Below are 143,725 nucleotides of genomic sequence, written 5' to 3'. Positions count from 1 at the left end.
CTACTTAGGTTGATGAGACAGTCTAGTATAAAGCCTCACCTTACTTGAGTGGCATGAGCTTGGGTTTATATAAGGTAAATGAGAGCCAACTTTGGCAAGTTACTGCTTAATCACAAAATAATAGAATTTTGAGGGACTTTTCGAGGTCATTTAGTTCATCCCAAACCACAAAAAGGATCGTGATACCTATTAACTTCTGAGGCCAACCAACTTCCACAGAGGGAGTCACCACAACCTTTCTGTAACATCTACTCCAATTCCTTGCAAACCTCATCCTGCGGAGTCCCTCTAGATTTAAAATGATTTAAAATAAAGCTTCAAGTAAGTCCTGCATTCCAAAATAGACAAAACTCCTACTAATTAAAAAAAAAAAGAAAAAAAGAAAAAAGAAAAAAGAAAAAAAGAAAAAAAAGAATTCGGTCTGTGTGAAAACTCTTCATTCATGGTTGTCTGCTGGCAGAGATTTTCAAACTCTAAGAGCAAGGAAAAAATCTATTGTTGCTGATGACAAGCAATAAGCATTCTTTGTTAGACAATAAAGTTTCAATTTTAATTCCCTGTGACTTCAAGACACTGTGTATCAAGTGGTTTTGGTTTCACACTTCACTACCACAGTTTATTTGGAAGGCGGCATATAACAATAACGCAGTATTACAGGATACTTCTAATGAAGAGACTGATCCAAAATATCTGTCTGAAACTCCATGGAAAGTTTTCTACTCAATTTCTACATTGAGCATGGAATTTAGTACGTGTATTGTATTAGGGAAGGATAAGTGGTAGTAAATTGTCACTCAGTGGCAGTAATTAATGGTAGTAATTAAGTTTCCAGATTATAAGGCAAATGATAATGAAGTGTTGATTGTTGCAGGTGAAAGAATAAGTATGGCACTGCATCCAACTGGGAGTTTAGTACTTGAAGCTCTTACAAGCTCAAAACTTCATAAATAAACTTTTTTCTATTCTTCTTTTTCACCTAAAACAACTGGAGGAAAACCAACAAACTTGGAACAGATATTGATCTCAGTTCCACCAGCATTACATAACTTTAATACAAAATTAAATTATTTCAATACAGTTTAAACCAGTATGAGTGCATTGCAGACTAGTAAAAAATTTTGTTTTCTGATCAAATTAATCACCAATGCATGTCCATCTACAAACTTGCTGATTCAGTTCACCACTGATCAACACTGTAGTCTCCCCTCAGTTTTAACCATTTTTTTATCATAGGCAGAAAAAGAGATTGTAAAGCAGCTTGCTTTCTGTTGTGGTTTAGCCCCAAGCAGCAACTAAGCAGCATGCAGCGGCTCCCTCCCTCCCCTTCCTGGCCCCATTGGGATGGAGAGGAGAAAGGGAAAAAAAGTAAAACTTATGGGTTGAGATAAAGACAGCTTAATAGGACAGCAGAGGAAGAGAAAGTAATAATAGAATATATAAAACAAGTGATGCACAATGCAATTGCTCACCACTCACTGACTGATGCTCACCCCATCCCTGAGCAGCAATTGCCGGCCCCCGGCCAGCTCCCCCCAGTTATATACAGAGCATGACATTATATGGTATGCAATACCCCTATGGTATGGAATATCCCATTGGCCAGTTGGGTCAGCTGTCCTGGCCATGTCCCCTCCCAGCTCCTTGGGCACCTCCAGTCTCCTGGCTGGCAGGGCCTGGGAAGCTGAAAAGTCTTTGACTTAATTCTAAACACTGCTTAGCAACAACTAAAACATGGGTGTGTTATCAACACTATTTTCATACTAAATCCAAAACACAGCACTATACCCGCTACTAGGAAGAAAATTAACTCTAACCTAGCCAGGACAGTTTCACATGCTGGCTATTCTTTGGGATAGGGATTTATGGTTCCTTTTAGTGTCTTCAATACCAAAGATTATATTTGAAAGACTTATATGAAGTTTCAGAAAGGAAGAATACTGGAAAATGAGTAACTCTAGTTTATGGGAAAAACCAGAGAAGGGAGGAAGGAAAAGAAGAGAGAAAAACAATAAATTGATTTTAGTGATTTCAGAAGGCCTGATCTAGGGCTTAAGTATTGTCTAGAGCCATGCTCCATCTGTCCTTGTTCAAAGTTCACCTGAGAACTTACATTGTGACAGGGCTGACCTTGCCTGTAACACTCTATGCCAAGCTGCACTGCTGGTCTTCTTCCTTCCCACAGAAAAAGTTACACCAAGCCCAAACATGTTAAGGATAATAGCAAAGGCTGTCCAGAGGCAGGAACTGTGACCCTACACAAAGGGTACTGCCCAGGGATCACCTCCCCAGCTCAAAGGAGCACTGGGCACAGAGTAGAGGCTCGGCAGCATGCTTTGGAGCGTAACCTCGGAGAGCTGCCTCCAGGGCTGGGGAAAAGGGGATTTAATGGCTGAATCCTATCATATACACAGATGCACAAAATAACCTACTACTTTGGCTGCTACGTGACCCTTTTGCTGGTTAATTTGCCACCACTTCGTGATTGGATTTCACTTATTACCTGGATCAGAGATGCACAGACAGAGAAAGGAAGAAGGAAAAATTGCAGGGAAAATGTTCCACTTCAGTTTCGGCAACGCTTTTGCTGGCTAATTCTCCTTTTTAGCATCACACCATCTCTGATACAGTAGTCATCCACTCATGGCAGAGCACAATGAGACCCCCTTGGGCTGGCTTGCTGTGCCGCTCTCCGCTGTTTCCTGGCATCTTATTACCCAAAGAGACAGACTGCCGTCGCAGAGGGCCCTCCTGCCCCAGGTCAGGCACGCAAGCAAGGGAGGGTGGGGAACTCCTCTACCTTTTATAGAGCTTGTGTCCATTCAAATCAAGATAATAAGAAGTATGCAGTCTCATGCTCCAGGCCGCAAGATGATCACCGGCAGGTCTCAGAGAAGAATTTTCCCACACAGCCATGCACAGAGCCGGTGAATAGTCTGTGAGTGCTACGGTTTGCCTGCGGTCCGTTTTCTCCAGCTGGAGATGTTAGCCCTGGGAGGGACTGGTAAGAAAACTGGATGGACCATACATTAAAGTTGGGCATCACAACTGTTGCAAGTTATTCCAAAAAAATAACTCTGCAAGAATTCACAGAATAGCTGTTACTTATCAATTACTGATTTGATAAACTCAGCACATCAGGAAATCAGCATATACAGGCACTAAAGTGTTATAACTAATCTCCAGCAACTGTTAGCAGAATCACTAACAAATGAACAGTTTAGTGCAGAGGACTCAGATGCACTTATTTGTTCAACGATGGCGAAAGAGGAAAAGCCTTTGCAAACACCTACGTGTGCACGTGCACAATGTCCCTTTTAACCACAATCCATTGTAAACCGAATGTTAAGATATTAAGCTGGAAGTATTCAAAACTTCTGAATCAGGTCTGCAAAAAACACAGGACTGAATTTGAAGTTCTTTTATTTTTCTCTGTTTTATAGGCCTTTATGGTAGAACTCTCTCCACAGCCACAAAGACTTTATTTCCTCTAACTTTTTTAAGTAAAAGCTGAGACTCTCAGAAATAAAGAAGGAATCTAAAAATCTGGAATGTGAGCAATGCAGCAAATAATAGAGCAAGGCTTGCAATGAAATCTGTAAGCACTGCCAGTACTGTGATTGTCTGTGAAGTCATAATGCCAGACTGCTATGCAATGAAGAGGGCACCGAGGCAAACCCAAAGAACACATTCCCCATGGAAAAAAACCCTTAAAAAATAACAATACAAATTTTAGGTCAAGAATTTAATCTAAAAATACAGAAAATAGTTCACAAGGAGCAAAAAACAAGAGATATTAAGAGGAAGCCTACAGAGGAATGTAGCCTACAGTAGGATTATAGGCTTTTGACTCCAATTCTTACCATGAGTAAGGATTAGCTTTGATTACACAACGGCTCTGTTACTATTAGTGACTTGCTCACTTGCCAGTTGAAATAAAAGCAATGCAAAATATATTTAGTCAATTTTGACACCAGAAATGCAGCCACAGGGCAGTTATTTAACCACAATTATGGGAAAAGAGTCCAATTTGTTGTTGTCTTCCAGCAGTAGATGCGGGGTTTGGTTTGCACTAAAATCAACATCATTATGCATATACTGCCATTCCTTCTAATATCTCCTCTATCCTTACCCCACATAAATAAAACCAACCAACCCTCTAACCTCAATCTCTCAAACAATGCTTCCAAAGCACATTTGATCTTAAAAAAAAGTCACTGTTCAGGTTGAACCAAATAATCTTTCAGCAGAATCAACCAAAACCATTTCTGTACACTTCTCACATGGGATTGCCTGAAACTTGACATTTCCAGCTGTCTACTGTCCTGGTAGGTGGCTAATTCAGCTACAGTGCAAACAATCACACACACAATAGCAGAAAGTTAACCTACAGCATTCATTTTGTCCAAGGGCCTGTTATATTCTTAGTCCAATGATACCACCATGGAGGTTCACAAAAAGACAGAGCTCTATATTGCAAATACTATGACAAGCAGATAAATGCACAAGCTGTGATCCCTCAATAAATTACGTTAAGATTTTAGGATTAATAGGATTTGATAACTTCCCAGAGACACAGCAACTCAATATATAATAGGTTTTAGACTGCCTTTAGAGCATCTCTCCTCTGTATGTCAAGCCAAACAGTCATTAGATTTAAGAGAGCTCCCATTCAGCCCTTTTCCTTTCAAACTGAGTGCCCTGTGTACTGAGTTGTGGACTCCTGTTCCTACTAGTGTTCACTGGACTAATTTATCTTGAACAGGAAAAATTAGTAATGCTCCTGTCCCATCCATCTATAACTCAGATAAATCACTTCAGAGATGAGATTTGAATTTTCCTATTCATAGGAGGAAATCGAACGTACATCTCTGTGCAACATGTTGCATTTAGTTGTATGAGTACTCTGATCACAGCTGTTTGCAAGACATTTTGGTATCGAGATCACTTCCCTCCTCCTACTGTCCTTCCACCCTTTCCCAGCTACAGCTCTGAATCTTCTTGGGGATCAGGTTTGAGTTACGCTTGGAGCTCTTCACTTGGTCTTGTCAAAGCTGATACTTGGCTCAAGGAGGACTCTCAGGCAGTTAGCAAAAATGGGTAAGGAACAGAAGCATTTAAAGACTTGGGCATCTTCAGGTCTACATAGCCAGGAAATTAAAGTTTTTGGGAACTCCATTTTGGAGTTAGCCAGTAAATTTTACTTAACATTTACGTGCCTATGGGTACAGCGTGGCAGCCAGATGAAGCATACTTCAGACTAGGTTAGCTCTGAAAGGGGTGATTCTGACGTTCTTCCCAGCCTGAGCACGCATCTGCAGTGCTGCTTCTGCCTCAGCTTTAGTGGTCCATGCAAGAAACTGAACTTTCCTTTTCCTTTCTCAGATGAGTGTTCTTGCAGCAACAGCAGCTTGCTGATCTGAGTGTCTGATCTCGAGCACTGGTGTGAGTGCTAGACAGACCAGGATCATGAGCCTGAGAGCCAGGAGAGAGCCCACACCGCTCCACTTGGCAGCATCATGGACTTAAACCATTTTAATTCAGTTGCAAAATACATTCTTAACTACTTTATAATATTGCCCTGATCCCATCAAAGATAACCAGGAAGACAAACACACAAAAGCCTCTCTCTGGAGCTTTGGTTCTGCCTATGTCTATGGGTTATTCCATAAGGGCAGGTCTCTGCTCCCAGGTCTTGGTGCCATTCCATACAAATTCGTTCACTCCCAAAGGAATGAATGCAGAACTCTAAGTCAAGAAGATGTAGGTGAAAATAGTATTCTGGCTTTTGCTTTTTAATTTTCCTCATTGCAAAGGGCATTTCAGCAGAGATGTGAAAGTCCAGCTCAGTTTGTGATAGTAGGTTTGTTCAAAGTGAGGTAGGATGGGACTTTAGCTGTATTCATTTGAAAGTAGCATATCATGCTAACTTTATCTACAATAACTGTGAAAGTCTGATGCAGGCAACACTTTAATCTACTACTAATCTGCTAACTGCTAAATACTTCCCTGTTTCAAATCCAAATTCTCTGAGGCCCCTAGAAGGAACAAGATCCTGCTAAGGACAGTGTTACCACCTGCATGGACTATCCTGGATTTTAAGAGAAAGTTTCAGATACTGGATCAAATGTTTAACTCTTAAGAGCTCTTTCCTTCCTCATTACTTGTGTGGCCAAGATGGAAATTTACTATTAAAATTTTCAGAGAAAAAACATTTGGGAAGAGAGCTTGACCTACTATCATCAACCTTACCTATTTGTCTTAGCCTGAAATCACAGAACTGTAAATAATTACCTTTACAGAAATCAGACAGCAGGACTGTAAGTACAGATACCCTTCAAGCCCTCCCCCCCCTTTTTTTTATACACCACACTATAAAGATTTTCTGATACCATAACCAAGTGAAAGGGAGAATGCATAGTCCCTTCTTTTTTCTGATACACTACTGCAGATGTATTAATAGTTTGTTTATTTTGATTTAGTTCCTTTCTGTGACCAGTAAAGGAAGTCTTTCTTTGAATGCACCAAGATTGATGTCTTTCTGATCTTAAATGATGGAGCTGGTATATTGCTGAGTAACTTCTTGCATTGCTTTATTAATTGGCAATACATAGCTATAATTAAGGTGCTCAGAACACATTATGCTATGTGAAGTAAAGGCAGATCTTTTTCTGGAGTCTTTTCAGCTGGAAAGGCCTTGGGAAATTTGTGATAAACATCCATGCCCTAAGACAGTGTGCACACACGGACAAACTGCCCTCTTTGTACCTCCCGAGGGATGAGTTGTCCGTCGAGTTACACAAAAGTTTACAGCAGCACCATCTACCGGAGAACTTATACTCCATACTGCACTCCTGTTCCTTCTGCACATGAAAAAAAGCAACGAAAGGAAAAGTTGTGACAAAAATTTCAAGTGGTAGACATTGTCCACTATTGTAAGTGATGCTCAGACGGGCCCTTATGAAGTCAGTGTTACATAAAGATCTCCTTGCTTCTTACACTGCTGCACATCACTGAACTCTCTCTTGGTCCTTCCAGTTACTAGAAAGGAAGAGACAGGCAACACACTCTCCTTTCCCTGCATGCAGTGTGCGAGACAATCCTTGCTTCACCTACAGACCGATGTGGGCTGAGATAGAAGTGATTTCTGTATGCTCGTGGGAGGAAAGGAGAAAGCATGGCTGCACGAGATGACGTGGGAACAGCCAGCCCAGGTCTTGGCATTAGTACCCTGCAGGTTTGGTTCTTCAGGAGTTCTTGTGCTATGGCTTCCCTTTTGTTAAACACACACAGCACCCACTTATCTCCAAAGTAATACTTATAAAACACTATGAGATCAAAGATTTTAAAAAAACAAAACAAAACCAAACCAAACCAACAAAAACCTCTGTGGAAAGACCCTGGGAACAAGCAACAGACTTGGGTTCTGCTCTGGCTCCCCTAAACACACTTTTGATCTCAGAACAGTCACTGAAATTCTGTGCCTAAAAATTTGCCTTATGTAAAGAAGCAAAGGTAATAGGATGTAGACTCCCAAACGTTGATCCTTATAGCTTCGCTAGATAAAACAGGTTACTAACAGTCTCTTGTTCCAAAGGATCACTCTAAGAATTAAGACAAACTAAGGAATGTGCAGTGGAGATGTATTAAAAATTCTTACAATGTATGCCTATAAATGTATCAGTATCACCTAATTTAAGGCATCTAGTTCTGCTGAAAATTAACTTGCATTCTTCTAGGACAAACTGTCCTCCACTTCATCTAAAGCTCTACCATTAAATTCAAAGGCAGGAAAGCTGCTCTTTAATGACATTCATTTGTTTATCTCTTGGTTAAATAACTGTAGAAATCTCTTTTCTGTGTGAATAGGAGCAGATTACAGAATATTTGTAGATGCATGCAAGCAATACAATGCATGATTTTTTTCTATGCTTTCTAGAAGTGCCATCCTCTCAGGTGGAATTATCTGGATTAATTTAAGGACCATTAAAGGACAAAGCCCTTCTTAAAAATGAAACCAGACCAATTTATCTCTTGGTTGCCAAGAAATGCATTTAGGAAAAATCAGCTACTTTGCATTTAGAACATGAGATAATTTAGTAATGTCAACATCCAGCAAAATGGGCTGAAGTGCTAAAGTGACTACTGCCATGGTGTAATTAAGACTCACGTCTTAGAGGTTATAAAGCAGATATACCTGTATTCCACTGGGGTTCGACTCCACTACACTGTCTAATTATTTTTAAGAACAATGACAAACCATGTCAGGCATCTTGCTGCTGATTTTATAACATTAAGCTTCTAGGAGACAATCTCTATCTTTCAGTTAAATCTAAAATAGCAAACAGAGCATTTAAAGAAAGGGAAGAAAAAATTGCAGTTATTCACCTTTCCTCACACAAATACCTCAAAGCACAAAATACAATCTACAAAACATCAAAGAATCAATTTGAAGAAGTTTAAAAATGTGTACACCCACACAGGAAAACGTCATGCAAATTGCATGGTTCTTTTACTAAATTTACCAGGTTTTATTTGAATTATTTTGAAGGCTTTTTGTTTACTTGAGTTTATTATTCATTATTCAAATACTTTGGGGAAGTTTTTCCCATAGCTGTAATAATATATGTTAGCTCTTCGATTTCCACGAAATCTTTCCTGCTACAGGTTGATCAGAATCAAGTAAAGCAACTCAGGTAATGCTGTGCATAGAATTGATATAAGACATTAGAATAGTTCAGTTTTATGCATTTCTGAAAACAGCCTTATACTTAACTACTGAAAGTTATACTTCTGAAAGGTTATCATTAATCTTCCAGTAGGGACTTTGCAATCTTTTTCCTGAGGGTCTGGAATTGATTTAGAAAACTACCTGTGTTATATCCATGTGGTTAGTTATAATGATTCTTTTAAATATGCTTTAATGCAACTTTAACACCTAATTTCATGTTTTATGATGTCCAAACACCAATGTATATTGGTTCCCCCAAAGTTTCATCGACTTCTCTAGTCTTCAGCAAGTAGCTAATTTGTTTCATCTGTAAATCTCAGCATCTTTTTCACACCATATACTGAATGTAAAGGGATTGAACAAGACGCGATATGAATCCTTGGGATTCATCTCTGCTATTTTTTGTCATGCTAGAAGTTGACTGTGGTTCTGATGGCTGGGGTTTTTTCAGATTAAAAAGTAGTTACAGAACTGAAGAAAAATTAGCTCTCTCCCTGAGAATTTAGTTCTTCTACAAGCTTATCATAGACATTTGAAAGTCCAAATTTATTATCTTAACTAGTTTGCCAGAACAAAAAAATTCTACTAGACTGGAAAGGCGTGATTTTCAAAGAAGCTGTATTTTCCCAAATGTCTTACAGTGCAGTTATGATTAGATCTAGTTGGCAACAGGAAACTTCCCCCAGAAGTTCTTAATTTTTTTTAAGACAGAAATAAGAACTTTTCATCCAAAACCCAAACATTGAATTTTCAATGAAGAGGACCTTGATGGTGCTATTGGGAAGGCTGGCAAGAGTTGAAATTTTCCAATGGAAAACAATCTGCTTCTGCACAGATACAGAGAAGATTTTGTCCAAAAAGAAAAGTGGGTGGTTCCTTATTAATAGAAAATTTTACGTCATTCCTACTCATCATTTCAAGTGATATCTCTATACCAAAGATGGGCTTACTTAATCACTTGGGTGTTTACTTAAAGGTACACACAATTTTTGCTGAATGCCCATAATATGGCAGTGTAGCCAGCAGGTAGGAAAGACTGGATGATTTATTTAACAGTTCAAACACTTAAATGTTGAAGTCCATCTAGTTTAGCTCATCTGTTGTTTTTCAATTTTTTGGTTTATTTGAGCTCTGTCATTTTTTAACATATTAGTATGCAGCCCTGCCTTTGTCCCTTACTCTCTGCCACTCTTGCTTTTGATATATGTGAAATAATTTCTTGTTTATCTTTCTATCTTCAGTTATTTGCTCTTCAATTTCCTTCTTACTCCTGCTTGACTTTTTCCTGTAATAGTTTGTTCTTTCTATTGGATCCATTTGGGCAGGATTTTCATTTTCTCTGTTTGGCTTGAATAACCTCTTAAACCTTACCAGTAGAGGAAAAATCTTCTATTCTGATTGAGCAATTAAGATTCTTTAGGCATGTTAATGAAAGGACACTGACAAGTGACTGAGCTATATATAATCATGGCCTTTTAGAAGGTGTCACCAGAAAACCAGTAAAATAAATTCACTAACACTAGGTCTTTTAAACCCCATTAGAGAGCAAAGTCTATGCGATAGCCTGAACATCTCATCAGGTCGTCCAGTTCCTTTTCTGGTTTTATCTTCATGATAAGCTTCTCATTGCCATGTGTGAACTTTCCAGATGAGATTCACTCATCTGATTATTTCCCTGGGGGATGGGAAGAGCACAACCCTAATTAGCAATCTGCTTTGATATGAAATAAATATTAATTGCCTTTTTTAATCTGAAGGTGTCTACAACCCTTGCCTTATACTATTAACAAGAACCACATTCTTTTCACTTTTTTTCCTTTTCTTTTTTTAAATCTGAGATGTTTGTTTTCCTTTTACTATTAAATAGGCTTTAAACTTGCCCAGTCAACAGCTCACAGTTAAAGGTTTGTATTGTGCTATTATTGGGAAAGCACTGGATTTTTTAGTTCCTTTCAAGGCAGTTTCAATGTGGCTGTGCGATACTATGTCTCAACCTATACAACTGGGCATTATATTGTATTTTTATGTCTTCCCTACCCATTATGCCTTCTATGTTTCCATTAAAGAGAGAGCTTATCTAGCAATGATAAATGCTCTGGTGAGAGACATGCAAAGCTAGGAAGCATTCAGACTCAAGGGATCACTTAAGCTACTATTCTGATCAGCAATTCAGGATCCAAAAATTAGTCGTACACTTCACAGTCTACTTTCAGTAAATGGACTGCAGTTCGTTTACCTGATGAGTATATTTGGGGGGGGGAGAAAGTACCTAACCAGGACCACACCAATCAAAGTATGAAATGCATAAACAAATCTCCGTAAGAAGAGACATGAACACTATGACAGATGTCAGTTATTGCACTTAAAGGGCAACTTAAAAACGTTCAGACACTGTGGTAATGAGGATGATATAAAATTCACTAATAAATGGAAAATCAAATTGTATCCTCTATCTTGTTCCATTAATATTTTAAACTAACACTCTGTGGTGAATGTGTGTTACTTACTATTGAAAAAGTAAAACCTAACATCTCTCTAACAGATTAAGCTTTTTCTTATTATTATTTCTGGTTTGAAACAACCCTAACACGGGATGATATTTATCACCCATTATTCAATTTTTTGATTGCTATAAAAATCTGTAAGATTATATTTCTAAAATAACCACCACATATAAACATTCACTTGAATTCCTTAAAAGGTGGACCAACAAGAGAAGATATTAGATACAACATCTGTTTTATAGTATTTTAAAATGCTTATGAAAATGCTCAAAAACTATGGACTTACCTCTGTAAAATACGTATCTGGAATTAGTCTAACCAGTGGCTGTGACTCCTGCTCAACATTTGAGGGATAAGACACCACTTAACAGGAAGTCAGAGAGATAGCTTTCTGAGAAAAAGTAGTTAAAAAATATCAGTGCAGGGGAATGGTTAACACCAAGGACAGGAAAGGGAGCATGGGACTGTGCTTTGCGTGAGGAGCAGGGGTGGAAGAAGAAAAACATGCTGCAGAGAGAAAGTGAAAGTTCTCATTTCTAGTTCGGTGTTGTTTTTTCTCAAGTGGCCCTTTTTTTCTGTGCCACACTTTCCTTTTAAAAACAGCAATGAAGTTACCTTACACAACATCCATGGAAATCATCTTCCCATAAGAAACCTTAGCTTTTCAACTTTGCCTCTTCAGTAAGAGAGTAATGGCAACCTGGCAGAAATAAGAGGCAGGCATGAAAGCCTAGGGAGGATTTTTTTCTTATTATCACACCATTGCATCTGAACTAATTCCAGGATTCAAGCCAAGATCTTTGACACAAGTATTTGTAATGTTGAGCTAAAATACCAAACCAAAACTCTGTCAAGCTCTGTTTGCTAAGTCAGAAATCCTCCTGTGGGGCTTCTAGATTTATCTGTCTTCAGAAGATGAAAGAAAAAAAGAAATCCAGAAGTTTTTCTGAACTGATACAGCTTCAGGATTGAGCATGATCTGTAGACAGAACATTTTGCAAGGCTTTTTATCCCTGACACGGCAGCCATTTCACTTGAATGTTCTATTTCTGTAGCCACGGGGGATTTTTAAGTTTGCTAAAACAACTGAACACATTCTTCAAAACAATACAGTGGGTCTTTCTTGTGAAAGCAAAGCTAATCAAATACAGCATCCTGTGCTATTGATGTCAGCCAGCAAGCCACTCATGGCACTACTAGATTCTCTGCTTTTAGGCCAACAGGCATATTATGGACTGTTTTCTCCATCTGTTCTCAAAGCAAATGCCAAAATGGTCAAGGTGTCAGAACATCCCACTGAAAACCGGATCAAAGAAGTGACCTGAGCTGCCGTGCCAGGACTGGAGGCTTTGCAAAGACCAAATCTGTAGAAATAAAATACAACAACAAATCAAGAAAACATTTATAAGATAATTCAATAGGAAAAATCCTGGATGGACTTTGAAGCTTTCAGGCAGAGTTTGCAACCCAAAGGAATCAATGAAAGTTAAAACAAACAGTGAAAAGAACCGATCCTTTTACAAGACAAAGTTAAAAGCAGAAATTGTGTGCTTATCAGTGCTGATGGTAAACTTCAGTTCTTAAAATATATCTTTAGAGCTGGCGTTGGCGTACTACAGAGGCATCCCATTGACCCAGTGAAGACAGAAGCCAAGTACTGTATTGAAAGCAGCACAGGACAACAACCTGTGACACAGTCCCCTCTACACGCCTAAGCAGCCCCAAAAGCCCTATCCCAAAAAAACAAAAGGTGTGGTTAAGGAAATAGGTAATGTGATCAGAGAGCACTGGTTATTTCTTTGAAAAGTCTGTTAGCCTCCCACAGGGCTACAGTCACCTCTTTCTAACCTGACATCAAAGATTTTCTCCTTACAAAAAGAAAGAAGAAAGCTGGAAGTAGAGGTATAAACAGGATGGGTAAAGGAGGCGACTCAGAGCTCGAGAGGGTGGAAGAAGAGGAAAGGAGAGGAATGATGTGGACATGGTACAAGAAAGGAAGGAGACTGTTGGCAAAGAACATGCTTTGATGGAAGTAAAAATCAATTCCCACAAAACCAAGCACGGGTTTTGGATAAAAGCTGTCTCAAGAGCAGCATGATTTCTTAGAGGCGGGAGGAAATGATACTTAAATAAGAACAAGTATCTGGAAAATGGAAGCCAGGAAAGGACGATGAGATGGACACCTATGTGGATGTGCATGCGCATCCTTGCTCTCTATTTGTACTCATGTTGTACCCCTTCTCAGCTTTGGGATGTGCTGCCCTCTTCACCTGGCCTGGAGAACACGGCAGATCGAGCAGAGAGGGAACTGCAGATAGAGCACAGCTCAGCACTGAGTGCTCACGCTTCCATCTGATGTGTCACGCTAAGAAATTAGGAACTGAGTATGTCCTGGCTAAGTTTTGCCTTCCCGGGAAGCCCAACCAGCTCAGCTGAAGCTATCAGAACAGGTCACATCTTCCTTTCAATCCAGGTTGCTAGTGCAGCAGCCTGCCAGAAACGTCAAACTGGTGTAAGCAGAAGGGGCAGCAGATCCATGGCTCAGCCAGCCTTACTGATCACGATTTCACTGCCATGAAGAGAGGCACCTCAATGGGAGAGGCGGTAGCTGTGAGAGGGAAGGTGACTTTCAGCAAAAGCAGACACCATCACATCACTCCCACTCCACCAAAGATGGCAAGAACAGCAAATCCAAACTTGTAGGGCTGTCCATCTCTCCCTCCTTCCTTTCACTCCCCTTACTGTAGCACAAGGGGCCAGTCTCTGGCACCTCATCAGAGGTAGCAAAATCCAATTTTACTGGTGCTGCTGAAAGATCTGGATGAGTTCTGGACCACTGTGCCCAGAAAAACGCTTAAACTGGTTGCAAAGTCTAGATCTTCCAGGAAAGCGCTGAAGTTTTCAGTGAGTTTTTTCTGTAGCAATAGTCAGAAAATGCCTGTGGATTCAAAGCTTCCATTTAAATGTAAAGCACCGCGTTTCCCTGGCTGACCAGAATAGGCTATTATGATTTGTGTATTAAAGCCTTGTGTTTTCCACCTATCGAGTGCATAAACAACAGTTTAACCTTTATCCCAAGGCATGTACACCCTTCCACTCCTAGAAAAATGAATTCATGTTTAGCAGTCAAATCAGTATCAACCTGACCTTTAAACACATCAGTGTTTCTTGGAAAAATATTATGGCTGAGATGCCTACTGTGGTAAACAATATTAGCTGCTCCAACCCATTGTTGAGCCATGCTGTGCAGAGTCTTATCAAAATAAGGGGGTGGAAACCAGCGGGGACCACAGATCTTCTGACAAACTCCACAGGATATGAAGAACAATGTAAATGTAACAGTACTGGCAGATATATTTCTATATTACTGTTCCAGAGATAACAGCTAAGGTGAATCATTTCCCACCACCTACAGTACTGAATTATTTCAAATTCTGAAGGGACCATATTTATTTCATTGGTAGGTAGCAATTTACTTAGCTGAAGATCATTATATTTATGTGTCTGTGAAATCCTCACAATAATTATATATTTGAGCTGTCTCAGAAGTGCTATATATATTCTCATTAGTCATGTACTTCCAAGGATATTATCATTTTTTTTTCCCTTCAACAACCTTTGCAATCCGAGTGTGAAGTACTGCACTGCATATGAACCTCGGTTCTTATAGTTTTCTTAAACTCCAGTTTAATCAAACAGCAGGGTGGCCTATATTCAAATGCAAATGCTAAGCGGGCTATGAAATATCTTCATTTCCTTAAATGACTGCACTGTAGAGCTTATTTAAAACAGACCACGCTGTGCAACAAAACAGAGGAGGACATGGGAAAAAAATCCTCCATTCGATATTACTTTTGCAAAACTTTTCCAAAAAAGGTCATGAAAATGTTTAGAGCAGGGTAAGGCGATAAAGGCGAGGGGATTCCTGGGTTCCAATCCTGTCTTTGCCAAGTAGTTAATTACACCTCTCCAGGCTGGAAAGAGGTCCAGTTATTCTCTTCAATGCACTTCAGAAGTCTCATGTGAAAAATATTTTCAAAACACAAAACGTTGTCTAAATGTAAGGGGTAGTCCATGTAGCTAGAGATTAATAAACCCAATGAGTATCATTCCTTTGAGTTGCAGTGCACATGGACATTAAAACTTACAACCCTTGGACCTGGATAAGATCATGCTTTCCTTTACCCCACAGCTTGTTACCCTCTACAATGTCACCAGGTAATTTTTTTTTTATTCCCTCCTTTTTAAATGCTGTAAGAAGAGGTGCCAGGCTGACGGTCCTGGAGACTGAAGGTCCTTGTTTGTGATTAATGTTAATACTGTACCCTTTTGCAGAAAGTTCGAGCCAAAGAGACCCAAGAGCTTTAAAAATATTAATGACTCGCATCACGACTCTTATTCCATCTAGTTTCTTATTTATTTGAATACCTCCCACAAGCAATAAGAAAATGGCCTTAATTGTATTTTCCTCTACCATCCTTGCCAAAACCAGACAGGCTTTGCAGTTTGTTTCTCCTGTTTTGGCTGATGGATTTTTCTTTTTCCCTTTTGAAAATAACTGAGTACAAAAAGATACAGTGTAAAACTTGTGTGCAAGATACATCAGGTCATAACAACTACTCATTAGCCTTAGACCTACCAAAATGACAAATTTCAGTTAAAATAAACAACAAGCATATGTAGAAGACTCAACATTGTATCTCATGCACACAGTGTAGTAAGTGATAGTGGACAAAGCAGCCACGGCCACTGTAAGTTGTTACAGTCCTGCAACAATGTACTACAATTACCAAAATGAGGAAGGAAAAGTTCTACCTCAGACTGTACAGACAGTTCTCACTCCTCTTGCTGGCTCGGGTAATTGAGCAGCGAGGGAGATGCTGAGGAATATTTTGCCACGCTCTCCAGAGCGTTGCCAGCGCATGTGGTTATCCTGGCAGCGCACACCAACATCCTCTGAAAAGCAGCGTGGTTAAGGCACAGACAGGTAGGCAAACACCCACCCACACTATGCAGCAGCAGCAAAACAATTTAAGCGAAGAACATAAAGAGAAAGTTCCTCTTGATCATCCTCCCATCACTGCAGTAACCATTATTCTTCCCTTTGCCAAATACACTCCTTAGTGCAGGCATTTGCCATAAAAATTAAAACTCTATCCTATTTTTAAAAGAAAAGTTTCCGATCCGATCGCTGAAGAATCAACAAAAAAAAAAGCATAAGTACCAAGTTTCCCATAAACTATCCTTGTACCAAACCCAAGTCAAGAAGTAACTTTCTGAGGAGCTCACTCCATCCCTCAGTTTATATCTATCATCTATCTACACACACACACAAAATTCTGTTGACTACCGTAGGGCTGCTACCATAAATAAGGAGTGCAGCTACATAGAGGATCTGCCATTTCTTTTCGGTGAGCACCTATTCCCATCAAAAACATAGGATTTTTTTTTTTTTAAGACTCCATAGTTGTGAAAACAAGCATTGAACAAATGTAAATAAGCATGACTTGGCAAACAGACATACCCATTGTGAAACCCATCCACAGCAAATTAATAAGCCTAAAAGACTCTCACAGTTTGAAACCATGCTTCCTAATCTATGATTGCTGCCACATTTATTTTATTATGATATAAAATAAACATCACACCTTTAAACTTTTCACATTGCTAATAAATCAGCTCAGAGGGGATGACTCTCACGAGAGGATCGTGCCTGTGGTTAGCAGAGTCCCACAGATACACAAGAGATGCAATTATGCTAGAATAGCCAATTCTACAGCTCTGACACAACTTATTATTTGACTAGCAAACAAGGAACTTTTTCAACTTAATTGCAGCCTGGCTTTTCTACCACTGATCTTTTTTCATCCTTCTTTTCCTTTAACTTTGGCCTTCACAGAATTCTGTTTTATTTTAATCCTTTGGTTGTTGATGTGCCCGTTTCTTGGGTCTGTGTTTTGTACTTGCTGTGGATACGCACAGCTTCAGAACGAGGTAAGCAGTAGTGGCTGATAAGATTTACCCCATCACAGCTCGCTTGTCAGAAATTTGTAATTCAGATTAAAACAATTTGCAGCATTAGTTTGAGCCATGCACTGATACAACTTATTAACTGTAGTGGTACAACCCCTCTGAAACCTATGAAATTACTGAGTCTCTTGTTGAAATGTTTATTTTTGGATGCATCTTCAGTCGCTGATGTTCTTTGTATCATAATGTACATATGTTTGATAAAGAATTTAAAACAACAGAGGGCAGCACTAAACATGTATCAGCAGTAATCTGCATGATTGGCTAGCGTGTGAGGAGCTGAGCTTCTGCCAGCGTTAGAAGCGGAGCTCGTGTCCCCCCTGAACAGTGCCCTTGCTCTGCGGAGCTGCAGGTACCGATCGCCACTGTGGCCACGTGCCAAGGCCTGTCCTGACCGAACATCGTTTCTGTCCCCTTGTAACGTAACACTTTGATGGCCCTACACATAAGGAACAACTGATTTTCACTAATTAACAAACGGCCCTGGCACAGGGCCCGGGGACCCGGCTGCCTGGGCTCTGGTACCAGCAGGAAAGTGCACAGCAGAGCAACTGCTTTTGCTCAGTGCAGGATTAGGCCTTTAAAGGTCAAATAATTACCAGCCTTTCAGAAGCATAAACTGCCTTTAAAGTCAACAAAGTAAACAAAAACTATTAGGAGATTCATCCAACATTTATCTTGTAACTTGTTATCTCCGATACATGAACTCATTCTTATACTGTTTGCATTGCAATGCATAAAATATTAAAATTAAAAGGCTCAGGGACTTCTGAGAGGGAAAAAAAGAGTGAAACTATTTTAGATTCAGAAACATTTCATCAATATGTAGTGTATTTGCATAGTGGAATCAGAGACTCCTGATTATGCATGTTTATTGATTTTGGCTTTGTTTTGATTAACGATAAAACCATGATACGGCTTGTGAGGTAGCAAGGCTTGAGAGAGCTTAACACAATACAAATGGTTTGTATTTTAAGAAATCCCAGTTATGCAAATCAGAGGACATTCACATGCATTTTGCTCAACCATGGTTGTAACAAAGCTCTAAAAACATTCTCTTTTATACTCTGGATAATTTGGAGAGGCATGTTTAATACAAAAATGCTGCATAACAATTACTTTTTTCTTCATTACGAATGACTTCCATTATATCACCTTGGACAAAAGAACAAGCTTAAATTCCCACTGCGTCTAATTTATTATTACTGCTGAAGATATTGTTTTGTGTCAGAGTGCATACAATATTTCTAGAAATGTATTGCAAAAATCCTACTGGGGGAGTTAAAGGGGAGCGGGGAGAAGTAAGAAAGAAATAGCAAAACATAGCTGGCTATAAAAGTTTTTGCATCTTTGTAAAAGAGCAATGTTGGCATGTTAGCCTACAGTCATGCCACTCAGGAAAATGGGAGAGGGTTTCATTATACAAAGAAAGCTGTCGATACTCATTATTAGAGTGCAAAGGAAACGTGAAGACAGACTGTAGTGTACTAAGGACATCAACAGTTCTGACAGATTTTACTCGTCTTCGATACCAGCATTTAGACCATACACTGGGCAGTGGGCTGAGATTATTCTGAATTTATCCAACAAGACACCTGCACATCAAGATAAATAAAATTATCAGATGGCCTGTGTTCCGACACATGAATTATTCTCACAGATCTCAGCAGGATCTTCGCCTGTATGACAGCTGCCATATTGGCTTCTGATACCTCCTCTGGCAGTAAGATCAGAATCTAGATAGTTTACATAGAAGAGCAACCAGACAATAAGGGAGAGAATGGACGTGAGGAGGATCTTCCTCCTTAACGGAGGAGGGGACCTCCTTAAAGTAGTTTTGGGACAACCTGATAGTCCAAAGTTGTGTTGTCAAAGAAGGATATGGACCAAAAGTGTCCACTTCTGCAAGCAAAGGCTGACTCATCTGGTAACAGACCCTGGGACAACTCATCTTTCAGAGCACAGTAGGGTTTGCCTTCCGTGGGCTGTCAGGGATAGGGACAACAGAACTCTTCCACATCATCCTCCCATGACCTAAGAACATTTGCTTCCACAGCAGTTTAGAGCCACTTTACACTGCAGGAAATCAGGTTGAATCCCTTCTGCAGGTGCTACTGTGTATTTGGAGAAGACTCAGCCAGTCTCAGAAGAAAGAAGCGGGGTCAGTTGAACAGCAAGAAAGGGTCAGGCTGCTACAGTCATTCCTGCATCTGAAGGAGTGGATTTGTCTTAGAAATTGTGCCTCTTAATGTCTTCACTGCTTAACAAGCCCTCTTCTACTTCAGGGACTTCGTTATGTGAGACAGATGAAACATTCTTCTTACTCTTTCAGCTCAAAATGCTGGAAATTTTTCTCCGCTTTCAGAAGAAATAGTATTGCCCATTGAAAGACTTTGTTCTACAATCATTACGGGAAAGCAGGACTCCCAGGTTGCAGGACAGCCTCTGCTTAACAACTCAGCAGGGATCCCTCTTTTGTGATGCTTAGGGGTCAGGAACAACAGAGCTCAACAGACAGACTGGGGAGATCATAACTATTTTCCAAGACGGTGTTTCTGAATCTAACAGTCTGTTGGTGGGGACCCTGGCACAAGCTCAGGGCTTAGGAACCCATCACTGTGGCAGGGTCCCTCCCAATTACTCTGCAAGAAGGGATCATCCAAGCCATGAAACTATACACACACTTCTTCCTCAAAACAAGTTTCATTCATTTTTCCACTCGCTTGAAAAGACAAATATGGATTGGATGGAATTTGAAATTTCATAAGGAATTATTTAACCCAGAGACTTCTTTAAGCCTGAATTTAACTTGAAGCATAAAGAAAACTAGCATAAATTAGCATGTATTGAAAATCTGATGCTAGAAAAATAAAAAGAAAAATTAAATCTAAGTAGCAAACTAAACTAATTTTGTTAACTTGCTGGATATTGTCAGTGATTAAATAAGTAACTGTAGTCAGATTATAGGTTCTCAAAAGCAAAAAATAATAACTGTGGGTTGAAAAATCTTTGAACTTTGTAAGCATTGAAAATGAACAACTAAGAAAAGATATTTAAATTCACAAAAACCATAAGACTTACATATTTCCATTTGTGTCTGAATCACTGAGATTGAAAGCTCACTGATACCGGTATAAATCCGAGAATTCAACTCACTACAGTAGATCTTACACTAATGTAACACATACCATAATAAAGTCGTTCAACACATCTGCCCTCCTATGGTACCTCACTGTATTGCATGTTACAAAATATTTTTAAGATTAAATGTTAATTCTATTCCAAATGATAGCAAGCTTAATTTAGAATGAAAATTAATGCCATAAATACACAGAAAACCTTCACAGTAATGCTTAAAAGTTGACAATGTAGAGTTTAACACCAGTAACAAAAACAGGATTAGGCATTTTTGATAGAAAAAAATCTGCTTCTGTATCAACAGTCTTTCCCCTCCTGCCAGTCCTCTTTTTTTTCTCTTTTTTTTCCCTTTTTTTTTTTCTTTTTTAAGTCTTTAAACCTGGTACTTAACTCCATCCATGAAATATTACACAATATGTTGATCATGCTGGTTTTTAATTTCAATTCAACTGAAGAAGCACTGTTAAAAAGAATCACTGTATCCCAGGGGAATCAAGAAATTAAACTTTATTTATTGGGTTTTGACTTTCCCATAAGTAGATACAGCCATATACCATCTGATTATCATCTGAGGGGAGGCACAGCTTGAAAAAAGAGCACTGCCAATGTGCCACTGGGCCATTGATTAATTAAGCAATAATATGAGAAGGTCTGTCGCTTAGGGTCATTAATGCATGCCTAAAATGCCATTTAGGCATGAAGGTCTGGTTAGTATTATACAGCCTGATCCCACAAGAATTTACATCTGAACACAGTACTTGATACATCTGTTTGCATAGTAGGCACTACCATTTGTAGGTATTAGAATATGCTGGACAACCTAAACACCATCTTTATTTTTGGGGGTGAGGGGTTAAGAGAGGGAGAGCGGATGTTGATTTCAAATTTAAAAAAATACTTCTGTTTCAGAAATAGCATGCTTTGAGTTACAAATTTTTCTCTCATTCCATAGAATATTGAAGAGGATCAGAAAAACATATACACTGCCATTAGTTTCTTAAAATAATACACTGGCAGGCAACTAGGGCTCTAATGAAGCTCTAAACACTGTATATAGCAAATCTGTGCAGATGGAAAGAAGTGCTGGTTACAGCAAAAGTCTGGGAGTCAGGACTCCTCCATTTTACAGTCATAGCTTTGCTGCTGACTGAGCAATCACCCTCAGTACAGCACGCCACAATTAACTCATCCACAGAATGAGTACTACTACTTAAATACTCCGTGGGGCTACTGTAAGGACTGGTATTAGGGTAGTGTTTTATGATCATATTACTATTTCTAGACATTCCACAGCAAGGGGGAAAAAAAAAGTATCCCTAAGATTCTTCTGATTTTCTGAACTGGTTCAGGTAATCTGGAGAAAAGACCACACTATATCCCTTCTGCCAGAGCTGCCACGTTTTGTATGAGAGAAACACTGGGCTTAAAAGAAAGCACAGGGTTTTCCCTAGTTCAGTGCTCTGGGCACTCATCTGTGAGCAGGCAGACCTGAGTTCCAGTCCTTGCTTCAATTAATATTTACTTCAAATTTAAAAGCCATACAAGGACCCTGACCCAGGCAGCCCTCTCTCTCTGGTGGGTGTCCTAACCCCTAGGCTAGGTCATCATGCTCTCTCCTGTATACATGTAAACTTTCTCTTGCTGATTTAATGAACATCTAAATATTCCATGGACGTGAGACAGCTTCAGGAAGAGGAAAGTAAAGAAAACTTGCACCACTGTGTAATAAGCCATAACTCTCTCCCTGAAACAATGCAAGAACAGAGGAGAAAACAGGACTTATTTCAAATGGGTGTTGTAATAAGTTTGTACACACAGACATGGTAATAGCTGCTGTTCATGTACTCTCTGAAGAACTTGATTTTCCCAATTCTCCCAATTTAAAAGCACAGTGGTGACATGAGAATAATTAATTTGTTGATCTTTTCCCCAACACGGGTTTGAACTCGGTGCTGTCAAGACTAAGGCGCTTTAGACTTGTTTAGAAGTAGCATTTTGAGCACCATGGAAGACTTCTGGGACTCACGTGTCTCCAGCATCTGCCACCAGATTAACAGGAGTTCAAATATATATAGCATCTGTAAATTCTACATAGTTTCCACTTTTGCTACAGAATTAGCATAACCTCAGAAAGGAGAAAATGCAGACTCACCTAGCTTTTGGGGGTTTTTGTTTGTTTTTGTGGTTTGTTTTTTTTTAAACCCTGTTTTACAGACTATCCATGATGATTTCAACCCATTGGTTTCAGGAAAGATTAAAGTGTTGAGAATCACTTCCCGTGAGCAGGCTGAGAGATGTTATTATTCTCTCAGTATCATAGGTTGAACCTGGAATATTGGGACCAACTTTGGGCTGCAGAGAAATAGGACAGGATCCAGCAAAAGTAGGCTAGTCAGAGGCACATGGCTTGTGAGGAGAGACTGAGGAAATGGGTTGGTTTGGTCTGGCGAAGATAAGGCTAAGACCAGTCTGTGACGACTTGAGGAACAAGACAAAGGTGATTCAGCCAAACTTTTTGGTAGCACCCCATGATGCACTAAGAGGCAGTGTCACAGAGCAGACTGGGAGGTTTGGGCTGGATAATAGGAAAACATTGTTCTCTAGCACTGCACTGCTGGAACAGGTCACCTGGAGAGGTTGTGCAAGCTCCCTTTTTGGAGGCTTTCTAGACTCAAATCAACAAAGCCACATCTGAACCAGTCCTGTGCTGACAAGCAAGCTGGACTAGACATGTCCCAGAGGTCCCTCTGAGTAGCATTTCTTTCACTCTATTGGGCTGAAACTGACCCATCTCAAAGTACATTCTTTCTGTACACCACATTTAAGAAATGATAAATACAGATACTTCATTTTCAGTTAAATATACTGAAGTATAACAAACCATGATCAGACAAGAGAGAAAGCTGATAATGTGTTTTTCATAAATGCTACACAGCTGCCTGCCTGAACCATAAATGAGTGCTCTAATGGTTCACTCACACCCACTACTGCCATACACCAAAGTAAGGTCAGTTAGGATTACATCCCTGTTGAATAGACTTCCCTTTAATTAGACATTCCAGAGATAATGTTTTAACAGCTCATTATTTTATTACTTTGTTGGGGAGGCAGGCATAAAACAAGAAATTTGGGATGAAGCAGGTCTATATAGTCCTTTCCCACTCCAGAGCGGCATGGAGTTCTGTACTTGCCACCTACTGCTCATTACGCAATGCAGCAGCAGCAGCAGGGGGGACTTTAAGGAATAATTAAAAAAAAAAAAGTTTGCAGACTCTGTTTTAAAGATAGAGATGCCTAATCCAAAGTTTCTACTTAATTTTGGAAATTTTATTTGTTGTCAACCAGCACGGCCACTGTATCAACATAAACATTTCTATGAGATACAGGACTAGCCTTTCAGTTCAACATTAGCACCATCACACACCAATATTTTGCTCAGCTAGGATAAAGTTAAACCAGTTTAAGAACATTTGTTGAAGTTTAATATTATCCACACTTGAACTGTATCACTGTAAATAAATCAGCACCAGTTTTGGGTTTAGACAACAGCTCTCCAACAGCATTGCCACTGTATAGCCCAGAGAAGGAAAAGGGCTCATCTTCAGTGTAACATTTATATCAAGTTACTTCACTCAGACTAACCTTGAGAGAACATGCTAAGAAACAACATTTCAGCTACATGGAGTGATTTGATTATGAACACAGAGTGATTAGATTAGCAGCAGATGACTTGGAAGTCAAGCTGCTGCATCCCCACTGAATTACTAGCTCCAGGAGCAGCAGCACTTCCCCTCCCACCCAACCCTCCACACAGGGCAGGCAGTTCAGGCTTTAAGCATCTCTTTAAGCTGCTTTGGAGACCAAGTAAACAAAAGACAAAATTTAAATCCTGCCTCCTATTGTACCAAAACCAATCTGCTATCATACAACATCAATAGTTTGTCTATGAGGGTTAAAATGAATATTAAAAGCATTTCACAGGTCACAACATTTCATAAATGAAGCGGCTATAAAAGGAAAGCTGACATCTAGCTTACCAGGAGGCCGCATGGTCCAAGAGACAGCAGCTCTGAGAGAGACTGTTTTCTCAGTTCTAGTTATCAGCAACCGGGGCAGAAAAACAAACAAACAAACCCAAAAACAAAACACACTTTAAACAAGTGGACATAACCATGCAGACACAAGAGTAAGACTGTATTCCAGCACAGCTGAAGTGATACAACCTGAGAAGCAAACTGCCTTCAGACAGGGCACAGAAAGTTAAGTGACACAATTGCTACTCTGCAGCTCAGCCATCCTAATGATCAGCTTTAGCCTGCTGCAGGGTTCAGCTGGTGAGTACCAACTCATTAAACCAAAGGAACTTGCAACCATCTGCACAGCCTGTTGGTTTTTGAATTTTTTGAAAATCAATTTTGTTCTGTGAATTTAGCTAACAAACTGAAAACACTTTTAAACTAACCCGAAAGAGACTTCTTAAGAAAGCTGTATAGACAGTCCCTAAATTGATGTAGGCTCAGGAAAAAAACCAGAGGGCAATGATACCTGCTCATTCAAAAGGACTATAATACAAAGCCTGTTTCTGTAGAGAGGTTTTGGCTGTGTTCAAATTGTTGATAATACTGTTCAAGGAAATTTTGCAACAAACTTTTATTTTTTTCCTAAATAAAACAAGGTACAAATAAGTCCATCTTCATGAGCACCACCTAGAGCATAACCTCTACTTCTCCATAGTAGTATCTGAGTTAATCCATAGTATGCTCATTCTGCTGAGCCTACCTACACCCATCTGATCCTAATGAGCTGCCAGCTGGGAGCACATTCCTGCACTGACTAGGACACCTCTACAGGAGTTACCAGCTCTCCTTCCCTCTCCTTCATCCTTCAAGAAGGAAAAAAACCCCATATTGCAAAAATATTTTAACGCAACAGGGCCTTATTCTGAGAGACACTATTATCACAAGATTAAACAAAACTGACGGTTTGTATCCAAAGTATGCAAGGCTATGACTTTCTGGAATTTATCTGGGGCATTTATCATTCATTTTGAAATTCAGTGTATTGTATCTCATGTTATTTACCCAAGAAACACAGCCAGAGCATGAGATATGTGGCAATCACCTGTTTTGTTCAACTCACTACAGTATATTTCAGTTTGTATAGTGGTTTCGTGAGCTTTCCAGTTTCTCCTCTGGAATCTTTATCACAATATCACTGAGAACATATATTAATCCACAGTTACTTTAAAAAAAAAAAAATCCATGTTGGAGTCAAAATGGGGGGGGGGGGGAAGAGGGGGGAAAAAAAAAATCTGGAATCTTTCTATCCATGTTTTAAGGCATAACAAACTATAGCAATTTATTTCACCATATCCAGTTGTAATGCTAAACCACAGATAAACATTACTAATGTAGCAAGAATGTGTTTCTTCCTTCTGATGGAGGTCCAAGATTGCCCTCTTGAGTATGCCAAACAGCATGGGGTACTTCACTTACCATGTGATTGGCACACACTTTAGTTTTGAATCAGTTTGGAGATGAAATTTTTGGCTAAAGCTCTGGAAATTCTGACTCTAGAGTTGTCAGGCAGGCTGTCTTTACTTTGAGAAAATAGAATTCTTTTTAATAACACTATGTTACTTGGCTTTTTATCTGTTTTTACATTGTTTAATGTTTTGCATTTCTATGTATTGTGCAGCACCCCAAGAACTTTAGTAGGGGGATCTTCATTTAAAAAAAAAAATACTAGTTTATTATTTCAGCATGTGCTAATAAAATTGCATTTGAGGAAATATTCTAATACAATTGATGCCACACAAAAAGGTCAGCCTTTGCATGCTGATACAAAAAGATGTATCTGTTCACTGAAAGGCAGAAATAATTTCTTGACATAGTTCACTTTCAAGGCACCTCTTACAATGCAGGTGATCCTAAGGGTTGAGGGTTTATTTTTCCATTTATCTTGTAAATAAAGGAAATTATCCCATAAACTTATGCTTAAATTTTTTTAGTCGACATTATTTTGCATAGCAACAAGCTTATTTCTAGTATATTTTCAGACACACAGTTTGGTTTATTATTTTATTGATATTAATGGAAATGATCCAGAAGAGGAAAACACATTATTTGGAGGTCTGACTCTCATGCCTTCCATATCCTAAAGCCAGTAAGTATTCTGGGAGCAGTGTGCTCGGAAGATTCCTTCTGAATTCACTTCCTTAGGGACATGTAACTATAAAATCATGAGCTCTTTTCAGATCCAGTCCACCTCAAACTCAAACCTTCATGCAGCCTTCCAACTTTCAGCTTGAGCTTTTTTTTCCCCTTACTGCCGTGAATGACATGTACATACGTACACTCATGTTTTGTGAGTGCACACACAGGCATGCAAACATTGTTTACAACATCCTTCCTTCCTTTACTTATACAACTGCTGTGTATAACAAACATTACAATTCTTTTGCACAGCAATCTAATGCACAGCTTCTTTTTTATCTAGTTTCTCTAACGGCTACTAACCCGCCTCCATAGTCGTGAAACCTTTCAGAAAAGTTTCTCTTACCTGAACATGCAGTTTTGGCTCCCTGTTGTGGTAAACCCTCAAGGATCCAGTTCTGTCAACACTGATGCTGTCAGCTGCTTGAGGTACAGCCATACCACTCACTCTGAAGTTGAAGGAACTTTTCTATCAAGATGAGGGTCAACCAGTATCAAATAACACAAGTACAATCACTACCTCTGTTCTCCTAATAGAGGTATTTCTAAAAGTACGTACAAACATGTTTTTCCTTATAATGCTCCTCTTCATTAAAATTTTTATAGCAATGTAAGTCTTCAGAGTAACATATGATTGTTGATTTCAATGAACTCTCAACTGTACTACCACATTCACTTTATACAAATGTTTATTTCATCATCCATTTGAGCAACAAGTAGTTCAGATCTTGAGAAAAGGCTCTGATGATAAGTCAGTGCTACAAAGGTGTTTTTATAATTAAGATGACTTGGTTGGCTGCAGGTTTTTTTCATTCTCAGGAATGGGTTTGTCAGTGCAACATTTTTCTGAGTGGTGTTTTGGATATCGCCTACAAAATGGGCTCTCAGTGTTTTGCTCATTCACAAATGATGTCTGATAAATGGTTAAGCCATCCTCTCTGCTAGGAACTGCTTCATGAGCCCAGAGGAAGAAGTTCTGTGAGTTCTGTTGCCGTCTTTCTGGTTCCACCTTCCTCCGGCCCATACCCTAGGGGGGAAAAAAAAAAAAAATTCATGTAAACATATGACTTACAATCACAGTTTCACAGATGAATCTTTTAACAGTCACTACCCCACTGGGAAGTTAACGAAGCTGTTACAACAGTGATTTCAAGAACTCATGGCTGATCTTTAGCAAGTTAAAAATAATGTCAGACTTGCCTGTATGAACATTTCTGGTTGCATATATAATGAGAAATCTGTTGACCTTCCATCTCTTAGTACTAATAAACCACTTAAACTTGGCATTTCCATAGTACACTATATACTCAAAGCTATTTAGCGATACTCAGCTAAATTAATCTTCAGAGTAACTCAAAGAAATAGGTTAATAATTTTATGTTTGGACTGAAATAAAGAAACTCAGACTATGAAATCTGAATCTTCAAAACTATCCCTTGTGTGTCTAAACACAGAGAGATGGAGCCTGATTTTCACACTCCATAGCTTGCAGGAAATTTATTTGAAATTATGGTTGATCAGTATCTCTAAAACTATGAGACACTGCACAAAGTGCACAGAAATGGAGGTTACTCAGTGAATAATGAATACCAAAAAAACCTTAGGTCTAAGAGAATCCAAAGTCAGACGAACTTTCGGTATCACAATTCATTTCCTCCTCCTCTACTCATTGTCTTGTGAACTGCACTATTTATTTTGCTGCCTAGAAAAATGTCAACAGTCTAAGAAAAGTGGAAAAACATGAAACTGTTGCACATACACAAAAGCCCAAAACAATTTAAATACTACTCAAAGTGGTGGCTTCTGCAACATACATTTAAACTGGTGTATTACAGATGTGGATTGGAAAATAATTCATTCTGGTGATATACTGTGGGTGTCCTACGGATTTTGGTTAAACTTATGATAAAGATAAGGCTGAATATGTGGAAATACGTGAAAATATGTGGGACCGAATTATGAGTGGCTGAGACCCCTACAAAAATTCAACACAAGGCCAATCACTTTTAGCAGACTAATTGGACAAAATCGTGTTACGACATAAAAACCAGGACCATTAGAAAATGCCTGTCAGAGACCCAAATCATGGGAGTTTTGCTCCCCTTGAATTCTGCCACTCTCAATGACCATGTGTGCTGCTGTACACCTGTGCCAGCCCCAGAGGAGTCCCATCCCTCTACTAATAAAAAGCATGGTTTTCTTTGTTGTTTACATTTTTCTCTCACAATTTTTAGCATCTATAATTTTTGCAGGGGAGAGAAAAGATACTGTGTTTAATCTCTGGTGGACTGAGATATGAGCTTGCTTGGTTTTTCTCAGTACTGGGTACTTACAAAATCAAAATACTCTCCTACATTCTGTAGACAGTGTCTGTTGTCATGAAAAGAAAATGGGAAATTGTTGCTCACTGCTCTCTGAAAAAAAAAGAAATTACAGCAAAAAATTAGGAATTTCCACATATCTTGTTCGGAGTCTACTAGTCTTAGTTCTTATATTCTGACAGATGCTGAAATTACAGCTCCCTATGTTCTAACACAGAAGTCATATTCAGATGTTAAATCTTCAATGGCACATAATTTTATAGGAGCAATGTGAACTCTCTGTATTTTTTTTAAAATTTTATTTTATTTTAGAAAATCATCAGGAGGATTTGTGTTCCCTTGATTTGCTGATTATATACATGATTAATATAAAAGTGTGAATTTTCAAATAAGAAATGATACATTCTGTCTGCAAGCAGCAAAATACTAGATATATGTCAGGATTGCCTTGTTTGATTCACTACTAAGCCTAAAGCTAATTAAAATGAACTACAAAAGGGACTTCAAAACTGAATTAATCTATGATTTATGTACTGAATGTCATGTATACTGCTTGTTGCAGGGGAAGTGGAGATGTTAATTGCATAACTAATTTATAATCTCATTCTTTAACATAATGTTCATCCAGTCTCTAAAATGAAGCTAGAGTTTTAAAAGAAAAAAAAAGGACAACTGCAAAAGAACTATTTTTAAAGTAATTTAACATATTTCCTTTTTTTAAAGTTTATTCTATATCATTGCAATATTATAAAATAGCTAAAAATTGAAACACTAAAAACTCTCCTGGACTATTAGATTGCCTCTGTTCTTCCCCAAGCATTATTTTCCTGCTTCATGTTGGGAATTCTATGTTTTTTTCTGTAAATGCTCCAGCAATTTTTACTTTTAACATTGTGGAATACATTTTTCATCTTCCAACTGTAACATTCACCTCTAAACAGAAGAGCAAGTTTTAATGTAACAGAATTTTAAAAAAGTGTTTCAAGAGTAAGTGAATCTGAACCAGTTCTAAAGATTAATGTGACTGGAGGCCTGAGCCAGCAAGAAGGGGTATTTGGTGTACTAGACAGATTTTCTACCTTTTTTAGGTACGTGCCACACATTCACTTCTTTTCTCATACAGATTCAACCAGAGTGTAGTTCAATGGACAAGGAAAATCAACGGATACATTCTCATATACTTGTGTTCAAAAACAAGCACCTTATAAGTCAGTAAAATGTAAGACTTACTAAAATATCCTACTGCAATTACACGTCAATATTAACATTTTAGGGATAGTGTTTATTACTAGTGCCTATATGCTGCAGGAAAATTGAAAACTGAGATGGTAAATACTGAGTATCATCTCTTGGAAGGATTCCCCATATTAACTAATGGTTAAAAAAAATCCATTACAGAATAATTATAGGACTATCATGAAGTAAGAAATAAGAGGTAATATAAGCTTAAACAGTACTATACTTCTGAGAAAATTAATTAACCTCACAGCCAGTGAGTTCCCTCATACAAAGGGATTAGACATCCAGCTTCACACGCAGTGAGCTTCCAACACTCTATCAGCACCTTTTTAAAGTGTCACATAAACAAACTTCCTCAGATTGTTCCTATGACATAACATTTTAGCCTTTAATGCATCTTCGTACCCTCACAGCTGATCTCATTTTATTTCTTTATTTATGACGAATAGGAATTCCACTAATTCTTTTTAACAGTGAAGAGCTGATAAATACAAGGCATAAAACATCAGGTGACCAGTCACACTAGTGTTGATAAACGGTCCGTCTAACCTGGTTCTCCTTTTCAGACTGTGGCTAAGGCCAGATACTCCACAGAAAGGTATACATAATATCAATATAATGTATATTCATGTTACAGTATAATCTTCTCCCTTTCTTTTCACTAGCCCCAAGCTTCCCTTTTAAATATTCCTTCCTAGCCCATTTCATTACAGCGAAATCTGTTAAATGAACTCAATATAATTGCTATGTTTATAGAAAATGAAAATAGAAAATATTCTGTGCACAAAGTGGGTGGGTGGGTGAAGCAAAGCTCAGTATGATGATAAAGTAAGGACATAAAAATGTGTTTATGAAATTGTAACATTTTAAATACTCATGATTTTAAAATATTGTATTTTGTTCCCAAAACTGTCCCAAATCTCCTCATTTTTAAACAAGCTTTAAAAATGTTTCAAATGGGAAACTTTTAACATTTGAATGATTTAAAAAAGTAATCCTTTGCCAGAATATACAGAATTTCTGACATTCAATTCAAAACAGATAATCAAATTTCAATTAAACTCTCATATAGGGCTTCACACACAGGTTTTGGACTGAGATCAATCTTAATACATTCTGGCACATAAACGTGTCTCAAACAGCTGTAGTAGCTAATAAAAGGGAAAAGTAATTGATGCTGGAAATTAGCAGTAACTACAGCAGGACTTCAAGTATCCAAAATTATAACTAACAGCAAAATATGTTTCTTCCTTAGCATAGCTAGCAATCATTTTACTCCCTGAGGCACAAAGTCTGCCACTCCACTACAACTGCTTTGCTAACTACTGTAAGCGCAAGTCTTACTTATGACTTAGCAAGTGGTATCTTGCAAAAAGGAGCCCTGTAAATTGACCGTATCGCCACAGTAACTCACCTGCTCTCGAGCTCTGTATGCTAGCGGCAATCTATCCTCGATATATTGAGCTGCTCCTGAGTTCTGGACCTGTTTTAGTGCAGAGCTGGTAGTTGACTCAGGTTGACTCTGGCATATTCCAACGTGAGCAAACTAGAAAATAAAATTGTGATCCATTTAAAAAAAAAAGAAAAAAGCCAACAACAACAACAAAAAACCCCAAACGAATAAATCTGATCAGAAATGTGGGCAAAATTGTATTTTCCCGTTTATTTTTTATTATTTGGATTGCAGCAGCACCTAGTGGCCTCTGGAAAAATCAGGAGCCTCCCACACACAACACAACCCCTACCATAAAGACCTTATGACATAGATTAGTAACCAGACAAGAATATGATTTCTCCAGAACTTTCCAAAACTGTTTATAGAGCAATAATCCATCTAGCAAAACCACTTATGCTATAACGTCTTTTTCTTCCCCATGCTGCTCCCACTGCTGTATGACCTTAGGTTTGAGAGTGTGAAACTTTTGGAGGGCAGCTCAGAAAAACGCTAGGCCCACGGGTTCAGAGACTGAAGAACCGCCTGTGCCAGGCATGTGTCCCAGAGCCCTGGGATGCCCAGACGTCCCAGCCAGGGCCCCCGATGGGGGGGAGGGGGGGGCCTCGGCACTTCTCCTGAGGGCAAGAACTGAAGCAAACGTCAGCTGGCATTTTCCAGAAGATAAAATCAGCTAGGGCTAAATATAAGAGACCTCCAGCACTGTTGGAAAACTGGAAAAAAAATCCTGCTTTAACATACTTGCTCTCACTACCTAGGGCACTTTTTCCTCATCAACATCAGGAATAGGAAACATCGTTTCCGGCTAAAGGACCAAGTTACCCTTAGCACGGCGTTTTTTCGAGAGTTCAAGGATAAAAAAAGCCCCGCGGGGGACGCAAGGGCTTACCCAGGCGCCGGCGCGCTGCCCGCCGGAGTAGGACCCCCTGCCCTTGGGCATGGCTCCGCGCCGCCGCCGGCCCCCGGGCCGCTCTGCCCGGCCCCCCCCGGGCACCCCGGTTGCCACGGCAGCCGCTTGTCCCGCTCACAGAGGGAGGGGGGAACCCCCGCCGTGACTTCAGAGCTTCCCTGACTGCGTCACTAAGTGATTCTGGTGTTTCAGTAAGATCGGAACGAGCTGCAACGCTGCTCTTACCCGTCCACTGCAGAAGGGGTGTGTGGGGAGAAGTTCATACAAGTATTGAATGCTGTCTTAAATGGGAGAGAAATGGATTTCCGTTTAAAAATTCGTTAGTTCTGCACAATTACTTCAATGACATGTCACAATCTGAATAGTAACATCTGAAGAGAGGAGGGTAATTTTTGAGGAAAAAACCAAGGACATTAGGTGTATTATTTTTAAGATGTAACGTCATGCTCTTTTTAAAATCGCTTCACACATACGTATATCTTAATCACATACACAAACAATATTTGTAAAAAAACCAACCTGACAGCACCCTAAGGATATTGTTGCCGTTGAGTTTGAGCACTGACTTGTAAACATCAGTACTATTTAACTGTCAGCGTGCCCTGCCAGCAGGTGCTGCCCAGCAGGGCACGAGTATGTAATATTCCTATTATGTAGTTGCTAAGATGGATGTACCAGACTTTTTTATTATGTGTACCATGTTTTTCATGGATGAGGAAGTGGAGAACCAACCAAAACGTAAGGCTTATTTTTCACATAAAGAAAAGCCGAGGCATGAAGCCCTTGCTTACCATGCAGTGAGCCTGTGGGTGAGCTGTAGAAAAGGCAGAACTCACTAAACCAAGCACAAGCCAAGACTTTGCCTCCTCGTCCTTGAGAGACTGTAAAGAACATGACACTTGGATGGTAAGAGGCCTCTTTTCCGGTATATTGGTATTCAAGGCTAACTTATGTGGGGGGAATCGGGTACCATGGCTGGCAAATGAAATGAGAAAAAAATATGGTACTTATATTAGTTAAGTAGGAATGATTCAGACAGTCACAGCCATTTACAAAGTGCAATTATGAAGTTCCTGCAGGAAAATCTAGTTTTCCATCCTACTATCAGACATAGGTAGATATTTGGGAATACTAGCTGCCATCATGGAGTTTTTTCAAGGCTTTCTTCTAAATGACCTACTTTGTCTAACTATCTGTTGAACTTTTGATAATACATATAAGAGTGATTATTTGGAACTTGTTATTAATGATGCCATGCTGCAAGTTACTTTTAAGTACAAAAGTAGGTAAATGACTTATGATGGTTTAGAAAGGCTAATGTAAACCTAGCTTATGAAAAAGAAGCTGTTCCAGCTAATGCAATTTTGGTGAAGGAAAAAAAAACCAACAACTGTAGACAAGCTGTAAGAGCAATGCTTTCTTGATGGTAGTTGTCTCAGCCTTGACTGTAATGAACTGTGCCGATGTCTGATGTGCAAGATCAGAAGGCTGCGGGAGATAACTCATGCTGGTTTTAAGACTGAGTAAGCCAGCAATAGAAACATCTAGAGAAGAATGAAGAGCATGACAGGCAGAGGAACCCATAATTTGTTTTCATTCCATTCTACTCATTTTCAGATTCAGTAACTTGGGGCCCATTACTGCAAACTCAAACAGCACTTCAGGCTTTAAAGTATTAGTCCACTAGAATCTCTTATTTTTTTTCCCCTGAAGGGCTGCAACAGTTTTGTATTTACTGCTTTTTTCCAGTGAGATATGGGTAAAGCTGAAAAGTAAAAGTTGAAGGATGAAACTTAAAAAGGTCCCTTCCTGACACCATAAAAGGATTCTAAAGGAACATAAGGAATAAATAATTAAGTCTGCAACAGCAGTAGGCATAGGTCCAATATAATAAAAGTTTTAGTAAAACTGCATTAAAATATTATCTTAAATAGGTTCTATATGTGCCTTTTCATACCAAAGTATATTGTTGTATTTATAATATTATTACTGCTAAAATACATATGCTTTGTGTTAGCAAAAATATGCAAAATTGTAGTATTTTAGCTTGGTTCACAAAGGAAACAAGGCTTATGCAACTGTACTTTCTGAGATCCCATAATAATTTTCAAAACTTCAGACCATTTTCAATCAACTTTGAAAGAAATAATTTCTAAGATGACTACAATCATCTAAGCTCCATGAGGATCAGTGGCAGGACAGAAAAGTACTCCAGTAAAGGAAAGCAGGCACTGGCCCAGTTGTTGTACATGTATATATATAGTCCAGGAGGAGGATGACAACCAGTCAGCATTTGTACTTCCTGACCAGTCACAAACTGTCTTGTCTCGTGACAGACAGAATAAAGAACGTCATCTAAGAGGAAAACAATAAGTATTAAAAATCCTTTGGACACTACTCAAGGCACCATTTGCTCGCTTAGGCCACCACAGCTAAGCCTTTGCCAGATTCAACGTGTAAGCAGAGGCCAGCACACTACAAGCCTTGACCCCCTCAGAAAGGTCCCCCCTCATCAAGTGTTCACCGATTTCATGAAGGTTACAGTTATTCAGTGTCCTGCAAGCCCAATCAATAAGCCCTACCAGGCCATCCCCTTACCTAAGCTACCTAACACAGCAACATGCCAGTCCTTTTCTCAGGCTAGGGCTGGGACAACCCAGGCCAGCCGAGTTCTGAGAGCACCAGGCCCCTGAGGCTCGGCAGCTCCGCACCTCACAGAAACACACCCTGAAGACCGCAGCACCTCACTCTCCCGGTACGGTACAGAGTAGCGTGACAGGACCAGCTGCTGATGGTGCAGCACTGCCACAACCACCCCGCTTCGGCTGAGCGCCCTTAGAGAGGTGGAAGACACCCAGGGAAGCCAAACCAGCCCCTCAGCCGGACGACGAACAGCCCTATAGCCTCACAAGCAGCAGCCGCTACCCGCCGCCACTGCCGCCTTTCTCCTCACGCCTCGGCCCCGCCCCGCCCGCAAGCCCCACCCTCCGTGCTCTCCTATTGGCCAGGACCCGCCTTCCCCGCCCCTGGTGCCTCCTGGGACTTCCCGGGGAAGTGCGCGAGAGGTGGCTGTTCCCGGAGTGACGCCCCCCCTCCCCCCCCCCCCCCTGCCGGCAGCGGGCGCTGACAGCGGCCTGTCCCCCCGCCCGACGGAGCGCCCCCGGCCCGGCTGGTCCCTGAGGGAGGGCGGGCGGGACATGGAGGAGCTCTGTGGCGTGGGGGCTACTGCCCCTCTAAGGGGAGACGTGGAGGAGCCCAAACAGGTAACGGCGGGGGGGGGGGGAGACGCGGCTCTGCCCGCAGTGCCCTACAGCTGTGGTGGGCAGCGGGCGGGGGGTCCCGCGGCTGAGGGGCCCCGCTGCCCCGCACCCTCCGCCGGGCCTGTCCGGCGGTGCCGCCACTGCTTTAGCCCGCTCCGTGCGGGGCGGTTGGCGGCCGGTGCAGCGGGGCCGGGCGGGCTGGGGCGCGGGGGCAGCTGCGGCAGGCGCGGGGTGTAAACACAGCCCTCAGGAACGTTTTAGGTTGGCTCACGGGCGTGCATCCTCTTCCAGTCTGGCGAGTAAGGGAATGCTGTTGTCAGGGCTGGAGTACGGTAGGGAATGTGCTAATTATGATTAAGCTTTAATTGTAAGTAGTATTTCTGTTGTTATGCTTAAGTGCAGTGTGCCGCGTTGTATTTACATAAAGAGTATCCTGTGGATCCGTTTTTTCCTTAACATATGTCGGTTCAAAGCTCTTAACACAACTGTGTCGGCTGTGTATTTTGCTGTATTTGAAAAGAAATAAAGCTTACTTATTAAGGCAGAAACACGTTTAGCTTCAATGTTGGTGTTTGTTAGTGAACACTTTCACAAACCTTTGTGGCGTTAGTGGGAATTATATTTTAATTTCAGCCTTTCTGGGGAACTTCGTGTTCCGTGGGGAGCTGACCTTAATAGTGCTTTAGCCTTGTAACTCATAAAGTGGAGCATAGGAGTCTGGGGAGCTCAAATACTTGTGAACATGTGCAGGAGAAAATTGCTAGTGAACGCAGGACAGGGCTTTAATTGCGTACATTAAAAATAGCTTATTGTAGAGCAAGTCTGATAGTTTTAATTGCTATTATTTTATAAATGGAAGACTAATTTCCCTTTATAACTAGGGGTCGGTATTGTTTCTTGGCGGCAACGAAGTGAAAAGCAGTGCTGTGGTGAAATACTCATCTGCCCCACCACAAGCAGCGTTTGCCCGTCTGCAGGAGAAAACGGACTTGAAACTTCCACCTGCCAACTGGTTACGCGAAAGTGCCAAGCTGGGACCAGCAGGTACAACCATTCTTGGCAACAGCAAAAAAAGTAAACCGTTTTCAAGGTAAATAATAGTAGGCTCTATTTTTTTCTAGGCCTTTAAGAGTAGAACTTGGATTCTATGTGATTCAAAGTATAAAGTACAGACTTTACCATAGCAACTAGCTATTGCTTTTTCTCAACCGTTCTCCCTCTACTTTTTCACCCTTAGTTCTTCCCTGTATGCTATAATGTCTCTTTTGTAAATGATTAACGATGCTGGTAATGCTGTTGATTATTTTCTTTCAAGTGTGTGTTGACACCTTGCCCAAGACAGTCAAACTGACTTCGTGTTCTTCCCTGGCTGGCCGTTGTCATTTGGCCAAAATCAAACTAGACTGGTTCAGCCAGCCATTCCGCTTTTGATAACAGGTGAAAATGGAACAAATGTGGTTCCCCTGGAAAGTTACAGGGCCAACATATAGCTCTTCTGGATCTTTAGAAACTGGACCTGGCTAACAAATGGCAAAAGAAATTTCATAGTCATGTCAAGAGGGAACACAGAAGGGGAAATAAGGGGCAAAACCAGAAAGTGGTGTTACCTTTTCAGTATGGATGTTTGTTAAATAGTTGGATGAGTTGGGTTCAGTGTTTGTAAATAGGAGGCTTAAATCCTGTGCTGAACAAGTAAATTCACACTAAGTCAACTAGTTAGTGAAATTTAACAGTTTGAGGAAGGTCTGTGTTTAAATCCTCATAACCTGTTTTAGGAGATGTGCATTTTTGAGCAGAGTAACATGTTTTGTAGGGCTTTATGATTTTTTTCCTGTTTATTTTAGATATTATGTTTGTCAAATAGAGGCTGGCAGTTTAATCTCTCTGTCTCTAGTGTCAGTATTAAAAAGCTAATAGCGAAAGTATAACTTCGGACACTTGCACATCATGTATTTGTCTGGGTTATAATAATATCTAATTTAAAGAATGATCTGTACATTGAAATATTCTACCTTAAATAGCTTGTAACTTAGAGAGGCCTTAATGAGGGTGGATGAAGATACAAGGATGTGTCTGTTACAACATGTAGGCCAGTTTTAGAAAACATAAATAAGAGGTAAAATGAAATGACAGCTGCTAAAATGAAAGTAATCAACACGCTTAATGCCTTCAAGAGAAACTCTTTGAAAAACTGTTCGTGCTTTTAGTGTTAAAAAAATTAGAAAATTTCTCTAATTTCCCCTAGTTGTCTTAATTTTAAATAGTTACGATTTTCTTGATGTCAACAAAACTTAAACTACCTTTTAGAACGTCTTGAAATTGGGTCTAAGCACTTCCAAAGATATCTTTGAAAAAACTTGTAGAATGTGAAAATGAAATTGTTTTGTTAATCAACTTTAGATCTCATTACACTTGGTAATGTTTAGCTTTTATAAAGAAAAACTTTCAAAGATGCAATAACCTTAAAAACCCCCTGATTTCTCTCTAATGTCACACTGCATTTGTCTTAACTTGTAATATTTTCTAAATAGCTTTGGGATGGCGTATGACTTCATTGACTCAGTTGGAAATGATGTAGATGTTGTGTCTGATTCAGAGGTATGTGTTACTTTTAAGTTCTATCATGCAAACTCTTATGTTATATAAACCTTATTTTAAGATAGTCATGGCTTATGTCATCTTTGTGTCCTTTCTGGAAAAGTAAAAATCCCCTAGTGAAACACAAACAGATTACCTAACTTTTGCTCTATCATTTAAGGGAGTTTTGATCACTGAACAAGAAATGTGGAGATAAAGTGTCATATTTTCTGTGGATTTCTACAAATAATCTTTAACTAAAATATGTGGTTTAGTGAATGCAGCATATCAGTCTTGCAGTGTGGTTGTCTTGTGTGTTTGAAATTGGTTATTTTGATGTAAAATATTATTCTCACTGATTTTTTTTTCCTTTCCTCCGGAAGAGCTAGCCCCCTCCAACCTTCTTCTTTCCTTCGATTTTTTTGTCAGCTTTTTAGGTGCTGGTGATACCTGTAGAATTCAGATGAGGCTACATTTACATTTACTCATTTGCTGTCTCAGTGTTGATGTACGGCAGATTTTTATTCAGACTTAGATCTCTGTCCAGATTCCTCTGGAAACCTGATAAAGTGTTTGTATTCTCATGGTGAAGATAAAGACTTTAAAATCCAAACCATCCACTTGAATTTTTTGTCACTTTTGATGATACCTGGTTGTGATGATCCAAAGAGAGATCATGTTTAAACCATGTGTGGTATATACTGACTACTTAGTCTCTTTGTTACTGTAAGTCATGTTCTCTGACCTCAACGAGTGCAACTTCTTGTGGAACGGCCTTAAAATCACTGGCACTGTAAGGTTTTATTTGCCTCCCCATGCCTCTCCAATGTTAGTAGTGTATTCTTGGCTTACAATTGGCAGTATAATTATATTGAATATTATCTCTATTCTGTTTTCTCCTTTAAGAATATTAAAAAACTTCTGAAGATACCTTACAGCAAGTCACACGTGAGCATGGCAGTACATCGCATTGGGCGGACACTTCTGTTGGATGAGCTAGATATTCAAGAACTCTTCATGAGATCGTCTCAGGTTAACTATTTGGTTTTTGTTAGGTCTGTCATATGGGCAAAATGCATTATGTCAAGAATAGCGTAGCCAGCAGTAAAGCATGTATGTATCAGAATTCCTGAGGATCACATACAAGTACAAAAGGTGCTCTGTTCTGCAGCAATTGCTTTGCCCACAAACTGCATCTGATGTCCTGTATTTATGGTATTGTAGGATTAAAATTCCATGTCCCACTTCCCTGTAATTACTTCAGTATTTCTATACAATTTTATTAATTTTATTATTAGTAAGTATTTGTTACTGCGTAACCTCTTACCATGTATCTGACTTTCTAAGGAAGTCAGCTTTTCAGTATGAACATAAGTTTTCTAGAAGATACATTTTTAATAAATGACCAATTCAAGGCCTTAGCTGTGAAGTTATTTTCTGGGTTTCTTTTGTTGTTGTAGGTGATTATTCATAAGTTAATAAGGCACTTTGTTTACTTTGCAGATGGTTCTTGATATTAATTTCATATTTCTGATATTGCCTAGACAGGGGACTGGACGTGGCTGAAAGAGTTTTATCAAAGGCTGATTGATCAGAAGTGGCAACGAAAAAAGAAGAGTAAAGAACATTGGTACCAGAAGGCTATACTTTCTAAATTTTTGTATTACAGGTAACCTTATGTCTGCATGAATCTTGAATTCTGTGCCGCTTAATTTTGCCTGGTTTCTTGTCTCAAAGTAAATATTAAAATTTCGTTATGGTCTTATTTACTGATTTATCCTTATACAGAGGAAGTTTAGGGATGAGATCAGGAAATAGCATGTAAATGTTTTAACAAAGTTGAAGTATTTTAAAGTAAAATTAAAGTATTAAAGAATAAAATAAACAACATGACTTAATTAACTGCAGATCTCAATATTTCTGGGTTTAAGGGAAGAACAATTTAAAATACACAAGGTAGATCGTGACACCTGCTGTAATTTTGTAAGAGTTTGAGCAATGAACAACTTGTCAATATAGCAATCTTGTGGCGTATTAGCAAAGTCATTCTTTGAGAACACTGTATCAAATACAACAATTCTAAAATGGATTCTCTTTGCATATTGTCGACTGAACTTTTTAATGTTGCTTTGTCAGCATTAATGGTGATGGAGCTGCTCAGCCTGTTCCTTCCACTTCAGAACAGCACCAGGAGGGTCCTGTTTCAGGTGACAGCGATGAAGCAGGACGGGCCTCCTGGCCAGCTCCTTTTGAAATGCCATCTTCGTTATCTGAAGATCCAGGTGCCTCTAACCAGGTTAGTGTATGTAATGTTTTAAATGGCACCTTAGTTTTTGTAGAGACATAGATACTGAAAGATTTTCAGAGGTGCTGCTGCAGTACTCTTTGCTGAAAGAAATGAAGTAAGGCATTAGAAGAACTTGGCAGTATGTGCGGTTTAGCTTATGCCAGTGTTTCAGAGCTCCAAATTTCAGAAATTATTTTTTTCTCTCACTGTAATACTAAATACATATTTATCTATGTGTTTTTGAGAAGCAAAACACTTGGCTAGGAGTAGTCATCAATGACTTTATCTAAAAGTAGGAAAATCTGATATTCGGAAGGTGTGTATGGAAGCCTAAGGTTTTGGCCTTTCTTTTTAAATCTGCCGTTAAAATGAATCTGTTGTGGCCCTGAATTTATTAGGTGAAGTGGGGAATGAAGATCTATGAAAATGTTTGCAAAACAGTTAAGCAACATTTACAAATAACTTGCCATGAGATTACACAAGTGGAAGGGGGAAGTTTTTATAGTAATTATGCAACAAACCATGATTAGTATTAGGCCCTAATCTAGGGTTTCAGTCTGTGGCTGAGCTTGTTTATGAAAACTGTTAATTCCTGTGGATTTTGAGTAATATGATGCAGGAATTGATTAAATTTGAGAGATTGAAAGATCTGTTGTATTCGGTTGACTTTAATATAAAAATGATGCTATGATTATGCTTAGGCAGTATTACCACCTGGTCTGCCAAATGACTTGGTCAGCTAACTTATGAAGGCTGTAACCTACATTATCCATAAAATTGTACCTGCATGTGTTGTGGTGTAGTAATATTCTAAAGTGGAGAAATATTTCAGTACTTGAAAGCTTTTAGAAAAAGGACTACTTCTGTCTTCCACCTTCTTGAGGAACTGTTGCTTAATACAGCAGACTGTTTATCATAACAAAACTGTTGTGCATTTGTACAGTGTCATTTAATTTATAAATGAGACATCAGGGTAGAGGTTTTACTTCTGGAGACTGATAATCTGATGCTGACCCTGGGGTAACAAAGAATTTCTATAAAAACCTTCTGATTTCTTTCCAAAGTCTCTCAGAATATAAAGTACAAAATTTTGGTACTAGCTATAGAAAAGAAGCATTCTAGTCACTGACTAGAGGTTTTTTGTAGTTCAGTACATATTTATTTAAAGATGTTAGAGGTAAAGGTTTTTCCCTTATATGCTTTTGTTGTTCAGATTTTTTTTTTTGATGGCCTAACTTTACCTCAGCAGCAGAATCACTCCTTATCCTTGTGCTTTTCACAGGGAAGTGTGCCTCTTGAACCCTCATATATAGTGGGGCATGTGGCCTCAGCCCCCAAAGAACAAAACCTGACTACTTTGTTCAATGACGGGGAAAACAGTCAGGTATGCTATATGTGAAATTTGAGCTCAAACACTGAACCCTCAATTTAATCAAACACTTTAAAATTTGGTCTAAATTGGAACCAAGAGAAAAAACTAAGTCCCCTGTAGAAGTAGCTTTTGTGGCATCTGTCATCTCAGTTTTAATAAGTTAACGTGAATGCATAGCTTAGTTCATTATGTGCTGTCTTTTATTTGCTGCTTTTGCTTCTTGTTTTCTCATAATTCTGCAGAATGTCGTAGAGAACACATTTTTATGATTGTGATTTATAGATCAATTTTCTTCTCTTCATGAAGGGACTTAAAAATGACTTTGTTCGTAATATCTTGTGGACCTTTGAAGATATCCACATGTTAGTAGGATCAAATATGCCTATATTTGGAGGCGGGAGATATCCTGCTGTGAGCTTGCGTCTCAGGTGAGTTTTGAAGTTAATGAGATAGATATGCCAACCTTGACTGAGTTGTTGCTTGGCTTCCTGTTTAACTATCTGCGTGTTGTTTGGTTCACTCAATTTTTACATGCAGTTTACAAAAATAAAATTCATGCTTTACACTGAAATGGTGGTGGCATTGTAAAGTGCTGGCAAACAGAAGCAGTCCCAATGCCGTGCTGCTGCACTGGGACTTGCCCTGCCACTTTTTCTGGCTCTGTAACTAAATTTCTATTTGAAAGCACTGGTGGTTTGCAACCTTGACTTTGGTGTGAATGTTGAGAGTTAAAACTATTCTGTGTATCTAGTCCTTAATTTCCTTCTATTGCTATTTTTATAAAAGAGGGCAGTGATATTTCTCCTACTGGGATTCTGAATTTCAGTAGCTGCCAGTTGGGCATAAGTACTTAAAACTTGTGACTATAGTAGTTCTAAGTTCTGCCTTACTGTTCACTGATACTCTATGTTGATCACTTGATTATCAGTCTTTCTGTTCCTGCTTGTACGTAGGCAAAGAATGAGCAAAAACTTGAAACTCGTTTGATGTATTTGTCATCTTTTTAAGACATATCTAGGAATTAACGGTACCTTCCTTTTCAAGGAATTTTGGAAGGTCTGGTAGAAGGCTTGTGCTCCAATTAGTTGCAGCTAATACTGCTATTCCTTTAGAACTTCTTAAGTAGTTATTATCTTGGTAATAGTATGATAGCTGAAGCTTGTTAAAGTTTCGGTGTAAGTGTGAGCAAAAAAAGCAAAATTTCCAAGGGAATGTGAGTGTATTCCATTGGAGAGATAAGTACTCTTGTTTGGTATAAGTCATTGTTTGCCTCTATAACAATTCACAAATAATTGTTTTAGTAGTATCTGTCCACTCTGAGGTGGTTTAAATCTAAATCCCATTAGCAAACATCCCAAATGTTTTCCGAAGAGTAAATAAAGACTTAAATAACACTAGAAATATTTGGTTTTAGGGATAACAACAAGCCAATAAATGTGCTAACAGGAATTGACTATTGGTTGGACAACTTAATATGCAATGTACCAGAGCTTGTGATGTGCTTTCATGTTAATGGAATTGTTCAGGTAAGTCTGGCTCTTTGCCTTATGCCTAGTTAATCTGTTCTTCAGTTTCTGAAATTGCTCCAGTTGTAACAGATCTCTTTCCAATCTTACTGTTCTGACAAAAGATTACAGAAATTGTTTATTGCAGAATGAGAAGCATCTACACAGCTTGCAACAATCATCCGAAAATGCTGGTTTTTGTTTTTCCTCCCTTCCATGCATGCAAGATTCCTCCTTCCGCTGATGTATGAGTGAAGGCAAAAATAAAAAATGTAGCAGCAGAAATACATGAGTTTCTTGCATCTTAAAATCTGTAGTGTTCACTTGCCAAGATAGATGCATGCTTTTGAAACTTTTGGGTTTACTATTGTACAGTAGACCAAACATATCATCTGAGTTTCTGTTGTACCTGGGTAGCATATAGTTGCTTACCAGGCTGACTAGGTTTCATGGAAGTAATAGTTAGATGTTGCACCTTCACCACTTTTTTTTTTTTAACCTTTTGTTCTCAATTTACCATGTTTATCACAGAAGTGAATCCTCTTTAAAGCTTTTATTGAGTAGTGTAATGAAGATGTGCTTGCTTTCAAGGTAAATCATAGAAATTAACTCAATTTATCATGACACTGTATCATAATAGTAGCCTTTGTTTCTTTTAGTAGTTGATGGAGACACTGATCTATGCATTTTGGGAGGTTAGGTAGCAGAAAACCCTCCTAATCTTGAATTTTAACATGTATTCCTTGCAGAAATATGAAATGATCAAGACTGAAGATATTCCCAATTTGGAAAACTCTAATTTTTCTACCAAAGTGATAAAAGATATAGCTCAAAATATCTTATCTTTTCTGAAATCAAATTGCACCAAAGAAGGACATACTTATTGGTTATTTAAAGGTAAGTAGATTTAGATCAATTTGAAAAGATTTATGTTAATGTCATGTTGATTAATGAAATGTCTTATTTTTCAGCAAGCGGGAGTGATATAGTAAAGCTCTATGACCTAACCACCCTTTGTGAAGAGACAGAAGACAAATACCAAAACCCTTTTACAATGCCAGTGGCAATTCTTCTATATAAGTGAGTTGTTATAACTTTTGTTGTAATTCTTAGTTCTTAGTGCAGTTGTATTTGTTAAGAAAACAGACCAAAAGTTATGATGAAATTAAAATGCATGAAACAAAAAAATTCTTTTACAAATAAGCTTGGTAAACCTCAGGCCCACTAAGTCAAAACAGACTTTCTGCTCTTCACCATTTCTCCATGTAAACTACACTCTTGCTGAGGAAGTCTTGTAAATCCATCGTGAAGTTTGGGAGATCTACATGTGCAGTGGTATTGTTTAAAGCTCTTTTTTTTTTTTTTTTTTTCCCTAGCACAAAGAAAATACCCAGGGATTTACTATTTTGTTCAACTTTCTTTTAGAGTTGCTTGCAATATGATGCTGAAGAAAAACCAGAACAAGAAACACTATGGCACTATCAGAACATTGCTCCTTAATTGTCTGAAGTTGTTGGACAATGGCAGACATCCTCAAGTAAGAATTACGTGTTTTCTTGTAGCTTTGTATAAAAGTAATAGAAATGGTGTCATCATAATACGCCTGGTTGTATTTTGTGTGATACTTCCTCCTCCCTCTGCAAGGGAGAGAATTTATATTTATTTATAAACTAAGATACTGATTTATGTTTAAAGAAGCTCCAAACTATTTTTTTTAATTAGTAGCCTTCACTGACCCTCATTGTGACATGGGTCTTCTGTCTTGCTCTAAAGAGGAACTTGTCATTACGTTTGCTCTTTTGCTCTCGTTCCCAAAGAGCCCTTTTGTGTTTAGAAGCTGTAGACACTGAAGTAGATCTTAGCTAGACATCATAAAATCTGAATATAAGAGAAAAAAACCAAAAACCAAGCACTTTTACTCTGAAGGTGGCTGAATGTTGGGACAGGTCAAGCAGAGAGGTTATAGGGTCTCCATTCTTTGAGATACTCAAAACCCAACTGGATGTGGTCCTGAGCAACGTGCTTTGAGCAAGGGGGTTGGGTTAGACAATCTCCAGAGCTCCCTTCCAACCTCAACTATTCTGTGGTAGGTGGGAGAGCCAGAAAAAGAGCCTCAAACTCTTGATCTCTTCATTAGACCATTGTACCAGTCAGTGGTACCTTGAGATGCTCTGCACATTCAGAAGCAGTAGTGGAAAGGAGATGAAGCTGGATTGACCTCCTTTATTCCAGATACTTGGGTCTAGTTCTTTTCTAAGAAAAACAGGAATCTAATTGCTGTGAAACACAAGTAGTTTATTAGACAGGTAAAGAAGGCGTTGTATGTCTTAAACTTCAGTATTACGGCTACCAGATGTGCTAGCTTCCTTTTTAGTTGCAGAAGATAGTGGAGTGTGCTGCTTTCTCACTGGGATTTTGACTGAGTCTATTCAGAGTCTCTTCCTTGTCTTAAATTGAGAAATCTGTAGGTGCAGAATGGTATAAGGGAGTATCAGTGTGTTTAGCCTTTTTTGGTAAACTGAGATACTGCAGGAGGCTTGGAAGTTGGTTGAGCAGGAGCTGCTTTATGCAGGCTATGTATGGTTTGTTAACATGGTAACTTAACATTTTTGCTATTTATAGGCAACACATTGTAAATTTCAAAAAAAAGTATACTGAAACTGAAATCTAATCCAAAGTATTTGGATTAATTTACATGTAAGTGGTCTAGATTTAAGCTGTTTTCAACTGAAACTCGATCCCAGAAATGTGATGTGAAAAATCTGAATTGTATTTAAAATGGATTACAAGAGGAGACATGACATATATTAACTAAATGAATGAGAATTTTGTAAATTCCTTCTGAAGTTGTGGAAAGCTCTCAAAAATCCCACTAGAAGCTCTTGAAAATTTTTTTTTTCTGCTTGCATAAGATCCTTCTTTTGTTTGCCTCTTGTGATCTACAAACTTTTAGAACAGATAGTATTCATTCTTTACCAGTTGGGTTTTATTCTCTTCTAAACTTGATCAGACTTGAATCCTTTTCCCTTTCCTATATGGGATTTTTAACTCCATGAATAACTTCTAAGTAGGGCAGGAGAGACTGCTTATTTGAGCTGGTTAATTGAATTCATACTCCTGCACAGTGGTGGCCTCCTTTGCTTTCTCAGCAGTTGTATATTGGTTCAGCAAAGTGCCTGGTAGAATAGCTAATTTTCTGGGATCTTTTTAACAAGTCTGAAAAAAACCCATCCAAAAATACACAAGAAGTGTAAAGGGTTGTTTGGTTGGCAGTTCAGACAAATGTCAAATGCCAAAGGCTGCTGTTCTGATGGGAAGTTACTTAACATAGCTTACCTGATATAGCAGTGCTACTGCAGAGATCTTTTATCTCGATTCTGCTTTGTATGAAATTGCTGGACTGTATTCTGATTGGTCTCACTAGACTCCAGCAGAACCAGGAGCTAGAATGTGTCCTTTATTACAGAACTGTAAGTAACCACGCTGCCTTAAATAGAGGGCTTCCGTGGCATTAAATGTAATATCTTTTTTGAACAGTCAGAAGCAGAGAGGATATTGGGAAGCAGAAGAAAGGAATGTTGGCACAATCTTTTTTTCTGTGACTTTTTTTTTTAATTCCCCTCCCAGGCTATTGCTATGTTTTAGCAATTACTCTTGATACTTTTTTTTATATTCAGAATGTTCAGGAGGTAAAATGCAAGAGTTGATATCCCCAAGGTGAATTTCAGGGGAGTTAATTGCAAGTTCTTCACTCAGTGCTCACTGAGGGGGGGCATCTCCAGAGCTCTAGAACATATTTTTACAGTGAAATCTCTTGCTTATGCTCTGTCATAATCACTCTGTGTGAAGCACTAATGCAAGGCTTTTGGCAGTTGGATCCTTCGTAAGGTGCCTAAATCCAAAAGTCAAAGCCTGAAAGCTGTTACTTAGTGTTTGCATAATCCTGGAGGTACACAAGAGTCAGTAATTTAAGGTGGAGCCTAAGCACTTAATATAAAATTGTTCATTCCAAGTTAGGGTGTTGGGTGCCCAAAAGCAGGTCACTTTTAAGGTGTGTATGTGTGTTGTGGGTTTGGCTTTGGTTCTTGTTTTTAAACTGAATCTGGTCCAGGTTTCTTAGCGGACTTGACTCCTCTCTTAGTGTCAGAATTCCTCATGATAGGAGTGTGAGAGCTGTCTGAGCAAGAGTTCAGTCTTCAAGTAAACTTGAGGGAGAAAGAAAAGGGCTTAGCAGTTGTCGTAAGGATTATTATTGTATTGTTCTTACGGGCTTAATTATTAGGTGTGTTTATGGTTTCAAAATAACCTTTTCTCTAAGCACTTTTGCTCTTAGAGGAAAAAAGTCTATATATGTGTGCCTATGGTGTGTATACATATTTCTCATCTTGCTGTCTTAGTCTATAAAAAGCAAGCTACAATTACTTCTACAAGTATCTGCTGTTTGTGTCCTGTTTGACCTCTGGAGTTTCAGTTTGAATCTCTTATTTGTTGGGTTGTCAGTTTTGGTGGGGTTGGGGTTTCTTTGGGTTTCTTTGAGAAGTTGGAATTGATTTCTTCATGCTCTAAATTTTAGTACTGTGGATGTTGCTGCTGCTACAGGATAGCTTTTAAATCTAACTTCTCTTCATTCATCAATGTATTTTGGAACTCTGGCAGCGTATAATATTAAAGTCTATAGATAAATAAACTGAAGAAGCAGGAAGAAATGAAATGCAGACCCCTGAATGCTTAGTCCTACCAGGGCAGTTGTATATTGGTTCAGCAAACAGCCTGGTAGAATAACTAATTTTCTGGGATTTTTTTTTAACAAGTTTGCAAAAAAACATCCAAAAATACACAAGAAGTGTAAAAGGTTGTTTGGTTGGCAGTTCAGACAAATGTCAGCTTTCATTACTTCCTCATTTTTCTCCAAGCAACAGCAGTCTAGAGAAGAGAAAGGGTAAATACTTCCTTACTGTCAACTAAGATGATAACTGCTGTTTGGTTTTTTTTCCTTATGGCAGATTTTCCCTTTCTTGCCTGAATTAGAACAAAAGTGGAGAAGGTAAAAGCTGCTCTGGAATGCAGCATAGCTGCAGTTTAAGAGAATCTGTAAAACTCAAGATGGGAATAAACAAGGAGTTTGTTAGGGTGGCACTCAAAGGAAGTAAATAGGATAATCAAGAGCTGCCCATATTTATTTATTTTTCTTTTAAGAAAAACCCTGAACAAACCCATCTTGGGCCATGGTGGCCTTTATTCCTAATTTTTACCTTTATGCTCTCATTTGCAAATCATGAGAGGAAGACCTGGTAAGCTGAGGGTTAAAACCAAGTGTGGGCAAGCTTGATTGCAGTGGCTGCATGTACCTGTAGGGCTAGTTGGTAAGATACTGTATCCAGCCATTTGTTTCTTAAATGTTGATAAAATTAAGTGCTCAAAAATATGGTCATACAGTGTGTGCGTGTGTACAGGCTGTATTTACAGCTTATCAAATACCTACTTGCATGTACTAAAACAAATAATATTGATGTTGCCTCTCAAAAGAACAATTTAACTTGAAAACAAATAGCTAATTTTTTTTTCCTCTTATTTAAAAAGATCATTGCTTCAGCAAACTACATGTTATCAGAGCTTTTTCAGCTGGATGAACCTAAAAAAGAAGACAGCACAGAGTTCCCTATAAATGGAAATTCTGATGAAAGTTATAGTGAGGAAGAGGAAGAAATGCCAGACAGTGACGAAAATGGTTCTTACAGTAACAGTTCTGATCCACCAGATGACAATAAAGCAGTGGCTATAATCAAATCTGTTGGAGAGTTATCGGTACCAGAAAAATACAAGTCTGTTCACCGAATACGTGTAAGTGAAGTTGTGGACTTTTTAAAGGGTTTTCTTGAAAGATTCAATTGATGTAGCAAGGTTTGTTATTGAAATTCAGTTATGTGCTAGTTTTGTCTTCAGGTTAACAGAAGCATGAGGCAGTGTGGAAAGAAACTGTGTGAGCTTCTCATAAAATTTGAAGTCTTTGAGTTTTACAGTATATCAGGTTTAACGTAGATTTTTCCCCTGCCATCTTGCATGTGTCTTTTATGGCATGATTCTGCATGGCTGGCTACAGAAAAATTACTGCTACTCTACCCTAGAAGAAAACAAAAATACCAACTCCCGAAAACCCCTAAGGCACTGAGTTGTTCAAAGGTGATGAAAGTGTAACTCAGATGTATAGGCTGAAGAAATGACTTCTGTATAGTATTGAATCTGCTTATCTTCATGGGTGTGCATTGCAGACTGTCTGTGGATAGTTTTGTAATTACTGTTACGGAATAGAGTCATCTCATCTCTTCTCCTCTTTGCATTGTCTTTGGCGTTACCAGGAGAGACCAAGTGTAGCTGACCAGTTATATGAATTGTTCAGTGAGACAAAGGAAAAAAATACTCTGACACTTCATAACGTAGAGTTCAGACATTCCGTTAACAGGTTACCTTAATGCTATCTCTCTTTTGCATCTTCTAGCCAGTAATTTTGACATTTCTTATGCTGAATGTTTATTCTCTTCTTATTCCTTCCCTGCTACCCCTCAATGAAGCCTAGCTGTGCATTTCCTGTCTGCCATGGCACTGAGGAGCGCTGCAGGCTGGTGCTCAACTATGTCCTGGAGGTAAGTTTACCATCAACTTTCTAATGATGTTTCACCTAGTGCTCAATTCTTGATGTATTCTGTATTTGCTAAATATTGCTTTCAAGGTGAATTAAATAATTTCTTCTTGCAGGGCTTGAAGTCTGTTGACAGCAGTGTTAAAAAAGAGGGTGACCTTCCTGCAGCTGACCCCAGCACACCAATCCCATTGAAATACGAAGATGAATCCACCAGTGGTGGTCCCGAGTGTCTGGAAAAACAGATGGCATTATTTTTAGACAAAAGTAAGTTGTATTGTTGTGCAAATAAGACCTTTCCAGTGCCAACATAAACTGCTGCTACTTTATTTTGGCTGTCAAAACAGTGTACATATAAGTCACTAATTACACTATTGCCTAAGCAAAAGTAGTATACTGAAAATTGGAGAACAGTCTGTTCCTTTTTAAATATGAAAAGAATAGCTCATTTGAGGTATTTTGCATATCAAAGCATCTTTTATCAGTAAACGTGTAATGCTACTGGACCTTATTTAGATGTGGCTTGCAGATGACTTGCATAACAGCTTAGTATTTTGGGATGTGGTATTTTTGGTGTGTGGAGCACTGTAAGTTGTGTGGGTTGCTTTTAAAGCAGTCTTCATTCTTTAACTTGGAAGTTTTGTGAAAGAACTCACTTCTAGCATTTTTTTTCCTACATTATGCTTGCTGCTGGACTGCACATAAAATGTTAACTGTGGCTTTGTTTGTTTCTTGTACCTCTACAGTTGTGGAAGGCAGCAGGAAATAAAGAAAGATGTTTTGTTTGCTTAAATACTCAAACTCCAGCAGTTTCAGACTATAGTCTGCCTTTGTTATTTTTCTCTGGAATGCCATAAAAGGGTATAGGAAAGACTCTTCTTCTGAAAGTAGTAGAGTTCTCTGCAGGGTGAAAAGCCCTATAAGCATAACCCAGAAAGAAATTTGAGACTTAAATGTTTTTACAATTCTTCATTCTTTCCTTTCTCCTTCCTTTCCTCTTTGAAAATCTCTAAATAATAAGCAAGTTCAGTTTTAAGTTACTCATTTAAGCATTGTCATGTTTCCCTTCCAATTTTATGATTGTCTCTTGAATGTCAGTGACCTGGAGATAGATGAATACTTAGTTTTTATCAGATATGTGACCACAAAATTTAACATCTCCATCAGAAAATTGCATTGTGTTGAGCTCACATAAATTCTGCACAGTACTGTTAATATGGACTGTGAGACTAATTGTTATCAAGATCTACTGAGAAATTTTACTTTGGTCAGCTCAGCAAGAACAGTGTGCTGATTTCAGCTCTCTGTAGCCAGGCTCTGTCTTCTCCCTTCACAATTTGGAACTGATGACACATTGCAGCTGCTTGCCAGCTGGCAACAAAAATGTCTGTGTGCTAACTTTTTCTATTTAGAAACAAGTGTTTCCTGGGGGATGTGGGAGGTAAATATTGTGCAGATCTCAAAAAAAAAAACAACCAAAACAAAACAAAAAAAAAAACCCCAAAAGCCCCACCAAAAAAACTCAACAAACCACCACCCAAATTATTTTATTTCTGGATCTGCGCGGGAGTTCTTCCCTGAAGTAGCAGTGGTGCTACTTGTTTAGGTCCTAAGGATTGAATTCAACCTAGAGAAAAATAGTTCAAACATAAGGGAGAAACTTTTGCTTCTCCAATATGTGGGTTTGTTTTCTATGATGCAAATTGTGTAGTTTCTCTGCTACATGTGTATGCTTACATACATACAGAAAGGATAAGTGCTCTTAATTCTTGAATTTCTAACTTGGAGAACTACTTCTGAATAGCATGTGGATAAGTATATGTGCATTCTGTGTCTTTAACTGGATGAGGTGTTACTGTGTGAGAGTTGTCTTTGTCCTGATGTAAACATCTAGTTCTAAAACTTAATAAAGATAGTGGGTTTGCAAGTCAGGCCTTGTGGGTCCACCTGTAACCAAAAGACTCATTTCTGTGTGCAGATATTGTCAGGACAAATTTCTGTCCTTTGGTATGCCTAAAGTCAGTGGCCTGTTCCTTCAGGTTCCATAACCCTGCAGCATTGAAGAAGGAATCTTTGTCATCTGATGCTGAGGATGTCTGGAAACAAGTGTGAGAGAGACATTGGTTTTCCTTGTAGGAAGGACCAGGTTATCCAGTTCCTTCTGTGCTGGAAGCTAAACCCACGAATGGAGGCTTTCTCACTTTGAGACTAGAAACAAAGCGTGTATCGTCGGGTTTTGGTGGAGAACACGATAAATTATGCCTGTGGCTTTCCTGTTCTTCTCTGCTGCTGCCTAATGGAATAGTCTTGGCCAGGACACTCATATTTCAAAAGCTGTTTAAAGTCTGAGAGGTTAGCTGCAGTGCCACTCTGCTCACTGTATTTGAGCATCCAACTACCAGGTGGAGTACGTGGAAAAGTTCCAATATTGAGTCCATTTCACAGATGAAAAATGTAGTGACAGACAAGTTGGCGTAACTCTGAAGAGCTGTAATAAGGCAATTTACATTCAGTCTGTGTACTGATGAAGCTGTGTCCAACCTCTGGCATATGTTACGGAGATGAGATTTACTGGTGAGGTTCTGTTTGTGTTGCAGTGGGCTCATTTCAGAAGGGTAAGCATTCCAGTCAGTCAGGAATGATTCCTGGATCGTGGCAATACAAAATGAAACTCCAGCTCATTCTGAAATCATCAAAGGCTTATTATGTCCTATCTGATGCCGCTATGATTCTACAGAAATACGGGAGAGCATTACGATACATCAAGCTGGCTTTACAGTGCCATGGTGAGTTGCTAGAATACATTTGTCATCTGTGCCATTGCCTGTATATTCATTTCACAATATCAAATACTTCTCTTGTGCATGATTTATCCTAGTGGCATGCAGTGATAAGCCTGACAACCGTGTGTTAAGTTGAACTAAATGTCTAGCTCATTCCAGAGGGAAGCCTGTAGTAAGAATAACTCTCATCTCCATTTGGTAGAAAGCTGCTCCCATTTTGACAGAGTGGGAAACTTACAGTGCAGATTTGGAGCTTCAGAGCATGGAAGTTGGGAGAGTTGGTCCTGGTGCCAAGGCCAAGATAGTGTTCTGTGGTCTCAGTGCTATCGCTGCAAGCTAATGTGGTGGGGTGTCCGTCCCGTTCCTCCCCCCTGCCCCAGAAATGCCTGGTGGTTCCCACTTCATTTAAATGTATTCCTGACTCTCAGAAATACCAAACTTGTTCGTTAGCTGAGCTGGATACCCTCTAAAATGAAATACATCTTCGGGTATTACTGAGGAAAATGAAGGAAGTAAAATCAGTCTGTTCAGAATATTACTACAATAATAACTAACTGGAAAATGCCATTAGCGTAGTACTGTAGCACTGCTATTTTGCTTTCATATTTGTGGGGCTTGGGGCAGGGGGAGGCTTATAAAGCAGGAACACTTAACACAAAGTATCAATATGCTTATCAATATCTCAAAGCACTCTTCAGCTTTCAGTCTTTTAAAGACTTGAGAATCAAGTTCAAACTGTACCTTTTGGAAATCAATTTTTCAGGCTATATCTCACTGGAGTTAGTCTGTAGAAAGTCAGTTTTCCTTCAGTCAAATTTGAGATTAGCATATGTAATTACCAGATTCGCTGCTCATCTTGAGCAACACAGTTGCTCTTTCAAAGCTGTCAGCTGTGTAGAGCAGCTATGACTTTGACCTTGAAATAGGTTAGTTCTTCTTAGAACATGTGTTGTCTGCATACAGAGAGTAAGTGTGACAGGTGACAGAAAAACCAATTATATTGTCAGTCTGTGTCAAACATTTTGACATTTAATTCTTTTCTTCCCCCCTCCCTCATCCATGCACTCTTTTTTTTTCTAATAGATACCTACTGTTGTCTCTGTGCCAGCATGCTTCCTGAAGTATTAGTGTTTCTTTGTCAGTGTTTAACCCTTTGTGGAGATATCCAATTAATGCTGGCTCAAAATGCGAACAACAGAGCAGCATATCTTGAAGAATATAATTACCAGACAAAGGAAGATCAGGAAATATTACACAGTCTTCATAGAGAATCCAGCTGCCAAGGTAGGAAACTGATACGAGATAACTACCATAATTGGGTTATGTGACAGACATAAGTAATTTCATTGTGCTCACTTCAAAACCGCACACCAGTATTGTTTCTGGAGGAGGGTTTATTATGCTTCAGTTCTGTTTTCCTCAGAGAAAGCTTACTGTGCCCGTCACATGTAAGGAGGTTGTGAAGATGCTGTATGACATGCCTGAAGCTGTAAAATAACTAACTACAGTAATTGTTTGAGTAATGAGTAAATTGTGATTATCTGTAGGAATTGCGGGATCATTCTGACATGGATCTTACACTTAATCTAGAGGAGAATGCCCAAAATTATGACCATCACAGATTTAAGTTTGTTTGGAAATACTATTTAACATGAAGGCTTTGCATTTTGTTTTCTAGTGTTTGCCTGGGCTACTGACTTGTCTACAGACTTGGAATGCCAGCTTTCCATCAGCTGTAAATGTTACGAAGCAGCTTATGAAATTTTACTTTTCAGTAATTTAAAAAACCGAAATCCAGAGCAGCATGTACAGGTACTAAAGAGGATGGGTAATATCAGGAATGAGATCGGAGTGTTTTACATGAACCAGGCTGCTGCAGTGCAGACTGAGAGAGTGGGCAAGTAGTTTTATTTTCATTTATTTCATAGAGCTACAACAATGATCATGTTCACTAATAGCATGAGAAATCTTGAGTATTTCTGATTATAAAGATGACCTTTAAAGAAATTCATAGTAAATACTTTTCTGTAATTGACACTCTGTAACTTGAATGTCCATTGTAAATGTTTGTCCACAGTAGATTACTGTGGCTTGTACACTGTACTTAATTGAGCCTAAACTGAATAACAGAATTTATAGCTTTGGAGAAATTCTTTTCAAGCAGTAGAATGCCCTCAAAAAACATGATGGAGATCTGAAACCAAATCTGTTATGAAAGGGAGGGCATGTTGCATTCTCTATGTGTTCAGGTTAGCCCAGCATGAGCAAGCGTAAGCCTAATTTAAACTTAAGAATAGTTTCAGTAAAGTCAGTCTTTGAATTTTTTTGGTAAGTAAATCCTTGGAGGCTTTACTTCTGGGGTTTTTTGTTTGTTTGTTTTTTGGAGGGGGGGGTGAGGAACTGGAGATTGCCTGAGCTTCCTTATAGAGTAAGATGTTTGGGGGTTTTGTTTTTGAAAGCAAAACCAATAGTGTCTTGTTTACAAGTGAGAGTTAAATAAACTAGAACAAATTAGATGCTGGTGGTTCAATGTAAACAGTGCCAGTCTCTCAAGTACTGGCCTTTTTCTGTGACCTTTGTCCAATTAATATTTGAAGGATTTTGAGTTGGACTTTTAATTTTGTAATTTTTCATTATCTCTGTGTTTTTGCAGAACTACTATTTAGCCGCAGTCAAGGTTCAGATACTGAATTTCACTTGTCTGTAAAAGTCACTTTTTACTTGTATATAGAAGTAACTGCAATACCCTGAATATTACTGTGGGGAAAAAAAATACCTGTGTTTTGTCCTGTTAATTTCCCCTGGGTTTTGTGTGTCATATTATGACAATTCTTTTGATAGTATAGTATGTGTAATAGTGTACTTCAGGTATTAAGGTTTTCATATGTGTGAGGGTTTCTGAAGAGTACTTACTTTCCATGAATTGGGTCTTCAGACTCATTTACCACCCTTAAATTCTAAAAGGTCACTTATGAGAAAAAGAACGTAATGGAAATGTGTGTTCAGTATCTCTCAAGAATTTGAATGAGATGTTAAGCCTTGTGTCTTAAACCCTAGTGAGCAAAAACGTATCGATGACGGAGCAGCAACTCTGGAGGAAAAGCTTCTCTTGCTTCGAAGAAGGAATTCAGAATTTTGAGTCCATTGATGACGCAACCAATGCTGCTCTTCTGCTGTGCAACACAGGAAGGCTGATGCGTATTTGTGCTCAAGCGCACTGTGCAACTGAAGGTGACTTCAAAAGAGAGTTTTCCCCAGAAGAGGCGCTTTATTATAATAAGGTAACATCATACTATTTTTAGAATGGCCCATACCCTAGTATGCCTTTAAACACCTCTAAGTGTTGATGTAATAACTTGGGATACCTCTCCTGCTTTCCTGTTACCCTAATCCTTCCTGTATAGGCCTCAATATTGTTGCTGGGGTTTGATTCCATTGCTCTGATATATCAGGTGCTGTGACATTCAGATCTGATGTTTAACAGGCTGCAGTACCACACACAAGGGAGATAGAAATGCATGGTCAGGATTAAAGTTATGGCCAGAATGGGTGTAAAGAAAATACTGAAGAAGGCTCAGACAAATATTTTTGAATGCTTCCTTGAGAATGAGCAAAGGGAAGGTAATTTCTAGTTGCTGTAAATACAGGCAGTAACTATGTATGCGTATGATTTTGTCATCTGTAGGCTATTGACTATTATCTGAAGGCGTTAAGATCACTGGGTAAGAGAGATGTGCATCCAGCTGTTTGGGATTCTGTGAACTGGGAGCTGTCTACTACGTATTTCACTATGGCAACGCTACAGCAGGATTATGCTCCCTTATCTAGAAAGGCTCAGGAACAGGTAATAGTGTTTGTGTAAAAAAACAAAACAAAAAACCAAACAAAACCTAAACAAACAAAAAAAAAACAAACCTGGAAAAATAACCTATTGTCATCATGAAAAACTGACCAGTGAGCAAAATTGATAATGGAATAACTTCTGAACCTTTATTAGATTGAAAAGTTTTTGTAAAGTATTTCTTGCAAACCATAAAATGTTTAGTCACTTGTATTTTTTAAGGTTTTGCTTAATGAAAAGATAATGCCACAGACAGTGATTTAACCCTTACACTTGCACATAGTGGTGCTCTAGTTTTAAAGTAACCACACTACATCTTTTTGGTTTATGTTGTAGATAGAGAAGGAAGTTAGTGAAGCCATGATGAAGTCCTTGAAATACTGTGATGTTGATACCGTGTCTGCACGGCAGCCTCTCTGCCAGTACCGGGCTGCAACCATCCACCACAGGCTGGCTTCGATGTACCACAGTTGCCTGAGAAACCAGGTATTAGTACAAACTGTTTTGGTTTTCTCTATAGTTTCCACACTTAACATCTCCAGTTTGTGTAGAGATTGATAATTATTCTTCTACCTGTAGTTGTGATATATTTAAATGATTTAACCAAGGAAACGTGAGGTGGTTTTTTTGCAAATCACTGTGAAATATGATGTTACTTCTAAGAGCAGTCTGTCTTTCATAGAGTGTGTTGAGCTTCATGGTTCTGTCTATTCTAAGTAGTTCCACGTGCTCATAACAGAAGGCATTGATGATAAATATTTTCTTTGGTTTGGTTTTGTGTCCAAGCCACTCAGAATTCTGATACTTAAGCAGACAGCCTTCTGCTAGAATGTTAGCATATGAGTTTTTAAAGCCTTAGTGTAGACTTGCATGTTGCTTTCTGATTATTTTTCTTCAAAATTATTATTCTTAGTTATGTGAATTTTTTAGTATTAGCTATGAAATTACAATAGCTTCAAAGATGGCAGGCTGGTGATGTATTCTAGAAATGTGCAGACATTTAGATGAACTGTTACAAAAGGAGCTGGGGAATAATTGTTGGTTCCTAGCATACCAACACCTGCAGTTTTTTCCTCACGGTTACCTCATGAATGTATAAACTGTCTGGGATTTACTATGTACCCTACTTTGAGTGCAGGTTGGTGATGAACACTTGAGGAAGCAACACCGTGTACTTGCCGATCTTCATTATAGTAAAGCAGTGCGACTCTTCCAACTCCTGAAGGATGCACCCTGCGAGTTCCTTCGTGTGCAGCTGGAAAGAGTGGCATTTGCAGAATTCCAGATGGCGAGTAAGTCTAGCTGTGTCTTATTACAACAGCTTCCCAAACTACCTTTACTTAATTTCATTTTTAGATAATTTTGTATATGAGAGCAGGAGTAACCTGCTTCTCAGAACAGAATTTTCTTCAGGAGAGAAGAGACACTTTTACCAGTTTTCAGGTGATGAGGTGGTGTGGTTTAACCCAGCCGGCAGCTCAACCCAACCCCACAGCCCTTCGCTCACTCCCCCCGCAGTGGAATGGGGAGAGAATTGGGGAAAAAAGGTGAAACTCATGGGTTGAGATAAAGACAGTTTTACAGGACAGAAAATGAAGAGGAGAATAATAATGATGATAAAAGAATGTACAAAACAAGTGATGCACAGCACAGTTGCTCACCATCTGCGGACCACCGATACCCAGCCAGTTCCCAAGGTGCAGTCCCAGCCCCCAGCCAGTTCCCCCCCAGTTATATATGGAGCATGACATCATAAGCTATGGAACAGCCCTTTTGCCAGCTGGGTCAGCTGTCCTGGCCGTGTCCCCTCCCAGCTCCTTGGGCACCCCCAGCCTCCTGGCTGGCAGGGAGGTGTGAGAAGCTGAAAAGTCCTTGACTTGGCGTAAACATGGCCCAGCAACACCCAAACCATCAGTGTGTTACCAACGTTATTCTCATCCTAAGTCCAAAACACAGCACTATACCTGCTGCCAGGAAGAAAATTAACTCTATCCCAGCTGAAACTAGGGCAGTATATACTTTTCTTGTGAGAACTCTTGAAATCTTTGGATAGAAATAGATGCAATCCATAACATAAAACCATTTGTCCTTGATTTTTACTTTTTTTTTATATTTAGGTCAGAACAGCAGTGCTGGGAAATTAAAGACTTTATTTGGGGCCCTAGATATCATGGCGAAAACCAAGACTGCATTCCAGCTCATCAGAAAGGAGCTTGTGGCAGAAAGTGAACAGGTAAAGAAAAGTCAAGTGGTCTGATTATCTGCTCCATTCTATCTTTTGCATTTGCATAAAACTGGTAAATTGGCAATTAAGATGATGTTTGGTGGCTTTTCTGTAGAGCTAGTTCCTTAAGTAGCGTGTACAGGGTTTGAACCTCTTGCAGTTCACTTCTAGCCTTTAAGTGGAAGTGGATAAAAATAAGTTAATCTGGACACTGTGTTCCTCTAAGTGGTGTTAAAGTTCCACCTCCTTCACCCAACACTGTAATTGTTGGGCATGGAATGGAACTAGAAGCTGCTCTTGGTTTTTTAGGACTAGAAGTTTCTCCAGTATCTCACTCTCTTTACATCTGGCATTTTTTGATGTGCTGATCTCTGGAGGGAGACTTCTCCCCTCCATGTAACTTCACTAAAGTTGACAAAATTTTACAGAAATGCTGTTTGACATTCTGAATTGCTCTGCAGAGGTGGAGTAAATCGTGTTTGTATATGGACATTGACTGACTCATTCTCGGAGTGAATGGTGCTCTGTGCAGCTCTGTATTAGCCCTTAAAAGTTGTCTTTAGGAACTTAAGAATGTATGTGCAATATAAATATGAATTCTCTCCATGTAGTACATTTAATATTGAGTTATTAATATGTGGAAGGTATTTGTAGCTAGTGTTAATAGGTTCTCGAGGCCTAAATAAATAATTACTCACTGTATTTGCTGATGTGCTCATCCCTTACTGACAATTTGAGCAACAAATTGAGTATTCAAGTCATAGTTTCCTGATATTTTTGTAACTAAATATAACTATTATATGTGTATAACCTAGGCAGTTGGCACAACTTGTATACAGTGTGGGTATGAGCTAATTATTGAAGCCTTATAAACGGTGTCATAGCACTTGGGATGTTAGTACTGCTCCTGCAAAGAGAAAGCTTCACCTGCACGGGTGGTGGTCTGACTTCACTGTGGTGTGTTTTAATAGCGGAGTTGAGTGAAATGGTTTGCGGTTTTATCTCCTTGTAGATAAGCAAGGATAAAAGCAGTGCTGAGAATACATCACCTAATGATTCCTCTGCTGGCCTTAACAAAGAAGAAGTGTTGAAACTGCTTAGTATTTTTGAGTCCAGAATGTCATTCCTTCTCCTCCAATCCATTAAATTGTTAACATCAACAAAAAAAAAAATTGGGTAAGTTGAACCCTGACATGTGTGTAGATGTGATTCCAATCTATAAATCCATACAAACTATGTACTCTTAAGCATGCAAGACAGTGTGATACTTAGTCTTTTCTGGAGGTGTCTCTTTGTGGAGAAGGAGCCGAGATACGTCTTGGTCATCTAAACTTCGAACAGTTTCTGTGTTTTTGTGTGATTGAAGGAGTGATGAAGGAACTTCTTTACTGAGTGCGTCTAGGCAACTTTTTTTCCTCTCATCTTTCCTGATTGCAGTCCAGGACTGAGCAAGGACAAAAAGTCAGACTGGATGGCGGTGTTCAAATAGGAAAATAATAGCTTGTAATCATTGTCTGGAATGCACGGTGCAGTTCTGAAGCACTGATGCTTCATCGTGCTCTGTGGTTTCTATCTTATCCTTCCTAGGATATAAATTCCATGTCCTTCATCTGTATAAATACACACACAAAACAGTTTAACTGCTCCTCCCATAATTTTGCGGACATACTTCTCATTGTCTTTTTTTTTTTTAATCAAACTGTGTGCTCAGTGCATGAGGGAGGCCCATGTGTGTGATGTCCTTTATCTGACTGGTGTTGGTCTTTGTCTGTGATGGAGCACTTAGAAGTTAGTGGGGGAGAAACTATTCTGTACTGCAGATCTTTTGATGTATCTTGCTCATAAAATAGATCAGAGCATAGTTTAGCAAGCAAAATACTTCAGAATAAATGTGGGTATTACATTTAATGAGTAATGCTGTAAATAGAAGGACATATATGGTGAAGATACTTGCTGGTGTTAAATAACGCCTAATGGAGTGCGGTGAAGAAATAACGTTCTGTCTTGTGGCTGGGATTCAGAACAAACGTGGCTTCTCCTGGTTTTGTTGCCCTTGAAGCATAGTTGGGATTAGGTGTGGCAGTGTAAGTCCTTACAACCTATTGAAGCAAAACCTGCTTCTGTGTGTTAAATTCCAATGTCTGTGGTGTTGCTTTTGGGATCCGGAGAATACCTTTAATTCCCTCAGCAGCAAATGTGTTGGCAGGAGCTACAGCAGCACACTAAGGGTGTTTCTAATGTTAAATAAAATTAATTTATGAAAATGTGGCATTAGTTCTAGTATATACTTCTAGAGAATTCTTTCATTGCTGGAAGTTGTGTTCATAGTTTTTCAGATTGAAGCACTGCTGATGCAAGTGCTATTTTGGTAAAGGTAAGCTGTGAAATGAATTCATTTGCACAGTAAGGTATAAATAGAAAGACGTGAGATGGGAAGAAAAGCTGATGTGCTTTCTTAGCGGTGGTTTAGGTGCATTTGCTCTTTAAAAAGGTGCTTCCACAAGGTGGCAATCTGAATATGTGAAATGCAGAGGATTAAAGTATAATTTGTATGTAACCAAGTAGATGTCCAAGTAAAGGAGTAAATTGTTTTAGTTGTGTCGTCTCATAATATGGGTAAGTAGTGTAAAACAAAAAAACTCCTTGGTTTTTGTTTCGTGGGATTTTTCCCCACTGTTAACTTTCTCATCATCACCTCGGAGTGGGGTTTAGTACTGAAGATCCCATGTGGGGAATGTGTTACAGTGTGAATACTGTGAAACAGGAGTGTTGCTTTGACACCTTAAACTTTTTTTAAACAAATGTGGATTGAGGGTAAGTGTAAAACTACCTTTCGCTTAACCTCCTAGTACCTTGTGTACACCTTGTGTATGTTTCCTCAGTTCTGCTGTGTAGAGGAAGAGAACGTCTGCCTTCTGTTTAATAACAGCCTGGAAAGGGAGGAAATGGGAGCTCCCAAATGCTATTTCAGGGTCTCGGATGCACTTTGGCAGTGAACAGGAGAATATGTGGTAAAATTGGTGTTTGATAGTGAAACGTGCAGACTGTCAATAAAACTGGATGAAATAGGAGTTTTACCCTCTGCAAGTAAAATGCATGAGCATAACTGAACTTGGCTATGTAAATCAGAGGAAAGAAGTAATTGAAAATAATACTTCATTCTGGGAATTCTTGTAACTTATCCTTTGCATTTCAGTGACTTTCTATTGACTACCTGTTCTGTTTCATAAGTAAACCTGTCTAATTTCTGCCAAGTGTTATAAATTTAATTTGCTTCACCATTTCTTGGCAATTCCTGAAGCAGTTGCAATTAAACTGACTGCTGCTTGCATGCATACACGCTTAATTTATTTATAGTATCAGTGGCAACATTTTTCTTTTTTTTTTTTTTTTATTGTCTAGTTTGGGGTCACTTATTAGTCTTGGACATTAAGCTTAGCAGAGCAGGGTGGCGAAGAGGAGGGGTAACAGCAGAAGACCAGTACGTGTGTGTTGAGCCATTTGCAGTATTTATCAAATGGAGAAAATTGGTGGGAGCTTGGACTGCAGACTGGCAGAAGAGGAAAAGCTCTTTTGTGTAGAGGCGTTGAGCATGGGAAAGTCTCTGTCATAGGGAAATGGACGGATGGAACTTGAGGGAGTGAGGCCAGGTCGGGAAAATGATCAGTCATCAGTGTTGTTAATAATTGTTTTGATAATTTGCAGAATAAAATACTGTGGTCAGGTTAATAACTTGGATTATCTGTTTTCTTTTTAGGGGCATTAATGAAGAAGAAGTTGTTCTTAAAAGAAACAAGCACGTTTACTCCCTGCTGTTGCGTGCAACTGCTAACAGAAGTGTGACTCTGCTAGAACGAGTAGAGGTAATCTTAAATTTACTGGAACAGCTGACTCAGACTAGCGAAGCTAGTAACGGAGGAATTCAGTGACTGAAATGCTGCAAAACTAGCAGAAACGGTGCCTTGCTATGCCTGGGATCAGGGGTTTTTTTTCTTCCCCATGTGGTATTTGTATTGACCGAAGGTGATGTCGCCTATGTTGTTACACCATACATCTGGGAAGGAACAGGAATTCCTTTTACCCTGGGAGAATTCTGTAATGGTTCAGTTACTAGTGTTTCTTTGTTTGAAACGGCCAAAGGGGGGCTCTGGATACAAACATAACCATTTTTCATGTTGGAGAAATTCACCAGTTTTCTCTTACAGATAATGGGCTTTGCAGTGATATAAACGTTTTGCATAAAAATGTAATTTCACAGTTGCTCTGGTTTGATGTTTAATGAAATGTACTTTGTAAGCAAGGCTTCACTGGAACACTTTAACTGGTTACGTGAACCGAGGTTGTACAAGGAAATTTCTGTTGAATACATGGCCACACGGACACACTACTTCGATTACAGTTACTGTCCCGCACAAAACTGTGTGCCTTTCTAGCTTTGATGCAAGACTCTTGCAAATATTAGCCATCACTGGGACTTCATTTCCTCCAGAAAGTGAATGGTTTTAGCTGTGTTTGAATTGATCAATTCAAGTATTATCTTTTTCAGACTTGAAACTGTGAATAAATGAGAGCATATTTTAAATAAATTTTTATTTAATTAAATATAAACTCATGACTTGGTCTGTCTTGTTTTTATTGGTTATGACTGTTAGGACCCTCATCAGTGAAGCAAACTGCTCCACAGAATAAAAACTATTTGAAAGGCAGTGGGGGCTGGAAAACGATCTGTAAAATCAGGCCTAATGGGTGTAGTCTTAATCTCTGCAGGTGAGGACTCTGGTTTTTGGAAATACTTATTTAAAGTTTGCAAAAAAACAACATCTGATGTCTTAATGTTTTTTTTTCTACAAATAAATGTGGTTCATTATTGTATAACAACAGTATAAAACACTGTTTATTTAAAGGTATTAACAGTTTTTACCTGTGCAGATGTATGCATATGTATTTTTTAATCTCTGTACTTGCACACAAGTAGTGAATGAACTATTTAAGCTGCTTGTTTCGAGGAGGTGATTCTTACTCTCGTGGTGAGAGATAGAGAATGACGCTTTTTTTTTTTTGTATGGGGCATGTTTTCATCCAGAAACCCCTAGTTTGTACAAATTTTTGTCCTGACAACTCAAGGTTATGCAAGTGGATCTGTCTTCAGAAGAAACCTGATCTTTCTGATGCAATGCAGAGCACAAATGCACCTGAGAGAAGCAAAAGCAGCTTGTGAAAGGATGAAAGACGACAGGCTTTGTCTGTAACTGTTCTGTTGCTTCCAATTTGGAATGACCGATTTGAAAAAGAAGGGTTCTGTGTCTTTTCCTGCCTTCCACCTGGGGCCTGGCTCCCCTTCACTTTTGGTGAGGTCAAAGCTGCAGGAAATGGAACAGTGGGTTTCTGAAGTAAGATGGTTAAAAGCACAATGCCTGAAATTGTTATCAGGAAGCCTGGCAAGGGTGAGGGGAGAAGAAATCTGTTCAGGACAAAATCCCAGCAGAGGAGCTGAGGGGTGACTGAACAAAGCCTGCTGAGATCAGGAACAGTGTCCAGAGAACAGAGAGTCTGGGTTAGAAGGGCTCCTGTTCTGACCGCTGCTGCCAGATTCCTAATGGTAAGGGGAAATGCCAGCCAAAACCCTCTGTCAGACCTGGTTTAGCAAGAGGTCAGTGTGTGCACTGCTGCAGTTTTCACTTTAGTCGAGAGGGAAAGTCCACAAAGGCTGGCCCAAAGAAAAGTGTCAGACTAGAGTGTAATGTCTGGTCCTCCTGGGGCTGAAACAGGTGCTGAAATGGGCCTTTTTAGCAGAGATTTTGCCTGAGTGCATGTTACTGGCATGGCACCATACCGATCTGTGCTGTAAGGCAGTGCTTCCTCCAGAGGAAATCTGAGGTAGCAGGTGCATTTGAGGGAGGAATGCAAAGGGGAGGAGGGCTTGCAGGGGCAGGAGGCAGCAGTGGGAGGTTTTTATGCAATTTAAAAAAAAAAACCCTAAAACAAGTAGTCAGAAGAAAGCACCATTTACACCTTCCCCCTATCCTGCAGATTTTAGACACAGCTGCTGGCAGAGATACCAGTGTGTGGTTCTGCAGGCTCTTGGTATTTGACTGTCAGCCAGCTGACGAGAAGAACCTCAGTCTAAGCTCCGACAAGCAAGTACAGTCTGTTACCGTGATGTGGGGGGGCACTGCATAACGTCTTCTTGCTTCCTTGTAACAAAATGGAAGCAATATTCTACAGTACTTCACTGAGTCACATAGATTAGGTCTGTAATCTGCCAAATTACTTTATTAATATGTAATTATTAATACAAGTCTGAAGTCCTCTGTGGTTAAGAATGCTACAGCGGTTGGGTGAGACTCATCCTGCTTCTTAATTACACAGGCAGACTCGGTATTGCAAGGCCAGCAGCTTTGGAGCGTGGTTTCTTCCTTAGAGCGGTATTTGTGTGCAGGGAACAGGCTTGCACAATGCTCTAAAGGCAGGTTGGTTGTGGGTAAAATAACCAATAGAATATCGTATGGATGTTCTAGAAAAGATTAATTACCCATAGAAGTCAGTGGTGATCTGGGCACGGTTGTTTCAGCTGTGGAAGGGTTGCTTGGATAAAGCCAGGCCTGTACTTCAGCTGATCAGGCTGAAAAAGGATAAAGCGCCACTCAACTGCTGCAATTCTACTCCCGTCTCTCTTTTTACTGAAATAGATTACCAAGTACTAAATGTGATAAGTATGTGTTACTTGGAAATGATGGTTAGTGATCATTTCTGCTGGGAAGACATGTAGAAATGGGCCTGAGCTGAGGAGTTAAACAACTCAATGTAACTCACATTAGCAAAGAACTGCCATACAGTGTAAGGGAGCACAAGCCCACAGCTGGCTTCTGTTTCCAGCTCTTGCTCTCTTCTCTTGAGCCTGTCTCCCCCTCCTCCTCTGCCCTGCAGCACTACCTCACACACATCCCCTCCTAGTTGTCTTCTGTTTCACAGGCTAGAGCTGCAAGTAGTGCTGCAGGGACTGGAACAGACTTCTAAACCCTCGCTCTGCTGTGGATTTATTTTTGAATGAAGAGATGAACCGTACTGCAGGCTCTATGCTATAATGACTCTACTCAGCTGAATCTGAATGTTCAACAGCTTAACTTCAATCATCTTAAAAAAACACAGGGGCAAAGTCAACAGTTGCTGCGTAATCATTCTCTTGCCTCTCTCCCTGGGGCATCTCTACACATCCTGCAGCTCATCCAGTTTCCATAGTGATTCTACTGTCCTACAGGGTCGGTGTCCTCAGTGATGAAGTATTCCTCCCTCTGTTCAACATTATCTTCCTGCAATTAGAATACTTCTGAGATTCTATTTCATCTCAAGAAAATTCAGCTGCTTTATAAAGCAAAATGGTTGCCATCTTGTGCCCAGTCTGACTGATGAATCCACATACACAGTTTGAAATTACTTCAGCTTGTATTAATATAATTGGGTTCAGATTAACTCCTAGGTACAGAGCATCTCACCTAATTGCAAATTCAGGTCATATACTCAGAATTAAGCTAATAGAAACTTACAGCAAATGGGGATTTCTCTGTCATTCTATGAACCTCAGCGCTATACTAACAACATGAATGACTTTCATGAGGATTATAATTGGGTATATTATGATTTAAATCTATGAATTTCTTAGCATTAGCGGAGGTAGTATTAGTGCTAAATAGGATTACTTTTTCTCCTTTCACAGATAAACAATTAAAGCATAAACCACATCCAAAACAGACAACTCTCTAACACTGTTATTAACGATGATAAGCCAGTTTATTTCTCTGTTAATAAATCCTTCTTCATTACAGGAATAGAAACCAAAACCTAATTTTTTCAGACCCTGCATTGTGACGATATTTAGTGGCAAGAGCTGATCTGCTCTTAGCTCCACACAGTGCAACTTCACTGCAAGAATTGTCCTATTCCATTGAGACTCTACAATCATCATTTTCATATAAATATTTGAAAAGCAGAAGAATGAACAAGTAAGCTTTACAACAGAAAGTACTTCATTTTAAGTACGCTTTTCTTTTACAAAAGAAAAAGAAGATGTGCACGTAAAAGTGATTATACAGAGAAATTAAATCCTTACCTTGTGTGCTAGGAGATACCTGAGGTGATACATTTATTTTGATCTACTACTCTGATGCAGATTAGCCTCTCACTACTAGTTTTCAAGGAATGTCCACATAAAATACTTACACTGCACACATGAGAAAAGGGGAATAGCTAGATGCTTTAAAATATGCTGGACAAATTCTAGATGTCTTAAATATTTAGACGCAAGCTTCTCACACCAGGCCCTGACAAGGACAGTGTTGCACAGTCCTGAAAAATACTTCCTTGCAGGACAACAGGTCTGCAAAATGGAAAACCCTTCCACAGCACCATATTCACCTTCAAATGCACGCTCTGCTCTTACTTCGATAAACAGCAGTTCTGTAAGCAAAGTGCTTTTTGGAGCCCAGCGGCGAGGTCTTGGGGAGTCGGACTCTCAGCAGTACAGCTAACCGGGATTCCTGCTGCTTCCATGGCTTCAGCAGTTGTTGGACCGATGGCACAAAACTGAAAGGACATTGTCACAGTTCTAATAGCGTGGTCAGGTATGGCATCAGCTCTGAACTAGTTACGTAGGTCCAGAGCCTGCCTTCGTCACTGGCACTGTCAGCGTGTCGACTTGCATGGCTGAGCTTACTAAACTGTACTAGCCATTTCAGGTTAAAGGTTATCAGTATTAAAAACCGCTTATTAGAAATTCCTTAGGAAAGATGATTATTTATCTTGCCATTACAAACATCTAAAGCTCTTAGTCCTGCAACTCAGGAAAAGTGAGAGGACTTTTAATATGCCTCAGCCTGTAATTGCTGATTCAAGCATGGACTACTCACACCTTTGCATCACTAAGAGAAAATAAAGCTTATACCCAGTGGAGACTGAATAAGTTAGTCGGAGAAAAAAATTCTAGGTGAAAACGATTCCTTTTTCTTTTTTTAAAAAAGGCTCTCAGCTATATAATAACATTTGTATTTGCTATTCATGTATTTGCTATAACCTATTTTTTCAGAGAAATAAACACAAACAAAAGAGAAAATGAAGGTTTGTAATGGGTGTAACAGCTTTCCTAGCTCTCATTCACCCACCCCAAACTTACTCCCTATTGTATTTCACCACTTTCAAAGAGAAGATACCTTGATATGGTTGATAAAATCCCCTGAAAGCTTCTGAATGTGCCGGAGGCAAAATTTGACACCAGATGGACTGAAGAACACAACGCTTGCTGGAATTCCCTGAGTAAAAGTAACCATAGGTTAACATAAGATTACTCACTCCTCCAGCAGTTTATCAGTGCGTTCACACAGGTCCCTTCAACTGCCTCTCTATGGAAATGAAGTGCTTTTATCAATGAGAAACAGCAGTTACGCCAACAGAAAGCATTTCCTGTGGTGCCGACAGTCTGCCAAACCCCCATTCTACCACAGAGTGCTGAAATTCAGGTGTGACTTGAACCAAATACTCTGTCACACAAGTGCTTGGTGATAAACGTACTGAAAGTGTTCTGGAGCTGTACTCATTTTCCTGTTTAGCACGAAAATTCAGCAAGTTATTTCCCTAAAGCCATTCCCATCTATCTCAATTCTGCACATATTCTGTTTCCCAGCTCGTGTGGTTTACTCTAAGTTCTGCCTGCCCTGAGATGCTCTGGCAAAGATGAGGTGATGCCTTAAAACTGCAGACCCCTGGAAGGGCTTTCTCTCTCAGAACAAGCCTGCCTTAAGATAGCAGGAGCAAACTTCTGTAGCCAAAAAAACCCACAACTCTGCAAAATTCTGTCTGGAGTGAAGGTCCCAAGCTCTTGAGCTGCACACCCAAAGCACATGCCTCCTTTATCATCATTTTCTGTCTGACCAGAAAGATACACTAGTTCCACTCAAACTACATCTGTTGTTGTTTTATAGTGCATGACTTGGAAGTTAGCCTTAGCTCACAGAGGCCAGAATGACAGTTTAACACAGTGCTGCTGCTCACTGTCTCACTGAGTGCTAAACACTCGTCATTTTATGTCACCTCTCCATGCACTGAACATACAACCACAACATCATCAGTTAAGAAGAACTAAAAAGCACATGAGAAACACAGTTTAACAGCTTTACGGAGAAAGTAACTTCTAATTGCAGCAAGCAAGGAGTTCATAAGAATAGTTCAGAAATTTACAAAATGCATATGTACTACTGACTCGCTTTTATAGCTGGCATAAACTAAATACCAGGGGGTTCAGAACTGCAATATCCACCTGGGAACACCAGGATACTACAATGTATCACTTAGACTGCCCATGCCATAACCTTTTAGGACCTCTTGAAAAAGAGCTTTAGAATCAATACGTAATTTAACAAGACATTAATGCACAGATTTTAAAAAGAGGTGCAACGTGCTCGAGGAGGCCAAGTTTCTGTAAGAAGCAAAGCCTGCATTTTGAATAAAATTAATCCTACATATGGTGTAGGCTCCTGCAAATCGAAAATTCAGAAAGCCAGTCTTGAAAAAATAAAAGCAATTATTAGTATCTGCAGTGATCCTTGATTAATGACATTTAGTAGATGGTTTTAAAAAGTGAAAAACATTAATAACAATTCTAGCAAACATACCTCAATACATTTGTCAACAGCATGTCACTTGGAATTCTAACACTTAAAATGAGATTACTACATTCATAAATTGGATAATCAGAGAAGGAACACTGAAACTATGTAGGGCAGGTAACTACTATTGGATTCTGATTTGCAATATATAGCAAAGTTGTCCAGTGATATTTCAATTATAGTAATAAAAATTAATAGCAAAGCTGTTCAGTAAATATCCTCACTAAATGTAACTTCTGACACGGTATTATTGAGGGACTCGCTCTCTGTATGAACCTTTTGCTAAAGGATTTTCTTGGTAGCCAACAGGGAAACAAAACAAGAAGCCTACGCAGGACATTCTTGTATCACCACAAGTATCATTTACAGACAGCTGAAAAAAAAAAGGAGTACATTCTGCTAGGTGTTATCATATACCTCAAAAATTCCCAAATTACATCAGTGTCCAATACCTGTTGTGAGAAATAACTGCTCAAAGATTCTTGCAGGTCAGTGTGTTGGGTTGTTTGATAAACAGTAAGGCTTTCCAGAGGTATACCTGTAATTAGGATACACAGTCATAATTCAACAATGTTTCATTAATTTCTATTATTATTTCAATAAAGCACTCTCAGCATACTAATTGCACTTAGGTGTACTATTTTAGGCTAAAAAGATACAGAAAAAATTCTGTGAAGGACTTGTAGGTATTTCTAGAGTTGCAAGATACGCTAAAGCAATTGTAGTAAGAGGACCTTGAAGCACAGGGGAAAACTCTCAATTCTTGCAACGTTTCTGTGAATTAGTTACCTTCCATCTCACAGAAGGCAATGCAAGTGAAGAACAAGGCAAATAACCTTGCTCCCGTCACACTACAGCTCAGTCTCAGAGCTGTGGGCAGCAATCCGACCTCACCATTTTTACTCCCATCCTCTACCTTCTAGCCAACATAATAGCAATTTCAATTTTTACTTAGTCAAATTTGGTTCACAAGCTTTAGATACAACTTTTCTCACAACTGACTAAAATGAGGCTCCAAGGGAAGTTCAACCTTTTTCTCTAAGTACTGTGGGAAGTACTTCTCTTTTCAGGGCTCCACAAGGAAAAAGAAGAGCTGAGGAATTTGGTTTCTCTCCTGTAAACACACAAACAAGTACTTCAATTAACTTATGTCTTTATTAAAGAGTAAACATGATACATTTAATACATTTTCAAGGTATCAAATGTTGAACACTGCAGTAAATGCCGTATGCTTCATTACAGACACAGCCCAAAGATAACTGAAAACATTTGCAGTGCAACTGCATCCACAATTCAGAGGACAGAGGCTACTTAGCATGTAAATTAAAAAATATTCCGTAACTATAATATGAATACATTGGCTAAAAAGATCTCATGGAAGATAAACCGCATTTCTATTCCCCTTGCCATTCTACAAAACAAGTACTGTGCAAGTTATCTCCTCTTCCTCAGAAACACAATCTTCCTCAATTTTACATTTAAAATCTTAGTCCCACCAAACACATGACAGCTCTCTCTATAATAGAATGCTCCGGCAGACAAAGAAGATAGAAATACTTTGCTGAAAAGTTTCAACCTATCTGAAAGTCTTATTTTCTTACTTCCCCAAGGAAAAATGATTCTACTTCCATTGCTAGGGTGGGAGTGGATATCCTCACTTCCCCTTATCCTTTAAAATGGAAGTGACCTCCAACCTTAATTATTGTTACATGGCCAACATGTGAAAGCCCCCTGGAGATTTTGGAAGGACCTTCCCAACAGATACATGGCTGTTTGTAACTTCACTCTTGTAGGACACGATACACCTGGGAAGCTGTTTCCAAAGGTTTGGTATGTTTCTAACACATCATCAGAGGAGCAAATTCTGCTTAAAAAACACCACCAGGTGACAGTATTCATGTCACCATCTCCTGGGTGACACCTCCATTCCCGTAGCCACCCTGTCCCCCGTGCACTCTGTGTACGCCCACGCACTGGAGACAGGAAGGTGCAGACACGGACCATAATCACCCCATTGTGAATGCAAATACCTGGCTTGGGAAGAATGAAATAGCACTGTCTAGATGAGATTCTCAGTAATTTGCTGGTTTAGGGATTAAACTAATCGTTTTGGAAAACTTTTCACTACTAGATTTTTTCTAATAAAAGTGAATATTGACATTTTGCAAAAGATAAAGAGCATTTTAATTGAAGAGGAATTTGATTTTTGGACAGAAACTTAATGGCAGATTTTTTTTGCACAGAGTTTGCCTTTTCTATAAATAACAAATACTGAGAACATTTCAAGATGAAATTCTACACAGCTGCACACAAGTTTGCATTCATCTTTCAAAATAAATGAGAGTTCCTCAACACCTTATTTTATTACTAATTCAATTATGTTAATAGACATGTTTAAGAGTTGACTACTAGAAAAATAAATGCTTTTTTTTTTAAGTGCTGGAAGTGGATTCTTGGTTTATAACAGTAAGCATCAGAGATGCTGCAGGGAAAAAAGGGACAGCATAGTAAAAATCAAATGGAAACACCCTTAGTAGGAGTCAACACAGATATATTCGACTGTCTTAAATGCACACTGAAGTTTTATTAGAAGCCAAAGATATGCTTCTAATAAATTACAGGAAGGAAGAATGAACTTGGGATAGAATGTAAAAGACATTTTAAAATAAAAAGAAAAAACCTAAATATTTCAGCATTAATCCTTCTACAACTCATGTCACTTAATTGAAATGTCAATGTGATATCTGTAAGGAAACATTAATCCTTTTTGGTTTGTGCTTACAAAGCACAGAAAAATTCCTTAGTAGGCCTGAACAATTAAACAAGTGTTGGCGCTAATGGTATCCCCTACTTCTGTAACTAATGCAAATGTTACACTGTAATAAAACTAAAAAAATATTTGCCTTGAAAAGAGAGTAAAGTTAGCTAGCTAGTTAAGGAGTAAATTCCTTTATTTTCCCAAGCACTTAAGTTGAAGTGGGTACCAAAGCACAAAAGGTGAATAACAAAAGAAGTATCATTGCTTCAGATTTTAAAATCATTAAATCCTTTACGCTGGAAAAGACCTTTAAGATCATCAGTCCAACCGTTACCTCAGCACTGCCAAGCCCACCACTAACCCATGTCCCTAAGCACCACATCTACACGTCTTTTAAATCCCTCCAGGGATGGGCACTCCACCACTTCCCTGGGCAGCCTGTTCCAGTGCCGGACAACCCTTTCAGTGAAGACATTTTTCCTAATATCCAATCTAAACCCCTCCTGGCACAACTTGAGGCCATTTCCTCTTGTTCCATCGCTTGTTACCTGGGAGAAGAGACCGACCCCCACCTGGCTACAAGTTCCGTTCAGGCAGTTGTAGAGAATGATCAGATCTCCCCTCAGCCTCCTGCTCTCCGGACCAAACCCCCCCAGTTCCCTCAGCTGCTCCCATCAGACTTGTGCTCCAGATCCTTCACCACTTTGCTGCCCTTCTTTGGGCACGTCCAGCACCTCAATGTCCTTCCTGTAGTGAGGGGCCCAAAAATGAACACAGAACTCAAGGTGTGACCTCACCAGTGCCCAGTACAGGGGATGATCTTTTCCCTAGTTTATATTTATTCCGACAATAAATTCTAATGATATAAAAAATTTAGAGCTATTCTTTTCATTTACTTATCATTTTATTCATAAAGAAAAATAAGTATATACGCAACAAGGAACATGATGTAATTTAATCTGTACTTCAGAGGTTGTTATAAACCACTTGATAAATTGAGACCGCATAAATACACACAATCCAATAAATCACTGAGTATGATTATATGTATCAACAACAAGCAGTCTCCAATGATTGAAATTCACTGGTCGGTTATCAAAACTGAAGGGTATTCAAAGGCAGTCATTTTTTCAAGGATAATGGCAGTGTTGCAGCATTGTGTCAATTTAACCAAGAAGACGTTACGGTGCAGTAGCTGTGCCAGTCACAGGCTCACCAATGAGGAATTTTTCCACCCACGGTACTACATGCACTATTTTCCTTAGACCTGATCCTAGTTTTTTTTCACATTCATGCAACAGAAAACACAAGTATTTTTCTTGTCTTCCTTCTCAAAAAAACACCTTCTGCAAACTGGCAAACATTAATTCATTACCAAAAGCAGATTTCCTAGCACTAAAAAAATTAGCTAAAACCTGTCTTTGTTTTAAAATATCTGTTGAAGAGTAGATATGGGTTATTCTTCACTTATGGCATTTTTGTGTAGAAAATTTCATTTTTAATTTTCAGAATTTATTATTTAATCTTGTGTTGGCAACTATCATTTTTATCATTAAATATTCCATATAGTTAAAATATTTATTTGCCAATGAATTACAGAGCATTCTGCCCATAAAAAACAATACTTGCCAGCTCCAATCAATTTTTCTTTTACCTACAAATCTCTGCTACCACTCAGATTTTGCTAATCAACACTCTCTTTCATATCTAATATTATACCTAACAGCAAAACCCAACCTGTCAGCCTTCTTGACATCATTTCCACTACTGAAGCACCTAGCACCTTATTCAGCAAGTTCATAAAGTGTGGTCAGCAGCAGGGCTTTAAAAACAGCAGATACAATAATTCATCCAACATCTAGAATAATTGCACGGCCATTTGTTTCCCTGGCTAGGGTTATTTACCGTGACTGGCTGAATACCATGGCTTTTCAGTTGGTCATTCTCTGTTTAATTAGTGGACACTGCATGAGCCTCTGATGAAGGTTTCTGTTTCCCTTTTTAAATTTGGGGCAGAAAGTCATTCAGTGAAGGACATACCTTTGTATCAGACTAAGTACCCTCTAATTTCTATGCCCACTATGAGGCTCCACTGTACAGCTCCCTGCTTTCTCACATGAGCGGGTACACACCCCAGGTCATACAAAAGTGCAGGGAAGGATCTGCCAGCTAACAGGTTGCTGCTGAGACACCGAACCTTAGGAGTGATTTTCATCTGATACAGAGAATATTTTAGCAATGAGTTTCAGAGAGCTTGGGGACTAATTCTGCTGACTTCTGACAACCGTTCCTCCCAGCTGATGCTCAGGTGGACACTTTGAAGGCAGCATGCATCTCAGTCAGGGATCCCCTGAAACACGACGTGTGTCAGAAGCTCTGAGGTCAAATCCATTGGGCTGGCAGCTGCTGCTTATGACATTGTTCACCCAAGCTCTATAACCCAGGATGTAAAAAAATGCAGCCTCTTTTTTCACAGCTTGTACTGACCCATCCACTCAAAAAATAATCAGCCCCTAAGCTTAAAAATGTTTCTTATTACTATCAGAAATTTTAACAAATTATTGTAAAAAATGTGCCCTTCTTTGGACATGCTCCAGCACCTCAATGTCTTTCTTGTAGCACGGGGCCCAAAACTGAACACAGCACTTGAGGTGTGGCCTCACCAGTGCCCAGTACAGGGGACAATCACTGCCCTGGTCCTGCTGGCCACACTATTTCTGATACAAGCCAGGATGCTGTTGGCCACCTTGGCCATCTGGGCACACTGCCAGCTCATATTCAGCAGGTATCAACCAACACCCCCAGGCCCTTTTCTGCCAGGCAGCTTTCCAGCTGCTCTTCCCCAAGCCTGTAGCGCTGCCTGGGGTTGGTGTGATCCAAGTGCAGGATCTCGGCTCATTGCTCAAGCCTGTCCAGACCCCTCTGTAGACCGTTCCTACCCTCGAGCAGATCAACACTCCCACCCTACACTCCATCCCCTCATCCAGATCATTGATAAAGATATTAAACAGAACATTAACGGGTTTGAAGCAAGGCAAGTCAGGTCACCCAAAGTTCACAGAGAATCAGCACACCTGTAGTCACAATCACTTAAGTCTTATGATTAAGTAGCAATTTCCAATCATCAGCTCTGGGCTTTTAGTAAAAAAATACTTTGTCTACTGGGTCATAGAGCATTATTAATCAATTACAGAGTCTAAGATTTCATGTAAATTAATGTTTTGTACAGGTATTTCAAAGTATTTTTTATCGTCTTTTAGAGATATCACCCACACTCCCAGAAGCTGAATTCACAGGTTAGAATAAGAGAGAAATGCAGTATGTATTTCTCTGCTTCAGTGTACGTTCAATTTTATTTATAGGAAATTCTGAAACAATGGAATGTATATTCGCTTAATTTAAGTAGAAGATTTTAGATACTTACTTGAGCAAATATATTCAGCTAATTTTTCAGCATTTCCAGACTTTTCTCCTTGTGGAGTAAGGCCAATTTCTTCCACTGTAACCAAAAGGAGCAAAGACAGACATTGAAATCCATGAGAACAATTCAGATTTGCTATCACAGAAACATGGGTTGAAAAGGGAGACACAACTTGATCCAAGCACACAAATACTTCTTTGAAAAGTAAAAAATCAGAGCACTTGGAAGTAGTTACATGCTATGAAAAATTCAATTTTGGCTCTAGAAAGACATACATTGAAAAAGTATAAAATAGTGAGCAGTCCAAGAGCCCTTTGAGCTCTCCTGCACAGCAGCAGACCGCACAACAGGACCTCCCCTTGAGCAGGGATGACTCTCAAGGTTACTCCTCGAGGCTGAGAAAATCCTTATCGTGTCATTCAGTAAGTGAATTGGGAATAAGCATACTGGAACTTTGAAAATTTTAGCTAAGTGATATAAAGGATTGATTGTGCATATATAATCCTTTAGACATGAACTGCTGACCAAGTCTGAGTCTAGGATTGGATCCAGCCTCACCTAGACTCCTCTGAGTAGGAGTTTAGAAAGCAAGGGGGTCCTCTCTGAATCTCATCACTCAACGGGAGGGTGTCCCTGAGAGATTTGTCTGACCCTGTCCTCCATGCAGTAAATAATCAAGCGTACCTTGCCATTGAATCTTGTTAAACCACTGTCACATTTACCATCAAACTTTTTTATAAATAAAATACATTGCTGCTTCCCTCTTGCAGGTGAAGTGCATCTCTATCGCTCCATTCATGACAGCAGCAAAGGCTGAAATCCTCTTGGAAAATTTGGGAGTATAACACTGCTCTTATTTAAGCAAGTAAGTAGGGATAAGATGAATCCCTGAGAAGTTAACTCATTTGGAACTTGATTTATTTAAGATGCTTGTTAGGTGTCACCAGTTGATGACTCAGTCTTGTTACCAGTCTGCCTGAAAAATATGCTTCTTATAGAGGTAGCCAGCACTTATCCAAATTATTTTTGGACTAGAAGCAGAAAAACATCAAGACACTTAAAATTCTCAAGTGCTAGTCTTTCTGTAATATTTCCGCATGGTTCAGTGGAAACTGAAGCTACAAAGCAACTTCACAATAAGAAAGGCTTTCACAAACTAAAATCTACATTGCTTTTTTGTTACGCACATGAAATACGTATCGCGTCAGATTAAAACCAGTGTCAAGACAAATAAAGCAGCTGACCCACTGAAGTCAACAGGATGTATACTGCTGACTTCTGTTTGGCAAATGCCTCACAGAGGGAATGAATCATAGAATCATAGAACCATAGAATGGTTTTGGGTTGGAAGGGACCTCAAAGCCTTCCAACCCCCCCGTCATGGACAGGGCCACCCTCCACTAGCCCAGGTTGCCCAAAGCCCCATCCAACCTGGCCTTGAACACTTCCAGGGATGGGGCCTCCACAACCTCTCTGGGCAACCTGTGCCAGTGCCTCAAGGGCCAGTGCGTCACACTTCGTACAGTCTCAGACAATCATGCTATATTCCCCTACATCCAATTTCATTTCCAAAGTGAATGAAAAAAAAATCAAATGCAAATTAAAAACAAAGGGTTTTTTTCTTTTTTGACTGAATTTTTAAAATAGTTACTGTCACATTACACTAAAAGTAATGAAAAAACAGAAGCTAGATCCTTAGATGAAGTAAGCATGTATAGTTCTAATGTGTATACCATTACCTGTTTTCAAAATTATCCATTTATAAAACTTACCTGTATTTTTTTCTAAGCACCCTTGAACAGCAGCTAATATTCCAAATATTGTACTTACAAGACAGATTTATCCAAGATTTCTTTTTTTAAACCCCAGCTTACCTAGAGAAGCTGTAGCTTTTCCTACCACATATGCTGGCTTGGTATTCCATCTTTGTTTAAGAGATTTTGACCAGGCTGAAAAACATTAAATTAAATTTAAGCACATGGCAACAAAATATGAATGCTAAATGAGTATTTGGACTTTGTTTAATCTACAAATACAGCAAAATAATAATAACTAATACTCCACTACATTTTTCAGCAAATCTGTATGTACAGAATGAATTTTTAATGTATTTTTTCATTGTGTAAATAGCAGGCTACAACATGTTTTTAAAAGCCTAATTTGAGTAAACAGTTCTTAGCTGCTTTTGTTAAGTAGCATTTTTAATGCACACTTGCCCTACGCCAGATCACATACAACTTGCAATGTTCATTTATATTTTGGCATTAAGAATTTAAAAAAGCATCAAAACTCATAGGAAAAACTAGCACATAGTACAAAGGGAGATTTAGACATACAAACTGGTGGTTTAAAACTGAAGGCTTAGGCAAAAAAAAAATATAATCTTCTACAACAACAAATAAAAGCGTAAAAATCTATATCCATGCACTACAATACTCTATAATGCAACTCTTTCTTATACAAGAAAAATATAGAAATCGATTCTATTTAAAACGTACACCAAAAAAAAGTTATCAGCTCAGAAATAAAATATACCAGACATGAAAACAAAATTACTAGGAAATGGTTTTCCTCCTTCAGGCAGTAAGTACGTTATAGATTACACTTCCTGGATCCAGCTACCTGATCCCTACACCTGAAATCCTAGTGGGTCACAAATAGATACACTAAATCTTTTACTATCTTGTCTTAAAACATCATAGGACATCGAGTCCTTTCTTGGAGGAAGAAAAAAAAAAAAAAGAAATAGAAACTACAACAGTTTGAAAAAAACCAGAGGAAACTATTCTGAAGAAGGAAAAAGGATTTATGCCCTTTAAAAGGAACCCAAATAGGAACTGAAGACTCATTTTATTGATTAAAATATGTATTTCAACAGCTCCCAAAATTCCTAACCAAGACTTGGGATGAACTCGAAATAAGAGATTACATTTGACCAAAAATCTGAAAATATAGCCTTCTGCTGTTAAAAATGGTTAAATAAGCTGAAAGTGTATTTACAGCTTACTCAAGAATGTAACCTTACTCACTGTACATTGATTAGTATGACCACAGCCTAAATATGGAGCAGATTAAGTAATGATACAATTTAAGTGCATATAGAAACTCAAAGCCAGAAGTTATCACTTAGCCTAAGAATTTAGAAGAATTTACAAGGATTTGATAGATCATTGGTATGGTAATTTCTGTTTAGCACTCTGCAGGATTCTTACTCACAACTAATCTATTGGCTTTAATGTATCACCATTTCTTCACTGCTTTTTAGCGAATACTTAATTCACTTGAGAAATTTTATATTCAAGAGAGAAATCTCTTTTTCTGTGAGACTTCGTAAGAATTATATAAGCACAGAAGTAGCAGTGGCCAGTTTCTATAACATGCTCCTCTCTTTAAGGGAGGTAAGTAGTTAGTAAGCAAAAGTAGGCACTACAGCAAAATATTCCTTATGCATGAGCTAACCACAACTGAAAAAGCTCACACTAATTAGCAATCTGCACCAAAAGCTCTTTTCTTTCATTTTTAACAACAGCAAAAGTGCAGAAACCCCAACCCTTAAAAGCTCAATTTAGCATAAGGCCTTTATGATGCCAAAAGAAATACAAGATAAAACTTTTTCTAAAAGAGGCATACTCCAAACATCTACTGGAGGGTGAAATAAAATTACAAACTTCACAAAATCCTGAAACAGAAAAGACCAAGGAATATAAATATGCACTTACCTTCATTTTTACTATTCTCTTTTAAACATATCTTGATGGCTTCTAATGCTCTTGGACTGGTGAAGACTAGGCCTCCATAACATTCTGGGCAAGAGAGCTACTTATAAACAGTAAATTTGAGAAGTAAGTAAATAAATTAAAAAAATAAATAAATTTAAAAAGTTAATTTTAAAAGGTTGAATTTAAAAAGTTGATCAGTTTTTTATAATCTTGTGATGAACAGAACACCTTCAATAAATGTCTGACACTGAAATGGGCAAATATTTCATTACTGTCAGTAGCCAGAGTATTTATGAGGGAAATGTATAACAAATCTCAAATTCAGAACAAAACTTGCACAGATTATATTAATACTGAGAATCTGTAGGAACAGACAAGGATTCCTGTCACTGAAATGAGCTGGAAGGATGGGCAAATGACATACGAGGTACTTACAAATTCATACAAGAGAAATGAACTGTTATTCCAAGTAGTAACACAGAGGATACTACCCAGACAGCTCCTTGCCCCCTGCCCTCTCAAAGAACTGTTAAGATTACTAAAGAGCTCTCAAAGATCAGTAGAAAAAAAGGGAAAATGTTCTTGGATCACTTGTAAATGGCAGATCATGATACATTCAAACACCTAACAAAGTTCGGTGCTGTTGGAGACTGTCAGTAAAAGGAACCTCCTTTGGAAAACCTTTTCAACATTTTAAAATGAAATATATATGTTGAAGAACAAGTAGAAAGAGAACAGTGACTTAGTTGTCACTACAGTCTTCTAATTGTTTGTTGTGACAAAATGCCCCAATACCTGTGACTATCTATGGTCCATCAACCACCCATCTGACCAACTTAATTCTTTAACAAGTATGGGCAACATATTTGAAGTTGTATACAATATTGTTTTGTGTTGTATACAATTGTGTTTGTGCAAACACAAAAATAAGTTCCATAAAGGGCATTATTAAATCAAGATAAGACACGGCATCTTGACAACCACGGCCTAAATTCTGTTGAAAATAAGAAAACTGAAATAATTTAAAACTTACCTTTTCAAATAAGCTTTCAAGAGATATGAATTCAAATGACAAAACTGGAATCAAAGTTGCTTCAAATCCGTATAATCCTAATTCCTATCAAAAAAAGGTTTACAGCTCTTGAAATAGATTTCAAACAGATGTTTGGGGTTTTTTCCAAAGAATTGACTAAGTCAGTACGAATACTTATTTTTACTAAAGTAAAATACAAAGCCATCTTATTTGCTTTTACTAGTGAATCTAGTTTGGTTTTGCTAGTTATTTAGCGTTATAACACAATACTAAACAGCCAGCTGTGGAACTGAGGCTTCCCACACAGCTACTGAGTAGTTACAGTATATACCAGCACATACCTCTGAAGTCCCTAAGTAACCAATGATCACCTAGTCCTGCAAATATTCCTTTACATCTCTGTAATTCTTTAAAGTCAATAGAACTGCTTTTATGGGTAAGACATCCTCACATGAATAAAGGCAATAGCAGAGAGGACCACAGCAGTAACCTCTTTTTCACATTACATTCCCAATAAGACTACTAACATTTTTTGTAATCTTAATTCTATCCATATGAACATAATCAATATTAATTAATTAAAATGAAATTGGTTTAATATCAGTACTTTGCTGAGGGCTTTAATGGTGAATTCAGTACAAATGCCCCATAACTAAAATAATTTTTTCAGTAACAGCAAATTTTCTAGCATATTTTTTTCTTAGCAAAATTTCAGACATGCACTCCTAATCTTGATTAGGCACGCTTTTCACTTGCAACAGTTACATTCCTCTATCTTGCTGAACACATGATACTACTATTAAATAGTGAAGTGACACAACTGTTTACTTTTTTAAAAGTTTACTCACTTGAATATATGGATCTGGTCCTGAATCTTTGTCTTTGGGATCCTTCAGCAACAGCACCTTCATTGTTTACCAAATAACTGCAAAAGAACTCTGAAATACAATAAAGGGATTTATCTAAATTAGATCTAGAGGACTTTCTACTGAACAGTGACTTTAATAGCTCAGCTTCAAAGAAACTGGGTTGCTAACAGTTGCACTGCTCTCTATACAATGAGTAAGCAGTTAACGTACATTCTCTGGGCATGAATATCCACCCTGATAAGAGCAACAAATAACATGCTGTCTTTAGATAATACTGCTTAAGGGAGAAACTATAAGGAAAGTCACCAAGGAGAATACATTTTAAAGGTGAATATTTTGTAGAAGTAACAACCCCTACAACGCACTCCCGTTCAGCAACATAATAACCTCCTAGCTACAAAAACTTATTTTATTCTGTTAATTTCCATGCTAGTTTCCACCCTGTGCTCACCATGAATATGCAAGGGCTTATGTATCCAGTGATTTAATTTGATGCATTTGGGGTCTCACCTTTTTCCTGGGGCAAAACATTTGCAGGGCAGTGTTTCAAATTTTTTTTTTTAAAAATACAAATATATGCGTGTCTATATAGACACATTTATACACCTGAATAGAATATATACAATATTCACATGCCTTCTTTGATATATCTATAGTAAACAAGGAAAGACTGAAAAAATACATTCTGCCATTAAAATGGAAGATGATCGTTCTCAGTTCCTTAAAAGTTGACTTGGGTGCTGAATTTAAAGCCTGTTACAACATGTAAGCAAATATACCAAGCATCGACATCAACAAATATAATAACACAAACAGAAATTCATTCTCTGACTGCACATTTACCTTAACTACCTATGTGTTACTTTCCTGATAGATTGCATACTAGCAAATTCTCTTTAAAATTAATAATTATGAATATTCAAATGTACGGAACATCTTAAAATTTATTCATTTCCATGACATGCATTGAAATCCTCCAAACTTCATCACAGACAAAAAAAATCTGTTTAGACAAAAAATGAAAAAAGAGAAAAAAAGGCAAAAGGCAGCTTTAGACAACAGTGGACAAACCAGGATCTGGTACAAGTAACCAGAGCTCAGTGTCACACATTCACCTACAGCCAGCAGCACTGCAAAACACAGGCGGTGAAAGGGGCACCCAAAGCACCACCCCCACGAACTCAATATCCGATTGCGATACTACGTTAATTTTGTAATTTTAAAAACTTCATGTTTTTAAGCTACGTTTTAAATGTGGTGTCTGATTCTGAACGTCTTACCATTAGACATGGAAGTGCTCATTTCCACAAGACTTCCAGCACTCAGAACTGACACAACGGGAACCGGTAGGGCTTTGCAGTTCTGAAATACCAAGGCCTGGGAAGTCAGAGGGAACGACTAAAAGCGCACATGGAAGAAAAAACAAGGACTTGGTCGAGGGCCCTATTCTCAAAAATGTAATTCTTGCTGATTTCAAACTAGAGCAAATACCAAAGTAGATCCTACCCATGCCTCCCAAATACTTTTGAGTTTCCAGTTGCTAGCAGCTTGAAGGAGGTAGGGCTGAGGGACTTTCTCAGTCACTTTAACATTGTAACAGCCTTCACTTTAGAAATCCAGCGTTTGTGTGAAAACATACTTTGCGCATAGCTCTTTGTAGTATAGATTGTTGTTCTGATACTGACGTTACTAACAATCGTTGCTATAACTCTACCTTCAGTGTTTATATTCTAAGACACACTTACATTTCCACTAGTACCAAGAAAAATGTCAACTCTAACTGACCACACCTTCCTATTTCCAAAATATATAACTCTTAATATGAAGTCATCAAAACATAAATGTAAGGAAAAAAAAAATCCTTCCAAATTGTGTAACACAAGATAATAATACTTTTTGGAAGGAGCAATTTCCAAAAGTATTGTATTAAAACTCCCAGATGACATGAGAGAGTTAATTCAGGTACACTTGGGGAAAGCACAGTTCTAATTAATTACATTAGGTAGTTAGAAATGAATTAACATCCCATCCTATGCCTTATTACTGTGTCAAGCAATGATTAACAATAAGAAATGGGTAAAAATCCATGCTTAACAAGGTAACTTATGATAATCAAATTAATTATTTTGTTTAGATCCTGCATACATAATATATATTGAAACCAAGTAATTACAAAGTCATAAAATATCATGAACTACTGCAAGATGCAATTACCTAGCTGTCTCCTCTACAAAGAAATCATACAAGCTGTATTTTGGACTCAGCCATCTGGCTCACTTGTAAAAAGAGCAAGATGCACAGCCCTGGCGCTCCTAGAAGCCACTGGCTTAGTTTCAATTCTGCCAGAAGGCAGCTCATTTATTGACTCCAAAAAGGGGCTGCAAGTGTCCAACATAAGACAAATTTGACCTAGGGAATCCATAAGTTTGTGCATTCATGAATAACATATATTTTGATCTGCAACTCCTCTCTGACTGCTCTTGGTTTTATTGCTGAAAAAATTAGTCTCTTTTTCCGCAGCCATAAACCTCTCAGACCATTCTGTTCTTTCTGCCTACGTAGTTCAGACAGGTTCACACAGATTTGGTGACATGTGTCACCGACTGAAAACTGGTGGAATATACCCTTTTCCAAACACTAGGTCCTCACACCCAATACTACGGGTGCAACCCACCCAAACTCACTTCCATAGCGAGCATGCCCCACCACCACTTCACTGTGAATCGGGGCAAAATGTAGGCAGGAGAGAAGGCAGACAAGATCCCAAAGAGGGACACGCACACACGAGCACATTTTCAAACAAAAAGTATGCCAATATACATTCAAAGGGTAAAGAAGTTACAATTCCATGATGGATTCTTTTCGTGGGGAAGAACCATACAGAGAAGTTTTTGTGACTTGCTGCAATGATGAGGGGGGTCCCACTGCACTGGGAATGGTAAGAGAAATACAGGATTTTTACTGGTTTACTCGTGTCCTTGAGATGTTCCTAAGGAGTGCCTGACAAATGACTGAAATACAATTTTGCAAACAGCTAGATTTCTGCTAAATACACTTAGAGTCAAGAACTCTGACGAACATTCCTACTGAATCAAAAACCATTAAGAGAAAGCACATAAGACATGCAGCATCTTCAGTAATTTTTGATGTATTCTGAGGGAAGTACTTGCAATACAAAGATATATTTTATATATATTATATATTTTATCTATAAATTATATCATATATGTTATATATTTAATCAAGAGAGGTATGCACAACCTTCTAAAGAACCATAAAAAGTTTCTATTTAGAACAATGAATGGACTTTGCAGAGTCCAGCAGTGCTCAATCTATATCTGGAAAAGAGAATGTGTACAAATAACCTCAGTAAGTTTTACACTGCAAAGTCTTTGTTTATAGGATGATGCTGGCCACCCACTTTTGGCTCACAAAACAAGCACTTTGTTTGCCTGAGCACCAATAACTACCCTGCAAAGATTACTCTTCAAATGTTAAAAAAAATACCATTTAAAACCCATTAGGCTTGCAGACAGCTAATAAGAGGACAACAGGTTTTCAGTCTTGAGCACAGAGACCCAAAGATGAAGAAAAACTTGTATTAGTCAGTCTGAAGTTTGGGAACCATCCAATTACCTCTGATAACAAACTACAAGAGTGACTGGACTGTCTAAGGCATTACGTCATGACTGAACACTAAAACCAGTTTGGTGCTATTTCTCTGAGTCCACATTACTTAAGTCCACCTTAGTTAATGTAGAAGGAGGGTAATTTTAGGTCACATTATATATTCAGAATATTATCCTTACAGACATAATTGAAATGCTTCCTATTCACAGCATCACACAGTAAAATTCAATATCCTTGTGCCTTCAATTAAAATATAAAGCTGATTACAATGTGTATTTCTGGATCCCTGATATTAGTACAGTAAAAATGAGCAATACGCTCTCATATTAAAAAAACCTTTGCAGATTTCTTTATATACAACATTGTACAGAAAGAACATCTCTGTGGGTCACCCAACTTTCATCTCAAGAGCTGTCCCCAAACTAATTGCGAGCTATCTTTAGTACAGAGGATGGCTTGTAAAAAGAAATAAACGGGTCCTTTTGTTTCTTGCTGCTAAGTGACACTGACAGCTGCAAAATATATTAAATTTTTCTAATACTATTCTGATTATAAGCAACTGTATGGGTCACACAATAAGGTTTGATTGCCAAGTGCAAAGGGAATTGTCTGTTCCATCATAAACATAAATGGAGATGAATTATAAGACACTATTGAGATACGATTTTTAAAAAACCTCTTAAAATCCCTGGTCTAGGATTTCTGATGCTACGCATTTCTTACCAATATTCTTTTATTATGATTACATAGGGTAATAACTAGAGAAGAAAAAAAAAGCCTACCTGTAAGGCTGCCATGAAGTATGGTTCAGAAACCTACCAAATTCTCAGGTAATGCAATACATATATCATCAAGTAACAACAACAGATTTGACAATAATTCCTGCTATTTGGGTGTCTATGTCACAAAACTCAACAACAAAACTGGTTCTTTGACATGGCAATCCAGAGGAGCAGCAAAGGACTCAGACCTTTCTACTACATTATGGATTTTTACCAAAAGCAAAGCTAGTAATTAGTGTCATTCGTGACTGATATAGTTTCAAAAATAAAATGGAAAACTGTATATAGATAGAGATTGCATCCCCACAGAGGCAGTTTTACTGCAGCAGTAAAGGGCTTTGCCAATACATCTTTTTCCACACTGAATTCTTTCCCTGTGTATCAGTATTCATATTTTGGCAATGACCTAAGCGTTCCCAGAGCAGACACAGCTCTCAAAAAATAATAATAAAAAAAATAAACACAGACATGTTGGAGACTTTAAAGGGACATGCAAATTCTAACTTATTTGGATTTTATTTATGAAGGCAAAAGTACATATCCCAGACCCTGTGTCTTGCCCTTCTTCTGGCTGTCAACAGTGAATGCCTGATCCTCTTCTTCAAATGACCTCATTAACACCTACCTTTCTTCATTAACTAGATACAAAGACTTAAATGGAACACGGTACACATGAATGAGGCTCAAAACATTAATGGCCATTTCGATACTTTTAGTGCTTAGGATTTTTCAACACATTTTATAAAAAATATCGATCAGGAAAACACACTCACATTGTGTTTACTGCACTCTTCCTCATGCCTTTTCTGATTGTTTGTCTGGAATTATCTATAACTAGTCAGGGAATTATTTTTTTAAGTAAGCAGTGAGTGCTTGATTCCTTTTTGAATTTGGCTTTCAGTAATTTGACTAATGCCATAGATGCTGAGGGCAGACTTCTAGGCCCCAGTACTGTATTTCATCCTCTGTTTGGCTTTCTTTTCTTTACAGCAGTGTAGCTGCCAGGTTGAAGAGGAACAGGCCAAGAAGAGAGGTGGTGAGGGCAGAAGGAACATGAGGCCATTTGTGGCATGGGACAATTACTGTGCTTGCCTTAAACAGACGATGCTTCAGCAGGGCAGGGAGCTGCAATGATTAACACGCACCTACACTTCCACGTATCGTTTTCAAGCGTATTTTGAGTCACGGCAGAGTCTGGATGACTTTCCAGAATACTCTGTTTCTTTTACAGCAGGTGACAGCAGCAGCACGAAGAAGGAATCCCGTGTTTTTTAGAGGCCAGGAGAGGGGCGGCCTGGGACGTGTGTCCGTGTGTCTGTCTGTCTGTCCATCCGTCCCCGTCGTCCCCCCCCCCCCCCCGCTCCCCAGACGCCCCCGGAGCCCTCCCCAAGCCTCTCGCCCCTTCGCAGTTTAACACAGCCTTTCCCCGTGATTCACCGCGGACAGGCACGGCATACCCCAGCTCTGGCCGGGAGAGCTTTGCCCATAGACGGGCCGCGCTACGTTCACCACACGCAGAGGTGCTGCTGAGCCCCTGCAAGCCCGCACCCCGCGCTGCCCCAGCCCGGCCGGCACCACGGCCCTTCCCCGGAGCCCTGCCGAGGATCCCGGCCCCACGGCGAGCACCACAGGCCGCCCTCACGCCGGCGCTCACCGCGGAGCCCTGCCGAGGATCCCGACCCCGCGGCGACCAGCACAGGCCACTCTCACCCCGGCGCTCACCTGCGCGCAGGGCCGGCAGCCGGGCCGCCCCAAGCGGGCACCACGTCTGCCTGCGGCCGCTCCTTCCGGCTGCGGAGCGCCTGCGCGCCGGGGCAGCATGGCTACGCCGGCCAAGCGGCGGGCCCGGCCCCAGCCCTCTGCCGAAGACCGCGGCGTGGAGCTAGAGTCGGGATCGGAATCAGACTCTGAGGAGGAGGAGGAGGAGGAGGAAGAGGAGGAAGAGAAGATCGATGAGGTGAGCGGGGGGGCGGGCGACGGGGAGCGGCGCCGCTTGCGGCCTTCACGCGGGGCCTGCGCTCGCCCTTCCCTCACAGGCCCCCGGTGCCGGTCTGTCACGGCCATCCCCTGCCCTCCCCCTCTTGATTCACTGTAACTAAACCGAGTTGCACAGCGATGGAAACAAGCAGCCGGGCTCATGAAGCCGTGAGTGGGGGCTGTTGGGGGGTGTCCCCTTGTGAGCTGCCTCGCAAAGGGGTCGGGGCCCAGCGTGGGGCCCTGCGTTCCTGTTCCTGTGTTTAGGTAACACGATAGTGGGTGTCGGTAATCGTTGATGTAGTGTATTCGGTTAATTGTTGTTGAGAGTCTCAATATTTTTATTTTTTTTTAAATTTTTTTTTTTGTAAATGCTGGAATCCCTGAGGCCGCAGTCGGTTGTACAGGTCCGTGCGTGGAGCCTGTCGCTCGGCGTGCTGCCTTGTGTCAGACTGGAGGCGGCCACTTGAAAATAATGCTTTCAACTCAGAAGATTTGCTCTAATTTCTTTTTTCTATAAGAAAGGGGGAGGGGAGGGAAAAAAAGCAGAAAAACACCAGACTTCACAGAAATCAAATTTTAATTTTTCTGAGCTCTCTATCTCTTTATATATCTGCACCTGGACATATGTGAAAATGCATTATTTAGTTGTGAAACACAACATTGAGGGAGGAGTCCCCCTTTCTAGGAAGAGAAGAGATATGCACTGACTTTAAACTCTTATTAAAATCTGTGGATGATAAGGCAATCTGTCATTTTCACGGGGCTTGAAAGAGTCAAAGAACAGAAGTATCAACATGTTTTAACTCAGTACATTTCAAACTAAATGTTGCTAACTTGATTGTCTTCACTCAGGGATTTCACTTGGAGTTACTTATGTTCCTTTTTCTTAGGTGAGGCCTTAGTTAGCATATGTTAGCAAATAAAAACCCCCCAACCCTACTTTTTTAAAAAACTTACATCATGACAAAAAGTGTAGGTTTAATTGTGTTCTCAGTCATACTAACATGATGGAAAAGCACATTTACCATTTGCTAGAAATGTGTGCGCCACATTAAATGGGTACTGACATGATTCGAGCTAACGTATGTTTGTGAAGTTCTTAACTAGCACTGCTCGTACTTTGCGTTCTAGTACTTCAGTGTTTGTAAACTGATACAAGATGTTGCACTAGTGTCTAAACACTATGAAATTAAAGCTAACAGCAATATATTTTTTTTAAAGTGCTCAGCATTCCTGCATAATGTAGGTAGGACAGTGGGTTTTATTGTAGTGTTTGTGTCTGAAGTTTCTTGAGTCTTCAATGACAGGGGTTTTGAGGATGGTTCCTGTATGTCCTGCACTCATGCACTACTGTGTTTTATTTGCAGTCGTTTGTGCACTGGATAAAATTTGCAATGTAATGCTTATTTTAGTTTAGTAGCTTTTGAGGATGATATATCACTCTTACATCTCTTTCAGTTTGGAAGACTTGATATAAAGGTATATTGAGTTTCCCTCAAGTCTTGTATAAGACATCAAAGTGTGCATTGCTATTATTAAATAAATATACTGAACAATTATAACTGTACAAACTTAAAGTTATATACTTAAAGGCCATTTGTTTCTCTAATTCTCAGCATTTTTAGTTTTGCCATATTAGCCTTTCCCTTTGCCTGTTACTACTTCAGGTGGAAAAAGGAAAATCAGGTATTTTCTTCACAGAAAGGGGCATGTGGTAGTTCTGCCAATCTGAGAACAGCAATATGATTGCCAAGTAGGGCCTGGTTGCTGATAAGGAGCTTTGCTCACTGCTGTATTGTATGTAGCAGAGTATTGTTGCATTTAACAGCTTGCTTTGCAGGCTCTTGCTTTGGATGCAACACGGGGAAGAGAATAAGCACACAGTAGCGAGACAGGACACACCATAATATATGATGAGCCTTTACTTGCCCCTTTTTTTTTTTTTTTTTTTAAATAGATGAAAGATGGAGGGTTTGTAAACTCTCTCACACCAGGCTGTTATTTTGGGTAGTGGAAAAGCTGTGAAGCAAGACCAGTATTAGAACGTCTAGTGCTCCCACGGTTTATATCAATTTTATGGCTATGATTTGCACAGTATTCAGAACCACTGTAAACTGGTTTTTGTTCAGAATTTACTGGCTTAATCATTCAGTGAGCTCTTTGTATTTTAAAGCAGTGAAAAAGTTCCTGGATGCCAGATGTGAATGCTGTATACACCAAAGAGACAATCTGTTTTCTTATATAGATAGCTTCTCAAGTAAATAATGTGCCCTCCTTGAGAAAGTCACTTAATGTATTACCTCTGTAGACCTTCCTTGCTTTACTAAACCATAGAAGAATATCTGAGTATGTCACCCAATCTATATTTTTTCCCCCCTCAAAAGTGCTTCTATACTGGTTTTCCACTTTGTAAATTGCCCTGTAAGGCTCATCTCCCAGTGAACCATAGAGACCATGACCTTGATAGGGATCGGAGAGACTTATGGGTCTTCATTGGTGGCAAAAGTACGGCTCAGTGGCTTAGATTGTTCAGAAAGTGGAATCCAAACCAACACTTAGAAGGCAAAGTAAATTTGGATGATCTTGAACAGTGGCTCACAGAAGAATAGGTAGGCAAAGCAACCTTGGCAGGCAGTACTATTAATATAGAATACCAGTAAAAACGTTTGGTAGATAGATGCACAGCATCTGTTCTGGAAGGAGAAGCAGAGAGTTCACATTCTGTTTTGCTGTGATGAGGTCTCATCATGTGCCTACAGAACAGACTTCCAGAGAGGGGTTGATGATACCATAAGGATTTGAGGAAATAGCAGAAGTATGGTTTTGGAAGTAATTATTTAAACATCTGCAGCAATCTTCATCTTTAGCCAAGGCATTTCACTCCGATCCTGCAGTTTTAAGAGTTTAACTGCCTGGATCAAGCCTCTGTACAGTAAGAGTCTATGTGGCTACCGTAAACATAATTGTGTGAACCAGATTGCAGGAACAAAGCATTAAAGGTTTGTTCACAATACAATTTGTAAGTTAGTTTTAAAAAGTTACTTTCACAGATGCTCTCTAAAGATTACAGAAGAAATGATAACTGTAACAATTGCTGAGATTATTGAAAGATGGAAATAAGTTCTATTTCTGATATTGACCATTACTTGTCTTCAAGTTTCTTACAGTTTAGCTTTGTTTTGATACAGCTTTTTGCCAATTATGTTTGATATTCTGTATTTTACTTCTTCATAGGAAGTCAATATTGAATTTGAAGCACATTCCATATCAGATAATGACTATGATGGGATAAAGAAATTACTACAACAGGTACCTTGACTTCTTATTAGCTTGGTTGATGTTTCTGTTAATGAATAATATCTAAAGAGTTATGCAAAGTCATCAGTTCACATTGTCTTTATTGATTCATAGTTTTACTATGCTTCAGCTCACGAAGATTAAATAATTACAGCCACAGTGAACATGTGCCTCCTAAAACATGGTTTCAAGAACTTTACCTAATGAGTTGTAGGGCTGTTCTTCCACAGTGTGCATAATCTTTCCATCTTCCTTGTGTTAGTTGCTGCCCAGAAAACCTCATTCAATGTTAAACAGCTTCCTGGAGGGTTTTTTTGTAAATTACTTGTTTGCTTTTTAAGGACTCTAATGTGTCTGTTCAGTGTGGCAGCTTCCAGTCTTCTTTTGGCTGTTTCTGTTGTAAACCTACGCTCAGCAAGCATTCACATAATTTCAAACTCAAACAGGAATGTGAAATGCCAGCTTGTGGAGGGTTGAGGAGCAAAGGCTTCAAGAAGCTGATTTTTAGTCTTTACAGTATTATATTGAAGGAAGTTAAATAAACAAACTCACTAAATGGAAATTAAAAATGGAACAGAGTGTTGCATAATGACTTAGAGAAATTACTGACTTTATTTCCTACTAAGTGGCCCATGATATATCATCAGGCCTAAAACTTCTTAATACTTGTTTCTTATTTTCCAGTTGTTTCTAAAAGCTCCTGTTAACACTGCTGAATTAACTGACATATTAATACAACAGAATCATATTGGAAGTATTATCAAGGTAAGGCAGAATTTATGTTTGTAAATGAAATACAATACTTTTAATGTTGAAATGATGTAACAGACTTTCAGAAGGGGATCCTGTCTTTGTAATTTGTATGCTTTCTTGCTTTTTTGCTTTGAGAATAATTCTTCTGTGGGAGCTGAAATGCCTACTTTCCATGCCTACTTTCAATGCCTGCTTTTCCATGCCTACTTTCAAGCAAACAAGGAATTTTATTGATTATTTTGGTTGGTTTCTTTTTACATATGCAAGGCGCTTCACTTTTCTCTCTGAATTTTGGTGTAGTAGAGTAATAATGCTGTAAATGCTGTGGAGAAGTTTATTACCATCTCCATAAGAAGTAGGACCTTGTGATTTCCCTACGTTCTCAGGATGTACAGAGATACAGACCAAAAATATCCTGCATGCAGTTTCCTTTTGTGCAGAGTTCTTTGGGCATAGGAAAGGATCCTGAAATGAGTCCTGAACAACTTCTGCTGTGTCAGTGGAGCACTCTGCAGAGGCTCCTGAGTTACTCCTGACTAAGGACCTGTTCGGTACTGTATATAGAGCTCAGGATGTCATGGCCACATTGCTTTCAAACCCAAACAAGCTGCCCCCCACGGCACAGTTGTGCTGTTGTACCATGTTGCATGGTAATGTTGCTATACATTCCCTTTTTCTCCTGTGCCAACAGTTTTTCCACCCAAAATGATCCTTATATTACAACTGCATGACCCCCAGTTTTTTCCCCAGAGTTCTTCATTGCGGAGTTTTGTTGAGCCTTTTGTTTCACTCTCTATCAAAGCTCTATTGCTTGATGGTTTTTAAGACTTTGCAGGTTTATTTCCCTACGTTAGAAACTGAAGAAAATTGGTTTTGCTTAAGATATTGCCATTCCATGTACCGAGATGCTGCTTATTATATGTGAGCTATCAAATTTTAGTGCCTTTGAAAAGATCCTGCTGTAGAAGATACATGACCTGGCTCTCCCTATAGCTGGCTCTGAGTACACAGAGACATTCAATGATGTGGCACTTTCATAACCATAACCAGAATTTGTAGGCTGTGTGTTTGTACAGATTACCTAGATGGTTGTCATCTGCCGAGCATTTTCTGGAAAGAAAAACATTTCTTGCTGTAGAGAGTGGAAATAGAATGTCAATATGAATTGTTGCTTTTTCTTTCATTAAATAGCAAGCAGAAGTCCAAGAAGACAGTAGTGACGACGATGATGATGATGATGAAGTCTTTGGTTTTATAAGCTGCTTAAACTTAACGGAAAGGAAGGTTGGTATTCCTCATTAATGTCTAGACAGTAATAAGTGAGACTGTCTCCTGCTTTTCTGTCTTGTATAAAAGCCTGGACAGCTGGATCAGGATTTTGAATTCCACCATGGGGGACTACGGTCTTAAAAGTTGCACATCACTTAGCTTTCTTTTCGATCTAGTCCTGCGTAACTTGCTGAAGGTCAAACAGAAAGCAAAGAGTGGAATAGAGAGTTAAAACTAGGTCTAAGAAGTAGTTCCAGGGTAACTGAGCTGTCAGTCTCTTGTATTGCTTCACTTTCATCTTCAGCAGCTTTTGAGTTTTGCTGTTGAGTGTACTGGTGTTGCAGCTCCTAGCTTCAGTTCAGTTAAGAACCTTTGTTTGCCCTCAGCTTCAGGCTTGCTAAATAATTTCAGAGAAATTGTACAGTGCTTTAGGGACTGCTTAAGGAGATTGCCTGTAGGCCTGTAGAATATGTCCCTGAAGTTCACATTCAAGTTTTTCTTGTGTAAATAATTGTTCTATAATGTAAAGAAAATATACCATTTGATTCTAGGGTACACAGTGTGCTGAACAAATCAAAGAGTTGATTCTAAGTCGATGTGAGCAGAGCTGTGAACAACATGTAGTGGAACAACTGAATAAGCTCCTAAATGACAGTACTAAGCCTGTGGGTCTTCTGCTGAGTGAAAGATTCATTAACGTACCACCGCAGATTGCTTTGCCCATGCACCAGCAGCTTCAGTAAGTTTGGAGGTTTTTTTGACGTGATGTTGAATAGTACTTTTTCTTCGCAGGTTTTTTTTTTTTTCTCAGAAATCTGTATATAGAACTATATTCAGACAGGTGATACTATAGATATAAGTAAGGCATGAACAGAAAAAATACTTTCCTCTCATATAAGGTCTTTAGTTAATTTTTTAATATTTTTATATCTTTAGGCTTTTCAAACTTTTTAAGATATAAGAAATCATTTAAGAATATGTACTGTTCTACTGCAGAAATAGCTGTGTGTATATAGTAGTTTATCATTGTATTGCAGATTATTTTCATATTGATCTAGGAAAATTTAAAAATGAGAACTTTTTATAGCATTCTGTTAATGAGTAATTTGGATGTTTCTGCTCATGTGTTTAATGTCTGGCTCTGGAATGGAAGATTTTAATTGAGGGACAGGCTTACAAGGTGCATGAGTTCTGGCCCAAGAAAACCATATGCCATGTTTTGATTAGTTTCAAGTAAATGAGTGAAGCAGGTTAGGTGCTTGTTGATCTCTACCAATTCATGGATTTATATCATAGGCTGGGTGACAGTAGGTAAATAAATCCACTGAGATAAGTGTTATATTGTTTTACTGCCATGCTGAGAATCAGGAAATTATGTTGATAAGGAACTCCAGTAATCAAACAAAGATTTTTTTTTCTCCTTTTTTCTTTCTTCTTTTTTTCTCTTGTGTGAGGTGAGATTAGAAGTCAGATGAAGTTGATTGCTGTTATGGCTCATTTAAACAGTAAGATAGACCTTTAAGGAATTACTACTTTGATAGGAAAGTGTTTTGGGTTCGCGTGGCAAGGTTTTGGTAGCAGACCAGCTACAGGGTTGGCTTCTATGAGAAGCTGCTAGAAGCTTCTCCCGTGTCCTACAGAGCCAATGCCAGCCGGCTCCAAGATGGACCCGCCGCTGGCCAAGGCTGAGCCCATCAGTGACAGTGCTGATGCCTCTGGGATAACAGAGTTAAGAAGGAAAAAAACCCTAGTGGCAGCTTTTGCAGCCAGAGGGAGGAGTGAGAAGATGTGAGAAACTTTGCAGACACCGAGGTCAGTGAAGAAGGAGGGGAGGAGGTGCTCCAGGCACTGGAGCAGAGATTCCCCTGCAGCCTGCGGTGAAGGCCATGGTGAAGCAGGTTGTCCCCCTGCAGCCCATGGAGGATGATGGGGAGCAGAGATTCCACCTGCAGTCTGTGGAGGACCCACGCTGGAGCAAGTGGAGACATCTGAAGGAGGCTGTGACCCCATGGGAAGCCTATGCTGGAGCAAACTCCTGGCAGGACCTGTGGGGGACCCACGCTGGAGCAGTCAGGTCCTGAAGGACTGCACCCTGTGGAAGGGACCCATGCTGGAGCAGTTGGTGAAGAACTGTCACCCATGGGAAGGACTCACGTTGGAGAAGTTGGTGGAGGACTGTCTCCCATGAGAGGGACCCCAGGCTGGAGCAGGGGCAGAGAGTGAGGAGTCCTCCACCTGAGGAGGAAGGAGCGGCAGAGACACCATGTGATGAACTGACCACAACCCCCATTTCCCATCCCCCTGTGCTGCTGGGGGGAGGAGGGAGAGAAATCAGGAGTAAAGCCCAGTAAGAAGGGAGGGGTGGGGGGGAGGTGTTTTAAGAGTTCGTTTTATTTCTCATTGCTCTACTCTGTTTTCTGGGTAATAAGTTAGATTAATTTTTTCTAACTTGAGTGTGTTTTGCCTGTAACGGTAACTAGCGAATGATCTCTCCCTGTCCTTATTTCGATTCACAAGCTTCTCATATTTCCTCTCCTCTGTCCAGTTGAGAACAGGGAGTGATAGAGCGGCTTTGGTGGGCACCTGGCCTCAAGCCAGGGTCAATCCACCACACATGTAGATAGGGTTGGTTTGGAGGGTTTTTAGAAAAAGAAATGAGGGGCTTGAAGGCTTAGCTTTGACATGTACCACTAGTACTAATTCAGATCTCAGCCTCTGTCTTAAAGGTTTTGGAGCGTTGCAGTGATGACATGTTTAACACAAGGGTGGGCAAGAGTATTTTCTGGCTCTTCAGTTATAGTTTTTCGTGGAAGTGATAACGTGATGTATTTTCAAGAGAGTTGCACTTGGAATCATTTCACAGACTCTACCGTGAACAAGATTCTGGGGAAAAGAGGGTTATATTGTGAGGTGTGGAAAGACATCCATATTTTTATTGTTTTAAAGTGCAAATAATATGTTTAAGTACTAGGAATGCGTATGCAAAATTTATTTTCTGAGGCACTCATAAAAGAATAGGCTACAACATGAATATCCTTTCTATACTAATACATTATAAGGTTTACTTAAAAACTTGTTGAGGGTTTAAATTGTGTATGTAAACATATTTTAAAATTGTATGTGTAAATATTTTTAAATTGTATGTATAAACATTTATTTATCTTTAGGAAAGAGTTGACTGAGGCACAGAGAACAAACAAACCTTGTGGAAAGTGTCACTACTATCTTCTTATCAGCAAGACCTTTACAGAAGCCACAAAGAGCAATTCTAAGAGGAGGGAAGGGAGAAATCAGCAAAAGGAGGAATTAATGTTTGCAAATGCAGAGGAAGAATTCTTTTATGAGGTAACGTATGTTATACTTTTAATTTAAAATGTTTGTTTTTCTTTATGTATCAGCAAAAAAGGTGTTTCACTTTAAATTCAAGGGAGGATTTTAGAAAGAGATGGTCACATATATTTTAAATTAAATCCAGCTCTTTTTAGAGTAGTGTTGAGAGATGAGCAAGCAACCTATTTTTGTGTATTGAACACAACACCTTTTGTATTTAGAGAATCATGAAGAAGTGTGCCTCCATAAGTCCAAATTATTAAATTAATCCTCTGTATTGGCATGAATTTACTAATATATTATTTGTATGAGGTCAGAATTAACCTGACTGTGAGATGGTACGGTGTAGACTCTGCCTGTGGCAGTGTTACTACCTGATAGGTAGCTATGAGGATAATGAAAGAATCAAAGAATACCTGAAATAAGTGGAGACTTTAGGGGAAAGATGAGGTGTTACTTTTCTTGTGGCCAGTGTCTCAGCCTCAAAGAATTAACAAACTTCATCTCTTTAGTCATATGGCAATGCTGAAGAGATTGAATTGTATGTAATAATTGTCAGACTTGTTGAAATCCTATGAATGAAATGTCTGCAAATAGTAATAAATGTGGATATTGAATTTAGCAGCATGTCCCAGGCCTTCAGAGTTTACAAAAGTTTGAAATTCCTTTTGTTTGGGGAACAGGGCAGTTGTCATCTTTAGTCTGAATAACAGGAAATGTGAAAGACTTGTTGAATTGCTGTGTCAGCTAAACAGAGAAGTCTGAGTGTGTGAATTGCAAGAAGTGCGGGTTAGCCTGACTATCTGTCAGTGAGATTCATGCTAACTTGATTTACATCACAAGTGGCGTTTAAGAATGGCAGCTCAAAAAACCTGTTAGTAGCTTGCAAGGGTGCTCTGACTTAATCATGTGTCACAGCTTTAAGCACTCTGAAGAATAAGGATTCAAAAAAAATGCAGAGGAATCACCGTTGTTCGTCTTGATCAGCATCTGCAATGCATGTTAGTATTTAAATACACCCATCTCTTTCTTTGCGCCTACATAGTCCTGTGTCAGAAATAACTGCTGTTGAGTCTTATTTAGATTTGGTAATGCAGGTAAATGTATTTCTCTCAGATCTCTTCCCAAGAAATTCAACAGATGCAAAGCTCTGCGTTTGTGGTGGTGTTGTATTATGTGGAAAGCTGATTTATCTATTTCCTTTTGGATACCTGTTATTTTAAAAAAAAATGCTCAGAAGATCCAGACAAGTAGCTATCACTTCACTTTTCTGTCTCTGTTCTACTCAGGACAAGTATATCAATAAAAAAATGCTCAAATACTGAAATGAAGATATTACTTCCTATTTCCTGAGGCAACCTGTCTACACAATTCTGTTGGTTCCAAGCCAAATCAGGAGAGGGGAAGATGCAGGAAATTAAATTAAAAATGTACTTTGAAATGCAAAGAATTTTTCATAGTTTTTTATTTTTTTCAAAGCTTTAAAAATATTATTCTACAATATTGCTTTGTCAAGAGCCCATTATTTTTCATTTCTGGCAGTGCCTACAGGATAAAGCACTTGCACATGCATCATATGGTTAATGGCAAAGGTTCCTGTGTGTAATCATTCATGACATTCTCTGTTAGAGGCTATGATATGGCTGTAATTTTATTTCTTGGGAAGAAGAAAAATGTAAGTGGGTGAATTCAGCTCTAGGGAATACTGTGTTAGCCTCTATGCAGTAACAAGTTTGGGATTTTCTTTTTATGTTCCTGCCACAGCAGCTTTGCTGAACTTGAACTCTATGTAAACATGTTATTGAAAAACTGAAGGGGAGAAGCCTGTGATGCCCATGTGTCCACGGGTGTTACGTTCTAGAAGGCCTATTTTGTATTTATCTCTGGCTTTGTTATTTTGAGTGGCATTTGAAAGACTAATTGTGTGCTTTTATCTAAATTGCAATAATTTTCAACTCAAGTGGACAGACTTCAGTGTTTTTAACAAATTTATTTTAAACATTGTGGAGGACACTTAATAACGTATATGTGTTAAATTAGTATTGAAATGTATATCCTCCCTGATCACACAAAATGTTAACTAGATTGACATAAAATAGTATTAAATGCAGTGAGGGAGACACGTAGAGCGAAATAAAACAGAGAGATGCCTTTTTGCACATGTCGGTTCCCTGTGCTTTATTCTGTTCCTTAAAATGTTATTGAGGGAGCAGAAGAAAAGTTCTATTATAACCAGACTTAGAATTGATTAAAGGTTTATGGCCTCCATTGCTCAAATTGTTTGTTCTTGAGCAAAGCCACACAATTAATGTGATGGTTCTTCCAAAATTAAATTTACAACCTTGAGATGCTGTTAGTAAATAGCAAACATAAAAGGAGACTGGATCTTAACTTTCCCTGCAAAGAAAAGAAGTTAGAGAAGTTTTTCTATTTAGGAGTTCAGTTCATACTTCTTAATCTGACTTGTGTGAAAACTAGAAATGTTTGTTAGGCGAGTTTTTCTTATCCATCAGGCATTTTGTCTGGGAAAGCTAATAAAAAGAGACTGTTCTATCTGTATGCAGTATGTATTACTAAAAAGAAATAATACACATTGTGGACACCTACCTATTTGAAGAAGCATCCTTTATAAATAGGTCTTTCAGTGGCTCCAGCCATCTAGAAACTTTCCAAGAGCTTTTTGGAATTCTGCTCAGCATTCATATTAGTGACCATCCCCTTAATATTTAATTTCTACTGGCAGAATGAAAGAGGGGATTACTGTACTGCATATTCTTACAGATAGCTTAATTTTTAGGACTCTGAGGAGTTTTAGAGAAGGCCACAACAAGAGCAGAGCCTGGTCATTGCGACAGGCTTTTCACATGTTGCCCACGCCAAGCTGTATCTTTAACACAGGCTCTGTTTTACCTGCACTCTCGCGCTCTTCCTTTTATCTGCCTTTTGGCTGATCTGCTAATTCTTAAAGTTACACAGCTAGTGGTTTGGTCTTGTGTGGTTTGTTCTTATTCTTGAGTGTATGTTAAGAGCCCAATATTTGTGTTATTGGTCAAGGATCCCTGCTAGGTGGTGCAATAGCTTCTAAGGGTTGGCATTTCTTACTGGGATAGTATGGAAGAGATGCTGTCTTCAAACCATCTAAAATGAGGCACAGTAGGCATATAGAGGGGGCATTGATTGGATTTTTTTGGTTTTCCCCTCTTAGGTCTTTTTTTCTGACACCAAACTATAATGATTGTAATAATTTTAGAATTTAATGTGAAATATAAATTCTGTGAGAAGTAAACCGTTTAAAGCACTTAATAGTGGATATTCTTGTAGGTTTTTTTGGTGGACCTTTTGAGAGAGAAGAAAATAACTTCTTAATAACCATGTGCATAATAGGGCCATTATTTTTACTTTGTTTAGATGATGTGTTATCTTCATGCTAATTAAAAATTTTAATCTTAACGCATTTGTTTCTGTTGTTTAGAAAGCCCTTCTGAAGTTCAACTATTCTGTGCAAGAGGAAAGTGACACCTGTTTGGGCGGCAGATGGTCCTTTGATGATGTACCAATGAAACCTTTGCGGACTGTTATGATGGTTCCAGCCAATGGAATTAATGTAATTATGGATAAACTCAAAGACTATCTCTCACTCTGAACTTTCCTAAAACGCTGTTTTTTATAAAGCAGCTGTGTGGAACTATGACTTCACAATCTTTTCAGAAGACTTCTGTTGAATTACTCGTTTTGTACTGCTCAAATGATTCCTCTGTACACTTAGAAGACAAGGAGGTGGTGCAACTAAAATATCCATCAAAGTAATATTTTTAAATGTTGTATCTTATTATACATTGGTATCATCATTAAGCAGTCAATAAAAACCCAATGTTACAAGAAAACTTGAAGATCTGCTCAATATGTTTTTAACCCAACATAAATAATTTATTTTTGTTACGAAACAATGCATGCAGCTCCTTTTGTTAAGAAAGGTGCTTTTTCTATATGATTGTTCTGTTAAAAACATTTGTGTCAAAAGTTTGAAATAATTACATGGGTTAAGATGGGCATGTATATTGCATATAGTGTTTTTATTTATATTTTTCCAATATTTGATAGTTCAGTCTAAAATCACTGAATAATACATCTTTGTTCAGTCGGAGTTTGGGGAAATTTTTCATTTTCTTTGTTGTCATTGTTAGTTTTCTGTTCTTCCTTCATAGTTGAAACAGGTGACAAGTGATTGATCACTTCCTGCAGAATATCCTTACTTTCACTAGGAGGAAGATTGCTAAAATAATACTGAGGTACCAGCTCCACGAATCTGGTGAGGAAATAAGAAAAAACATTATTTTTTTAGTTGAATTTTGAAGTGTGTGAATAGCTATTTCCAGGCTTGTACAAAAGACACTAGCACCATGCTGATGCATACAGCTACAAAGTTGGTATTTCAACTCAAAACCAAAACTGTCTGTAAGATGCAGTAGCAGTTTGTACTTGCAGTAGACCTGCACTTAATGTACTCAGTCTACACTTCAGGTGATTGTCATTCAGTTCTCAATGCTGCAGATTGCATTAAATAGTGAGGTTTCTGGATTTGAACATATTTTTGGTTCAATAAAATGATGAAAAAAGCTTTCTTTGAAAATAGAAAAGATAGGACAGTGAAATGTGTATTCTTGGCATAAAGAGGTTTTTGCAGAAGGAAGACTGTAGTCTTTTCTTGAATCCATAGATAGTTGATATGGGATGATTTAGCTGGCTGGGTACATAAAACATATTGAGAAAAAGATTTGCTGGAAAATAGCTTTTCAGGGAACAAAGACATTTCCAGCTAGATTAATCTATGAGTACACTGCTGTGTTAACTCTTCCTTGATTTTTTTTTCCCCCCTCCCTTGTATCTTTTACCTTGTAAGAAACTTTTGCTACTTGTAAGGTGTTTTTTCAGTGGCTGAATTGATTACAGTCACAGTGACAGACATTGAGACCCACTTCAGTTTCTGAACAGATCTGCCCACCTTAGGAAATACAAAAGGCTGACTTAAATGATGTTTTGTTTTGCATGAAAAGAGTAGTAAAGGTGTGAGATCACAGTTCTTCCCTTTATTAATAGTTCTGAGCTGTAATGCAGTGAGTGATGTGAATGAAAGTGAAGACATCAAGCAAAGCTACACACAGTGACAGAATTATACTGGCAACAAAGAAATAAAATTTATTCCACATGTATTCACTAGTGAATATAAAAAGTGTGAAAAAAACCCAATTTCTTCACCCTTCCAGTGACGCCTACTCCTCTTGCTTGACTAGGTATGAAAATTATCCTTTTCTGTTATGCCTATTATACACGTTACATCTAGAGTGAATCAGTTATGCTTGGAATGATTTCTCAACAGAACCAGATAAAGGAAAAGGAGATGATGACTGGAGTTGACTTCTCCAAGCATTGCTCTCAATGTACACACATATCCTTACCCTGTCTGTGGCTTAGGTTACACTTTTGTGGTAGAGGTATGAGTGAAGAAACAGTTTCATCATTGTTAACTTACAGGTCGGGTGATATCTCAGAGACGACTCTGATGGAATTGTCTTCTGATATACTAAATTCGTGGAATAAAACCCACTCAGGAATCTTTCTGGTGTTACAATATGATGAGAAAGGATGAAGCTGGGCCACTTGTCTGTGTGTTAACATTAAGTAGTTACCTGAGCCATCTACATCACGAGCAATCTAAAAAAAAATGCAGAGTTATCCATTACTTAATTGAATGTTCAAGATGCATGGATCAGTGTTTGCCTATTATATTAAAACCAGGAATTAAACTTGTATTCACATACTTTCAACTGGAAAGCCTAAACTTCTTCCCAAATTTCTGTAGGAAAGCTAGGGACTGGATACTATGAAATGAGTTAAATAAAATGTCGATCTGTATATTTGAGAGGAAACTGTCTGCAACAAATGAGGACAAGCTTATACAGTAAGTATCTGAACTTGGCTTTGAAGGGTCTGTGTGAAAACAAAGAATTGTAAGACTTTAAAATACAACGTGTGGCTGGGCACTTGAAGTAGTGTAGTCTGGAGGGGTCATTCTTATATTTAGGTGGAGCATAGCGATGTGAAGGAAAGCGTGTTTTCAAGTGGGAATAAACCAATCTGATTTACGTTTACAGTTAGAGTACCTCATTTCGTTGAGATGAAGAAAGTTGTATATTATGTATACCTGAACTTTTAACAAGTCAGTTCTCTGTTTCCAGGGTGTATTCACAAAAACATCTTCAAAAAAGAAATGAGGTCTGAGAGACTATTACAAGTTAAAGAGTTTTATGAGTAAAAGAGTTCTTTGAGTGAAAGGAATATTGACAGTTTTCCTCTTGCAGTGAAGTGTGTGGACTTCATGCTGTGACAGCTGCACCTCAGAGAGAGGATTGAAGTTGGCAGAAGTGTTTGTCTGATACACTGACGAAAAAAAGCCGTTTATCATTTCTGATGATCAAAACCTTTCACTACCTAACTTAAGTTCTCCGGAAGCATTCTATATAAATTAACAATGCAGTAAGATGAAACCACAATATTTTTCCTTACGTGCATAAAGTAACCAGATAAGAGAGATTTCTTAATGCTTAGTATATTTTCTTTTGATCCAAAGTCCGGTTCTGAAATGGGAAGTTCAATACGCTTCATAATCTCTACTAGTTCCGCTCTGATAATTTCTGCCATCCTCAGTGCAGAACAGCTTAGAAAATAATCACGACACCATTTCTCATTACTGTAGTCTGTGGAGGAAAAAACAGTATTTTGGCTTAAAGCAAAGTCTTACTGATAGGTACTATCCGCAGATACTGCTTTGTAAAATGCTTTTGACTGGTGCAATAGATTAAAAACATTTTGGAGCAAGTAGCTGTGTCAGAGCTGTCCAAAATTCTGATAACAAGAACCATATGGACAACTTAGGCTCCTTGCTCGTAAAGTGAGTGGGCAATACTTGATATCCTCATTTAGTTTTATGGAATTTTAGCTGTATTTTTCTGAATAAAAATACTCAAAATCCCTTATTTGGTCTGTAAAAAGTAATGGCTTCAAATAGAAAGAGTAGCAACTCTATTTTTTAGGCTTTCTGGGTTCAGGCCAGGATGTGGAGCTGAAATCATGTTTGCAGTGCTGGTGATGGTCCTGCATGCTGGTGAAGGACAGGTTCTCTTGGACCTCTCTTCAGTATTCAGCATGACTGAATATGAAACAATCCTACTGTCCTGTCCTAAGTTCTTGCTTGTTATATGCAGATCTATCACTCCAGTGTCTGAGTACTGGACTCAGGCTAAACAAACCTGAGAAAATGTTTGAGCACAGGAAAATGCTGTGAAAAGCTTCTGCGGGCTGTGCAATCCCCTGGCCTTTATCTGGTTTCCTGTAAATCTGAACTTTACTATTTTCAATTTTTTTCCCTTAAAATTCCCTTTTAGTTGACAGCTATCAGAAAACCACCAGAATTGTTAGGCTGCTGGGGGAATCAAGTCCCTCCTCAGCAGTGTTTTATGTCATTTCACATCTTAAGCCTGGATTGTGTGCTCTTTCAGGAGGAACCATCTTTCTGGTTTTGTACAATATTACTTCAAATGACAATTGTAGTAGTGCCTACGTATCCTTGTTGGATGAGGTATGCTGTCTTAGATCACTTTCAATCAGTTAATAAACTAATATTTGCTTGTAATGGCAACTATCTTAGGTTTCTCTTCCCTTTGCAAATTAGCAATTCTAGAAAGAATCATTCAAAAAGGGTTTATGAACTAAATGTTTTTGTTTTTTTTTTTCAAAATTGGTTACAATGTGCTTGATTTTGGCTGGTATGGGTACACTTACATTGGCTTGCGGAGTTTGCACTGGCTTCCTTGAAGGCGTTGAAGACATTGATAAGGGTAAAGTGATCTCCTGCAGGGTGTGAGAATTTTCGCCAGCAAGTAAGAGCAATCTCTTCTGTTCCAGGAGGTGCGTGTAAGAAGCAATTAGGAGCTTAGAAAAAAATCAAGCCAGTGGTTATTAAGACATGTAGCCGCATGCACAAGTAGTAACTCCACTGATAGATTTTCTCTTTTTCCTTTCTCAGTTTCCTTTAATCTTCACTGTTGGATTGCAGCTGAAGAACTGAATCTATTGCATTCACTAAGGTTTTATTTATATGTTCTTTCAGTCTCTTTTTAGTTAATTTGTGCTGTAAACACAAAAGAAAGCAGCTTTCTCCTAGACTGATGCCAGAACTGCTTCGTAATGATCCAATTTACCCAGGATCCAAGCATATGGTTTCTTTAATATAGAAAGAAACTAGATCTGTGGATGTAATGCCTTGATTTGCTCCTGTATGTTGAAATTTGTGCCTTCCAGTGCATTTTACTTCTTTTGTGGTACCGTGCTACATAATTGTGTCTTTTGAGATAGTTGTGCTTTTTAAAAACTAAAGTGTGCTTATGCTCAATGGTTTACATTTGATATATGTACTTAAAAATTTTATTACATGTTTAGGCCCAGTATTAAAAAAATCAAGCCAGCTTGGGCATAAACCCATGTTGTTCCATAAGAAGAACTAATGCAGCTTGGTGTCCTGTGGGTTCATGTCCTTGCTGCCTAAGATTCGTCACAATTTCTGGGCCTAGAATATTCCCTCTGGGCAGAGCGCAATAATGCCATGCCAAAACATTTCCTACAGGCAAGATTAAGCTGTGGCTGTTAAGCAGTAGATAGCTCTCAAGCATTGATCCTGTACAGTAGTGTAGTGCTATATAGTTAGGAGGCTGTAGTGGAAAGAAGTGAGACAGCTAAATATTGCTGAATCCAACATCACTATGTAATTCTGAGACATGAAAGAACCTGAGTCCAGCCCTGTTCTGTACTATCTGGTGGGATTCTGAGAAGTCATCGTTGTTATTTGCTATTTGAACAACTTCTGGAGTCACCCCCTCTCAGTTATCCTAAAATCTGATTTTGTGCATCTTTGATGTATTAAGATTTCAATAGCAGCTTTTACAGAATGAATAGGTTTAAAATATCAGGGGTTTATGTGTTGGTTTGAAAGCTCTGTCATATCAAATGAAAGAAGATCTATAGTTAACAACCTTCTAATATAAATGTTCTTGCTCCAGACTTCATGTGTCCAGTGTTTCGGCCAGCTGATTTGTCTCACAGTGCCATGTATGAGCAGAGTGATCCATCAGGACACAACAGTATGGATACTTAAGGTTATGTTAGTTTTATAAAACATTTAAAGTTTTAAAGAAACAAGATCACCAAGTAAGTCTTTGTAGGTCAACAGTTCAATATCGTTTGTAATTAGAACTTCCCCTAATTTGCTGCCTCAGTCTGTAACAAATGTACATGAATATGAGATAAGGAAGTTCATTTTGAAGGGATGTTCTGTGTATGGTTTCTGACAAAAGGTTGGCAGTTAATGGGGCATTTGAAGCATGGAATTGGAGTGCTACTTATGAATTCATTACTTGTGTTTCATTGCATGCTTAAAGACTTAAACAGCCAAAGATATTCATTTACTTGAAATAAGCGGGATGTGAATAACAAAAGTTTGCCTTTGGGTTGCCCTTGTGAATAGACTTTGAAAGAGTCTGCGTGGATTTGGCAGGTGGCACAAGCCATGCAGTAAGACATTATGAGTACCTGTTACCATGGCCGCAATGGTGAGCATTTCATCAACACACTCAAATTCACACGAAGCCAGAATTGACTTTGACAGTTGTGGATCCAGGGGAAATTCTGACATAATAATTCCAAATTCAGAAAGGTTTCCATCATTATCCAGGGCTGCTAGATAATCAAGATCTTCCAAAGCCTGCATCAGGCTTTCAGGAGCTAATAAAAAGGAAAGATAATTCAAATCCTTGAGAATAGCTACATATAAATGAATGCTTGAATTCTCATTATAATATTTCAGTCGTATATTTCCTATGTGAAAATTTTAGAAGTCAGCTTCTGTCATTTGACAACGGGTAAGAAGAAAAAGTACTAAATGAGATGAATGGAAGGCTGAGAATGTTCTGGAGGAAGAAAATAAAGGGTGACAACTACAGGGCTGCAACTGTTGATCTTTTTTCTGTCAGAGCAGTTTTTGTCAAGTCACGACACAGTGAATGCTGAATAGTGTTTTGTATCCAGATTATGTCAAAAACTGCACTATTGGCAGTCTTTGGGTATGTTTTATGTGCATGTTCGTTCTTTTTAAAGAGGGGTGGTCAAAGATAGTGTGCTCTAGGAAAGGATTATAACCAAAAGACAAGCATTTACAGAAGTTGTATCTGTCTTACCATTCTTGTAGGTATTTGGTTGCCTTTTTAATTTATTATTATTTTTTCACGTAGTTTCTCATGATGTCAGTAGAAAAATGGGAGCATAATAAAAGAAAATGTCTCCCTAGCAATTGGCTGTACTTTCTCACTGAACAAAATTAAATATTTACTTTTCCCTTATTGTAGGTTATAACTTCCTTACAAGCTCCATAGGTAGAAGTGAGAACAGCGAGGCAGAAAAAAATAAGGAGTGAATATAGGAAAATAGGTAGGTAGACTGAGAGACTGATTTGGGAAAAAAGTAGGAAATAAGTGAGTTTGGGCTGGATGGGAGTAAATAACAAAGGAGTTTGACAAAGACTCTCCTTTCTCATTAAGTATCTCACTGAATCTCTCCTTTACCATTTTTTTTTCACTATTTTTCTTTTGGTTTTCTGCCTCTGAGGCAGTGGAAGACAGGATGAGCTTACGTATACCCTAGCCATTTTACTCTTATTGACTGCTTTTGCTTTTGGTAGATGGTGCCAGCAGAATGTGAAGCATTATTCTGATTTTTTTTTTCAGATTTTGAAAAAATTAGTCTTAAGTGTTTTCTCAGCAACACTTTGTCCTGCTGAAAGAACAGTGTAATGAATTCAGACCCTCACAGTTGCAGTGATAAGAAAACATGTCTGAAAGGGTGGGATTAGCCAAATCAGTACTTAAAGTGAGAACTTGAGCAGGTCTGTAGGAAATCTGCTGTTCATGAAAGTAGGTTCCTTTGGCAAAAGAAGCATAGAAGTGCTTTATGTGCAACCGTGGTGGCTACAGTTCCAGGGCTAGAGAGAGCAAAAAAGCTGAAAGCTGAGTAGACTTTGTCAAGCCTACGCTCTCCAAAAAGGACTTGCTAGAGCATGAAAGACACTGGTGGAAACTTGGAAACTCGAAGTGTGAAGGCACTTTCCTCCCAGCTCTTTTCAAAGGTAGATTTCTGTTCCAGGTGTTATTGTAATGGTCAATATCTTTTATGAGTGCCAGTTCTTTTAAATTCATAACTGCTCTCCTGTCATTGCAGCAACTTTCTCCTTATTCCAGTTTAAAGAACTGTTTGGTATTTTCTCTCTGTTTTATGGATAACAAGTTAAATTCTAGTCCCATTGAAGTTGGTGGCAGAAATTCCACTGCAGCAGGACTTGGCCTCGTACCCAGCACTGGGAAACTAATGACTGCACTGGCAATTTTTCAGGTTTCTGTGGGCTGCTGTCAGTTTGCATATTAATGTAAAAAAAAAAATCTCTAAATAAAAAAACCAACCAAAACACAACCACAGCTACCCACACAGGCAGGGTGTGTATTTGTTCTTGTATCTTCATTAGGAGATGACTAGAAAGAATTTCTTACTTGAATTCATTATGAAGGGGAACCTATCTTTGGCAGGCTACTCTGCATCATGAAGATTGAAAGCAAAGAAAGCCTGTAAGGAGCTGGTAAGTCACGTTTCATCATAACACCTCACTTCAGGCACCCTACCTTCCTGCAAGAAAATCTCGAGTTTGGGTTTTTACTTTGTTGGCATTAGTAGTTTATTGCCATCACTCTGTAATTAACTAGTTATAATGAAGTAGAGAAAAAAGTAAAATGGGAAGCAAACAAACACTTGTTTTTAACCCTTTTCTGTTACTAATGTCTGAAGGGAAAAAATAGTTTATTAATTCCCCTTACATGAGCTTTTACAGAGCTACTCCAGCATGTTTTACTTAATTGTAAAACACTTACTATACTACTAGCTTTCAGAGGAATTCTCTCAGGAGTCTATAAATTCCTGTTTAAACTGTGGACCAGTTTCATTTCAGTATTAGAGTTCATATCTCTGCCTGTAAAACACAAGGGGTTTCTGTCTAGAGAGAACATTTGTTATCAGCCATATGAGGTTTAATGGGATAAAAGATGAGCCCTTGCAAAAGCTAAAGCATCTGAGAAGAAAATACTTAGGAAGTTTAAAGAAATTAAAAGTAACAGCTGATGAAGAATAAGAGTTGGTGACAGTAAATAGGTACCAGTGATGGAAAATACAAGGAGAGTAAAATGGTCATTCAGACAGATAGTAATTACTAGGAAATCACGGAAAGCTAATTTCCAGAAATCAACAAAGTAGTTTGTGCTAGAACTTACAAAATACATGGTTGTATGGCAGCCAATTTCCATCCCCGGATAGCATCAGTAATTTGCATTTTTATGCCATAGAGTTAGTTGCCTTGAGATTTATAAGCACAAATTACTTCCCTATTTTGCTATGAGTGTTACATTAAAAAAAAAAAAAGACTCCTGGAGTTTTATTGTGTTAGAAAGGCCAAGATGGTAAAGGTAGATTAAGCAGGTGAAGGAACCTGAAATTTAAAAAAGTTACAGAATAGGGCTTTCAGAAATGGGTCTGCATTTTGAGTCACAAACTCAATCAAAAGCCATTGTAAGAACAGCAAATGCTCATTTGAGAGTTCTTTATGATATGGTTCCTATTTAAATACAAACTATGATAAAACAAAAGTAGTGTAAATGTTTAGATATGGAAAGCTCTTCTTTAAAGAACAGAAATCTGCATTGTCTTATAATGCTTTCTAGCGAGTGTCATTATTTTTAGGGCTGCTTGCCAACACCAGCTACTGCTGCCATCGAGCAAACCGCAAGTTTGTGACTCAACTGCTGCTTTCACAGGAGCAAAGTTAAAGAGAAGCTCTCAAGATGCATCCTGTGCTTTCAACAAGAAACTGTCACGTCCCTAGAAATTGAAAAGGTATTTCCTTATCTGATATTTTCTTACCCTTGCCTGTGTTCTTTGGCTACTTAAGACTGGGTTGCTCAGGACTTGTCTCGGGAAATCTGACCAGTTTTATATAAATACAGATCCTACTCTTGATCATAGTTAGGCTTAATAAGGCAAATATGTAACTAATTGTTAGTGCTGAAATAATTTATCTGAGGGTTTCAAGCTGACTTAAAATTATATTCTTAATTTCACAGGTTTTTTGTAACTTTGACATGAACAGAATAAGTTATGTTTCTAAAGGTGGCTGCACCTTTAATCTTTCAGTATCACATCACGTGGCTGAAATTGAAGTGCTTACTGTGTGATAAAATAAATACAAAAGTATAATTCTTTTTGTATAAGGAAGCAAGTGATACAGCGATTTGCCAAAAATTCTGTAATATTCACTTATTAGATATAGGAATGAAACATAAATCTCATGATTATTAATAGTGCATTTAACTGCCATATCATGCGTATCTGGAGGATCTACAGGTCCTGTGTGCTGGTCTACTCTGAAAATTCTGGCTATGTAAAATCCCTGCTCTTTGATAGACCTTTTCTTTCCATAGGAATAACTGTTACAAAGTCAGAGCTGACATGAATGTCAGGTGAAGGGACATTGTCTTTAAAGAGCTGATTCGCTGTTTGGCAAACCACAAGTTTTTCCAGGTTCTGTGAGGCTTAACAGCATGCAGACTGCCAGAGTAATTACTGCAGGGAGAATATTCTGGGGAATGGCACTTTCTGTTATTGTTTTTTAACATTGCTCCTTGGATAGCAAACTGAAGATATGGAGAAATCCATTGCCAAGTTTTCTTCAAATTATGCAAAGATTTTTCCTTCTGCAAGGACAAGCTTCTGTGTGCAGGTTTTATCTTGATTCTCTTTTTCCCTCATAACTTCAGAGGTATGATTTTTTTATGAGTGTCATGCTCTGATGTCACCAATTCAATAACTTATTTTGAAATTATAGTTGATGATTAAAAATTACTTTTCCAAACTCACACTTTGCAGTCTTTCCATTCCCCCTTATGCTGCTTCTTCACCCCTCCAAGCTGGATGGTAATGGTCCCTACTGTGTTTTTCTGCCAGCAGACAGGGACTGACCAGCATTTTCCTAACAAAAATACACCGTTACAGCCACACACCAGGGGTAGCACTGACTGTTCAGTGCAGTTGGTTTTCTATCTGCTTTGTGTCATCCTCAAAGCATGCACATGAAAGAATCAACAAATGAATTTAAGATAATAAATCTTAAGGTAAATAATCTGAGTTTCCATCTTTGACAGTCTGTTTCTAATGAAGAAATGCGCAAACAAATTTTATTTCTGAAACAATTTGAAAATATATGCATTTATACAACTCTTGTTATTATGGATATTCTAGAAATACATTCCCAGTGGGGTTACAATAGTGTAGTTCTCAAATGTCATGGTATCTATGACCATCAACAAATATTTTAATCTGACAATTGTTTATGGTAATTCTGCACGAATGCAGAATTTGCAAACTGCTTTCACCTTGATTTCTTACGGAAATTTTACATGGCTTCATCTTTATACTGATTTGCATAGTTTAAATAAGGATTTTCTAGTGATTTACAAAGATACATAATGTTGCTGCAATCTGTGGGAAAGTTCTTGCTTCCTGTTATATAACACAGTAAAGATCTAGCTGATTAACTGATAAAAATTTAAAGACATCCCTATTATAGTGGCACAAGAATTCAAATAATGCACTTCAAAACTGCAGTGCCAAAAACATTTTCATATGGCTCATGAATTCTAAAAAGGGTAACAAGTCTGCTGCATTTGCTCATCTCGATTATAGTGTGAATTAAATGCAGCAGCTGTAAGCCTGACATGTTTGTTGCTTTCATAATGCAGTAATGAGTCAGAGTTAATCCAGGCTTTTATTTTTCCTCAAAGAGCAGCAGAAAAAAACCACTTGTGCACATTGTTGTTGAGCAGAAATAAAATGTTTTACTGATGTAATTTTTGTTTCTTATCTGCCGTATGTTCTCTGCTTCACGTACAGGGAATGGACTGTGTGAAGTACTTCTCTTTGAATTCTTGCTATGAGTTTTGGTGTGCTTTTGATTTGCTTGTTCAGCAGTTCATCTGTCATCTCAGGGAAAACATTATTTTGTTTAGGAGAAATTCACCTTGGGTTAAAAAACCCCAAAGTCTCCATCTGATTCAGTTGCAAAGAACACTTGAGAATGCTAGCTGGACAGAAACGGTGCGTAGGAAAACCTGTGACGTGTTTGGCATGTGGGAGATGCTGCAATGTGTTTAGTCCCTTTACTCAAAGGAGATGAAGAGACATGGAATAGTCAAGCCCAGGACAAACTGTGCTGGGGAGAAATAGAAAGGCAGTTGATGTTTTTAGTATCTGTGTACTCTGAACAGCACTTGATTTGGCCAGGTTAGATGAGGGCATATAGAAATACTGCCATGCCTTTTTGTTTGCTTGTGTTGTTTTTTATTCCAGTTGATCTTGTGCCTGCAGTACATAATCCAGAAAGATGTAACATCTATTTGACCTTATGACTAGCAATGAAAAAGCTTTAGGGCTACCTTTTGATTTGGTACCAGAGGTATTTGGAGCTGGGCATCAAGGACTCCGTTGTGCGCCTTTAGACTCAGTCTCTGCTTCTGCTGAAGGATGTCGTGCTTCTTTAGCCACCGGAGACCTGCGTGGCATCAAGTGCGCACAGCAGGTTGGGGCTGTCTCAGCACAGAATGAGAAAACTTGGACTTTCACAGGCCGAAATCATTGACCCAAAGCTCTCAGGAGGATGAAGGGCCCAAAAGAAGGTTTTCTGGGCTTGAAAGCTTGACATCTGTTTTGAGTTCTGTCCGTTGGTCTAATAAAATAACTAACTCCCCTTACAAATTTGCTTACTTCAGTATTCCTGTTTCTTTCAGACAAATATATTTCACACCAGGTATTTCACACTGTCTGTATTCTGATAGTGTGAGCTTTATAGTCATCTCAGGAGTATTGTGGTTGGGATATAACTTAAGTGTTAGGAGGAAAGAGGTTCATTGCCTGCTCAGAAGTGGGAAGAAGAAAACCCCAGGGCAAGGAAAGCCAATGTGTGATCTATCCTAGGACAAAGGAAGGGTTGTACCAGACAATTAAAGCAAAGTTTCAAATGTTTAATTATCTGGGGCCTTACGATGGGAAGGGGACCAGGAAATTGTGCAGACTTTCTTATCTCCTTTCAGCAGACCCCCTACAGTGTTTGTGGGATTTTTTCTTTGTTCAAACAGTTTTTCTAACATTCCTCACACTGTTTCAGTAATTTCTCAAACTTTTCAGTACCTTGACCTCGCACTTTTGATCTAGTTAGCAAAAACTTTTTCCTATTTGATGCCCTTCCAAGTAAATCTGATACATTCATCAAATGCCTTTATAATTTTGTATACATCAGCAAGATGCTTTCTTCAGCCTCATTATCTCAAAAATCCTGACAAAACTTAGCATTCTGACATCTGTGAAATCCTTAAATGCCTCTAGCATTTCATTCTCTATGAATACCATGTCCATTGTGCCTTTAAAGCCAAAAACACTGAATGCTTTTCCTAATCTAACTTTACTAATTCGTTCCACAGTTCAAGAAAAACTTTCTTCATATCCAGTAAAAGCACTAATACATTTTAGAATAATTTTTTTTTTAATAAAATGCTTTCTAAATTTGAGTGGAATCCAACTGACCGTTTTCCATGACAGTTTCCTAGATTCAACACAGGAGGTGACACTCACAGGGCCAAAACATTCTGATTTTCATCAGTCTTGAATTAGTTACCACTCAGACTGGTGAAGTTTTTTCACATTTTTTTAGGCATGTTTCTGCCAAACAGGCAGACAAGGGAAAAATAGAGTAAATTCTACTTAAAAATTCCACTTACAATCCATCACAACATCCAACAGTGGGAATTAAACTCTTTAATACTAATTAATTATGGTGCACAACACATAGAAGACAAGCCATCGTTCTAATTTCGTGTATTTGCATGAGGAAAGGAAGGATAATGTAAGAATTCTTCCTATTTGCACTGGAAAATTATCATAAAATAAGCTAGCAATAGGTCACATGACCCCAAACCAGTGAAATCAGTGCTATTTCCCTCACTTTAACTGGCTTCAAATCAACAGCAGAATGTGCAGTGGTACTTGGGTTTTGTTGTAGGTCAGAACAGAGAAGAATATCCTTCTATAGAAAAAGCCCTAAAATATGAACTCAGAAAAATAATAATAATAAAAAAGCAACGACTTTCTTCACACTCTTACCTCAAAATGCAGAGTATTCCCTGTCTAATATTGAAAGTTTATTCGGGTTTATTTTATAAATAATCTTGTCCTTAAGTAACAGCTTATTGTAAATTTGAGGTAAGAGATGCTGGATGATGATAAGAAAGCTGATTTTCTCCAAATATATCTCCTGGGTAACAACAGTAGTTTATTTGGGTTGTAAACTTTTGATTAAAGGAATATATTTTGTTATATAGTTATACAATGCCTTGTACAATGGGACACAAATTTTCTTTGTGGGTTCCAGGAAAATAATATGAAACCTAGGTGAGAAGATACTTGGAATATTGATATTTTTTTATTATCTTTTTTTTTTGCATTCCAATTCCCTTCAGATACTTTATGGTCTTTTTCAGAGCAAACAGTTTATGCATGATACCATTTTTCTAAGTGCAACTGTTGCATTGTGAACTGTTCTAGCAGGTAAGTGGTAAAAGCAGTGGCGATATTACAACCACTTCAATAAAAAGCAGTACTGTGAATAGAAAGGCAAAATTAATCTTTAAATAACTGCAGAAATAGTAATAAAAATATGGAAAGTTGGTGCATCATCATTACCTGGCCTGCTTATGAAGTCATAGTGTCCTAAGCCTGCTATATCCATCCTCTTCAGGAAGAGAACCATGCTAGTTAGGTTGGATTCCTGTATTTTGGCTGGTACATGTGGTTTCATTTCTTTGTAGGTGAATTCTTCAGGATACAAGCAGAAGAGTTTTCCTGGAAGAGATTTCAGGAAAATTACTGGTTTTTTGGTCGTGTCCCCCCCCCGCATTACCACATTGATTCTATTAATAATTTGAGCTAATGGATTTAAATTTTGAGCTAATAATTCTACCTGATGAAGACATGCCCAGAATTTGTTTATGCATCTCTGCTTGACTTTTGCTGATAGGCTGCGTTATAACAGAGTCTGCTCTGATTCTAGGATTGTACACCTTTAAATGAAAAAGATATTAAGCATCAGATAAGTAAAGTGAAGACTACAAAAATATTAATGGTCTGTATTGAATTTTTGTCTAGGTCATTTTACAGAAAATATAACGGTTTCATTTCTTTTTATACAATGTTATTTCACTAGCTTGGAAATGAGAGCAGTCAGTGCCTTGATAAATTGATAGACACGTTTTGCAATAACTCTGTAAGTATACTCTAAGAAAAATGTCTTTTTCTGAAGAAATGTACCTTACTAAAGCACAAAATGTATTTCTGTGGTATCATCACGAAAAGCATCAAAAAAGATTACTTATTTCTTCCAATGACAGAATCTCATCATTGTCTGATAACATTTTGTTCCATAACTCCAGATTTTTGTCTTAATACTGAAATCTGTCAATTCAGTACAGAAAACAAGGACCTTAAAACAGATGTATAATGCCTCATTTTTTTTCTTAATTGTACTTTATTTTGATTAAACTGAGGAGCTGATTCACTCACTCTTCTGACCACCAGATGATGTCCATAAGCTTCTGTAGTATATGGCAAGACATATAACATCTGGATAAGGCAGCTTGCTAGTCATGTCATCTGAATCGATTTTGTCTACTTTAAGCAAGGTTTTAATAAGAATGATAAAATGTGCAGGAGTCAAATTTCTTTTCTTCCAGGTACATTTATTTTATATCCCAGCTGCAAGACTTACGCAGGATTTTGTTCTGCACAAAACTTTGCCTGTTCCCTCTACATTCAACTGACTTTCAGCGATATGGATTGAATGTGAATTTGAATTGCTGAGGAATTAATATTAGAGGACTGAACTTTAGCTGTTATGACAAAGTAACTGAAATAACGGTTAAAATTGCGTAACCAATGGAGGTGATTTGATGGCCATCAGGACTGTGTTAGATTTCTTCCCATCACTTTGTGTTTCTGATTCATAGAAGTCTGGAAGCACTGAATTTTACTTTGAGCTTCAGATTACCATGGAAGTGAGATTAATTTCTGTCATCCAAGACAACTCTAGTTTCAGAAATAAGTTGAGTTTTGTATGGCCTAATTGAAAACTGCTTTTAGACTTCTTTGTTTCACACAGAAGTATAACAATTTTTTGTTCCCCGTGACTTGAGGCTGAGTTAGTTTATAACCCCCAAATGAGAACCCTTGACAGTGATGGTGTTAGACGCAGTTCTTTCCAATGCAAATGAAAGGTAGTGGTAGTCCCCAAGATTTTGCCTGAACTACTTCCAAGGCTAATCAGGATTAGTGATCCCCAATCCAAAATTTTAGGAACACTTAACTTCAATTTTGGTGATTCTGTGCTGGATTATACAAAGAAACTGCATTATATTGGGGTTTTGCCTATTACTGGAGTAATTTTTTGCTCCTGGACTAGCAAAACAGGTAGGATGGTTACAAAGCCTGTCGTAGTTACGCAGCTGTCCGATTCACATAATGATTTGTTCCTACATAGTCACTCATTCTTGAGGACGTCAGTTTTGTATAAATGAAAGAAACAAGAGATACGCATTTGTAGCTGCACTAGTCCTTCTCAGGATGGGGTGGAAAACAAGAACTGAGGACATAGAATGAACTGGAAAAGGACAAAGATTAATTTGATAAATGGCAGTGTTTTGAAGTACTTGGACAGTATCCGGAAGGAGCACCAGCAGCTTTAAAAAGAAGTGGTTCCCTGCGTGAGCATCCCTTGGCACTATGTGATCTGTGGTACTACCCTGATTATGAAATTGTTAAACAAGGGATGAGGTTAATATACTAAACCGGGTAATCTGCCAAGAGGTAGCCAAGAACTGATTGTGTTTTGCTCTATCTATAAGATGCTGAAGAGATAATTATGATGGATAGGCCAAAACTAAGGTGAGATATAATTTGCAAAGGAAATGTCATTGGTTTTGTGCCCAAATGAGCGGCAGTTTCAGCTGAGAGTGTTAATCTGGCTTTAGAAACTTGAAAATTTTGTTTTCTGACTACATTTAGGAAGTAATTGTGTTTTCCTGCTTGGTTTTCACATAAGATGTCCATGAAAGTTATTTAAATATTTTGTTAATTTGAATGTTAAAAATATTATAGAGTCTGACTTATGAAAGAATCGAAAAGTATTAGATCCTTTAGAAACCATTTGCACCAATCTATTAGCTGCACATTTCCCTTCCCCCCACCCTGGAAAAAAGCTTATGCATAGTTCATTCTTGGCATGCTGATTTTGGTTAACTTCACTAACCTTTCTTCTTTCAACCCCGACGTCAATGACAAAAGTTACGTTTTTAATCCAAATCAAAGATTCTCCAAAGCTTGTGGTGAGTAGCACTTTTCTTCTGTATTTTTTGCAGCATTTCTGTTTGTCTTGATTTGGCTTGGGAATTAGGTCTTGTTTTGTGGGGTATAGAGGAACTGGGATGAGTTCTCCAAGGTCAGGATTTAAATTAGACTGTTCCTGTCTGATCATTTGGTAAGCTTTTTCGATTTCCTGTAATCAGGAGAAAGATTACTTTTTTCTTTTTTTCTCATGAGTATGAAAACAAATATCAATATTTAATTTTAAAGCAACTGTTTTATTCTAAAATTAATTTCAACTATGTATCAAACTATAACAACATTTAAATCGTACAAGATTAATAATTAAAGCGAAAAATAAGGGAAAAGAGCTATGTATGAGAATTTACCAACTGTATCCACTAACTGTAGACCAGAGAAGAGCTGGGCTGTTTTTTGAAATGTCTTTTTCTCCTCTGCAGTTTTCAAAATAGTCTTCTCTGACTTTAATCATATCCAAACCACCCTCCAGGGGAAGACAGATGTGCAAAAATATAACATAGGAAGAGCAAGGCTGAGAAATTATGAAACTGTCACTAAACTTTATGTATATAGGACATGTAGGCTGCATCCACATCAGTGATTTAGTGCCAAAGAGTTTGGTGCAAATTAGTTGTATGTGTAGGGCTGGTAATACTGTAGGCGATACTCGGGCACCCCACTGGTGTGCCCAAAATGTTTTCTGTTCTGCTGGAACCAAAGTTATGCACGTGGGCGCCCTGAGTAGCGACGTTCCCTGGGAAGCAGCTCTCTACGTGAGCTGGCGAAGGTGCGATGCACATGGCTGCTCTTGGAGTCAGAACAGATGACAGCAAATCACTGCTCCAGCCCTCAGGCCATCACTGGGAGGGCTGAAACGGCAGAGCCCCTGCTTGGAAACTGCTGTTATGTGCTTAGTCCAATTACAATACATAAAAGGATCGAAGTCTGCAGGAACCTCCCTACTTTACCTTAATTACTATGTTTAAGAAGATATAAGTAATGTAAAGGATTTCCCCCTTCCCAATAATTAATAAACTCTGTGAAGACTTAAAGTCAATAAAATGTCCTTAATCTGTGTTGATGGAACATCACCTTTAAAACAGTCCATGAATTCAGAGGTTGAATATAAATTGTAGAAGGGTTTTTTTTTGTTGTTTTAGTCTTTTTTTTAAATATAAAATAATTTGTGTTGTGAACAATTTTTTAAAGCTATAAAAAAATTATTCATAGACTTGCTCAGTTGGAAAGGGATTTTGTTGGTTTTTTTCCAAAAGCATTTTTATTAGCAAACATTTTTCAAAATTGAAAAACCAGATTAAGTTTCTATTTGAGAGTGCCACTACATTCATAGTAGTTACAGGTTGAAAGTATTCTATAAAAATTCTTATAAAGATATGACAGTGGCATCTAATAGCAAGGCTGGCACCACAACAACATATAAATCTTAATGTTCTTAGTTTATTCATATTTTTGTTCAGTTTAACAGACAGTTGAGTGCTAGGGAACAGTGAGCCATTAGCAGTATGAAACTTTAAATCACAGTTAAGCAAGAATGCATGGGATGTGAACTGTGTGGTAACTGTTCATAATGAGTGTTGTTATTCAGTGTGAGAGAGAAAACTAAGTAATCTCTTCTCAGCAAGAAAGAAATTATTATTTTAGTATTGTGTGGGACTTGCTTATCCAAAAAAAAAAAAAAAGAAAAAATTGAGCAGAAATAAAACTTTGTTCCCAGTACTTCGAAATGGAAAGACTTTGTATTTTCTCTCAACATTACCTATTGTAAATATGGGAACTGATACAGAGAATTCACTAATTCATCATTTGTAAAATTTGTGTCTATGAAGTTTACTACTGATTATTAGCATTACTAAAGGTGTTGCATATCCATCCCCCTTTTTACAGTGAAAAGCAGTTCTACCTGGGTAGTTTATGGTAATTTATCTTTGTGTGTGAAAAGTCATTATCTCCTGGAGCTACTAAGGCAAATTTGTTGTTCTAAAGCAGATTTAATAATACAAAGTAGAAGGCTGAAGATCACTATCAGGAAATAAATAATAATAATTTATAATAATTTCAAGTCTTAAAATGTTTATTTGATGGGAGATTGCTTTAACAGCAATAAAGTACTGTGAAATTTTTCTGAGAAGGACGTGATCATGCAGCCCTGGTGGCAGTGAATTTAGGGCATCTCTGCTGTCTTCAGGGATTCAGAGATACCTCTAGAATAGCCAAGCCCATGCAGATTCCTGGAAGATCTGTAGCACCTCCAGGGTGGCATTTGCTGTTGTGTACACAAATGGTTGGGAAGTTTGCAGCCGTAAAGGAGAATGCAGATGGAAAAACCTTGTAGGCAGGTTTAAGGTAAAAACATTCATGTGAAGTAGGACATTTATGCAAACTGGATATGTGTTCATTCCTGCAAAACGGGGAATCACAAAGTGTGAGGTACCCAATGCCGGAATAGGTTGCAGTGTATTAACTCCCTGCATCTGTCGCCCTTGTCCCTCTATGCCACCTTTGCTACTTTTTGGGTCACACAGAAGGATGATGGCCTTTCTTTAAGCCTACAGAAAATCTGATAGTTCCTTGTAAGAGATTACAAAATGTATTTTTATATATATATATAAATACAGCATTATGTATACCATAACTTATTTGTATGAAAAACCTGAAATGATAAAAGCTGTTGGCAGTGTCTGGTGTCTTAGATACTGGCAACAGATATTTATAGGTCATATAAAAACAGAGATGTAAATTGTTTCTTGATTAAAATCAGAAATACTGGAATCAGTTAATAACTTACTTGTTCACATGCCAGAAAGATCACGATGTCACCCTTCTCTTTCGTATGGTGTATCTCAAAGAGCAGCCTTAGCGCACACAGAAAGTGGTCTTTCTGTACATTGCAAGAATATACAACCTCTGCGTGGTGTTTGTTTTCCACTCTTATGACGGGGACGCTGCCGTAATAATTCTGCAGTTTGCTGGACATATGAGGCGCAGTGAGTATTACCAGCCTTAATTCTGGTCTTGATATCAAGACATCTTTAAGAAGGCCAAGTAATGCATCTGTTGCAACAGTTCTTTCATGCACATCATCCAAGATGATAACGCCATAATAGTTCAGAAGAGGAGTAGACATCATTTCCCTTTGTAGCATGTCATCTGTACAGTATCTGAACATACAAACAAAAAACTCTACAAAGGTTCTGGGAGTATTCAGATTTGACCGTAAGAAATTAATTGAGGGTCTTGGGGACAGCTCGGTTCTTTCTGTTCTAACAGGAAAGATTTGATAAGAACAGAGTGGCTATTTTGTAGTCAGTATCGCAGTCTCAACTACATATTTAAATCCTCCTTTAAGCAGCTAGAAACTCAGTGTAATTCAATTGAAAGGTTGAAAGGATGCTCTAGGCAAAAGAAGAAATAATTCTGCCCTAAGATCATAACTTATATTACTTTTCATCTTCCAAACTGTCTAAGCGTATTGCATGCCATAACCTATTCTTGAGCTAGGAACTAATACTTTTAGATGAGGAAAAGAAGGTGTACATGCACGTTTGAGGCAGTGCCAGGACCAAGATGAGAGATTAATTCATACCGTAAGGCCCTCCTCACTTTTATCCCTATTATTCCTGCTACTGAAATTTTTTTAAAAGGACAGTATTTTTTGCTGTGTTGCTCAGCAGGTCTTTGAATTCTTGAACCAGGTTTTAATGCATGAGAGGATAGGATTCATCTCTTTTTCCCATTAGGAGCAGCTGCAGGAAGATGCGCTGCAGGATGAGGTTTACAGAGTTCTCCGTGAAAGAGAAAGGACACATGAAAGGAAGAGCGGTTGAACTTGATTTTCAGAAGTGGTGAGTATCCTCTTCTCCACTGGAAATCTGTGGCTGGGAAAAAAGCTTATGATCTAGATTTTATAGGTTGTGCCTGACATATTAAGGAACCAGAGAAAATAATTCTCCTAACTTTCAGAGAGGCTCAAAATCTGAATCCCTGTTTTGCTGCTGTCACCTGCCCATATTTAATACATTAAGTGCATTTCTTATCTCTTAAAAAATCCTCCTAAATATTTTTTCTCTTGTTACCGAATATACCATTTTCTAGCCATAATTTTGATTGCTTCTAAATTTCAGTTTTAGTTTGTGATAGATTATCCCATGTTCTCTTACAGTAATGAACACTCCTGTACTGGAAAACACAAAAAGTAGCACGATACGGAGGTTTCTGAGGTGCTCCATGAAGCTTTGCACTGACAGTAACCGTGCCCACTTAAATCTCTACTACAATTTAGCACAGAATACCTCCCTCAAGCCTTTTACAGCTTATTGATTGATGACAAAATCTCCAATGTACCTGCATTTTAAAATATTATACGCAACCTTTATGAAGCAGTGTTGGTTTTTTTGTTTTTATACTGTACGTAAAAATCTTGCAACTATAGCAATGTTTCCCCCACGGTTGTTTGGTTACGAGTCCTGACCACGTTAGTGGAGTGGTGCAACGGAGAGCTAAGGACTGGAATGCTGTCAGCTGCAAACTTTCGCACTTACAAAGAACTGTAAGCTACCTATTTGCTTGAAGGCATTAAAACCCAACACACAAACCTCAGGACAGTTTCTGTCGTACAGCAGCTTTCAAACGGGACGAAATACCCCACTTCGTGGCCAACGTTGACATCCATTTCATCAGCTACGCGCAGTGCCAGCCACACTGCTGTCTGCCTGTGCGCCTGGGTGCATACAACTACGCCGTGTTGATAGTGGGCAGAAAGGCAATACTCAGCACACCACTGAGGAATCTGTAAGTAAATAAGAAAACAGATGGATTTGGTATTTAACACGCTTAGCAGAGACTAATGCAAAAGAAGTAGACAGTGTGGAAGAACTAAATCAGCCTGAGCACCTGCTGCGTACTGTCTGCCGGACTGCTGATGGATGAGCTGTACCTGACACAGAAATTATCTGCCTTGGTAAATGTCAAGGACCTGAATATCTTAAGCAGTCAAGAGTTGGAGTGACATGGGCTGGAAGGTTTACCTGGGAATTTCTTAATTGGATTCGGCTTAGTTGGAATGTATCGCAGAAGGGACAGAATTGACCTCCGGGGAGCAGGTAACACTGGCAGTCTCATTCTTAAGCACGTGCTCATTGAGCTAACAATGTTGGTGCAGTTGTCAGGGGCTTCTCACCTGGCTCAGCAGTAAACCTGCCCATGCTACGTCACATTCAGGTGCTTGACGTGGCAAACGTGTCCCAGGAAGAAGAGGATTTCAAGCTGACAAATGCTAGAGTAAATATATATAATTTCAGATTAATTGCTCTGTAAAGAAAGCTAACTGGAACTGACCTGCTCCAGAAACCTACGCAGTAGCTCTCTAGTGTATATATTTACAGTAGAAAATCGACACTAGAAAATAGTAAATTAATCTGTTATTGTCATGAGAAAGTAAAATTATATTGTAAATATTATTTTAGTGAGAGTATTAGGTTTCAAATCCCTTACTTTACTTAATCACCATATATAAACTAGGTGCATCAGCCACATATCATTTATTTCTGTGTAGTTATTTATGTTTCTAAAAATGTTTAAAAAACAGCCAGCAATGTGTTGCATCTTATTAAACTTGTTTAAGGACAATTTTAAAAGCTAACATTTCTTAGCAAGTAGTTTATTATTATACGAAGTTTGTTTTGTAGAAATTACAGCCAGTAACACTGTACTCCAAAAAATATTCCAGGCACCAGCTGTGGGTCTATCCTTTTTACAAGAACATAGGAATTTCAATTAGAAGTATGGTGTCTCTAGATCAATATGTGATCTCTAGCAGCGTCCAGCATCAAAGTCTCTGGCAGATGTGAGAGGCCCTGCAACAGTGATTATCCTACAGTTTTACCTTCAGGAAAGTTTTCTCAGTCATAAACAATCATGTTTTGGCTTATAAAACTTGCTTGAAAATTCTTCTCTGCTTACTGTGGTAACAGATTTAGGTTGTTTTATATTATTACGACAGAATTTGATAGTCCTAGTGGATATTTATGTGTTTAGAGTCAACTGAGATCTTGGGTTCAGTGATGTCTTTTAACACGAGTTCTGTAAAGTAATTGTGTATTCTTGGAAAAAGCATTTTCTCTTGGCTGAATTGAGAGAAGGACCATTACTTCTGCCTGAGAAATGGCCCCAATGATTTCAATCCTTCATTCCGTGAGAAAGTGTTTCACCTTCTCTTATGACCCACCTGCAAATCCACTGTATTTCTTTCCTGATATAGCACTAATCAGAACCGAAACACACTTTCCAAGTAAGAATATGCATTGAATCCAACACTGGCATTGCAGAGTTTACCATTTCCACTGGGCATTCAACGTGATGATTCAACGCATGAAGTTCAACAAGGCCAAGTGCAAGGTCCTGCACGTGGGTCGGCGCAATCCCAAGCACGACTACAGGCTGGGCGGAGAATGGATTGAAAGCAGCCCCAAGGAGAAGGACTTGGGGGTTTTGATTGATGAGAAGCTCAACATGAGCCGGCAGTGTGCTCTTGCAGCCCAGAAAGCCAACCGTGTCCTGGGCTGCATCAAAAGAGGTGTGACCAGCAGGTCGAGGGAGGTGATCCTGCCCCTCTACTCCGCTCTTGTGAGACCCCACCTGGAGTACTGCGTCCAGCTCTGGGGGCCCCAGTACAGGAGAGACATGGAGCTGTTGGAGCGAGTCCAGAGGAGGCCACAAAGCTGATCCGAGGGCTGGAGCATCTCTCCTATAAGGGCAGGCTGAGAGAGTTGGGGTTGTTCAGCCTGGAGAAAAGAAGGCTCCGGGGAGATCTAATTGTGGCCTTCCAGTACCTGAAGGGGCCTACAGGAAAGCTGGAGAGGGACAGTTTATGAGGGCAGGGAGTGACAGGACAAGGGGGAATGGGTTTAAGCTGAAGGAGGGTCGATTTAGATTAGATGTTAGAAAGAAATTCCTTACTGTTAGAGTGGTGAGGCACTGGAACAGGTTGCCCAGAGAGGTTGTGGAGGCCCCATTCCTGGAAGTGTTTAAGACCAGGTTGGATGGGGCTTTGGGCAACCTGGTCTAGTGGAGGGTGGCCCTGCCCATGGCAGGGGGGTTGGAACTGGATGGGCTTTGAGGTCCCTTCCAACCCAAACCATTCTGTGATTCTATGATTCTATGATGGACAAAAAGAAGATCAAATGACTAGCTCAGTCAATATCGGGGAGGAGGAAATAAAGTTCTCCAAATGAATAAAATAGTGGCCAGGCAAATATAGGTGGAATTATTTACTGACAAAATACTAAAGCAACTTGAAGTAAATCCTAAAGTATTTTACACTTAGGGTTGGCCTCTCTGAAGACAGTGGAAATACACCTGTAATTTCAGTAGGGAAGGATTTTAGCTGATATATTCTGATACATAGATTGGAAAATATATAGTTGATAGGTTTTCAAGTTGAAGTGTGGTGTTTTGGTATACAAACAAAGAAAAAATTACAGTGCACATACTGATAGATACAGGAATATTTTATACAGAATTTTTCTAAGGTTATGTGCATATTTGGTTTGGAATTTTAAACTACAGGAGTTAATGCATGTGTTGTTCATTCAGTGTTCAGAAAGGGCTTGATATTTTTAAAATTAGTATGTAAAAAGATGTAGTTTGAGATTTTTGTTAGTTGTTTATGACACTGTGTCAGACAGTCACAGTCAGAAAAGTGTTATTCTTCAGTACTCAGTTTACCCTGAAGCCCACAAGACTTCATCAACTAAGTAAAATGGCTTGTAATGGGCAAATGTAAAGTAAGTGTCAATTGTTTGTGAATATTCAAAGAAAGGTATTTAAATGTATGTTTTTATATATATATATATATATTTAAATCTATATTTGAATGCATTAATCTTTTGTCACCTTTTGTATTTCACTTTCCCTCTCTGGCCTTAAAACCTCAGATTACAAAAGGTGGCTGCACATCTGTTTCTACGCTGAGAACTGCTAAACTCAGTACAACTATGTGTGCATATACTCAGCTCTGAACTGCAGTTCTGAACTCTGCAGAACTGGATGTTATTATATTGCAGGACCATACAGCACTCTGCGCTGCTGACTGAAGCCAGGTACTAGTATAATATAAATCTGGATATTGATGTGCCCCATATAAATAAAGGGAACAGCAGTGAATAGTAAATTGATTGCAAAAAGTTTCTTCAGTTTTGAGAGGACATTAGTAAAATAGTAATAGCAACTCTAAAAAGTGTACAATATTAAATGTTCCAAAACACTCTAAAAATAATACGAAAACCCAACCAAGTATACTGTACTGACCTGGGAGCTCTTGCCAGTCTTAGCATCTCCTGACACAATCACAACTTGATTATGAAGCAAACTTCCCATAAAAGTATATTTCTCTTTCCATACTGGAAGTTCTTCTCTTTCTTTCATAAGTTTATAATAACGGGAAGAGTAAGGCAAGCCATCGAAAGGATTAAGCTCTAAATCTTCTCCGCAGACTAATATTTCCTCTTCATCACCATCGCTGCAGTCCACTAATTGTGAAAAGCAGTGGATCTCTGGAGAAAAGGTTAAAAACTCCATTTTTCCTACATATATTATTCCCAGCAAAAATGCATTAATGATGGAAGGACTCCTTTGCACAGATTGATCACTCAGGCCTCCTAAACCTGAGGAAATCCTTTTCTGCTTGCTTCAGGATTAGTATTTCCCAGGTCTTCGGTTTGAAAGTTCAGTCTTGGCATCCAGCTGCCTTCTTGGTGGTCTGTTTGTCACACTTTAAGTGGTTTAATAACCTGGATGAACCTCGAGAAAATATCTTTAAAAAAATCATCCAAACTCTTCAAAATAGCCGTGATTAAACCAAAAGATATTAAACACAAGCCGAGTAACTTTTGCACTTTAGTAGCACGTTAAAGCCAGACCACGAGTACCAGCCGGTGTGTCTGCTCTTGTCTGCTGCTTCTCGGCCAGGCTGGAGAATAATTGGGAAAGAGCACACTGAGCCTGACCTTTATCGCTCCCTCCTGTCCCAGCTGTCGTGAATAGGAGGCTCCGGAGCGATTATTGTGATTGCGGAGATGGTCATGTGGCGGCTAATCCCGGCACAATGGGGTTCAGCCCCGGGCGCAGCAAAAACAGTGCAGGGGCTGCGAGCGTGCAGTTAACGGGAGGTAACTCTGCCTGAAAGTGTCGGTTGGGAAGAGCCAGTGGTTTTATTTTATGTTATTTGCAGTGTTTTGGAAAGTCAGAGTAGTAAAGAGTCTTTTTATGTACTCTGTCTACTAACTCAGAAATCTTGCAAGGCTTTAACAGCCTTTGCAGCAATTAAAAATCTAAAATATACTTAATACATTAAAAAAAAGCAGAGATGCCAATTCTAATCCTTCAAGGCCAAAAGTGGCCTTGAAAGATGGGGGAAGAACAAGTTATTGACGTAAAGTAACTCCCAACTCTTAGGACTCAAAAGTAGCAAAATAGAGTTTCCTAATCTTGACTGATCTGTACTGTAACACAAATATTAAATAACATTTTTATTTTAGTTCCAGAGGCAAGTCTCCTGTTGAACAATGATACTGATAATGTCTTGACAGACTGTGAACACAACGCTGGTGTGCTTTTTGTAAATCAAGCTTTTTCTGTACTAAGTAATATAAGTTACTGCCTCTTCTTACAAATTTTTCTTGTTTCATAGCTTTGGACCAGATTGGCTACAATGCTATTCATGCATTCTCTGATGACAGCAGCATAGAAAACAAACAAAAAGAAGTAGGAGAAAATCTTTTGTTCAGCAGTCGGAACATCTCAATCCAAATGAGATAAGTTTAATTATATGCTGCTCACAAACCAGGCTGATTATTGGCACTTAGAGTGGCTGGCAGCAAAGACTGCCAGGCTGCCCGGTTTGAGGGCCAAAACCAAACATGATCTTCTGGAGGAGCATCTCTGAAAGGCAAAAGGACCGGGTGATTTATCTGCCCGCACTCTGGCACTGCAGTACTGCAACATATGCTTCAGACTAACCATCGACGGGGATGTACCTGCCACCTGTGAGATGACAGGATGACATCTTGATATCTGTGAAGATGACACTGAATTATGTCACGTTCAGCTGAACTTGGAAGTCACTTTTCCTGTGACCTTAGCGGATCCCTCGATGTCTAATGGTTTATCTGATTTTCTGTTACATCCTTCCCTATTTATTGTTGCAAATTCACTACCATTGAGATCTCTGCCTCTCCAGATGTGGTTGAAATCGCTCAATAAGGCATGAATGTCATGAGGGGACTGACAGCGCAATCCTACAGACATTGTTTTTGTGAAATTCAGCTTAAAATGACAAGCAAAGAGATGAATTGCTATTATCCTGAATTTTGCTTGGTTTTCACATGCTTAGCAGCAGTAGAGGCGTGTGCTCTCTGCTTTCCTCAATTACAGCATAGGCTTGTCTTCAAAACATTAAGAATTGGACAGCAATATTTTCTGGTTCATTGAACAAATTTGAATGGTCATACCACAGCAATTTTTTTGGGTTTTGTTTTTGTTTTTGTTTTTGTTTTTCTTTTTGGTACCTACAATGGAAGAGAACACATTTAACTAAGTTCCCAAATCAAGAAGAATGTTTACTATTTGAAAACCAAATATTATGAAACTAATATTCCTTTCATGGTCACAAATGTTTTAACAGGACGGGTTGTTAACTGATTTACATTATTTCGCTTTGCTAAAATGGGCTGCGTAAAAGCTTTATCCTGATCTTCAGCCAGGTATCTGATCGAGCACTTTGAGGCTCTTCCTGGAGCATCGGCCCAAGAGCTCTCTGCAGCCAGCCTCTCTGGCAACCGAGGGGTCTAACGAGCACAGCCAAACACTGGGCTGGGAGCGTGATTGAGCATTGCCTTTGCAAATTAAGACATCCAAGCAGTAGCTCTTTGCTACTCAATATGCCTCACTGCTATAGCTCTGCCGTATTCTTCTAGAGTACCGGTTTCTGCTCCTGCATCTTTTAGTCCTTGATGTTGACCTCACGATGTCTGTCTGTTCTGTCCTGGTCCCTGTCACTCTTTTGACCGGTCTATTGAACGTCTGCTGTAGTGCTGCTGCAGTTGTTCTTGGCTTTGGCTTTGCTGTTTAGCAAGATCTCTTCTTCCCTTTGGAGTGTTGAGCTCTTTTCTGATATGTGCTGCTTGATCATCTCTTCTGATTGCTGTCATTACAGCAGGCCCTTAAGGATTTGCAAGATATACTTTTTAGCATAATACGGGAGGATTTAATTAATTCTAATAAATAACAGAAACACTTGCTGCAGACGAGTGCTTTTAGTAAATTAGGGTATTAACTGTTTTCAAAGATATCAATGAGAACTTTGCTATTGATTTAAATTATATGTTGTGCAAGTGCTTATGATAATGTGCTGCAGGAAAGCAGTAAATACCACATAACATATGCTGTATCTTTACTAAAGCCCTGTTAATGTATAGGTACTCTTTGCAGCTTTGCTATTAAGTCTTTCAGAGGAAGAGGATTTTCTGTGTGTAATTTTTACAGAATTTGGATTTGTAATATCAATGGTATTACAGTGTTCTTTCTTCTCCGTTCCATTTTTCTTCCCCCATTTTGGCAGTAATAGTTTGCAATAGCGCTGGGAATTTAAGGGTCACTTCTTTTTTCCCCAGGAGTGTTGTTTAAATAGAGAGTTTCAGATTAAAGTTACTTTATAATGAAGCAAATTAAGCCTATGAAATACGAATGTGAAGTATATCAGGTTTAAAAAACCAAAATTATAGTTTATTCGTGTTAGATGAGAACCAGCAGATGCTGTCAAGAACAGTTTCTCTTTCCATCCTTTTTTCCAGCACAAACTCTTTTGATGCCAAATCCCTCCAGCACTCGTGTGTGTGTCCACTGGGATGTGGAACTGCATCTTTGCAGCTGAAAATGGAGAGGCTGTTCCTAACCTTGAATCACATTTTTCATGAAGGCTTTGCTAATTTTCCCTTTTAACATAAAAAAAGATGTATGCTGGTAACGTATTGCTATTTGTATGCCTGGTACAACACCCGCTTGCCCTCCTGCACTTTAGATGAGGAACCGTCATCTGTTTGAACTCTTTGTTTTTCTTAACGAGACCAAACGAGGGTTATGTGGAGCCAATGCAGTTCAAAAGACAGATGGCCTCCAAAAGCAGACCTCTTCCTGTTTTACCTACCCATATAGCTTCGTTTATTCCCTGGGACTGGATTTCCCCGCTGAGCCACCCCTGCTTTCCCATGGCCTGAGACTGGTGTCCAGGACAAGGAGAAGCCCAGGCTGCCCCCAGACCTGCAGCTCACCATCCACAATACCAAGGGGCAGCCAACCTGCCCAGGCAAGTGTTGCAAGTAGGAGGGTTGGGCAATAGCTAGATTCTGGCCCATGTTAAATCCTCGTTGGAGAGCTCTTCTGTGGTAAAAGTAGGACAGGGGATGGGGACGGGGGTCTCCTTGTGTATAGTAAAAGCTGAACCAGTAACCTGTGTGCATGAACCTGCTGGAGCTGATCGCAGGGGGAGGCAGTGCCAAGGGCTTCTAGAACCTGGAGGTGAGAACGTCACCATGATTTATGGAGTCCTGTTAGTAAAAATGACACTTGAATAGTCTGCAGGATTTTTTTGTTGGTTGCTTTTTATACTGCTATGAATATGAAAACTTAGTGCCTGGCCAACGGACAGCAAACAAATGTGGACCCCCCCCCTCATTTGAAGACTCTCTTAGCTTCTCTGTTGGCCTACTGACAGCAGCGTTTAACCTTACACTTAACCATATCACTGTTTATTGAGCAAGCTGTAAAACTAACATACAGAATTTTCATCATATGAGAGAGACTGGGGCAGTACAGACAAGTCACACTTCTGTTGTGCTTTAATTTCCACTTAGGTTTTGTTGGCTGGTAAAATATTATTAGTTTTGCATTGCTGCTCTTAAAAGTACTGACAGCCAGTGATAGATTGGTTTAGAATAAGGTGTTTCAAGTCAGCAAATAAAAAATAATAACCTAGTTTTAACTCATTGGTTGCCCAGTATTGAATAAGAAAGTCATGGGTTTTGAGCTGAAATTGTGCGTGTATAAGCAATATGCTTGCTTGGCTTTGATATTCTTCATTTTCACATAAATGTGAAAATGAAATAAAAGTATGTAAGATGCTTCCTGGGTTGTTTTTTTTTTTCTTGTTTGTTAATTGTGGATTGAAATTGGAATTAACTTCAAATCAAAATGTCATTGTTTTACACATTTAATAATATTGAAAATAATAACAAAAATATAATATTTTAAAATTCCAATCAGATTTATTAACAAAAGGAAGTGTGGCCTAATAGCTAGGGACTTGAGAGGATGGTTTCAGATTAGTATAATCCTACAAGATTCAAATTAAGAAAATACTCTCTCTTCACCTGGAATCTTTAATGGTCAGAAGCTGTTTTGTCATTCCAGCAGGCAACAGGAAATTTTAAAAATTTTCCTATGTTTAAAAGGACAAAAAGTAAATTAAATATGCAATTCAGTATTTTATTAATTGTTCAATATCCTGGCTGTCCCAAATCAGTAACATGAGCAATTTTAATGATTTTTAGTAGTGATATCTGGTATCCTTTTGTAGTTAAGGATACATAAGATTAATTTATGTACCATTTAAACCTAAACAGTACTTCTGGAGAGACTTGGCATTTTGTCCGTGTGGTGTAACGGGCATAATGTTCCTGTTAGTACTGTGATTATCACACCAGCCGAACAAACCTAGAGCTGCTGGGCTTTTGGATTTTGCTGAGTGAGATGAGCATGTTCATTTCCGTGATGGGCGGTGGGAAGAGGAGATGGTGGAGAAGCAGGAGGTGGGAGGTTACTGCCAGAGCCCTGTGTCCCTGCGTCACCTCCAGGAGAGGACCCTGGGATGGACTGGCTTGGTGTGAGACCTTAACTGCCATAATTAATACAAAAAAGAAAGCTGAAACCAAGCTTTTCTTATATATTACCATATTCATCACCATCATTTGCTTAATAAAACCATTGGCTATCTCATTATCTGTAATATAGCTGTGTTAGGACATTATCCACAAAACTGTCAGCCAGGCATCAGGTCTGTTTGTTTACTCTTCATTTGAATGATGATACGAACAGCAAACTAGTAGCTATATGTAATTTTTACAAGTCCTTTTTTTCCCGAGCTGTTTTAAAGAATGGCTTTAAGTGTTATTTAAACACCACGACATCTTAAGAAGACAGATGATAGCAGGCATAACTGGAATTTTATTCTAATTTATTAGTGGAGGTTTTGGGGGTTTTTTAAATGTAATGGGATATCTTCATCTGTTTTCTATTTTCTTTATGTTGTTTAGAAGAAGCAAGCCCAGCATTCTCTTTTCAAGTCATTAGTATAATATTCATGTGTACTGTAGGCTTAACGCTTTCCAGAGCTGGAACAGCAGGAGGAGGGAGAAATAGAGATAATTCATAGGGAAGAGAATAAAGGATATTTTGAACTTGGATTTGAAATGAGATGAAGAGTCAGCTAGACAGTATTAGTACAGTTTGTTCCAGATGACGGGAACTACAGACAAGAAGTTTGGGTAGGGGCCAAAGTGTCTGATGGGGCGGCAATGAAAACTAGTGCTGTAGCAGTGCAGGGAATAGAGAAACATCAGGCTGTTTGTCAGAGAAGGCTTTTGCTTTATAAACTAAAGAAAAATAGCCTCTGGAAAGTCTCTTGGAATAAGTTGGGAAACTATGTTTGTGAAAATATTAGTGATGTGGTTAAACTTTTGCTTGAATGAGAAAGCTGAAATATTCTCATGGCCTGGAATATGAATTTCTGGGTTTTGGGGAGGTAAAGTAGAGCATACAGAAGAGATGTTGAGCAATGAAAGAGAAAGGTGTGCAGTGTAATGGAAAATGACCAAGGTGAAGCATTTACAGAGAGTGGTAAATAGTGGTGGTGAGAGATTTCCAGGCAGCTGAGAAGGGATCAAGGGCCAGGGAAACCTTCAGTCACCCGGCAGTCAGCAGGCTTTTGCAGCTGATGAAAAGGAGCCATGATATACCCCAAAGACTTTGAGGAGGAGCTGTACGGGTTCTTCAAATACCTAACCCAGAATCAGAAGATGTTCCCAGCTGTAGAAGCGGTTACTGCAGGGACGAGCGGACCTGCTGGGTCAGCAGCGTGTGGCTGAGCAGTGGTTTTGTGAATTCACGGCTTCAGTTTTCTTTACAACTTCTGGCAGCAGACGTGAAACTTTGAGTGGTCATTGCTGCTCTCATGGATGATAGAATGAGAAGTCTCTGTACTCTAGAGTTAATTTTCTGTATTCTAAGATATTCCAACCGCCTCTTTAGGATTTGATCGATGTGGCTATTTTTAATATTTTCCCAATAAAATACATTACCCCCCCACCCCCAAGAGTTTTTATGTCGCAGGTGTCTGCAGTTCTCTGCACTGAGGTTTATTCCTTTCTCTGTGGGAATGGGTTTCTAATGCTTTAGATCATGCAGAATGGAAAAAGCATACATAAAGTTCATCTAGTTTATTTCTTAATATAAAAAGAGAAAGTATTTTGTGGCTACTTTGTTGTAACTACAAATTTTATTGATTTGTTTCATGTTCCAAAAATTTTCACTTGTTAGTACTTGTTTATCCTTACTAACTTTTAAGGAACTTGTAACTTAATAACTTACTTAATGAAGCATGAGATGTGAAAATGTTGCACGTTACAAATGTCTTCTGATAAACGAATACTGTGCTCCTGCAAAACACAACGCTGCAGTACTGCAAATAAAATCCGAGGCAAAAGGATGAGAACTTTGCCTTTCTGAAGGATTGACTTTGCACGCTGGGACTGAACATTTTTTTCCCCAGTACTGTTTGAACTGAGCTGAAGTTGACATGGCTGTTTTCCTCTGGTCACACAGTTACTGGGAACTGGCAAGGACCGATGTGTTCCGAAATAAAAGTTTGTTTTGCTTTGATATTAGGAGATTGTTTTCATGTGACTCTGCCCTGGCTCAGCGCCTCTCAGCTGCGTTTGGTCACCGTCACCGTTGGGTTTCATTACAGAGCTGTTGGATTGCCGTGATCGTTGACTTGAGACCCAGAAAATCCCATCTCGTTGCTTTGGCCACCATTTTGCATTGATTTTGCCTGAGATGTTACAATATTCCAACCCTCATCGGGTCAGTAGGAGTTTTGTTGCAGACATAAATGGAGTCAGCTTCGTTCTTTGGCTTTTACCCTACAGTCAGTATTCAAGCCAAAATATTAGGGAAGTCAATGTGAATTGGCATGGCTATGCTCTGCCAAATCAAGTCCTCCTTGTTGTTGTAGATGCAGATAATATTTAGTATGAATGTCTGCTTCGTTACAGATGCAGAACTAAATGTTTGGCCTTTGAATTTAATGGGAATTTTGCCATTGATATAAATCAAGCCAAATTTTCTTCCAGAAAATGTTGTTAATATATCTGAGATGTGTGGTTAAAAGAATTATGGAAATGTAGCTTATTTTCTTAAGGTAGTGTAACCCTATTTATGTGGGGTCAAACTTCGTTATGGTTTTCAGATGCAAGAAAAAAGTAAATGGTAGATAATGAGTGATCTCATGATCTTGAATTTCTGTCTACCTCTGTAGAAGAACCCACATGTAATTTTACACGTTAAGAAAAATACCTGCTTTATTATTTTTCCTTCGTTCTCAGTAACTATGTTGCTCCTTCTGAGAAAACTTCACCTTTTATGTCACCTTTGAAAGTTTCCAGAAAGATAACTTTGACTTTTCCCTTTGATAGTGCTAAAGAATACCGCAGCGCTAGAACCTGTTTGCGATATGTTAGGAAGGGCTATATGGTCACGGTAACAAAATCTGGTCTCTCTTATAATAATAAATACTTCCATAAACATTTTTAGAGCCTTTGAAATGGGAGGCAAATAGAGTATCTTTACCTTTTGTGTAAAGGTTATATTTTGTTTTACACGTCAGAATAGAATTGGATGGACTAAATGGTATTGTTTATTTGTAAGAACTACCCCAGTTTATATATCACAGTCCTGGCTCTAGTAAGGTATAAAGGAGCAGGTGTTTTGGGTTCTTTCTCCTGTAGGTAAAATATATCTCATACTAAGCCCTCTGTTGTATATGCTTTCCTGGTTAATGAAGAGCAGTGCGTGTCTGATGAAATGGGAGTAAAGTGAGACAAATGTGATTCAAGTTAAGTGGTGGCAGGGAAAAGCTTTTCAGAAATGATAGTTAAAGCAGTAAAATCGTACTCACTGAAATCTGTGTGCAGGTGAGCTTTGGTTTCTTAGGTGGGGAATGGAGTGACCTGATTATGGCATGATTTGAGGTAAAAAAACCCCCAAAGCACACACTCATCCTTCAGCCCCTCTCCCCACCTTAAAGTCTGATTTCTGATCTGCAGAGCCGGAGCAACGGCGTTGCACCCAGCTTTGCTCTCTGCCTAGGACCAAAATCCCAATTGTGCTTGCAGAGGCCCCTGAGGAGAGAGTGCCCAAAATGGACTAAACCTGCCTTCTTTCTCCTACGCTTATTACTATTCAAGTGGGTTTAAAGGATAGAAAATTCGGAGACTTTTGTTGTCCATGGAATATGTGATTTCCTTGATCAAAATGGCAAGATTTTTCCTAATTCTTTACAGGTATAGTATTTTAATCACATGTAAATTCTTGATTAGTGATTAAAATTATCTTATGCATAGCACTAGTTACAGGACAGTATTTGCTATTGCTAAAATGTATCTTCATTTAGAGAAGATGAGATTTAAGTGAGCGCAAATCATGAAACAGAAAAGATGTATATGGTAATAGAAATGCAGTATGTGTGTATATAATATATTCCTTCATACACAAACAGCTGTAAATGTTTTAGGTTAAATTTGAAGAAAAATAGTCTTACTGTTCTAGTAAAACTTTGCTATTCCAGACTGCAGGAAAACCGTAGATGGGAGTGAGTGGGGGGATATAGACTTCTGATAAATCATTTGTTTACACTGTTTCTCTGTGCTCTAAAAATAAACAGAGGTAAGATGGGATTTGAAAATCATTCAGGAAATGTTTGAATTTTTAAGTTCCTTTGAGTAGGACCTAGTTACCTGGACAGGTCAGCAGCAGAAATGTAACCATAAAACTGGGGTTGGGTTACGTGATCCCCATCTCTCTCTGAAGGCTTCTTTGGCCAAAGAACATAGCTGGATGGAGACCTCAGGTCCTTCAGGACAAGGTTGCTCATTTTCTGAAGGTGGTAGTAAGTCTGGAAGGCTTGTGTTTGCTAATACACCATTCCCCTTTGTATGCACGTGGAAACTACATATTGTAGTTGACAACGTGTAAAAGTCTAATGGAACAGGAAGCTTAGAGGACTTCCCTTCAAATTGGATGCTGCTTCACGGCTTTGCAATGAGAGACAACTTCTTTTAGGGAAATGAAACCATTTTATCAAAAGAGCAGGCACCTACCATGATAGCTCAGGTCCTTCTAACGAGCCAATTTAGGCACTGCAATAATTCAGACCGTATGTTGAAAGGGAAAGTGCCCTGAAAAAGGGATGTCTTACACAGAGAGGCTGTAAAAACTTGCTTGAGGCATTCATACCGCCTGGGTGGAGAACATTAAATCAGTTATTTATGCTGTATGGATGTTGCTGAACCTAATTACTGTCTACCTAAGCCCACCGTTTTGGTGGTTACCATGTTGTACGAAAGTGATGGAAGGTTTACAACCGAGGGGTATAATTAACCGACAACATGTTGAGAATATCTTTGTAAGGTGTTTCTGTCATAAGAGAAGTAGTGTGGTTGACATTTAGCTTACGTAGGCTTAAATGTAATGAAAGCAGAATAGTGTGAATCAGAGGGAGAATAAATAATGAGTAGTTCTTGTTAAGTGCAACAGGACTTATGTTACTCATTGGCTTAAAAAATACAGTATCCATACTGGTTTGGTACCGTGTGGTATAGCTCACAGAAAACACCACTGGCTTTCTCACAGTTGTTTCAAAGCTAGAATTGTATTGCTCACAATGTTTTAAAACATAACTGAAGAGTAATTTAAATTTTTTCATGTCCTTCTATTCGTGGCTCCTGTAAATGGAAACTTCTTAGGGGAACTTTGCAATATTTGTGTGGGGTTCAGATTTATGATACTGGCACCTGTAGCACTTGCTCTTTTTTTTTTTTTTTTTGTATGAAAGGAAATGTAAGTAAAAATGACATTTTTAAGAGTCAACTGCAAGTGCTGATACCATTGGGCATCCCAGCTCCTCGGGTCGTGTGTGTTCTCAGAGTTTACCTCTTTCACCCGCTGGCTTTTTGAAAAATGCTTTCTCGCCAGTCTGACTGTCAGACACCTTAATCATTGGCAAAGTCAAAGGTTTTCCTCACCTTATCACTGGAAACGCATCTTCCACTCTTCTGCCATTTTTTGTGGGATCTTACTTTCCCTGAAGATCTATAGATCACCCTTCAGACAGATTTTTCTCATTTATATCTTTTTCTCGTTATATCCATGCTTATCAAGAGTCACTTTTTTTTCCAAAATTATCTTTCTGATATCCAGATTTTTGTTATTGGAAGTAGTTTAACCAGAAACAAAAATGTTGGTTGGGTTTTAAAATTGTTTGCCTTAACTGAATATTTCTTGCCTAATTTTAAATTCCTGCATACAGATTTTTTTGTTTTCTTCACTTTTGGGGTGTGTGTTTGTAAAGCGGTGCGTTCCAGGTTAGGGCATCATGTGTTTTGGCATCCAGGCTATAAGAGCAGCAGGACAAGCATCTCTGCCTTTTGCTGTCATCACAACAACAGAGATTTTCCTTTTATACTGTCAGGAAACTCAATATTTGAGAGTGAACAGATATTGGTTAATTAAGCAGCACTTTGTAGACCCATATATGCACGATGATTTACATTATTTTTTAATATTATATAGTACCAATATGTTTCCTTTGCCCAGATTTTATATATATATATATGCATTTAAAAAAAAAAATAGAAGGGAATTTCTGAATTGTTTTTCCAAATTTTTGGTCTTGTTTTGTTTTGTCTTGTTCCCTAGATTTGCTTGTTTTGTGACTTGAGCTGCATATTGGTATACACCAGCCCAAAGCCTTCCTGCAATCATGTGGCATCTCAGATTTGTTGAAATGAAATTCGGTAAGAGGAGTTTCTGTGCGTATAGAAAGATTTATAGTGAGAAGTAGAGAGTGCATTAACACTGAATGCATAGGCTGAGTGTGCTAGTATGGCAACCATGCCAGATTTGTAAAGTAATCCAATGCATTAACTTTAGATAGTATTTCTCCATCAAATAATGAATTTAACAGTTGATTCCGTTACTTAGATATAGATGCAAAACACATGCATAGTTTTTGTGTGTACTTGTGGTTCTCCAAGCACCTCTTACAGGTACAAGTGCTAAATCAAATGATAACATAATTTGTTACTGAATGTCCAAAATCCATTTTCTCATATGTGAAAATATTTATATGAACTATATTATAAAAGTAACGTTTTGAAATATTTATTATTTTTTTAGGAAAAAACCCCCACCAATAAACCACATTCTCCAGTTCTAGAAGTGATGCACTGCTGTGTTCAGTTGCTTTGGGCCCCAGAAGCAGCAGCAGCAGATAGAAGAGGATCACAAGGACAGTGGTTGGACTATTCAGCTGAAGAAAGGAGATCCCCTGTTGCATACTTACGGAGTCACAGACACGTAGGTGCAAAGTTAATGTGGTACTGTCTTCAGATTTGGAAAGCATTTTAATGCCGAGAGTGACCAAGAGGCTGAATATTTGCTCTAAATGTATCTTTTGCAAAAGTAAAATGTAAAAATAGAACTTTGCATTATATTATTAACATTTAAAGTAATTTATTAATAAATATCTTGAGTAATACCATTTTTACTGTAAATATTATCAAGGAATATTTTTCTACTCTGTGAATTATTTTCCAGAAGGGGACATTCCAAGTCCTGAATTTCAGAGCTATTGCACACCTAGGAACTTGCCATGTCTTCCTTCTTCACATCCACTGTGGTACGATTTCTTATACAGAGTCAGTCCATGGAGGGGTAACATCCCCAACTTCTGTGGACTTCACTGTGCCTGGGTTTTCTGGGTTTTGGGGTTTTTTTTTTACCCCTGCTTATGTGTTCGGTATCTCCCAAATAAGCTCTTGACAATTCTGGAGTCACTTGTAACAAACCAATACTTTCATGCGCTTAGATAACACATTCACTTTTTAGGTAGTGTCACAAATGGGTACTGAGTCTTCTTGTTTCCCTTTCCTTTCAAGTAAATAGGAAGTGGCGGTGGTAGTTAAATTCAGAGTTTGCTGGATAAAGGCTGCGCACTTCGGTCCTTTTCCTACAAATGAATGTATTTTCTGGTGACACATATAGTAATGGCCTTTGAAAATTTATGTAAGCAAGTTTGTCACTAGGTGGCAGAATTAGACTGTATTAGTACTGACATTTTTTATGATTTGTCCAGTTGAGTTCTTTCTGTTCCATGAATAAATCTTTGACTATACCCAACATTCAAAAATATCTAAATGTTAAAATAGATTCTAATAAATGCAGCTCTTTTGAAGGAGCATTTTTAAATATAGCGGGTACAGTATGCTGGACTTCAGAATTGTTGTAAATATTTGATTAATAGGTCACTTTGGATTTGTGATAAAACCTGCTCTTCTCCTGAAATCTCCACTTCTACATTTTAGAAGTATTTTAGTATTCAAATCTGTGGATGATCTGTAAATGAAAATGTATTGTTCCTCTTTGGTGTTTTCCAAAGATGTACAATATTCAGATATGGCTTTAACTACATGTGCAGATGAGGTATTTATATGTGCAAATGTCTTTTCTTGTCTCTAAATGCCATTTTTCATACGACAACAGCCAATTCACAGGCACAGTTAAGGTTACTTACTGATTAGGTTTTTCCTGTGGGGGACAATTTTATATCTCTTTAGTCGAGGACGTAAGCAAAACTGAAAACAACTCTGTTTCAATTGGAAAAACAGTGATTATACCATTTGTATTCTGGTCTTAATTTATGACTTAGCTTTTATTGAAAAAAATCATTATATTCCAATATAGATTATATCTTGGTGCCTAGATTTGCCAGATGCATCAGTATGGGAGCAGCGATGCAGAACTTGAGGACATTTCATTTTGAGGGATGAGGCACATGTTTTGAAACCATTGCAGAAACATCTCTGATCACTTGCTACGTGCTGAAATGCTTGGAAAGTGTTCGGAATATTTGAAGGAACATGTGAGACTTTTTCTTTTCTTTTTCGAGGATCTGCTACACAGCATGGCGTAGGTGGCTGTGAGCCAAGAACGTCCTACACATATCAATTAAAGGTCACTAGCCCTAAAGGAGCTTTTGCTTATAGTCCAGTTATATATGTTCCCTACTAGACAGTAGTACTGATTTTAAATTATAACGAAGTGACTAATTCAAGGACTCCTTAGACAGATTTAAAAAAAAATTAAAAAGGAATGCTTAAAAACCCCATGTTTTCTGAGCAGACATTAGGGAAATCATATAATTTTACTTTAATAGTCAGATTAACTAACACGAACTAACGTTATTCTGTAGATTAAATTATAGTTATATAATAGTCTCTAGAGTGCTCTCTAACATAGGTTTAAAATTAAGACGAAAATGTTACTTGATTTCCTTCTTTTTTTTAAAATTATTTTTAAAAATCCTTTTTCCTTAGCCAAGTATTGGTTGTTCAAGGTAAGCAGGTGCAAAAGCAGCCGTGTACTTTTTGTGTAGCCTATCTCATTCCTTCTGGATTTAGGAAGAACATGATTACGATACCAGAAATGTTTCTATCAACGAAAGTGCAGACATGCATGCTCTGTCCTGTGACTTAGCATTTTTTTATTGAGAATATAAATTACATTTCTTTTCAGATGTCCAAGACACTGGTCAGTGAGTACCTTGCCTTGAACGTGTTGTGCTTCTGAAGTTGTTAAAACTTGCTGTTGGAGGTGCTCGGTGGGGTGAGACCAGCTACACAAAGGCTGTTCTGGAGCAGGCAGAACCAAGAGTAACTTTTGCAACTGCCAGATGTTCAGCTATCATGAGGATAATAACAAAATCATTAACAATAAAAATAATAAATAATTTTTTTTCTTCTAATAAACAATCTCAGGCTTGAATACTTCCGGCTTGGAATCAGGCAACTCATTTTCAAGTTTTTCAAGAATTCTAGTTTTGCATGTTTTTAGATGACACCTGAAATGACGTCAGGTCATTCATTATTTTTTTTACCATGAGCCTTTTTTCATTAAGTCTCCAAGCTGGCATTGCAGATGTTTTTTCCACAGTGAAGGAATACTCTCCTAGAATGTGAACATATGTATTTATAGACGCTTTTGATGTTTAAAACTGATAGTGTTTGAGAATTGTTGTATGGAATATTTGAGAGATCTAGATGTGGTAAAGTAAGCTTGAGCAGATTTGTTTGTTTTGAAGCAGATCTTCCAAAGCTGAGACTTATTTCTTCATGCATCTGAAACAAGTATTCAGCTTTTCAAGTAATCAGAGCTTGCTTAAAGTAATTTTTTCAGTTGAAAAGTATTACGATACAAGTTGCATAAACCCCTTGTCCAGATCATTACAGGCAGCACCTAATCTCTGCCATGACCTAAGCAATAGGATTTGCTTTTCAAATTCTTGCTTATGACTGAACTGTAATAACTGTGGAGAATCCACTACAGTAGTAGGTAAATTGTTCCAGAGATTAATTACCCCTGTTAAGAAGGTACACCTCGTTTCTGGTCTATACTTCATTAGTTGCAGTCTCCAGCCAATGCATCTTACTCTGCTTTGCGTACTACGTTGAAGAGCTGAGATGTCATCAGTTTTTGCTCCTTGTTTAGATATTTTCTAGCTGCGCTCAAGCTTTTATATTTCATAACTGCACAAAGCAGTTATGATTTGAAATCTCTGTAAGTGGTTTTGCTGTATTTGCAGGTTAGACCGTGCTGGTTCATCTCTGCTCGGTCTAACATTCAGAAATCCTTAATAGTAACATGTTGGTTCGTACCATCTGATGTACATATATATATATCTATATCATACATATGTATGTTTGTGTGTGTATCTGTGTATATATACATGTGGAGTAAGTAGAAAAGCAAATATCGTTTAAGCCTGAAATAACTTGTTGCACCAACTGGTTTTTGTTACAGTTTTTTTCTGATTAACATTCAAAATATTTAACTCTGATTTTTAAAATAGCGTCTGCATATTATACACAACAGAACAGAATAGGTTTCTAATTTGTATTCGGCTGGAAAGATGTTCAATAAATCAGAAAAGAAACTACTCTGTTTGAAAGAAGTTTTTTCTCCCCCTTTGGTAAAGTACAAGAGAATTCTGCTTAAATGAAGCATGCAATTTTAATCAATTGTACCCTAAGAAAAGAAGACAAACACCTGCTGCTTGTTAATTGGTGAATGTCTTCACCAATGGACTCGTCACTTATTCACTGCTTTCAGTGCAGCCTTAAATCCTGTGAATTAAAGTGTTATCACTATGCGATATGACTGTCTGTGCATTTGCAACTAGGCAGCTCAGATAATACGTGAAGTATTTATTTCAAAAGACAAATATGTGACCTTTGCCCTCGCAGATTCATTGCTTTCATCCAGTAATGACATTTCCTGTGAAAGGTCAGATCTCTTGTGTGAAACCAAGGGAGAAACATATTTAATCTCCTTAGCTGAAAGATTAATTTCTTGTTAAAAATGATACCAAACTGTGAAGATTTCCCACTCTGAAAAAGGACTCTCATGTAGAACCAGAGTCTCCTGTGGGTTGGAAGGGACCTCCAGAGCTCATTCAGTCCAGCCTTCTGCTCAGACCAGATCCACCTACAGCAGGTTGCTCAAGGCCTTGTTCAGTTGAGTTTTGAAGCTTTCCAAGGATGGAGATCCTGCAGCTACTCTGTGCTCCAGTTCCAGTGTTTTACCACCTCATGCTCAAACAAGTTGGTTTTTTAAATCAAGTCAGAATTTCCCATCCTTCAAGGCGAGCGTGTTACCGCCCATCCTTCCACTGTGCACCTAAGGGAAGGGCCGCTCCACCTTCTCTGCACCCTCTGTTCAGTAGCTGAAGACAGCCATTTTCTTTTTTTTCCTCTTCTCCGTAGGTCTTCATTTAGTTGTATTTATTTTCCACAAGCTCTCTGCTACTTTAGTTTATAGCTCTTCTTTTGTGTTGGGATTTTGTTCTACTCTCACTTTCTGGCTTCTCATTTGTGGGTTTGCAGCAGAGTTGCACAGTTTTCCAGGGAAGTATAACATAGTGAGATACAGGACTTCAATTCAACTGGACAAAATTTTGAATGTTTTCTTCTTTCCTTCCTTTTCTTTCATACTTTTTCTCTCTCGTCTTGTTCCCTTCTGTATCTCTTTTCCCTTCCGTATTTCTTTTCCTCCTCCTTGCAAGTAATTTTTGCAGCTAAGCACTATCACTGTGCTCAGTTGTTTTGTTCTTATCTTTTCTTTTGCCCTTGCCTCTAGGTTTGTTCTTCATATTTTGGTTTTGCAACTTGTTTCTTTGAGCCTTCATTGTCCTTATTTCCCCTCTTCGCACATGGAGTGGCTGTTAGGGGCCTCTCCTCTCTATGTGATTCCAGTGTTATTTATTTACCTGGAAAATATTTGCTTTGGATAACCTAGCTAATAAACACAAAGAACTGTCAAAATGCAAGATCCAAATATAAGCTCTGTTTTTGTTTTAATTGTTTTAAAATGAATTGGCAAGCAGAAGGATACAAACACTTCATTTGATCCTATTTTGTTTCCTTTAGAAGGTTTTTTTAAGATGCACTCTAAAACCATTTCAAAGTCTCCAAGGAAGGCCATATCTGAAATACTTTGTCATATTAATGATATTAGTTCTTATCACAACTTTGAATAATAAATGACATAAAACATAGCTAACTGAAAATTGTGATATGGGTTCTGTTGTTTGAGTACGCAAACTGGAAACTAAAAGTTATCAGGACATTGTATTATGAAACGTGAAGGTTAATCATCTACCAGCAGTAGGTTAATACTATGTGACTAAAATGAATTTGTTCAACTATTTTCTGGAAAAAACACTTTGTGCTTTACTTTCTATAGGAGAACCAATGAATGGAGACCAATTCCGTGGGCTGTTGGTGTAAATGGTGTAGAGGCAGTTTTTTACATTCTTCAAGGAGGGTAAGAAAATGTTCTGGTCTGAAAGAACAGATTTAGAAGTGTTCAATAGCATTATTATGTTGTTTAAATGTTTTAGTAATGGTGCTATGCAATGTTCTGTAAATGTTATTTATATTAAAATTGCCATTATAATGTTATAATACCATAAGTGATGTGCTATTGTACTTTCAAAATTCTATTATCAGTGTATCTCCTTTGATATCAGACTTAGCCATTATATTTGCAAATTTTAGCCAAAACTTACTCTGCAAGCATGCATATTGAGGCAAAACGGGACGGAAAAATGGAAGTGGAAAAGTT

General features: G+C 38.6%; 5 protein-coding genes and 3 long non-coding RNA genes across 11 annotated transcripts; 5 read left to right on the top strand and 3 right to left on the bottom strand.

The window, feature by feature from the left end:
• Window positions 1–24,444: 24,444 nt before the first annotated feature.
• On the bottom strand, window positions 24,445–32,568 carry TEX36 (testis expressed 36). The gene is made up of 5 exons (XM_054832424.1): window positions 32,518–32,568; window positions 31,590–31,721; window positions 28,949–29,029; window positions 26,962–27,642; window positions 24,445–24,493 (listed from the first exon to the last, which is right to left on the bottom strand). The coding sequence occupies exons 1-4, from the start codon at window positions 32,566–32,568 to the stop codon at window positions 27,394–27,396; spliced, it is 513 nt and encodes a 170-aa protein (XP_054688399.1). The 3' UTR covers window positions 24,445–24,493; window positions 26,962–27,393.
• A 3,072-nt stretch (window positions 32,569–35,640) lies between these two features.
• On the top strand, window positions 35,641–63,589 carry EDRF1 (erythroid differentiation regulatory factor 1). 3 transcript variants are annotated; one of them, XM_054832070.1, is made up of 25 exons: window positions 35,641–35,801; window positions 36,680–36,888; window positions 38,330–38,396; window positions 39,282–39,407; window positions 39,920–40,044; window positions 40,512–40,671; window positions 41,945–42,046; window positions 42,341–42,462; window positions 43,449–43,560; window positions 44,289–44,436; window positions 44,511–44,619; window positions 44,965–45,076; window positions 49,120–49,380; window positions 50,109–50,180; window positions 50,293–50,443; window positions 52,774–52,962; window positions 54,043–54,243; window positions 54,638–54,856; window positions 56,017–56,240; window positions 56,645–56,803; window positions 57,137–57,286; window positions 57,939–58,092; window positions 58,918–59,033; window positions 60,037–60,200; window positions 62,782–63,589. In XM_054832070.1, the coding sequence occupies exons 1-25, from the start codon at window positions 35,736–35,738 to the stop codon at window positions 62,951–62,953; spliced, it is 3,690 nt and encodes a 1,229-aa protein (XP_054688045.1). In that variant the 5' UTR covers window positions 35,641–35,735; the 3' UTR covers window positions 62,954–63,589. The 3 variants fall into 3 exon arrangements, with proteins under 3 accessions (XP_054688045.1, XP_054688047.1, XP_054688046.1); XM_054832072.1 differs by lacking the exon at window positions 41,945–42,046; XM_054832071.1 differs by lacking the exon at window positions 41,945–42,046 and having other exon boundaries at window positions 42,317–42,462.
• Window positions 63,590–66,796: 3,207 nt separating this feature from the next.
• On the bottom strand, window positions 66,797–87,739 carry UROS (uroporphyrinogen III synthase). 2 transcript variants are annotated; one of them, XM_054831534.1, is made up of 10 exons: window positions 87,614–87,739; window positions 81,459–81,548; window positions 80,611–80,694; window positions 79,578–79,674; window positions 77,733–77,807; window positions 75,862–75,936; window positions 70,710–70,793; window positions 70,132–70,217; window positions 68,228–68,326; window positions 66,797–67,604 (listed from the first exon to the last, which is right to left on the bottom strand). In XM_054831534.1, exons 2-10 carry the CDS (start codon window positions 81,519–81,521, stop codon window positions 67,458–67,460), a joined length of 810 nt encoding a protein of 269 aa, XP_054687509.1. In that variant the 5' UTR covers window positions 81,522–81,548; window positions 87,614–87,739; the 3' UTR covers window positions 66,797–67,457. The 2 variants fall into 2 exon arrangements, with proteins under 2 accessions (XP_054687509.1, XP_054687508.1); XM_054831533.1 differs by having other exon boundaries at window positions 87,546–87,673.
• On the top strand, window positions 87,710–100,401 carry BCCIP (BRCA2 and CDKN1A interacting protein). Its single transcript, XM_054831532.1, has 7 exons — window positions 87,710–87,848; window positions 91,103–91,177; window positions 91,850–91,930; window positions 93,110–93,202; window positions 93,739–93,926; window positions 96,355–96,532; window positions 99,990–100,401. The coding sequence occupies exons 1-7, from the start codon at window positions 87,711–87,713 to the stop codon at window positions 100,158–100,160; spliced, it is 924 nt and encodes a 307-aa protein (XP_054687507.1). The 5' UTR covers window position 87,710; the 3' UTR covers window positions 100,161–100,401.
• Window positions 100,402–100,525: 124 nt separating this feature from the next.
• Window positions 100,526–125,734, bottom strand: DHX32 (DEAH-box helicase 32 (putative)). The gene is made up of 11 exons (XM_054831531.1): window positions 125,465–125,734; window positions 121,753–121,946; window positions 119,946–120,318; window positions 117,066–117,311; window positions 114,726–114,825; window positions 114,449–114,607; window positions 106,160–106,351; window positions 104,357–104,506; window positions 103,082–103,272; window positions 102,048–102,229; window positions 100,526–100,823 (listed from the first exon to the last, which is right to left on the bottom strand). Exons 1-11 carry the CDS (start codon window positions 125,732–125,734, stop codon window positions 100,631–100,633), a joined length of 2,250 nt encoding a protein of 749 aa, XP_054687506.1. The 3' UTR covers window positions 100,526–100,630.
• On the top strand, window positions 120,062–121,441 carry LOC129208587 (uncharacterized). The gene is made up of 3 exons (XR_008577859.1): window positions 120,062–120,144; window positions 120,898–121,002; window positions 121,320–121,441. It is a non-coding gene; the product is annotated as an uncharacterized LOC129208587 (long non-coding RNA).
• LOC129208586 (uncharacterized) lies at window positions 121,832–126,948 on the top strand. The gene is made up of 3 exons (XR_008577858.1): window positions 121,832–122,259; window positions 125,092–125,256; window positions 126,846–126,948. It is a non-coding gene; the product is annotated as an uncharacterized LOC129208586 (long non-coding RNA).
• A 10,844-nt stretch (window positions 126,949–137,792) lies between these two features.
• LOC129208582 (uncharacterized) lies at window positions 137,793–139,396 on the top strand. Its single transcript, XR_008577857.1, has 3 exons — window positions 137,793–137,902; window positions 138,143–138,224; window positions 139,308–139,396. It is a non-coding gene; the product is annotated as an uncharacterized LOC129208582 (long non-coding RNA).
• The last annotated feature ends 4,329 nt before the right edge of the window (window positions 139,397–143,725 follow it).

This window comes from Grus americana, chromosome 7 (assembly GCF_028858705.1).
Source record: "Grus americana isolate bGruAme1 chromosome 7, bGruAme1.mat, whole genome shotgun sequence".
NCBI lineage: Eukaryota > Metazoa > Chordata > Aves > Gruiformes > Gruidae > Grus > Grus americana.
Note: the sequence above shows the minus strand (reverse complement) of the source record. Positions and strands in the feature narration are given on the sequence as shown.

Coding starts and splice junctions, on each gene's coding strand:
- TEX36 (XM_054832424.1), bottom strand. CDS start 32,568: ATGCCCAAGGGCAGGGGGTCCTACTCCGGCGGGCAGCGCGCCGGCGCC. Junction 31,722..32,517: donor GGCAGCGCGCCGGCGCCTGG/GTAAGCCCTTGC, acceptor TTTATTTTCTAG/TTTGCTCACGTTGGAATATG. Junction 29,030..31,589: donor CATACAGAGCTCGAGAGCAG/GTGAGTTACTGT, acceptor TTTTTTTTTCAG/AGAGCAGTGAGCAACAATTT.
- EDRF1 (XM_054832070.1), top strand. CDS start 35,736: ATGGAGGAGCTCTGTGGCGTGGGGGCTACTGCCCCTCTAAGGGGAGAC. Junction 38,397..39,281: donor ATGTTGTGTCTGATTCAGAG/GTATGTGTTACT, acceptor TTCTCCTTTAAG/AATATTAAAAAACTTCTGAA. Junction 50,444..52,773: donor GGCATTATTTTTAGACAAAA/GTAAGTTGTATT, acceptor TTTGTGTTGCAG/TGGGCTCATTTCAGAAGGGT.
- UROS (XM_054831534.1), bottom strand. CDS start 81,521: ATGAAGGTGCTGTTGCTGAAGGATCCCAAAGACAAAGATTCAGGACCA. Junction 75,937..77,732: donor AAAAGCTACAGCTTCTCTAG/GTAAGCTGGGGT, acceptor TTTTGGTTACAG/TGGAAGAAATTGGCCTTACT. Junction 70,218..70,709: donor CACAGTACTTAGAGAAAAAG/GTTGAACTTCCC, acceptor TCCTAATTACAG/GTATACCTCTGGAAAGCCTT.
- BCCIP (XM_054831532.1), top strand. CDS start 87,711: ATGGCTACGCCGGCCAAGCGGCGGGCCCGGCCCCAGCCCTCTGCCGAA. Junction 91,931..93,109: donor ATATTGGAAGTATTATCAAG/GTAAGGCAGAAT, acceptor TTCATTAAATAG/CAAGCAGAAGTCCAAGAAGA. Junction 93,927..96,354: donor CCCATGCACCAGCAGCTTCA/GTAAGTTTGGAG, acceptor ATTTATCTTTAG/GAAAGAGTTGACTGAGGCAC.
- DHX32 (XM_054831531.1), bottom strand. CDS start 125,734: ATGGAGTTTTTAACCTTTTCTCCAGAGATCCACTGCTTTTCACAATTA. Junction 120,319..121,752: donor ACGACAGAAACTGTCCTGAG/GTTTGTGTGTTG, acceptor TTGTATGTTCAG/ATACTGTACAGATGACATGC. Junction 114,608..114,725: donor TCTGGGCATGTCTTCATCAG/GTAGAATTATTA, acceptor AATCTCTTCCAG/GAAAACTCTTCTGCTTGTAT.